At 42.2% G+C, this 144,179-nt stretch overlaps 5 protein-coding genes across 10 annotated transcripts; 3 read left to right on the forward strand and 2 right to left on the reverse strand.

The window, feature by feature from the left end:
- The first annotated feature begins 133 nt into the window (after window positions 1-133).
- Window positions 134-16,971, forward strand: LOC308333316 (casein kinase I). 5 transcript variants are annotated; one of them, XM_080789636.1, is made up of 10 exons: window positions 134-598; window positions 5,706-5,816; window positions 7,266-7,414; window positions 7,700-7,928; window positions 10,153-10,323; window positions 10,572-10,720; window positions 11,138-11,306; window positions 11,966-12,105; window positions 13,325-13,399; window positions 14,805-16,971. In XM_080789636.1, exons 1-9 carry the CDS (start codon window positions 523-525, stop codon window positions 13,355-13,357), a joined length of 1,227 nt encoding a protein of 408 aa, XP_080645762.1. In that variant the 5' UTR covers window positions 134-522; the 3' UTR covers window positions 13,358-13,399; window positions 14,805-16,971. The 5 variants fall into 5 exon arrangements, with proteins under 5 accessions (XP_080645762.1, XP_080645760.1, XP_080645761.1 ...); XM_080789634.1 differs by having other exon boundaries at window positions 13,330-13,399; XM_080789635.1 differs by lacking the exon at window positions 13,325-13,399.
- A 2,067-nt stretch (window positions 16,972-19,038) lies between these two features.
- On the reverse strand, window positions 19,039-26,635 carry LOC308333540 (monocarboxylate transporter 4-like; the record flags this gene model as incomplete). The annotated part of the gene is made up of 6 exons (XM_080789999.1): window positions 26,540-26,635; window positions 21,903-22,172; window positions 21,135-21,278; window positions 20,431-21,038; window positions 19,846-20,026; window positions 19,039-19,379 (listed from the first exon to the last, which is right to left on the reverse strand). Exons 2-6 carry the CDS (start codon window positions 22,123-22,125, stop codon window positions 19,039-19,041), a joined length of 1,497 nt encoding a protein of 498 aa, XP_080646125.1. The 5' UTR covers window positions 22,126-22,172; window positions 26,540-26,635.
- A 988-nt stretch (window positions 26,636-27,623) lies between these two features.
- Window positions 27,624-60,885, forward strand: LOC308333315 (coiled-coil domain-containing protein 57-like). The gene is made up of 22 exons (XM_080789633.1): window positions 27,624-27,647; window positions 28,719-28,872; window positions 30,133-30,255; window positions 30,718-30,861; window positions 34,540-34,648; window positions 36,666-36,767; window positions 37,337-37,494; window positions 37,628-37,702; window positions 37,864-38,064; window positions 39,751-39,909; window positions 40,100-40,262; window positions 41,969-42,061; window positions 46,567-46,819; window positions 47,452-47,652; window positions 47,818-47,918; window positions 48,120-48,320; window positions 48,821-48,877; window positions 50,211-50,451; window positions 54,485-54,588; window positions 55,835-55,963; window positions 56,534-56,726; window positions 60,137-60,885. Exons 2-22 carry the CDS (start codon window positions 28,721-28,723, stop codon window positions 60,331-60,333), a joined length of 3,156 nt encoding a protein of 1,051 aa, XP_080645759.1. The 5' UTR covers window positions 27,624-27,647; window positions 28,719-28,720; the 3' UTR covers window positions 60,334-60,885.
- Window positions 51,382-53,166, reverse strand: LOC308333063 (eukaryotic translation initiation factor 2A-like; the record flags this gene model as incomplete). The annotated part of the gene is made up of 1 exon (XM_080789260.1): window positions 51,382-53,166. One exon carries the CDS (start codon window positions 53,164-53,166, stop codon window positions 51,382-51,384), a length of 1,785 nt encoding a protein of 594 aa, XP_080645386.1.
- Window positions 60,886-62,040: 1,155 nt separating the features above from the next.
- On the forward strand, window positions 62,041-113,869 carry LOC308333038 (fatty acid synthase-like). 2 transcript variants are annotated; one of them, XM_080789226.1, is made up of 43 exons: window positions 62,041-62,138; window positions 69,915-70,051; window positions 72,884-73,036; window positions 73,282-73,455; window positions 73,592-73,792; window positions 74,015-74,137; window positions 75,578-75,693; window positions 75,827-75,961; window positions 76,760-76,977; window positions 77,161-77,420; window positions 78,254-78,441; window positions 79,627-79,816; window positions 80,236-80,330; window positions 81,281-81,415; window positions 81,755-81,958; window positions 82,338-82,453; window positions 82,936-83,111; window positions 83,373-83,564; window positions 83,975-84,055; window positions 84,244-84,432; window positions 85,085-85,264; window positions 85,760-85,963; window positions 86,458-86,774; window positions 88,168-88,572; window positions 90,426-90,590; window positions 90,780-90,895; window positions 90,987-91,141; window positions 91,412-91,615; window positions 91,782-91,932; window positions 96,507-96,685; window positions 97,407-97,526; window positions 97,662-97,784; window positions 98,118-98,341; window positions 98,684-98,885; window positions 99,473-99,624; window positions 100,683-100,774; window positions 102,804-103,198; window positions 103,629-103,820; window positions 104,236-104,454; window positions 105,685-105,896; window positions 107,297-107,395; window positions 109,190-109,441; window positions 111,412-113,869. In XM_080789226.1, exons 2-43 carry the CDS (start codon window positions 69,925-69,927, stop codon window positions 111,547-111,549), a joined length of 7,569 nt encoding a protein of 2,522 aa, XP_080645352.1. In that variant the 5' UTR covers window positions 62,041-62,138; window positions 69,915-69,924; the 3' UTR covers window positions 111,550-113,869. The 2 variants fall into 2 exon arrangements, with proteins under 2 accessions (XP_080645352.1, XP_080645351.1); XM_080789225.1 differs by lacking the exon at window positions 62,041-62,138 and adding an exon at window positions 62,332-62,611.
- The last annotated feature ends 30,310 nt before the right edge of the window (window positions 113,870-144,179 follow it).

The raw sequence follows: 144,179 nt of genomic DNA on the forward strand, positions 1-144,179 counted from the left end.
AACAAAATGCCCTGTCACAATATAACATTTAATTGTCCAAATCATTGCCCTTTGCGATCTGCGTGCGGTTGCTACGGGAAGTGTCGTCACCAGCCTATGACAGCTCTCACAGTGGAGCAGCAGAAATCCTACAACAGTGGAGAGCTGAAGAAGCGGACGATTTCAGGAGAAAAACTCGCAGTAAATCCGTCTCCATCCTGCGCTATTCGGGGAATTATGACTCCCGAAACATTGAGAGCATAAACTTCACATTCAGAGCTTTCGGACAATACCAATATTGTAGCAATTTGAAGATTGAGGAGATAAAAAAGGGATGGTGAAAGTTGGATTGTCACGGAAGGAACTGAATCTGGTTGGGGTTCTGGGAGAAGGGGGAGTGCACCAGTAAAGGGAGGTGAAATATTTGTTTACTCTGTCCACATTAACAACAGTAAAACGTGTATCATTGTTATTTTACGACGAGGTGACGCCGGTTAACAGAGATAAACGAAAGGCTAAGTAACGTTAGCCAAAAACAGCAAAATGGAACTGAGAGTGGGGAACCGATACAGACTGGGCAGAAAAATCGGAAGTGGTTCTTTTGGAGACATTTATTTGGGTGAGTAAATAACATTTCATAAAATTATTTCTAGTCCAGATTTTATGCGAGTGTTGTTGTATTATTATAGCTAATATAGCAAGCTTAGATCACCTAATCTCAATGACGTTCCGCTAGCTAGCTAATGTCATCTTTCTAGTACTAGTTAGCTAACCACTATAGCCCATTTAGCTGCTAGCTAGCTGCCAATGCCAAGCCAGAAATTAAATGTTGGTTTGGTATGATAGTTAAAGGTTAACCGATGGGATTAGTCTGTCAATGCTGTGATAAAACTGTCACTAGAATAAAATGGCTCTCAGCTGTCAATCATACCAAGTATGTCAACTGTCTGACAGCAACGCAGCTGGACAAAGCTGGGGGAAGAAAGGGATGTTGATTGTTTGTAGTTGTAAACGTTCCATGGAATGTTTATAATACCGTGAAACGTTGCACAATTTCCCTTTGTCTAAATTAACACCACAGCAATTACTAACGCAGATTTCTCAAAGAATTTAAAAGTCCAGTTGAAATGTCAATTCTTAAAATTGACTTTCCTGTGCCACGAAGTCCTGTGCGATAAACCTCAAGTTATGTGATACGACAGCCAATATGACAGTCTGACACCAATGGAGGAGGCAGACATTTGTCATAAACGAGATCTAAACAACTTTATGTACTGAGCACGTTGACAAAAAAGACTGTTATCTTAATTGTTACTAAGTAAGACACCACATAGGTTACAGTTTGGCTAGTGTGAATACTATAAATCTAGGGACTCAGGGAGGCAGAGATTTAAGACCCACCAGTTGTTTGCCAATAGTTTTACAGTAGCCTGGTTCCTTCCATCTGTCAACTAATTCCAATGCTGAAGGGCTGGGCATGAGATAACATTAGCTAGCCACTAGCCAGCCCAGCAGTAACGTTCTGTCCTCCTGGCTATAACAGCTTAGCTACCCATATTGCAGGAAAAACAGTGAACCAGTTTTCCAATTCCCATTTATTGTCTAACACAGTTGGCTTGTCAGATGCTTGTCATTTTTCACTGATGACATTACATTTGTATTGCTTTTATGTTCAATGGTGTGTTTGTGCCAAAAAGAATTGGTTGTCCTGGCCCTTCCAGTTTATGGAGTTTTAAGTCGAGATCAGTTACCCTTTTCCTATGTTTTTTTTTCCAAGTTGATATGGAAAACTGGAGATGAGTATCTGATTATGGACTTACAGGGGGAAATAGTCTCCACTACACTGCTTATCATCTTATTTCATCTGCCTGTGTTACGGAGCAACTTCTGATGAACAAAATGGCTTGTTATGTACATTGGGCACCAAAACTTTAAGTGATATCCATCTGTCATGTGTTGAGTCTGAAGACGGGTTAACAATGCTCAACTGACAAAGCTGTGTGTTTGTGCATGTTTTCTAGTGAGTGTCCCTGTCCCAATGGTACACTGTGTACTGTGTCATTCATATAGTGTGCTACTGTCACTGGGATAACATGAGAGAAGCATTATGTCTCTCTATTATGTGAAACGTGTAGTGGTAATCAGAAATCCTTAGGCTTGTTCTTTCAAATGGTGACAATGTGTAATGGGCTCGAGTCTCGACCCCCAGCCAACCCCAGTCGTACAGGGCGTCTGTGTGGAGGTTTCTAAGCCCTTGGCAATAGCGCACATGTGGTTTTCATAAGGTCATTCACCCCACCTTGCGCCCTGGGGTTTCACTCCAGCCCAGAAATACAGTCGTCACACACTACACATACTTAGTTTTATAGAGGGAGATCTATCCCTGCTTTAAAGCATGTTGCATAACAGGCCAGGGTCTGCATTTGAAACATACTGGAAACATTAAGAAGGCCTACTCCTTCAAGACACTTTCTCTCAGTTTGGACTCGTTGATATTCTGCATCCATGGCTAGTTTTTATAATCTGTATTTTCGATGTTGCAGATAATTCATGTTGAATTGTCTTTGTAGTTTGTATGTATTCAACTTTTCTTTGCTGTTGTTGTAACTTTGGTTCCTGAATGAACCCTCTGGGATTATATTATTATTATATAGTAATTATTTAATCTTGACACAAAGTGTCACTATTCCCTCAATAGCATCATAATAAGCACTGAAAAGTGTGTTTCAGTCCTCTGAGGTGGTGTCGTGTATGGCTTAGGTTGCATAGTAACACTAACACAGTAAACACACACACACACACACACACACACACACACACACACACACACACACAACAGGTGAAGGGAAGCTCCAGTTTATTATAATTCCCCCTACCTTGCACTAATGTAGACACACACAGTTTATGTAACTCTATGCACATGTATATGAAGCGTAATGAATCACGCAGCCAGCAGTTGATTGTGGAGTGTATTTCTGCATGGAGGTGTCAAGTGTATTTTCAGGAGATGGCAGTCCGTCAAAAACTGCAACTAGCTGCCTGGTAGTGTCTGTCTTTGCATAGCAAGTCACAAGCCGACACATTATTCATGCATCTTCAACATGCTTCTGTTGTCAACAAACGCTCAAGTACAGTGTAGTGGTAATCTGTATGTATCTATCTAGTGCAGCGCTACTCAACCCACGGCCCATGGGCCGCATGCGTCCCCTGCAACATGTCTGTGCGGCCCGTCATGGTCATACCAATAAAACATATTTTTGTTCTCTCTCTCTCTCGTCATCACGTAGTTGTGACATTTACTGTTTACCGTCCCCGATGTATGTCGTCTCTCTCCTGCCTCCTCTTTAACAGATGTCGCTCAAATCAAACCTGATTTAACTGATTTATGAAACTATTTTTTTCATTTGTATACAGTAATTAGTAAAGTAAAGTGTGACTGAATGTCACCGGAAGATATTCATGATTCTCTGTTGTGTTTGTCAAGCCAGCTGTAGGCAGATGTTTTCAAGTATAGGCCTATATTTAATTTGAGTATTTTACCTTTTTTCTTATTGCTACAATTGTTACATTGTTATTTGTTGCACTTTTACTATTCACATTTGGTGAATGAAGCCTGTTTCTTGATTTGGAATAATTTATGTCCAGAGAGACTGAACCCATTAATTAGGAAAAATATGTTTGTTTCCAAAACTGTATTAAATGTATAGGTATGTTATTTGTATCGGTCCATAAGACTGATATGGCTTATTAATTTCAGTAGTATTGGCCTCTTGGTCTACCTCTGATATTTGATTTATTTGCAACAGTATAGTAATCTGTTCATGTTCTCTTCACATTTTGTGAATAAAAGCCTCATTTTGTCACTTAATTTCATTATTAATCATTCCATGTCATAACAATAATTTTGTTCAATGAGGTTTGGCCTTTCCTAGATGGAAATGTAAGTCGTTTTGTTTCCTCAATTTTTAGACTACCATACTCGTAGTGTGTTAGAAAATCACTGCCAAAGAAATCCAATATAGAACCAACGTTATTTGGGCTTGCAGCCTTTGGACTCTTGGTATTTCGCTGAGTGGCCCCTGAGCCATCTTACGTTGAGTAGCCCTGATCTAGTGAGTAAAGGCAAAATTAATGATACTTTTTTGCATGATAACCCTTTTGCATAATGAAAATGACATATTTTCAACTGAAGTGTTCATGCAAATAGTCAAATCACTCAACTCACTGATCCTGGTCGCTTCGCTGTCCTGAAGCACAAGTAGCCCAGAGGTGCCTGTTTACACTCAAGCTTCAGACTTATGTAATGCAATGGTCTGTTCCTATGGCGTGAAACTGAAACCATACAGTATATTCTGGCCTTTCTGCAGTCCAAGGCTCTGGCTGTGGAAGTTGGCTTCCTGCATTGTTTTTATTGCTGCTTCTTGGCTAGGATGGGCCTGGACTTGCTCAGTCACTCTCACCGTTCCATGCCATTCTGTTTTGCTGTACAGTGTGGAAAAGAAAGTACTCTCTCAAGGAAAAATTTAACTTGTATTTTTGTCCAGCAAAATGGTTGAATAGGCCTTCTCACTTACTCATAGTTCCATTGCTGTCACACATCCATGCTCATAGCTCTGACAAACTTAAAGGGATAGTTCAGATTTTTTTTAACTTAAGCTGTATGAAATACTTGCCAATAATATAGTGGTTGCAACTGTATTGATTGATTGCCTGAGTCCCATGGTGGGAGTTCTGCTCTGGTTTTGGTGAAATATTAAGTGGTTCTTGTCAATTTGTGTGGGGCACTGGGGCCATGCAGTAAAAGTAAATGAATCCACAAAACTAATGTAATTTGTATTGTTGACTTATTTCTAAAATATTAGTGCAACTTTTGTTCATTTGACCACACGGAACAGTTTTTTGTGTCCATTGGAAATAGGTCAACAATATAAATGACGTTAGTTTTGTGGATTCATTTACTTTTACTGTGTGGCCCCAGTGCCCCCCACAAAATGACCGGAACTACTTAATATTGACCAAAACCAGAGTGGAACTAAGAGCACTTGATTGCCCGAGCACTTTTTACCTATAAAGTGCCGTTTACACTGATTGTACACTAATAAAACAAATATAAAATAAAAAAGTGAGGGGTGCTCTTCTCATCGTACATCATCATTCATTGTCGATGGGAATTTAATCTACATACATAAATTCTCCATTTATTGGCAATGAGAATTTAATGTTTGTAAGACGAGAATAGCTGAATAAAGGAAGGGCTAGCGCCCCTCAAAAATAGTGTGAACCCTTAGGGCCGATTCATACTCCTATTTTACCGCTGTTTCGGCGCTGTAGTGCCGAAATGATTTCGGCTCGTCAGAAATGTTCAGTAGCACCGAAGAGCCGACTTTAGGACGGTACCCGCCCCCCCCCCCCCCCCCCCGAACCTCAAATTGTAGGGTCTACAGCGCCGAACCAACTTTTATTCGGCTCTAAAATAGAGCCCTTAGTCTTATTCATACTCATAGATATGCAGGTATTTGTTATAACAAATGAGGTATGACATTTTGTATCGCAAATATCCCGTTAATCAAGTTAAAAATCACACCTGTGTGAAGTGAGGGGTGCTCTTGTTGTTATACATCATCATGCATCATCACAATCCGGCCAATCACAATTTTCGTCTGAGACCTTAGTGTCAACCCCTGATCTCTGGATATTCATAAATGAAGTTGTCTCCTCTCCCATAGGCACGGATATTTCAGTGGGTGAAGAAGTGGCCATCAAGCTGGAATGTGTGAAGACCAAGCACCCCCAACTCCACATCGAGAGCAAGATCTACAAGATGATGCAGGGAGGAGGTGAGGCATCACATCACCACACTTTGAAAGCTCTCTTCCTGATTGCACATAGGTTACTATCTTATTTCCTGCATTTGTGTAGGGGTGGGCGATCTGGTGATAAATATCGCCATATATATATATATATATATATATATGGCACTGCTTTATATCACTTAATTAGTATCACGAGTCGACTATTTTAAACTTTTGCCTTGATTACGATTAATGAAGGATTGTTTTATTCTTTTTACACTGCCCTCATAGTTCTGAAAAATCTGTAATGTAAAATGTTACAAGTGCAACAGTAAATTGTATTTGAAAGTACTTGAATTATTTTTTTTCTTCAAACATTCATTCCACCCTCCTTGTTTTCCTTCTCCAATGTAAATGTGATGCACACATTGCTGGGTCAGCCGGTGATCCACATGCGTCACCCAGCAGGCTGAAAGAAATGGACTGACTGGAACATTGAATCGGCTCACAACTGGTGCCTGAAAATTGCCATGAGTCACTCACGTGGGTCAAGCCACTTGCTCAACTGGAAACCATGTTGTCCGGGTGGGAATGGGTTAAAGCCAACTATGCTCCAGTGATTCAATTTCAATTGGTGTGAGCTGCAGTATAAACAGTGGAGTGTTTTTAGTTAAAAACACACCACTTTGTTTTTAAGTGCTTGGAAGGTTTGCCATGAACACGACATCATTAGTCTGACCAATGCAGACTGTGTGTTAGTGTCAGCAAGGTATACCACTAGAGTTTTGGGTAGACTCCATTAATGTTTCTATTTTGCATTTTGCATTTTGATCTAATATTTGAATGCACATTGCCTCTTAACTGCTAATCAATTGGCTACTCCCTCACAAGAGATAAAATAAACATTCTAAATGTTTATTGTGTAAAGTATAAATTTGCTTTTAATGCTAGTGAGTTAATAGATTGGTTTGACATTGGTTTTCAATGCATTGATTGAGATTCATTAGATTCGAGGTGGATACCCTGCCGGCGCAGCCCCTTCATTATCTGCGTAATATGCCAACAAGTTCAACACATTCTTCCTTGGCCTTGGTACAGTACGGCCGCGTTATTATAACATCATTGAATCACGGCATTTACCCCATTTAGACCTGAGGCTGATACTAAAACGCCTTCTAAATCCTGACCAATGTTTTCTAAACCTCAAAAATCAAAAATATATATGTTGCTACTGTATGTTGGGAACCCCAGAAGGGGCTGTTCCCTGATTGAAAGTTATAGTTACATGTAATGTATGTATAGTGGTTCCCTGTCTAAATGGGTTAATCATAAAACAAGATCAATTACTTATGGGCTGGCATAGCTATTTTCATTGAGGTGAAATCTTACTACTTTGGTCTTAGTTTCTTTTCCATGTGTCAGGCAGGCAATTAATTAGTTTCTTTTCCATGTGTCAGGCAGGCAATTAATGGCATTTTTCTTCTTTCTGTGCAGTGGGAATCCCAACGATAAAGTGGTGCGGTGCAGAGGGGGACTACAACGTGATGGTGATGGAGCTGTTGGGGCCCAGTTTGGAAGACTTGTTCAACTTCTGTTCCCGCAAGTTCAGCCTTAAGACAGTACTGCTGCTGGCTGATCAGATGGTGAGACATCGATTCCTGGTCACACCTTTTTACATGATTACACACTGATTAATGCTCCATAATAGAGAGCATTTTTTTCTCTATATCTCTCTGCCTCTCTATTATCTGTCTGCCTCTCTCCATATATATATATTTTGTCTCATTTCGTTACTTGAAGTGAACGAGTAGCCGATTACCGTTACAGAGATGTCCCCACAGCCTCTGATTCGTATAACGGCTGTCATATCAGCTTCAACTTTGCGTAATGACCTACTTTCCTTCCGGTTCTCCTTCTCTGCACTACAGATCAGCAGGATAGAGTACATCCACTCGAAGAACTTCATCCACAGAGACGTGAAGCCAGACAATTTCCTGATGGGCTTGGGCAAGAAGGGCAACCTGGTTTATATCATTGACTTTGGCCTGGCCAAGAAATACCGTGACGCACGCACACACCAGCACATCCCCTACCGCGAGAACAAGAACCTGACGGGCACAGCCCGCTACGCCTCCATCAACACACACCTGGGGATTGGTAAGACGGAACACACTCAAGTCTAATTTATAGTTGGTTGCGCATTAATAATAATGCATCCAAAGCACTTTTCTTGACACTCAAAGTCACTTTACACAACAGAACAAATAAAATAAACTTTATTAAGATAACTAGTCAAAAGGACTACCCTCATTATCAGTTGTCATTTGAGGACTACTACAGAAGAGGATCAGCTCATTAAGATCCACAAACTCTGTCAAGATGTGATGTTCTGGATGAGTTGTCACTTGTCAGGCTGAAAGTGTTCCTCCCCCCCCCCCCCCCCCTTTGGAACTGCGTATCTCTGTGATAGTTGTTTTTCCTCATCTGCATACCTGAAGAATAAGTCTTCTTTTTCTATGTCGGCCACTACAGACAAGTGGTGGACAGACTGTGTAGCTCAAGAAAAACCCACCACCTGACACATCAGTTGCTCCCAAGTTGATTTATAGTCAGGATGGTGGTCCCTTGCTCACAATTAGTTGAAATACCCTGGCCTAAATAAACAGCTTTTCTTTCATATGCAATGTATAGGCCTATACACATTTATAATTATTATTTTGCTATAAACGCCACCCACGACTTAGTTTGGTCATTGCTTTGTGCCTGTCTGACCTAGCTTTGAGTGGTTGCTTTAAAACTGCAGGGAGAGCAAGTTGTTTTTGCCTCAGTGACTGTCCTCTCCTGGTGCTTGCCAGGGAAACGCCTGGGTGATGTCAGTCTAAATAACTTATAAAGCAATCTTTTTATTGACCACTTCTTCCTGTCCCAATTGTAGTTAATGCTGAATCCATGTTCACTGACGGCACACTTAAATTATGCTTCAGCATATTATAACTTTGGCTTATTGTCCACCTTGTTGTTTTACATCAAACCGTGATGATTGACATGCAAACTCGGGGAGAAAGATGCCTGATGTGAGCAGTACACATAATTGCTCTGATATGAAGTGTTTGGGACTCTGACAACTCCCCTAATAATAACTTGGTTTGCTGAACCAAATGTCACTTTCTTGGTACTAAGTTGGTAGTGGTACACACATGCACTTGATTGATGGATGGCAAGCTGTCTATCGGGCAGAAACCTACCTTGTATCTCCAAAACAATAACTTTTTAGGAAACAGAAAAAGGAATATTATATGGATATTATTATATGAATATACTCACATGCTCTTTTATAATATATAATAATACTTTTTTTTTCTATACTTTTTATCCCACGATTTTATAAACCAGTTTTCACCCCTGTGTCAATTATCTAATGTGATCCTGGGCTCTACACACCCTCTGCCAACCTAGTCCCCATATGTGGGGCCCATGGGGAGAGCAACGGACTTGAACTCATGCTTCCTTCATGCCTGGGTGTCCAAGTTGCTCCTTTACACCTGACAGAGGGAGTTTCCCTGGTTGGACGTATCGCGTGGAAGGAACACGTTATTCCAACCAGTTCCTTTCACCTCAATCAGGCGCCCCGGCTGGCCAGGGGGAGGCAGTTTAGAGACCAGGATTACTGCATGTTTTTTGTGAGGGTACCTACCCTAGGCCTAGGGGACACGGGGAGAACATGCAAACTCCACACACAAAGGATATAATACTTTTTAATGTTTAAATATTTATAAAACGTGAAAAGTGATATTCTTTAGTTAAAATAAGTGTTAAATAGCTCTATAGTTTATATAATGACAGATGCGATACATTGTGAGCTTTGAGCTTGTATCAGATATTTTCACTGCTTTTAGGCGTCATACAATGTATACAATGTCATACAAGTATAAAATAGGGCTATTTACAAAATAAAATACAAACGTTCGTATGTATATATTCTGTATAGGGAGATAAAAGTTTTTTTTAATTTTTTATATATATATTGTTTTATCCCACGGTTTTTTGTAACTCATTTTTCACCCCTGTGTCAATCATCTAATGTGATCCTGGGCTCTACACACCCTCCGCCAACCTGGGGAGAGCAACAGACTTAACTCATGCTTCCTTCATGCTTGAGTGTCCAAGTTGCTCCTTTACACCTGACAGGGGGGAGTTTCCCTGGTTGGACGTAGCGCGTGGAAGGAACACGTTATTCCAACCAGTTCCTTTCCCCTCCATCAGGCGCCCTGGCTAAAAAAGGGTCTTTATATTGTAACATATAATAATATGTACTGTATAGAGCAAACGGATGTTTTCATTTGTTCTGGGTGTGACCTTTCTCTTGTTTTCCCCTCTAAAGAGCAGTCCAGGCGTGATGATCTGGAATCTTTGGGCTATGTCCTCATGTACTTCAATCTGGGATCTCTACCCTGGCAAGGACTCAAGGCTGCCACCAAGAGGCAGAAGTACGAACGCATTAGCGAGAAGAAAATGTCAACCCCCATTGAGGTGCTCTGTAAGGGATACCCCTGTGAGTACTGATTTATGTTGGACATCATTGTGTGCAATATTTTGGTGCTGTGATTTCCTTGTATATGTGTTTGTTGAGAGAGCCACAACTACCTGGTGTTGAACCGATTATGGAATCGTGTTCCGTGTCATATCTTTCTGTTGCAACTGTCTTCTACTAAAAAAAAAGAATGCCAATAAATATATCTGTATACTATATAGTGCATGTAATCTGTTATATTAGTTAATATGATCTTATCTTTTTCACAGCTGAGTTTGCCACGTACCTGAACTTCTGTCGTTCGCTGCGCTTTGATGACAAACCAGACTATTCGTATCTGAGGCAGCTCTTCAGGAACCTTTTTCACAGACAGGGATTCTCTTATGACTACGTGTTTGACTGGAACATGCTCAAATTTGTGAGTATAGACTGTTTCATTGTATTATATAATAACAATAAGCTCATAACAATGCTTAACACCAAAAAAGGTTCCCGTCCTGAATGGGTTAATGTTTGTAACCACTGCCCTGCAAAACGACCAAACTATTGAGAAAACATCTGCTTGCTAGCTAGCCTACAGAAATTGTCCATAGGATTTTTCATTGTATTATTTATTTATTTTGTACTGTTATTATTCAATAGCGACATCATGTACACTGGATTTGTGTTTTTGAGATGATGTTGAACACATTGTTGAATCATTGGATAGCGAATAAAATCGACATAGCACGTGACAGGAATACAGTTAATTGCCTTCAGCGCCATATCTGTTTTCCTTACATCCGTGTCATTGGTGGTATGATTTCGGTCTCATCCTAACTACTCATGCCTCTAGGGAGCCAATCGTGCGGCAGAGGAGGCGGAACGGGACCGCAGGGACAGAGAGGACAGACTGAGACACGGCAGGACTCCCGGAGCCAGAGCACTCCCCGCTGCGTCAGGACGGCCCCGCGGAACACAAGAGGGAGCACCGGCCACCCCACTCACACCCACCTCACACACAGGTCAGTCCCCACTCACACCCACCTCACACACAGGTCAGTCCCCACTCACACTCACCTCACACACGGGTCAGTTCCCACTCACACTCACCTCACACACAGGTCAGTTCCTACTCACACTCACCTCACACACAGGTCAGTTCCTACTCACACCCACCTCACACTCAGTTCAGTCCCCACTCACACTCACCTCACACACAGGTCAGTCCCCACTCACACCCACCTCACACACAGGTCAGTTCCCACTCACACTCACCTCACACACAGGTCAGTCCCCACTCACACCCACCTCACACTCGCATACTGATTGCTATCAGTACCAGATTCGACAAAATGTCTTCTAAATCTTGACCGTTTTCTGAAAAACCCGTTTCTATATCAGTGGTTCTCAAACTTGCATGTCAAAAACCCCAAACATAATATGTAATTGGCCACCGACCCCCGTCTGAAAATATGTACTTCCAGGCCCCCCCAGATCTACAAGGTCATAGCGCGGCACTGAGTGCCGTGCTATTAGCTTGTAGATCTGTTTTTTTTTTTTCAATTGCTAAAGTAAAAATAATGGTTAAAGTGGTTAAAAGCTAAGGTGACACAGATGCGTTCCAGTCCTCAATGGGATAAATGTGCAAACAACTCTCTCTCCCCATCCATTGGTCATGTAGCAAACACGTCCCCTCGGCAAGTGTCCGGTATGGAGCGGGAGAGGAAGGTGAGCATGCGCCTGCACCGGGGCGCTCCCGTCAACGTGTCGTCTTCAGACCTGACAGGACGGCAGGACACCTCCCGCATGTCCACCTCACAGGTACAAGCCCCACCCATTTCCTATATCAGCTGACCTCTGCCATAGCGTCACACCATCAGAAATAAGACCACAAACATGTAATATATGGAAGACTCTGGCCCAGCTCGGTCGCTTTGGATTACATCTTACGCTAAGCCTTATGATAGTATACACACTCAGGACAACAGAGAATGGAATCTCGGTGCTTTAAGCTTTATGGTAATCTATTAAAGAAGAAGCTTTAAAACCCCTAATCGTATAGCTTCAAATAAACCATGTGGTGTTTTTACTCCACCAGAGATCGTTGTAAGGAAGCGACTTTCTACATGCCTCATAAAATGATCATCTAGTCGTCACAGTAAAAACCTGTAAATGTCTCAAGAGAGTTTTTCTTTGTATAATGCTGGAAAGTCAGTGTACCAAAATAGGTAGTACTGTTCATGAAGAAACGGTGAGGGCTCAATTAGGAGTGTGCGTAAACAAGATTAGGTTATTCTATTTAATATATTTTTAATTGAGATATTAACTTCTATATTATACATTTCCATTTTGCCCCGATATTACTGTCATGTTTAAATACAATGTTGCTTTTGAATGAATGAAATAAGCAAATTAAGTACCGGTAATGCCACGAACAGGCGGTCAAGATGAAACCAGTGGGCTCCGCAAAACCCCCGCATCCTCTTGCAAACAAACGGATACAGAGCTTATACAATGCAAGTTATGAATATGCCTGAGAACGTAATTTCCACTACTGTGCTGGACAACACAACGTAGGTATGTGGAGTCTCAGCTCTCTCCAAGCGACATCTTCAGGCACGCTCCCAAAGCGTGTGCATGAGCGCACCCCGCAGGTACGGAATGGGAACGTGGCCGCACCTTTAAATTATTAGTAGTCTGTGAGAAGTGTGTTTTACCGACGTTTCTTTTCCCCATGACGGTCATTCTCTGTTCTATACCCCTTTTGTTTTCCCTGTGTGTACTCGCAGCAATAATTATGTGAAACGGAAGGAATGGGATTAATAAAACACTCCCGTGCAGGGCTCTACCCCAGACAATATGAGTGAGCTTTCCCAGCTCTCCCAGTAATTATTTATCACAGGAGAGTTGTGTTTTCTGTTAGAGCGAGTGTGTCAATAACAAGCCAGACTTCTTCGGGTATCTGCTGGAGTGGGTTGCAGCGGGTGTTGGTTTTGACTTTGACGTATACAGCCTTCTCTCTCCCTCCCCCCAACCTCAGAATAGCATTCCCTTCGAGCATCACGCCAAGTAGACGCTCGCCACGTCCTTGTGTGACGGCGGCAGCACACACCGGGTGAGTCCCGTCCCTGAGGCACCAGGATGTACCACTCCAGTTCTCAAAGTGACTCTGACTGACTCAGCCTCAAGTTGTGATATCATTCCTTTATGCTTAACTGCCAGTCTGGTGTCAATTTACCTGATACATATATGAATGTTTGATCAGTGCTAGGGATGCATATTCCAGGGTCAGTCATCAACCATTGAGTCTGACTTCCTGTTTTTGAATGAGGGTTTGTATCCTAGACCTACATCCTAAAATGTAGAGCTTAATGCTACACTTCATCTTGTGTGCCAAATTTAAACCAATTACCATTCTTCCTGCCATGTTTGTGATAGTGTCATCATTGCCTGTCATACCGACGCCTGGCTCTGTCTCATTCAAGTACTCTGAGTCAGTCAGACGATGAATATTTTCTATGCTGTAAAGCCACCACCCTTTGGAACTGGAGTGGAAGGTGCATCACAGTGCATCAAAGTTTTAGATTGTACCTCCCTCTTTACCAACCTTCTCCCAATGTGGCGGCAACTCTGCGGCTGCGCCACGTCTGTGGCTTGTTTGCTTGCACTGTTGGTTTGATGCCTGCCTAAGGCTGCATCTCTCAGCATGCAAGCCTAGCTGCAAAAGCCTATAAAAAGCACTGATCCCAAGCCTTGCCCTAGTGAGTGGACGTGCAGTCAAGTGTGTGTACCTCCTCTTGCGATCCCCCCCCCCCCCCTGGCTTTTGCATTCAATCCTTGCATGATTTTGCGCTACTCTTTTTGAAGTCCCATGCCTGCAGCTGAAGGCATGACACTTTCACAGGTTAACCCTTATATTAAAGCAAAGGTATTTTTTTCCTTGTGTAAGTGTTTTAATGTAGGTACATGAACAGACCAAAACTAGCATCTGACTCACCCATCATCGCTTTCTCAAGCTTGCTTTATCTGCATAGCCTTGCTTTCCTGTGAGCGGTCCGACATGTTGCTATGCATTAGATTAGAGTGAGAATTATGTTGTTTGGATGTTCAGTTTGTTAACCACATGAGGGTTCCCTGTTCTAATAAGCATGTCATAATAGGCGAACATTCAGTTAAAAAAAGCAGATCTATAAGCTCACAACGCATCGCAATGTGAAACTTTGTGTGCTTGTGTAGGTCGGCTATTTTCGTCTTAAGAGATCAGGTGTAGATGGGACTACCAGTAAGCTTAGTCCCTTCTGGGACGCTGGCCAATGAATTATATAAGGTGGTTAATGAAGCTTGAAGAAGAAGTAAAGTAATGCAACGATTTGGAATCTAGTCATAGTTATATTTTGATTAGATTTGAAGAATAGATTGAACAGACATTATCTACATCAGATGGTGGCTTTAGGAACCATGCATGGAATTGTTGTCCTGTACAACTGGTTGACCATCTGTCTTCTGTGTGTGCGCTGTAGATGGTGTCTGGCGTGACCCCTGGTGGTCTCCACTCTGTAGCTCCACGATGAGCCCCACCCTGCACCTGGCGGACCAAGTCTCGCTCACTCGGCAGCAAATCAGCTCTCTATGACGACTAATAATAAATAAAACGTACCACTATGAATGCTCCAGCTACCAACCGGAGGCCAGCCACTGACTCTGCGACGGCGTCTGACAGGCTCTCGCTCTTCCTCTCTCCTCTTTTCTCAAAATGTCTCCCTTGCTCTCCCTCTCTCTGTCTGTGAATACGTCACCCCTCCCTCTTAACGGTGACACACGTTACGGTAAAGAGTCTTTGACTTTACTGGACCACTTCTCCCCGTGTCCATGTTTATCAGGAGACACTTGCACAACCCTCCACACTGCCCCTTGTGTTTTCGACTGTTTCTTATTCCTGAGGAAATCCTCAACGGACTGCGTCAGTTTTTGGCAACCGTGGCAACTCAACAGTCCTTTTTAGGACGACAGTGGCTGACGACACAACTGTTATTGCCATGGCTACGGCTCCTCCTCCTGTCTATAGGGATGCTACATTTATAAATTCACTTTACACTTCTGCTACATTGCCTGAACCAATAAAATAGCTTTGTTTAGTTTTTCTTTTCTTTTTTTCTGCAGTAAGGCTTGATTTATACTTTGTTGTGCACCAGGGTCACACACACCAAAAATGGCTGCTCTACAAGCTCAAAATGTGTTTCAGCTTGAACTTGTATATTGGCTACTTTTAGTGTGCGACATTGAAGCACAAAAAAGTATACATCAGCTTAAGGTCAAGTAGAAGGACTTAGAAACTTCATTTTTTACATATGGCTAGTTTGGTGTGATGCTTTTCATTTGCTTTTCAGTTTCAAGTCTTTGCAGAGGACTTTAATTTGACCACAAGCCAGTTTTCTTTCTTTTTTAATGAATTGATTACAGCCACTGATGGCTCTCTTCAATAACTATAGCCATTTGTATTAAAAGCTATCTACTTTGCATGTTTTAGCACTGCACCACCTGTTTTGACCACAATTGTGGTTGGTCAAGTTCTGAATTAGTTGTGGCTAGCGGAGCCCATTCTTTACACACCAACTCTTTGCATTATGTTTGGATCTGGAGGTTGTATATTTATGAAGTGGGGCTCTCCCTGTCAGAGATACCTCTGGTCTATTCACCAACGGGCTCTCTTGCTAAGCTTCAAATGAACCCTTCTTCCCTTCCTAGTGTCCTATATATATAAAATGTGCACTTTACAAAGGGATAAAGGGTGTCATTTGATACCTTTTGTCAGATGTCCATTCACTGCTGTACAGATCTACAATTTCATTCCCTTGTTATTTGTATTATTTCTAAGCTGTGAAATACCTGTAATATAGATGTGTACATTTTTTTCACTTTTTTCATTTTTTCTGTTAAAAAATCCATTTGGGTCGGGTGTAAACAGTGACCTTTCAAGTTGGTGCAGGAGCTGAACTGCAATTACTGGGTTCAATCATTGGATGCTCAGTATATTCTGCTCTTTTGTATTGATTACCATGTACACCCCTTACAAAGTCACTTAAGATGAAGTGCAGGATCATTGATCGTGAAGAGATGCTTGCTCGCACCACCAAGGACTGACTCGAGACACTTTTAACTTTGACCAAAAGTTGATCGCTTCTAAACGACCACCGCCTTTCAGCGGTGCAGTTGTACTGAATGTGAAAGACTTTTCGTATGAAAGGTGGACAATGTCGAGATCGAATGGTCCTGCACCGATGTGGCTAACCTTGGAGGCACAGGCACTGAATAAACATTACTCATACATTTTCAAGGTGATATTGAATGAATTACGGTTATGTGCTCACTCATAAAAGCAATTTAGTGTTTGGACGGGGGGTTTGATATCTAAATCATTTTTGTCCTCAGCCTGAGTATTTCTATGGCTGCCGTCTAATGCCATGTCTTTTGTCATAAAAGGCCTGTTGTAATTCAGCCTTCATACTTCATATTTCCTCCATTTGTTTGATTTTGACTTGTGGCCTTTTTGGTCAGCCACTCAAACAGCCACTCAAACACCTATGTAATTATCTAAGCTACCACCTCAATAAGATTTACTTTCTCTCATTTGTATTTGCCACTGTATTTGTGTACTTTAAAAACTGTAAATAAATGAAAGTACTTGTACTTGGTGTTGTTTAAAAAAATGTGCATTTGAATGAAGCATCAGTGAAGGTTCATCTTGTTGGCCTGTAGAGGGTGCTGTATGAATGCTTTGGACAGGTTGGACTGGCACTCACTGTTCCCATTATATTGGGACATGATTGGGACTAAGGCCGATTCTAAAAATGCCTTCTAAGTTTTATGAAAAAAATCTAATATTTATTAATAAATTACAAAAGTATTGCTGCTAATATGCTAACGAGAAGCCCAAAGCGGTTCCCGTCCAGAAGGGGTAAAACGCACAAAGGGGTTCCCACCGCCACAACATGGGATGTGTTATATCTTTTTAACTAGTATACCTTACAGCTTAAACGGTCAACTCTGATGTATCTATCTAATGCAAAACATGCTGTCTGTTTATTAGGTATTGAGGTTTTTATAATTCAATTTTACATGTATGTACATCAAAGTTCATATCGTTGCTGTCAGGAGGAAACCACCTAACTATTATTATTTTTTGCATTAATCAGTGTAATGAAACACCCTGTACGTCAGAGTTAGGTGGTTTCTTCCCCGACAGCAAAGGTATAATGTATGCTTTACATACCTGTATTTGTTTCCACATGTGCTTTTTATGGGCAGGCATTAATGAGCAAGTCATCTTCCACAGAAAAAGTTTATTTGTAAAACCTGACATCAAAGATCTGTCCTATTAGGCAGTGTGCAGTAGTACAGTAAATATATTACATTTTTATTAGGCAGTGTAGTACAGTAAATATATTACATTTACAGTGTAGTACAGTAAATATATTACATTTACAGTGTAGTACAGTAAATATATTACATTTCTTACAGTGTAGTACAGTAAATATATTACATTTACAGTGTAGTACAGTAAATATATTACATTTCTTACAGTGTAGTACAGTAAATATATGGACACTGTTGTCGGGTGCTTTGAAGCAAGGTCTCCTAAACCCAGAGGATCAAGCACGCAATAAATACAGTACAGCAGCAGCTGCCGATGCCATCTGTAAAATATGAACCTCACTAGCACATACTGTACAATACCAATAACACTGAGATTTTTAACCTGTATCCTATTATTCTATTGTGAGGATGTGAACATCTGATATAAAACTTCCCAGTGGCATGTGCCTCGGAAGCTTTCCCGCAAGGCTATGGTCAAATATGTCACCTGGTGAAGACATTGCAAGGTTTACAGAATAAATTGGCAAAGTGACTCTTTAAGGTGCTAAGCTGGCCTTCACAGGACAAAGACGAAACATGAAGTACACTCAACAGTCATATTTGTGCTTGAGCACGTTCAACAACACATTTTGACTATACAATCCAGAAGGTTTCCTCAATATCATATTGACAAATTTCTCTTACTGATATTACATAAACGGATGTCCAGCCACAACATGGCTCACAGCAATGAGTAACCAAGCAACAATATACAACGTTTTTGAAATGACAAAACACTCCAAATAATGAACTTTGTGCAGATGCCCGACAGCAGGTCTATGCCTGCGGTTTTTGACAGGTAATCTGTGCACAATATTACCGGTGGATTAACACATTCCAGTTGTCCTTAACATAGAATAGTAAGTAAAGTTAAACAATGTTTGAAGCAAGGAAATTGAAATACCAGCTGAACGATGTGAATGGAAGCACACATCAAATAAAAATACTAAACATACTTAGAAGTATACAATGAAATACAAATAACGTAATCATGTTGTACATTGAAATGTTGACAGTCCCAAAAAGATCATTCATTGTTGATGCTACATAATTTAACAATTAATTTACTTTACTTTTATGTACCATTTTGATGAGAAAATCAAGATTGTTCTTCTGCCCTGTGTGTTTGTGTGTGTAAAATGTGTTCAGTGCAGATCAAGAATACATCTCAGTCCATGTAGAACAGAGTAATGTCCCAGCTCGCTCTCTCTCTCTCTTGGTCTCTGTCTGCCTTCCTTCCACTGTCCACTGAGACAGATTGTGAGTACTCTATTCCGGACATTGTCCTTTTGACAGGGCGTCCAGTTCCACTCTACGATAAACGGATAACTCATGTCTACTTCATAGTGAAGTCTCAGTGTTTACATCAAGAGTCTCGCCCGCTGATTCCTTCACCGTGTTCACCACATCTCCTTGGCCCGTTTCACCTGCGGAAATCGTTCCGTTCTCTCCCGTCTTTGCTTCCTCCCCGGTCTCCTTGTCTTCCCCATTTTGCAAACTATGGTTCAGCTCATCCTTCTCGCTGGCGTTCACGGCCATCTCCAGCTTGGCCTCAGGTTCTTCCAGTGTCTTCTTGATGCAGAAGAAGTTGCCGAGGGAGATGATGATAGCCGCCGCACAGACCTCACATCCCGCCAGCAAGAACACGTACATGTACTGGCCCGTGGCGTCCAACAGACGACCTGGTTGAGAGGATGATTCTTGTAAATGTTATGAAGAACTTTCATGATAAACATGAAACTCGACCAAGCACATTTCTATTTCATTCATTTAAAAAATCACACCCGTGCGAAGTGAGGGACGCTCTTATACATCATCATACATCACATTCCGTGCTCCACCAATCAAATCATCACAAATGTCATTCCGGCCAATCACTTTTGGCGTCTTCACTTTTCTGCCCTCACTTTTATCTTCAATATGTACTTTGCTCAGCCAATCAAATCATCGCTATGGGGGTGATCAGCCAATCACAAGGAATGTTTGTGTTCACACAAACCTGGAATCCTGGGCATTGGAGGGGCTAGTACCCCTCAAATAATAACTAAGAGGGGACTTTAAAATGTTACTTTGTGGCAGTAATGGGATTTCATACCACAGTAAACATGATGAATAAAGGGAGAGAAAGCTATTCTTTTAGGATCTTACCTGCTCCAGGAGGCCCCACAAGAACAGCGACGGCTTCCACAAGCAGCACAAGTCCAATGGCACTGGAGAACCTCTCTGTTCCTATGATGCTCATGAGGACCTCAAACTGTAGAGCTCCCACCATTCCGTAGGACAGGCCAAAGAAAATGCAGAAAATGACCAGCCCCCAGTAGTCAGTGGCCTGTAAGGAGAGATATGAGACAGCTCTAGTCACGGTCCCACACATCCCATTTTCAAGCTTTTATTTATTTCCCAGTAAATAGATATGTGGACTCCTAATTCTGTGTTTAACATAGACCATAATCTACTTAAAGTGGAGTCTGTAGCAAGTTCTAGTGCTAACCCGTTTCTGTCAGAAACAAAGCACAGACGGAAGGTATGATTATTGCCAAAATAAAAAAGGTGACAAACATAACATACATGCTACAGCATATAGTACATTAATAAGATGGAGGTATGATTAGATGATTAACTTTCAGTTTTTCCACCCTTTTTGATGAAAGCTTAATTGTGATATTATTTCACACACCTTCTTGCTGTGTGTTTAATGAGATGTAAACACAATCCTGACTGCTCCAATCTTACCTGTGAGCCGATGAGGTCTGTGCAGCCGTTGAAGAGCATCGCAAAGCTGAACAGGTAGACACATCTGGGCCGCACCCACTTTAACCCTGCTATTATGCCAGACGTAGGACGAGCAAAGATATCAACAAAACCCAGGATGGTGAGCAGCAAAGCCGACTTTGTGTCCTCGTTACCCATCCCTTTAGCGTAGCTCACCACAAATACAGGAGGCACAAACAGTCCCAGCACCATAACAGATGCTGCGATGGTGTAGATAAGGAACCCTCTGTCCTTAAACACGCTGAAATCCAGCAACTTCTTCTTGGCTTGAGGCTTTTTCTCCTCCAAGGGTCCATCGAGGGTCTCCTCTGAGCTTATGGACTTCTTGGGGGCCAGCAGGGGCCTCATGAGGGCCCCGCAGGCACAGCAGTTCAGCAGCAAGCCCCCCAGAATGAGGAAACCTCCCCTCCAGCCATACTTGTACTGAAGAACCTGTCCCAGCGGAGAGAGACAGCACAGTGCCACCGGGCTTCCTGCTGCTGCCAGTCCATTGGCCAGTGGGCGCTTTTCACTGAAGTACCGGTTCAGCATGATTAGTGAGGGCTGGAAGTTCAGAGCCAGGCCTAGACCTGAGCAGAAAAGACAGTTGCATGCCAATTTAGCGTTTTTGATTACGTGAGTCTGTGCATTCATATCTGTGTGTATTATTTGAGACTAGGCCATACCTGTTATAACTCCAGTGCAAAGGTAGATATGCATGATACTGGTGGCAAAGGAAGCCAGGATCATTCCCAGTGAGGCAAACAGCCCTCCAACCATCATTACTGGCCGGCAGCCGAATCTGTTCACCAGCACACTGCACAAAGGCCCTAAGCACAGACAAAAATAGCATTATGTTATAGCTAATTCCATATGCTGTCATACTGTATATTTATATTCTCTCATGGTTGCTTTCATTCCAAAGTGAAATACCACTTCTTTGGGGTCACATTTGAAATTGCATTTTTTTTCTTTCTTAGTCTTTAAAGCTGCATTCAACTTGCTGCCAATCCATACACAAGGGAAATTATTCCAGGTTTTATACAACAATCTAAATGAGTTCTCCCACTCTGTGGGGCTTGGAGAGGGGAGCTTAGTACAACATGCTTTTATTTAGAAAGGAGGGGAAAACAACATGGCCAGCCACTGCAGCCAGTGCATGCACATATGTTTTCAGTAGCATTGGGTCTCCATCATTATAGACCTCAAACCGTCACACAGCGCATACTATTTTAAGGCATTGTGACTATCACAAATATTACACAATACAGCTTTAAAAATGTATTAATAACTTTATGGTTGAAAATATGTGAAAACGTTGTCTGCATAATCATGAGGTGTTGAACATTATCATGGAATGCAAATGGTATTTTCGGAAAGAATCCCTTCAAGTTATCACTCTAAAATGTTTCCGTGCAGCGGATGCTTTTTACACAGTATAGTTTTAGGCATACCTGTGCCATACAGCATGGCGAGCAGTATGGACGAGATCCAGGCGGTGTCACTGTAGCCCACGCCAAACTCTCTGATCAGCTCCTTGAAGAAGACACTGACCGCCTTGGGGAAGGCGTAGGAGAAGCCTGTGATGACGAAACAGCCCGACAGCACCGCCCAGCCCCACCCTCCATCTGGCGCCTTCACCCCGGTGGGCCCGTCATCCACTACCGCTCCTCCCATGATCTCCTCTGGCTGCTCTGTCGAGGTACTTTAAGTGACTGTCAATGCTGGGGGAACAAATACAGAAGACAGAGGGTTAACTGTAACGGACCCACAGGGAAGTTTCCAGGGTCAATATGTGTTTTCTTTGTGGCTTTTATTTTGAAGCGTTTCCTGCCCAAAAGTCAGTTCTCCAGTGCTTTTATTTGAATGATTTCCTGCCCACAGTGACAAATCAATTAAATGATCAAGTTCACCTGTGACTGAGGACAACGCCCAGGATGGGGTTGCACACTGAAGATCATAAAACTGCCACCTGCCCACCTCAGTGAGATTAAGGAACAGATACTGCCACAAGAAAGGAATGGCTTACATGGAGAAATATGTTTGTTAAGGAAGGGACGGACGGTACCGACAAGGAAGGATTGTTGACCACAAGCCCTGTAACAAACTGCTATGCACATGCCACTTTAATAGCACCTGGCTGGAAGGGGAACAAGGTTAATCCTTTTAATATTTGTCATATCTTGTATTTTTTACTGCTTATGGATTTGATGGGCTTATTGTTGTGGGGTTTGTCATGGTTGATACAAAGGGGGTTTTGAGTTATGTTTCACAGTAAAGTGAACAGTGATTAACATTGATTGTGAACATTTATACTGTTTTTTAGGCGTCTATATGCATATCTCAACCTTTGCTGTGTTTGTTTATGGATTTATTAATTTACTTATTTTATGTATATTTATCTTTTCTCAATTTCTACGGTGAAAAGTCAGTCTTCAACCTTATTGGCCAGCTGGGTCCGCTACATTAACCGTGATGCCATGATGTTGGCTGTACATGTCCAGCACATTGATTCCCATTATATAACTAAATAGCATTACTGACTTCAATATAAATGACAAATGACTCAATTCAATCTAACACTTCCATTCCTTCTTTGATATAGGAGAGGAGGACATTTTGAGCAACATCTATAGTGTAAAATGACCTTGAGAAAGACTATATAGTGTTTCCAGTACAGGGACATGCAAACTATTCCTGAGAAAGAAGCACCTGTTTGTGTGTACGTGTGCAGTTGTGCAAGTGTATGTAGTATATTGACAGGATATGACTTGTCAGCAGGGTGTGAAAAGCATTTGCATGGTTCTTGCAGAAAATAACTCTTTCAGATGGTCATGGTCAGTCACACAACATATGGAACTATCAAATCTTTATCTTTTGACTATTTCCTGTAGTCTATGCAAAAGAGACATTATTGTAATCTACTATGATCATCACGAGGATATTACATAGTAGTGTTGACCAACTTGGGGAAGTTGAAAAACGCACTTAATTGTTGCAGGAAGCATGAGCATGACGAAGTGTGCCGTTAAAGACCACTTGCAATCTGAGAACCCATCTGCAAATAAAGGAGAAACAGCACCCTCTTTTCCTTTGACTACTTATCAACTGGCACATTTCGATTGCCTGCCATTTAATTACCTCCCAACCAATGTATGGTCAATTAAAAGTTTAGAACAAGACAATGGTCTAAATGTAGATGGCAAGGTAAAAGCTGTTGGTTGAACATGATGTTGAACCTTCACAGCTGTGTCACACCTTTGCTGTGGTGGAGATTAAAGTGGGAGTGTACCTATGTTCCCCAGGTTCTATGTTCCCCACCATGCAAAAAAAGTTCTTTGTTCCCCACTTAGAATAAACCTAAACATGCAGAAACCTAACCTAATAATTTTAATAATTCTACAAGACTAAAAGTATTTTAGCAACTTAGTGTTAGTGTTACTTTTAGTAGCAAATTCTGATTTAAGCTCAGTCTTTGAAGAATCCATTGAACTTTAGGTCTTCCTAGGCTACTTAAACTATCTAGTCTTAGCCAATAAAAAAATGAACACTGGCATAAAATAAACTAAAACATAATTCCTCAGACTCTTCAAAGATGGCAAAAACAATTATACATACAATATAGTATACAAAACACTGAACCTGGGGAACATAGGGATGACCCCGGTGTGGTTACCACTACTACTACTACTACTAACAGAAATTAGACTCTCACACACACACACACACACACACACACACACTACAGTACTCACACTCTACATTACAAGACAAAGTATTTTTCTCTGCTCTCTCTAGTGCGTAACCTCTTCCTTTGCCCGTTGTCATTCCGCTCTCAACATTTCCCTGACATGTAGGCCTACAGTAGGGTTAGAGGTGTCTTTCACCTGGGCCAAGGTGAAAGACAAAGGTGCACGGTACATCATTACAAGACTTAAATGTACTGTTCAAGTTCCTGTTTATGCCCATAGCAATTTGTAGACATTTTACAAATATTAGGCCTAATCGAATGTTCAAGAATGTTCCCCCCCAAAAAAGTGGAAACAAATGCCAATTTAACTGGATGAAAGTGAGGTGCACACTCTTCCTGTCACCAATACTATGATTGAGTGTGTGCATGCGTGCGCATGCGCGCGAGAGAGAGAGTGCAGTGGTGAGTGTGCATGTCAGCCCGATGAGGGTTGTGGAATGTAAAGGGTCTTATTTTAGGAAGGCTGGTGATAGTAGGACTCCTGTCAGAATGTTCAGTTCACAGGTTATGGCACGGGAGGCTTCTGAGGCACATGGGACACTTGATAAGATCAAAGCGTATACGCCTCAGAGATGTGCATGTGCAGACTGCGCGCACATATCCACCACCATATACTGCAGGTTTTCTGCTATATTTATGGGTACCCCCTTATATCAGGAAACCTTTAAAGAAGCAGTCAGTGAGAGAGAGGAATGCAATTTGGAAAGTGAAAAGAATATAGTCTACTACTTAGATCAGTGGTTAGTACACTTTTGTGTCATGTCAAGGCTTTTTTTTATACTTTAACAGTTTGAAGGGGGAAAAAGCACAGATTTATACAATGATGATGATAAAGGATAACCTAAAAAAAACCTGACTTATTTCCATTGAGGTCCTGTTATGTATTCAATTCAGTTGGGCCCCGGCCCCAAATTAAAATGTATTTGGCTGCGGACCCCCATCTGAAAAGATTTTGTGCGGGATCCCCATTGTGTTGTTAAAATGTTGTCAACACATGTCGAGTTTGTAGATGATCACATCCTCAAGGACCCCAGGGGGTCCCCCATCCCTGGGCCCCACTCTGAGAGCCATTGTTGTAGGTAGTGTGCCTGTGAAGCATCTACTATAGGCTATGCTATAGTATTCACATGGTGGTCAGATCAGAAGCTGAGGTGTGAACACTGAACAGCTGGGACACCATGTCCTGCTGAGTGTTATGGATGGGTTTGAATGTTAAAGTGCCATGGTACTAATTACTATATCATAATCTAATTACACATGTTTACAAACGTAATCTTGGTTTATTATGGTTATTTTAGTTTTCGTAAATCGGGTTACATAATGATTAATCCCGGGCAGTGTATGTGTGCTGACTAGCCTGACTGGCAACTGAGGCGTGTGTAACACAGAGCGACAGAAGAACCATGCAGAGAGGAAGGGAGAAAAAAAAACGGATGCTGTCAAAACGCACGTAGGCAACCATGAGACAACCCCGCAGAGCAGACCCGGCAGCGTGCACGTAGCCTCACCCCCCAGTAGGCCTACCATAGCAGCCTATTACCATACACAATTACACAGCCTATAGGTGACTCACGGGAAGATGCCCGGAGTCTCGGCTAGTCTGCTGGACTACGTGAGCAAAGGAACGTAGGCTACAGTCTCAGACTCATGACCATCTGTGACTATGGCATCATCGGACGGTAGCCCGCCGTTATGTCTATATCATGGTACCCAGTACCCACTTCCACAGAACAGAATACACCGTGATCATGATGATGAATCATGCGATGCCTGCAGTTAACCATTACCAAGAGTTTGAATACGTAAAGCAGCAGTGTCGTCAGAGTGACATCGACATGAACGCCATGTCCATATAGGGCTATTTTTAGCCTACTTACACGCAGACCTTTGTAGGATGTAGGCTAGGTAATAAAAAGCAAAACATTCAATTGCTGATAGTCTGATAAAAAAGACTGTGGGGATAACAGTAGGCTACCGCTATAGCTTATGAAAACAAGCTATAGGGTTCCATCTGTCCACAATTAACTTGTGTCGTGAACTCGTGATGCCACCCACCTGTTAAACATAGGCTCATTTATACTTCATCGTACGCCGGTGGAAAACCATAGATGCGGTCGCATTTATATAAAATGTGCCCGTGTTGTTTGCATATAACTCTATGATGAAAATGCGTTTCTACGACTCTAGTTGACACTATAGCCTAATATTAAATAAGGTTTAACCTGCGCGCAAATTGATTTGACTAATAGCCTACTGTACGTGGCAATGAATGGCGTATTAACATAATGTTAAAATACGTGTATTAAAATACAATACAAAAACAATGTTAAGAGGGTATACCTGACGGGATGGTCATTGGTCTGTGTATCTCTCAGATGCTCTCGCATGAAGAAGAAAGTAAGAAACGCATGTGGACGCGTCCTCAGTCAGTGGTCCTGCATTCTAGTGAATAGGGATGTCCCGTCTATCACATCTATTGGTCGAGGAGGGTCTGACTCACCTACTGGGAGTAGATGACGCGCCACCAAGCCAGCCTCCGTAGAACACACCCATGGCACACACGCAGAAAATAACATCCTCTCTCACCTCTCTGCTTTTGAGCGCCTCTCTCTCTCTCTCGCTCTCTCTCTCTCTCTCTCTACCCCCTCTCTCATCTCTCCCACTTGTAATGGAGTCTGGACTCATTATGGACTGGTCAATTTGGTGTCTGAGACAGTCACCCTGCCTGTACGTGACCAGTGGCGTGTGATGTGGATTTTTTTTAAACTAGGGCTGTGAGTTTGCATTGCACAGTGCGCTCAGTGCGCTATTTCCGAACGCACCCCTCACGCCACGCACAAGACACATGCATTGAAAGTTTGAAACAAAAATAACAAATTAACAATGCAACAGCACATGCATGCGCTGTTGCATTGTTAATTTGTTATTTTTGTTACGGTTACGCATAAATGAGCGCATCTTCGTTCCATGCAGTGGCATTGCAATTTCATTCTGCTTGGCGCCCCCAATGCCCCCTCGGCTAACTGCCACACTAACTCTATGCGGGCAGTGGCACTGATCTGGTTCTGATAGCCTGGTAGGCCTACCAGGAGCCAGGAGGACTGCACAAAAAAACAATTTACCGTAAGATGATTATAGATGGCGGCTGGCGCCAGGACAGGAGAAAAATGTTGTTGAGCCTGTTGATACGTACATAAACTGCCCTGCTTTCGAGTGATTTAGCCTATTTAGAGTATTTTGCATATTTCTATTACATACATAAACAGACAAGAAATCCTTACGATTAATCATTCTGAATGTGGTTTGTTGGTTAGTGGAACTTTTCTTTCACAACACAATCGGCGACGGACAGTTTTCCCAGACGCACAATTTCCATGGCAACCGTATACAACGAGGCTCTGAACCATAACAACACGGAAGAGCGGGGGAAAGAACAAATAAGTTTAAAGTTCGTAATGTTAAACCTCAATTATACATAAACATATGATTAAGAACTTATTTATCTGGTACTTGAATGTATTGGTAACTACTTGTAATGTATTAATAATAATATGGTTTACTTTGAAAGACTTTAATAGTTAGCATTTAGCAGTAGCACACGGCTATCGACGATACAGTGTCCCCCGTTCTGCCTGGCGGTTAGCCGTGTGTTTGCAAATGCATATTTTCCCCAGGCAGATATTGCCTGCCACTCGAGGCTATTTCTGTCTATCATTAATTGGGAATCTATATTTACATGCATTTTTTTTAAATTTATTATCTGTGTTATGTGTTCATCACAGTTACATAAAAACGCCAGCCATAACTCAATAATTACTTTAAGTAATTTAATAAAATAATCCTGTTAAAATAGCTACAATTACAATTCAGGCATTTAGCAGACGCTCTTAATCCAGAGTGATTTACAGTAAGCATATAAGAACAACACATGGATTTGGTAATACATCAAAAACATAAAAAATAATCATCAAGCATCATACGTAAGCTATAAGAACCTGACATCCGTCTAACAGTGCAATAATATCTGTATAATGAAACTATATGCGTATACACTGTACAGTAGAATATCTATAATAATAATAATAATACATTTTATTTATAAGGCGCCTTTCAGGGCACTCAAGGTCGCCGTAAAGGGTTAAAAACAGTACAAGAACACAGTCAAAAGCAGAAAAAAAACTAGGGCACAGCTATATAATGAAACTATATGCGTATACACTATATAGGGTGCTATGTCTACATCTAAATGACATAAAATTTCATAAATTGAGCCTTTGCATGCGCCTGTAAGGTCGTTGAGGCCAGGGCAAGTGCTACGGCAAATGCTAAAATGGAGTCGGAAGAGGTGGTTTACTGGGTTTTCAGACTTCTAGCTACTGTCGGTAGGCCAATCAGAGGCAGGCGGGGCGTTACCATGTCTATGCTCGGACGTAGAAAGAAATCACGCGTAGCTAGTAGCTAGCTACCATGGGTGTTTTGCCTTTTATGACAGGCAGACATGATGTGACTGTCTCTTCAGGTATGCTCATGCAGTCTGCAGTGGCCATTGTCCCAAACGATCTGGCCACTCAGCTGGCCAATAAGGAGAGAGAATGGAAGGAGCTGCAGTCGCTCAGGGCCCAGGAGCTGGAGGGTTCCCTTACAGAAGCTCAAGAAGAACTCTACTCTCTCAGGTGTCATTTGCCTGAACCATGATGTATTGTTATTATTGTATTTATTATTGCTCTGACTGTGATGGAGTTCTATTTCCTCTTGATTTTGACACCAACTGCCCATGTAAGGTTTGTTCCAGTGCGGGAAACAAACCTGGTGGGCTATGGATGCAGTTCTGCTGGAGCAAAGCCAGCTGCAATTTGCAACACTCGATTTTTTATAATTGGGTTGAATCTAGAGTTGAACACTCCAATTTAGAAATTTAGAAAATCCAAATTAGAAGGGTGGATTCTTGTAGGACTCAAAGATACTCAATTAAAAGAAGGAATGCCAGCACAATACCTTTAGTTACTCCACTGCGCCCTCTACCGATATTGCCAAGAGAAAAATCTCATAGACAAGATTTTCCTTCCAGAGAAACAAAATCCCTTTCTGGCCAAAAAATGCATTTTATAGGCTCAGAGTGCGTCCACTAAGGAAAGTAGGGTTTCTAATTACACAAACCGCCTTTGTATTGGTGAGTCGGCCCATCTGGCCGAAACGCGCACGTTGGCTCGGACTCGGAGTCGTCGGAGGTAAAATACCCTCCACTGACAGCCCATTGATTAAATAAGGGCCTTTCTCGGCCCCTTTTTCGGGGCGGAGGTGAGTGGGTGGGGTCGACATATGCCCTTACTGGGCTGCATTCACACATTCAAGACACCTGTCTTGTCTTTGTCTTGTGTCTGTGTTTAATGTCCGCTCCAATGCATTTCCAATGGAAGCCCATATGGTTTGACCAAACATTTTGTTTGATGGGGGGAGGGGGGCAGAACATATCCATCAAAGCTGTGTTCAGACACAAGTCAGGTGTCAGACACAAGGCAAGTGTCTTGAATGCAGCCCAGTAAGGGCATATGTCGACCCCACCCGCTCACCTCCGCCTCACCCCCTCCTGGTGCTGCGGCCATCTTGGATCCTAAACACAATATAAACAAATGGGAGAGGGGTGGGACAAGAACCACACGTCCGGGGCCGTGAAATTCCAGGTACAAGTTGAAATCATGTCCGTTCGAGGGAATGCAAGGTTCAACAGCCGCAGTGATTCTTAGCAAGGTAATGTGTATCTACAGCAGAAAGATGGAGGAATAACGTCACGAGGTGGGGCCCCCTGTTATATACCTGGAGGGCAGGGTCAGTGGAGAGGAGCTCTGATTAACTAGTGTTGCAAATTGCTGCTAGAGCAAAGTCATTGACTCATTATTGTGTAATAATGCCATAATGCTGTGTGTCCCTCCCAGAAAGCGCTTCCAGCAGCTGAGGGAGGATTTCCGGTTCAACTTGGTCGTGCTGGAGGAGAGAGACGGAGAGCTAGAGAGATATGATGCCATGGCTGCCAGGGCGCAGATTGCAGAGAGTGCAAGGTGGATATAGTTAATTAGTTATAGACACTCCTCCAGAATTTCACTTAGACCCATAGGTGGCACCTCACATATCGCACCACACCTCACAGGCAGGATGGCAAGGTTAAACAGAGCTCACCTTGCAAATGCTCATTTGGGCGGCAGTGGCTCAGGGGTAGAGTGGCCGGTAGAGTGACCGTGAGGTTCCCTGTTCGATCCCGGGCTCCCCCAGAGTTAGTGTTGAAGTGTCCTTGAGCAACCTCTGGACCCCTAATTGCTCCCGATGTGCAGGTTGGTGCCTTGCATGTTTTCCTCTGCCATCGGTGTATGCATGTGTGTGTGAATGAGTGAATGTGATGCACAATCTATGTAAAGCGCCTTGGATAAAGGCGCTTTATATATATATATGCACAGCCTACATCCATATCCCCAGTGCAGGGACAAAAAGTTTGTGTAATCCCAAAATATGACCTTTATTTCCAGGGAAGAGGAGACGAGCCAGTTGCATATCCATGTAGCAAAACTGGAGGAGCAGAGAGACAGAGAGGCTAAGGAGAGAGAAGAGGTGCTGAGATACAGCCAGCACAGAGCGGCTGAACACAGACTTCAGCTTGAGAGGCTGCAGAGGTGAGCCTAAAATTAGGCTTATAAAATTGATATAGTTCCAGTCCTTGATTGTGTGAGCTGCATTTGAAGTAGAATATTATTCCATAATCACACACCTGTGACTGCACTGCATCAGTATTACTGCGGCAAATGTGAATTTTGGTTTACTAAATTGGATGAGTTGTGCAAAGAGATGGACAGGACTGCTCTGCATCATGTCTAATAACGCCCCTTAGCTGTTCTAAATAACTGTCACTCTTGGGGCTTATTGCTTTAATAAGAATGATAATGATGGAAGGCTGGATCACAAAGTGAGAGAAAGGGAAGCCGGAGAGGTTGACAGAGCAGGGAAGTGGATGGATGGACTTTGTTAACAACTGATGCAGTATATGCTATCATGACAAATTTTGTTTTAGTTCAATGTTCTTCAGGATAACGACCAATGAATGGGCACTTCAGAATAATTCTTCATAACATTGATTGGCTCAGCTGGCCGGCAATAAATCAAAACATATGTAAACATAGGTCATGGTGACATAATATTAAGTGGTGAGTGTCCATGCATCTGGTTGGAGCCAGCTTTGGGACAAGTTGATTAAGCTCGTGCGGAGATCTTGTACAGTCGCCTCAGAGCTTTTCAATTTCGAGTAGTAAGTGTTTTATGGGACAGGACAATGCATCTATCTTCAGAGTTGGGTCAAAAACATTGTTGCTTGCTTTTGTGGATATAGATAGACTTTTATTGATCCCGCAGGGTAAATTTAGATGCCAGATCCAGAACACAAGGCTGATACAGACAGAAAAAATGAAGTATGGTACAGCTACCCTTGGCAAGACATCTAAGAGAGTAATAACTACTATGTACTAATAATGGTCGAGGAACCACTATTAACACAGTGTCAGCAGTGGACAGCAATGTATAACATGGTAAAAAGTTAAAAAAGAAGATTACTCACCCCATGAAGTCTTGAATTCATGGATATTTTAATTTTTTTATTGTTGTCGCATTCCAAATCCAATAATTTGATAACCAGCAGTAATTCCCTATGGACACACAAAAATGTGAAATTTTCACGTTTGTTTAGAGTAAACAAACATAACCAGGCGCCCCTCACTTCACACACGTGTGATTTGTTTTTGTAATACACCTTTCTGTCTCTGTTGCTCTCTCGTTCTGTCCCCTCATTGCTCTACTATCTGTGGATTGCTTTACTGGGGGAGAATGGAATTAAGGATGAAAGTTCCATTTACAACACAAAGCAAGCAGGGTAAGTGCTTAATTTATACTCCGTCGTACGACCAGGCCCGGATTGGCCAACAGGAGATGGGCAATTTCCTGATCTTGTGTAAGCACTGATGTGGCCTGCAGTCATGGCCTGTCAAAAATACAGGACAAAAAAACTTTGCTTTGATTCAGCCCAGAAACTTGTGTTTCTGGGCTGAATCAAGACCAAAGTTTTTTTGTCCATCAGTGAACATGATTATGAATATGAAGGAGTCCATTTTATATTCTTTCATTTTGTTGCTGGCCTGTCAGAGGAAGAATACTTGTCAGTTTCACAATAGCGATTGGTCAACATGTCAATAATAAAAGAAGTAAGGTGGTCTGTGAGGAGGTGTGTGAGCAGGTAACCATCAGAGCAGCAATAGTTACATTATCAATATCAACAATGGAGCTGAAAGTCCCCAAATACAGAAAAAAGGCCTGTGAAATTCCTTGCTTGCCACATATCATTATGATTATGTAGCCTATTGTCCACACAGATGAGAATGAAATACCACAGGTGGGTCATTAAAAGGTTTGTAAATGTCTAATGTTACTGAAATAAGATTGAAGTTGTTAGGTTTAGCCTGTGTTGACCTGGAGTGACTTCATATTGTTGTTGCATTGAATATTGGTATTTGGCATTGGCATATATCTTTGCTGTCCGTACAAACCTCATACAATATGTCCAAAACTGTTGCTTTTCAGGATTCAAATTCCAAAATAGCAAGGTTAACAATCTCAAAACGTGTCACAATGCAATGCGTTTTGAGCTAGTTTTGCTACTTTTGTATGTCACTGACTGTAGTACAGTATGTTGAAGTACGGCATTATGTTTATTGTTACGAAACAACATAAAAAGTCTAAATATGAAAATTCTTTATGCCCGACAGCAATGAATGAATACTGAATATCCTTGGTAGCTGGAATCTAAATCATTTGCTGACAAAATAATCATTTTATATACAATCATGGTGTTCTTTAGTTTAGCATAAATGGTAAATACTATTTCCATAGACTTATTGTAGAGTCATTTTGTGACTGTTGAGGGGAACATTTTGGTGAGAAGATTTAATGGTATGTAGAGAAGAGAAAAAACAGAACTGTATAGATTGCTGTTATTTTGGTTATGTTTAATGTGCTGTTATGTGACTGTGAGTATCTAACCCTGGAATAATGAGCTTTGGGAATACTTGACATATGGAGGCTGTGTGTGTGTGTGTGTGTGTGTGTGTGTGTGTGTGTGTGTGTGTGTGTGTGTGTGTGTGTGTGGGCGGGCAGGGTGGCCTGTGTGGTGTGTACACTAGTAACTACAGGCCTGAACTACTGTCCGTACCTGCGTATATGTACATCCCAAATTCAGCCTTTTCCACCATTGCTCTTTTTTCCCTTTTATATTACTCAGATTGTCAGAACAATCATAAGACCACAGGTGAACACCATCATAAGAACACAGTAGGATCTCAACCCAGCAAATTGAACCCTGCCTATACACATTTGTGATGATGATAACCTGCTTTCACATTGGCATTCTTGAATAGTATATCTAATATTCACTTCACTGTTAAATTGTGTTAATATATATTCAAAAAATCACACTCACGCTCAGCCAATCGAGTCATTTCAAATTTGGTACACACAGATGCACAAAGCTGGGTATAGGAGAGGCTATAGCGCCCCTCAAAAAAACGGATTTGAGGGTTTGAGTTGTCTTAGACAACTCCATGCTGACTATCAACACTAAGATGAAGGTGTAAGACTGTGCACTCAGTACACTGCTTTATGGCAGCGAAGCATGGACCCTTTACTCCCACCAAGAACATCCATCTACGCTGTCTGGGCATCACCTGGCAGGACCGTATCTCCAAGAACGTCCTGGCACATGCGGGAACACCAAGCCTGTTTGCTCTGCTTACTCAAAGGCGCTAGCTTGGCCATGTCAGCCTCAAGATGGCAGAATCCCAAAAGACATGCTGTATGGGGAGCTTGCCACTGGCTCCAGACCTAAAGGAAGTACTCTTCTTTGCTACAAGGATATCTGCAAGCGAGATCTCAAGGCAGGCATCCAGAGGAGAGAGAAAAGGAGAGAGGACCTCTGGGAGAAGAGGAAAGAGTGCAGGCGACAAAAGGCGGCATCAGCACCCACAGAGGCAGGCACACATGTAGTACATCTTCAGAAACGGCAACAGAGACTGCCACTCAAGCATTGGACGGTTCAGCCACAGCACATGCTGTAACCCAACAACAGACTAATCCCTGGCTCATACTCAATTGTCCATGGTTGAGTTCATTACAAAAACAAATACTTGATTTTCACGATTTCATGTTTGCCTACTTGGCACGTTCTGTCAGACCCTGTCAAATGTAATGCAATCTAATTATACAGTTTCCGTGTGTGTGTGTGTGTGTGTGTGTGTGTGTATGTGGTGTATTAGCTCTACAACTGGCGACATTCAGAAACAAAGGGAGGAGTACGAGCAGATGAAGCGGGACCTTCAACGTCGGATACTGGAGCTGGAAGGGGAGCTGGCCCTGCAGAGACAGGTACTTGATGAACACGCACGCACACAAGTGCGCACACACACGCACACATAGATATTTTCGGCACTTCCGGAATTTGGTTTTAATTCATGGAAAACGTTTTTTGAAAATGTTTTGGAATAGTTATAATTCAAAACAAAATGTATAGGAAACAAAACAAAAAAATTCCGCGACCCACGAATGGGTCCAGACCCACTGTTTGGGAACCAGTGCTCTATGGTGCCTCTGGCTTAGCGTCTGCTCCAACGAACACAGTTCTTGGATTGGAAGCCGTCAAGGGAGGGTGTTCTCTGTCACTGACTCTAATAGTACATGGTTGGTCCGGGAGCCTGTTCAGAACGGAGATGAACTGTGAGGGATAGCGTGTTCCTCTGCGTGTGTAGCCCAGGGCTAGCCTAGAGGCTTATCATGTCGAGTGCATTCTCTCTGTCTAACCACACCCTGAAGAAAACCATCCATGGTCCAAACCAGTTCTATTCTGATATTGCCCATCAAATTAATAGTTTTTAAATTCATCCTGCTCTATTAAACACAGACACATTTTTCTATTCTCTTCCTCATCTCATCTGATAATAGTGTAATAGTGACATAAGTGTCAAAAATGGGTATTGCCAACAACAACCTCATGATGGGGGGGGGTTGCCTTTAATGATATACAGTAAGTACATAGACAGGAAATGGGGAGAGAGATCGGGATAGGGACTCGAACCCGTGACACACTGTCAGGACACCAGGATTACCAGCCTAGGTGCCCGGCCCGTTACACGTTTTGAATAATGACCAAGTGTCCAAATCTATTTAAAAAACGTAGTTGATAACATTTAAACAAAAAGCTTAAGAAGACAATTCAAATAAAAAAATATATTTCTTTAATGGATAAATGCAAAATAATTAATCGTAACTGTCACACAGCATTTCCTGACGTATCGATATGGGGGTACATGTGTTTGTTCCGACATAGTCTGACAGGCATTAGTCCGACACCTTGCCCCAAACCCTAACCTAACCCTACCCCAAACCCTAACCCTAATCTCACAGGGAAGCCACGGGTGAGTTTCAACCGGCAACACATGTCATGAGGTTTAACCGGGCATGCATGTGTCAGGCTCATGAATGTGTCTGACTGTTAAGTTGCACGTCGGAACAACGTCTGTGCTCCTCAATATGGTACGGTATGATACGATACGATTATCGGCAAGGAATACAATACGATTGATGAATTGAACCTACCCCTAATTTTTATAGCGTTAACGGTAAAGCAACACTAAGGATTTGACTGTGTATTTACTTTCGCAACAACCCCTCTTTTTCTTTTTTACCGTGGATGCCCTCCAGTCAGAAGGGACTAAAATAACGTCAACGACCAGCCAGTCACTGACAGAGACCTTTTAGAATGAACCCAGACAGAAGGCCACTGGATCTGGAGAGGCTGAATGATCACTACTGTAGGCCAACTCTACGGACATACTGCAACTGTATATAAATAAATGTGTGTATGTGAGGAAGGATCCCACAACCACAAATCCTTTCATCTATCAGTAACTGGAGTAGGTGCTGAATCCAGTGGTGATGAACAGGGTGGAATGAAGAATTGTCTGCTAGTGTTGGCTCAGAGTCTAGAATCTCCTGTTTAATCATGTGATCCATGCAAGGTCAAATCCTGTGCCAGTCACTTAGCCCTGATTTCCACTGCCATGGCAGTCAGAGTCAAGTTGATGTTAGATGTCAGAAGATTATCTAATAAAAAATATATTTTTGAGGGCCTCCTATGTCCAGGTTTTAGTGCATGTGCTAACACAAACTTTGTCCTACACAAACATTAAATGCCATTGACAATGAATGGACAATCTTGAGTGTTCGTGTAAACACAAACATTGCGTAACACAAACATTGAAGACGAAGGTGAGGACACAAATTCTGATTGGCCGGAATGAGATGATGTACCATGATAAGATCGCCCCTCACTTCACACAGTTTGTTGCTGTTGTGGGGTTGATCTGACTTTTTCTTCTGTAACCAGGAAATGAGAGCAGACTTTGACAATGAGCTCCGACTGCAGGAACATGAGTTCAACCTGAGGATGGATGAGATGCGTGCTGTGGTGCTATCTCACGAGCTTAAGGTGAGCTTGTGTGTCTGTGCCTATTTACATGTGTACTGTATGTAAATTAATATTGATGTGTTCCTATGAACTCTATGTAAGTATATAATTTTATTTCGTCCCTGTGATTCTGTGTGTCTGTGAGCAGCTAATCTCCCCGCTGGAAAGATCGGTGTGAAACTTTGGGAAACGTTTATGAACTAGTTAAAGCGTGCAAATACATCCTCACAGGATCAATCATGCCAATTCTGGGCTCTAAAATGACCTCAAATGGGTGTAGTGCTATGTGTGGGTTGTGGTTAGCTCTGCCAGGCAAGTTGAGTGGGTGTGGAGACGAGTGACAACAAGACATGTGGGCATGTTCACACATAAGTTATAACACATTTTCCACCTTATTATGCAGTACTACTAAGAGTACTACTATACAGCCTGCTTTATATGTCTACTCTGCACTGAAACTATCCATCTATTGTGTGTGTGTGTGTGTGTGTGTGTGTGTGTGTGTGTGTGTGTGTGTGTGTGTGTGTGTGTGTGTGTGTGTGTGTGTGTGTGTGTGTGTGTGTGTGTGTGTGCGCGCGCGCACTGTCCAGGTGAAGTTGCTGTCTAAGGAGACAGAGGTTCACTCCCAGGCACAGCTCCAGGCTGTAGAGGCCCTGCAGGCCTCAGAGGAGCTCTGCCAACAGACAAAAGCCCAGCTCCAGCAACAAGCCTGGGAGATCAGAGACGTGACAGCTGTTAAGGACAATAGGTACAGGGCTATCTCTATCTGTCTCTGTACCGTATGTGTGCATATACATGTGTGTGTCATGCGTGTATTGTATGTATTCTCATGCACATAATCGTTGTACAAGCATCGATGTGTTGCATGCACATTCTCTCAGGATAAAGGAGCTTGAGGACAATCAGGCGAAGATGCAGGGCAAGCTGAAGAAAGAGGAGGACAATCACATTAAAAAGTGAGAAAATCGGAAATAGCCGATCTACAAGCTTGTAGTAGCTCGGTGTGCGGCACAAAGTATAAATCATATAAAGAACGCATAAATCAGGCTTCATAATAATAATAAACATGTCATTCTGCACGTTCTTGTCTGTCTGTCTGTCTGTCCGTCCGTGTTAGACATGAGGAACTGGACCGCGCTCTGAGGCAACGTGATGGGCAGCTGGACGGCCTGCGCCGGGCGCACACAGTGCATCTGCAGAAGGCGGAGGAGCACATCGCTAAACTGCAGGACGATCTGGAGACCGCGGCTACGCAGACACGCAGGGCACAGGAGGAGCACCGCCAGGCCCTGGCACAGAGGGATGAGAGGATAGAGAGGTGGGGTTGGTTTGTGTGTGTGTGTGTGTGTGTGTGTGTGTGATGCATTGGTGCATGTGTGGGAAGACTGACAGCTGGAATTATGTAATCTTGTTCTTTGGGAGTCTGCTTGTGTAAGAGTTTGTGTGTGTGTGTGTGTGTGTGTGTGTGTGTGTGTGTGTGTGGTTACTTTTACTTGTTATTGGCTGCTTGCCTTGTTCTGCAGTCCTCTGCGAGCAGGCGTGGTAGTAACAGTAAGATTGAAAAGCGTCTTTGATACAGTAGGGTGAGGTTCAGCGAAGTGCATGCAAGGAGATAAGACCATAAAGAAGTCTCGACGCTTAAAAGCTTTGCTTTTGTCCAGCGGATTCCCAGGCTGTGCACGGCTCCCGTGACAACTGTCCTGTAGGTTGAAGATGCATCTTATGTTACCCAGTGTTTGGTACAAAGAGGAGGGCACAGGCAGATGAACAGAGGGCCCACTGGTTTGAGATGAGGTAGCAGCATCCATCGTTTCTCTGCTTCTAGTGGCTGCTACAGTAGCTCCGCCCCTACCAATGCAGCGTCATTGGCTGTGAGAGGTGACAGGCCCAGCGGGCATGGAATGGCCCGACCCAGAAATGAAGAACAAAGATCAGAGACTTCAAACGCATGCACACACGCACATGCACACCATGCCATCAACCCAATACAGTTGTGTTCACTCATACTGTATGTGTGCACACATACAGTAGCCAATGACTAGATGACATTGTCTGTTGTAATTGTTCTTTGATGCATTTACAGTAGGCAACAAAGTCCCATGCACACCTGACAGGCTCTGAGACGTGTGCGTAGGCAGGACTCAATGTATTCACCTGACAGGCTCTGAGACGGGTGCGTAGGCAGGACTCAATGTATTCAGAAGAAATGTGCACAAAGACCTGCACACCGTCTGCACTTGCAATACTAAATAAAGTGTTCGTATTGCAAGTGCCGACGGTGTGCGGGTCTTTGTGCACTTGTGCATATTTGTTCTGAATGCATTTACAGTAAAACTATAAAAGCTATCTGAGACTTGGTTAACTAATGGGCACAGTAAAATAAATTACAACTGTGTGTGTGTGTGTGTGTGTGTGTGTGTGTGTTGTGTGTGCAGGCCACTTCATTATTGAAGTGGCCTGCACCTTTGATTCTAGCTTATGATTAATGACCAAAGTCATTAAGTACCAGCCGCTCCTCCAGACCATCATAGAGCTAGGCTAGACAGTAGGTACTTGTGTTAATATCTTCAGCAGCCTAGGACACGTACACAGTTTGGTTGGAAGAGGCTTCCAACAACTTGGGATGCCAAAAAAGCAGCTAAACGGCTTGCGGAATTCTGTGCAATCTCTTCTACTATCGGTAGCCGCCAAATATGGCGAAGACACTGTTACTTGGGATTTGCTGATTGCACACTGTACAGCACCTTGTAAATATTTGTGTCCTTGTATTGTATCATTGTATCTCTTATGTGGACATAGGTGTGTGTGTGTGTGTGTGTGTGTGTGTGTGTGTGTGTGTGTGTGTGTGTGTGTGTGTGTGTGTGTGTGTGTGTGTGTGTGTGTGTGTGTGTGTGTGTGTGTGTGTGTGTGTGTGTGTGTGTGTGTGTGTGTGTGTGTGTGTGTGTGTGTGTGTGTGTGTGTGTGCGCGCGTGTGCGTGTGTGCGCCTGTGTGCGTGCGCGCAAGGCTTCACAAAGAGGTGGAGACAACACGCAGCAGTTGGGACAAATATATCCATCAAGTGTCCAAGGAGACTGTTGTCAAGGATACGGAGCTGCTGGCCCTGCAGGAGAGAGACACCAAACTCAGGACAGAACTGGAGAGGAGCAGAGATGATGTGGAGAGGTGAGGGGAGGGGAGACTAGAGGAGTGAAGGGGAGGATGAGAAGGAAATTGTGGCAAAGCTAAAAATACATTATTTCTCTTTGTACCATCACAAGATCCTTACCTGTGAATGGTGGACCGAAGCAAATGGTGCTATTTGAACACTGTGCACAGTATATGACATGATTGTCATTGTGTTTGGGATGTCCAGATACAAGCAGCAGCTGAGTGCAGGTGTGGAGAGAGAGAAGGCTCTGGACCAGAGGCGTGTCCAGGTGGAACTGGAGTGGCAGAGACGCTGCGAGGATGCCAAGGCTGAACATTACCTGGCCAGTGAACAGTTGATACAGGGCCTCGCCCAGGCCAGGGACCAGGTGAGCCTCTCACAGGTGTAGCTTCTCTGCAGAAACAGTGTAACGTTGTGAACTCTTCTCTCTAGTCTAGGCCATGTCTTACACCCAGCGAAAAAGGCACAAAGCGCAGTGAGCTGTGTTGGTCAGGTCAATTATTGTTGATGCATTTCTATCTTATTAAGAGTGAGCAAAGTCAGAAAGTGATTGTACTGTAGCCCAGTGGTTAGCAACCTTTTTGAAGTATGTTTCAAGGTCCGTATAAGGTCAATAATGGGTTTAAAGGATTTAGAACAGCAGTTGTATTAGACATCACTTAGTAGCTCCGAGAGCGCCCCTCACTTCACACGGGTGTGACGTTTTATTTTCTAGATAGTCAGTGTGCCATGTCACCATTATGTTTAATTATGACACCACATCAAATATAAAAATATTTCCAGCAGATTGTCCTTCTTTTGAAATATTTTCTTTCACACCAGGACATTGTAATTAATGATCATTAGGCAATAACCCACAGGTATCTCCCAGACTCTCTCCCCAGTCAGAGTTCAGAGTTTGAATGAATGTAGAATTATGTGCAGGATTTTGGACTTAATTTTTATTGATTACATTTATCATTTAAATTAAATTTAAACAGAACATCTTCTCTCTCTTCCTTATGCCAGTGTGCCAGTGATTATTACCCTTCCCTGTGCCAAGGTTGCCTACCCCTGCCATAGATCATCTCTGACCTGGTGTACTGTCCAGCACAGTATTTGCCTGCTATTTAAAGAGCAGGGAAATACTGTGCTGTACAGTTGTACACGCATTGCAAACCTGCCTATGTAGGTCAATATAGATTGACCTACATAGGCAGGTTTGCAACGCGTGCAGTGCTTGCAATCAAAATACACCCGAATTCAACACACACGCACGCACGCGCGGCGCAACAACACTGCAGAGCTCAACACCCTGATGCTAGACAGGAGGGTGTGGAGGGTGATTCAGGATTCCTGAGTTGGTGTTGGCTAGACTGCACTCTATCAAACTATGAATAGGAACAGATTGCACTCCTGACGTATCAGGACCATGTACTTCCTTTCACATTGACCTAATATCAAATCACTCAAAGAAATAATTGTGTCATGCCCGATGTGAATGCATTCTCAACCACCGGGAATTGTAAAGGTGTTTTTAATGAGCTGAAAAAGGGGGCACGGTGGCACAGTTGGTAGTGCATGTTCTCCCCGTGTCCCCTAGGGTAGGTACCCTCACAAAAAACATGCAGTAATCCTGGTCACTAAACTGCCTCCCCCTGGCCAGCCGGGGCGCCTGATGGAGGGGAAAGGAACTGTTTGGAATAACGTGTTCCCACTTCCTTCCACGCGCTACGTCCAACCAGGGAAACTCCCCCCTGTCAGGTGCAAAGGAGCAACTTGGACACTCAGGCATGAAGGAAGCATGAGTTCAAGTCCGTTGCTCTCCCCTTGTCCCCCATATATGGGGACTAGGTTGGTGGATGGTGTGTAGAGCCCAGGATCACATTAGATGATTGACACAGGGGTGAAAAATGGGTTACAAAATTGTGGGATAAATAAATAAAAAGTGCTGAAAAATACAGGTTTTTAGAAGAACAAAATGGCACTCCAACTGTACATTCAGTAGTTGACCACATGAAGTTTCAATATAAACCAAGTCCAAGTCATACTTCACATACTGTGTGCATGTCTCTCTCTCTCTCTGTCCGTCAGGCTCAGGCAGAGCTGAAGGAGCGAGACAGGGAGATGCGGGACCTGGCGGTCTTACTGCGCTGCGTCACCACAGAGAGAGACCAGGCGCTACAGGTGAGAACACACAGGGTCAAGCAGTGGGGTCAGAGAGTGACAACTGACAACCCACTCTCTCTTTCCATTGCTCCATCTGAAGCAGTGTTGCCATGTCTGCTTAATGCTTATTATTAGAAACTTTGGGGTTGTTATTCTGTATAGTCGCGGTTTGTTTCTCGAAGTGTAGTTACTAGTTGCTTCTTTGGGCTTGTTTACTAATGTTGTTTAAACATTTTGATGTCAAGTGCCAGGGACCCCCATACCAGATCGCTGTTTAAAATATTCAAAATGTTTCCTTTTTTTGTCAAGATTTTCTTTTAAAAATGGCAGATCTACAAGCTCACAACATGTTGCATCGTGTTGTGAGCTTGTAGATTGGCTATTTTCCAATGATATAGGTTTAAGACCAGCTCAGTGGCCTTGTGGTAGAAATGGGACCCAATGTCAGATCAACTACAAATGATTCCGGAGAACGGCACAGATGCGGCTCACCACTAGATGGGTCAAATGCGGAGAATACATTTCGCATACAGCAATTATGTATGTTACAAATAGTAGGACTTTAACTTTTAAGTGCTTGTGTGGCCTTGTGCCTTTTGGGCTTGTTTTAATAGCTTGTTGCTGAGGTCTCTCGTAAAATCTGGCAACAGTGCTCTGAAGTAGTCACATACAAATCACCACTGAGTTGTTAGACGCGGGAGCGTGGAGATCTTCAGTTTGTTTTTCTTACACGATCTGAAGACACACGTGTTAACCTTTCAAACCCCGGTGGTGGCTAGCGTTACACAGATATTCTACAGCCAGCAGGATGCCACGTTCAGCCCACGGCCAGAGAGGACGAGGGGCGACTAGCCGACTACTCTGGCATGCCTGACCGATACCGAATACTCTGTAATTAGTCATTAATGTTCAACATTTAAAGGGTCTTAAAATAGACTGCTAAGAGAGACCGGGGACCACCTATTGACATGACATGACATTGACAGAGTGTGCCCCTATTGCCCGAGTTATACTTAGTTAGTTACGTGGACTGAAAAAAGAGAAAATGTACAAGCTCACAACGCGTCACAGTGCAACGGGTTGTGAGCTTATATATCTGCTCATTTTAGTGATTGACACTGGCCTTCACTGGGAACAAATCAGGTATATCACTTTCACACAAGTACTGTATGTGCATACTACATACAGTACCACCTCATCTATGTATCTGACCTTACTGGCAGTGGCGTGCACAGATAGACACTAGGGGGTGCTAGAGCACCCTCTGCCCATTTCAGCAATGTGCCCTTTTGAAAAAAAAAAGAAAAATCATTTTTTTTGTACAGTGAACAGTATGTGGACCATGGTGACATTGATCAATTCTTGATAAAAAAAAGCTTCTAATATTATATTATTTAGGCCCCAACATCTATAAATCTCTTAAGGCTATTAAGGCAACCGGCCGGTTCCACACGCTGCACAAGATGCCCCTTTTTTCACTTGAGCAGTATGAAGCAGTATATATTTCCCTAGAAAGGGACCATAACTAACCATAGCCTACTACAGGAGGTAGCTACAGTATGTGAATTGAAGTTCATAACCCTGATATAATATTACACCATCAAGTCCTGGCGACTCCCTCTGTGCTTCCTGTTTTGCAATCTCTAATCCGCTAACACCGGATCTGATGTAATTATCGAGCCTGTGACGTCTATGCTGAAATTCTCATGAAGCTTCTGTTACTGGCAGTTAGGCTTTAGCGTGTTTTGGTGCTTGTGTGAGAACACTGCCATTTGACCTCTCTGTACTGTACAACAACTTGCCTATGATCTGTTTTTAGCTCAGAGTAGAAGCCATGTGATATTTTATTCAATTTCATACAAGAGAATCTGTAAATGTAATTTCCTAAACAGCTGCAAGTTAATGTTCTTGGCCCCTCTGTCTTAGACACAAATAATGCTACTTTTTGATCTGTACAAGTGTTTAATTCAATCTCTTAATACACACAATTCTTATTACATGAAGTGTTGTATTTCCTATGTCAGTTGATACCCTCGCATGTCTTCCAGAGAGTATTTGTTCCCATCCTGGTGCTGTTTTAGGAGTTGGCCTTTTCTTGAGCGTCCACAGTGGTATGATGGCCTTTCAGCTTGGCTTGGTGTCTGACCATCATGTTCCCCTCTATGACTCATATGGCACCCCCTGGGAAAGACCTGCTGAAGATAAATGAGCTGATTGGCAAATATCCAAATGTAAAGCAAATAAAACAACTATTAATTGTCCATACTAGTAGTAAGTGATAAGTGATAGTAATACGTTTAAAACACTGCTTAACCAACCCTGGCATCCCAATGTTCGGGTCATATTTTCAACACTTTGCGATTATGCGCTGTGAGCTTGTAGATATTGATGTCTGTTTCAAATGTTTTAAGAAGTAAAAATACAAACAAACAACCAAACAGCATTCAACACACTAACATGTCAAATCAATCATATCATCTTGTACAACTGGATGACCTCCTCACTCAGTGGACTTTTCTATTCATAGTGTATATTGCAGTGCAATATACACTATAAATCTCTGGGCTGCCTTCTTGTCTGGGATGCATACTGTAGGATACAGTATACCAGACACCACACTGTAGGTTACAGTATACCAGACACCACACATGCACAGCTGTGAAGTAACTGTTGTGAACGGAGAACGCACACTCATAAGTTATAGCACTTCCATTCTTAGAAGTGTCTGTTCAGAGTCTGTTCTACTTGGAACCTTGAAAGGTCTAGAAATGTGTTTTACAGACTCGCCTTCAGTCCAAAATCCATCGTTGGTACAGGAGTGGGAGGTGCTTTTGAGTAGTAAGATCAGTTTGGTTTTAAACAGGTTAACACCACCTGTTTTACAAAGGCTAAGAAAGATTGAGCATACGTTTTATGTAGAGACCTCTCAAGACAGAATGCATTGAGAAATCATATTTCATATTTTCATAAAGGTAGAATCATAGGACTCTGGTAATTTAAAAAAGGTGAAATTTTAAGATTTTGTGTTATTCATGTCATCCCATCTCTTTGCCTGTCCCCTGTCTGTGAATCCCTTAAATATATTTGATTGTGTCATAGTTGTCATCATGGAGGCTTAATAAGAGTTTGACCAAGCTGACATCACATGTGTCTCTGTCCAATAATGTCTGAAACGGAACACCTCAGGCTAGCGTCTGGCACAAGGCCAAGCAATACATCAGCCCTTTACAACCACGTGTGACCTGCCAAGGTCACTGAATGAATGTCATGTTGATTCTGAGGGAGTCTTGCATGATTAACCAGTATTAAGCCAACCAGTATTAGAACATGTATATATTTCGCAGGGCTTTCTCATAGTCAATGAATCAATTAATGAGTTGGTTTAGTCTTTGTCATCCACAGTTGTGTCAGTTTAGTCATCATGATTTAATGCTTTTGTTCATGCAGGCATGCACATCTCTTGTAAACGGTATTAGGCATATTATTAGACATTGTGAAATCAACATCAGAATGTTCAGGTCTCAACCTAACAAACTGAAAAGACTGGTCTCTGCAAGTCTGCATGATTTTATTCAGAACAATTCTTTACTATATGGAATTTACTTTAAAATGTGGGCATATGTTTAGAGTATAATCAAGTTTTTCTATATATTTAAATAAGAAACTGCCTCCAACAGACAAGTTGAGTATAATGAGTTTAACTCCAGGATATTGGCATGTGCTCTCAATTTCATGCCATGCCATCCTCAATACTGCTGTTTCAGTCTCCATCTACTGGTCAGGATAGTAAACTGCATCAGCTCTATGGTATGCATAGACGAATCCACCGCCCTGGGTGCAGCCATTACTGAGGTGTACCATTAATAAGGGAAAATTAGCAAAATGTGTGGCAAATCTGCAAAAAAGGCATTCATAAAATGTGTCTGCTATCACCTGTTGTTCCAATTTGTTTCCCTTGGAAAGGGTTAAGGGTACCATTAACAACCTATGTAAGGCAAAATTCTCAAAATTTCATTATGCTTTAAGTGGCATGTAATCATGTGTCAAACTAGGGTTTTCATGATCTTGAATCCATTGCAAGCATTAGTTTGCATGAACATTTGGGCAAGTGGCTATGGCCAAATTTATCCCAAGGAGTGTTTTTCATGCAAAACTAATGCTTCAGAATCATAGAAACCCCCTAGTTTGACACATCACATACAGTATACTTAAAGCATAATGACATTTTGAGAATTCTGCCTTATATGTTGTTAATGGTACCCCAACTTTCAGCAGCTGTCACAAAGTTTCCCACGGGAAACCAATTGGAACAAATTGATAGGTAGACACCTGAACACATTTGTGAAGAAAGCTAGTGGTAAGCATTTATTTTGCAGATTTGCCACACTTATTCTAATTTTCCCTTATTCCATTAAGCGCAGCTTTACACCACAGGACTGATTAGCTACACCTGGCCTACAGGGCACTGCTCCATGGATTTGTCTACACATTCCTACCTCTGTCTGTTCCCAATGCACCTGCAGGGTTCTAGACTAAGTCCAGGGGATCTGGCGTCTGAGGAGATCAGTCGGCTGCAGCAGCAGAATGCCGGTCTGAGAGCTGTGGTGGCGCACATGAGAAAAGACATGGAGAGTCTTAACCAGACCCAACCCCAGGCCTCTCCTCCGCGGCATCCTCCCCTGCCCCCAGGTGCTCCTGCTCTCACCACCACTGGACCTTCAAGCCAGACCCCTGTCCAGCCTGCTGACAACTACTCTGGAAGCAGAGTGCCAACAGGTGTGTGAATACCTACTTTTTTCCTTTTTATTTTGTTTTACAAACGTGATTCCTCTATCCTTCAAGTACCGTGTATGTGAGTTTGTATTGATTGAATGAGATTTATTGACAGAAATTCCTATAAATGACAATGTATTTGTACATTGTAATTTATAAGCAATGGCTGCCTGCCATTGCTTAATATACCAATCGTCGGCTGCACACATTTCTGTATTCAGGTTGTTTGCTCATAATGCTGTAGAGAGGTCGACCATAGTTTGCTGGTTCGATTCCCAGCACTGTCACTGTGTATTCCAGCTGTAAAATTGGTTACTGCAAGGTACTACATGTACATGTACCGTATGTCCCTTGCGCAAGGCACTGCACCCCATAATGGGCTCCAGGGCCACTGCAGTGCAACTGACCCTCTGACCTCTCTGATGTAATACATACAGTAGGTGTAGGACTGTATGGACACTGTATGTGTGTGTGCATGTGCATGCATGTGTTGTAGGAGCGATGGGCAAGAGTATTTCAATTACCATGTGTTGGTTGACTCTTAACTATGAAGTGAGTGAGTCATTCTTCTACAAATGTCAGTATTGTCTCGCTCAGTACACCTCTGCATTGTATAATGCTATCTATTTCTACAGGTACATTAGAATACACCCAGGCTCTGGAGCAAGAGGTCTCTGAGCTGAAGGCTCGATGCAGGCACCTGGAGGAGAAGCTAGAGGGCGCCACAGGACCCCTGCACCCCACAGTTACAGCCGAGCCTGCAGTGGCACTGGCCCCTGTGTCTCCAGACAATGCATATATGCAGAACCACATCCGCTCACTCAATGAGACAATTGGTACGTCTAATTGTTGTATTGCATTTATGACACTAATGACAAATTAAGAATTCTAGTAATTACCTAGCTCATTGCCTAGGTGCAAGCAATAAGTTGAACCTAAAACAAAACATTGTGATGTCAATAGCTTGATCTTAAGTTGTCCTTTTGTGTGCAACTGATCAGGTGGATTGCGTATGGAGAAAGTGGCCAACGCTGCTGCTCTGAAGAAGCAGGCGGTTAGAGTAGCCCACTTGGAGTCTGCTCTCTCTCAACTCACACAACAGGTACTAATGTGTACTAGATTGACTAAACTAGTGCAAGCCATAACCTGTGTTGAGCAATGTTAAAGCCTTAGCCATCATTATCCCAACTCACCTCACCTATTTATATTGTTACTCTAGCATTCTCAATTTGTACTCCATTTACCTCTGTATTTATAACTCCCTCTCTCATATCTCCAATGCATTCCACCTCCATCTCCTCAGTGTCATGCTAAACAGTTGGAAGGAGAGGAGCTACGTCTGGAGCTGGCCAATCAGAAAAGAATGTGGGCCTCCGGTGAGGCGAGCCTACGCCAGCGGCTTGTCGTAATGGAGATGGAGCTGGATGAAGTACGCAAAGAGAAGGACGAGTATCACAAAGGAAACATTCTCAACAACTTGGAGACGGTTGCCCTGGGAAACCAGGTAACTTCAAGTTCAGACACATATTTGTCTTACAGCTGCAGTTTCTTTGAATCAGGCCTGGCCTGAAAATCCAGTCCTATGTTGCGCTTCTCAGAGCAATGATCATTGGGTTATTAAGTGTTAACACACTGTGCCCCATGCATGCAAATTATTTTTGGGAGTGACTATTTACATGGCAGACTCTTGAACAATGGCCCCTGGTGTGACTAATTCTCATGGCAGACACCTGAATAGTATTTGTGCAAAGTTTGGTGCAGAACTGCAGATTGGAGCAACGGTGCGCCTCGCAAGTAATGTTACATTTGTGACCTCCACCGTCGGTCAGTTTTAATATTATCGGTACGATGTTTGCTAGGATTAGGGGCCAATTATTAACAATTCTATCTTATCAATGATGATTGGCACAATCAAAGACTCTTATCCAGTCTAGGGATCTTGTATTAACTGTAATGGCGATAACAGAGTGTAATCATCCACACTATTTATCTGTTTAACCACAGGTGTCAGCACTGAAGTTGGACATAGCCAGCAGACGGGAGCCCATTGTTTGTGAGCAGGTATTTTGAAACTTGTTTGTATCTAGTCAACTTCAACTTTGCACCCGACATTTTCTCCCAACATTTTGTAGTTTTCAAGGAAAGAGTTATAAGGGTAAAGAATAGATAGAGAAATAAGGGAAAATAAGCCAGATAACTGGGCACTACTATATCAAATAGGCAATGTCAAATAATTTCTTAAAGCTGCTATAAGCAATAATGTCAAGATTTTAACGACCTTTTTTTTTGGTATTCAGACAGTCAGTAATGGGTAAAACGCTCCCAAAGAAAATTAGTCTATGTGACCCATCTAGGGGCCACAATCTGCATTCAAAGTGTTCCGAGAAGCTTTGTCATTGGTCGAGAAAAAACCCGGTTGCAATGAATCAGGAAGCAGACAGGCAAATCGACCAATGACAAAGCTTCTAGAAAGATCTTCTGGCCCCTAGATGTGTCAAAGAGACTAAATTTTAGTCTAGAGCATTCTACCCATTGCTGGCTGGCTGGCTGAATACAAAAGAAAGTATAGAAACATTTGCAGCAGATATAAATAGTAGTAGATAGAATCACAGTCTCTTGTGCAGGTAAGACATCACATTTAGCAGTAAATATCAAACATATACATGTGTGTATACATAAGTGTAGGCTGATGTATCATTCACAAAGTCCAGGACTCTAGTAGCTCTGTTCCATAGCCTTCCTGCTTCCAGGAAGGCTATGCGACTTACCGGTTTAAATCTCAAATCGAAATCAGACCAGCCTCTCCTCTTTAGTGGAAATCTCACGAACGTTTGACCTACTCACCAATACAATAGAAAGCCTACTTTCCTTAGTGGAAGCACTCTGAGCCCCCCACCACACGTATAAACGGTACTTTTTGGCCAGAAAGGGATTTTTTCCACTGGAGGAAAAATATTCTCGATGAGGCAGTTCTCTGGGCAATATCAGTAGAGGGCGCAGCGGAGTAACTAAACATTTTTTTTTTTCGGTGGAAACAAAATCCCCTTTTGGCCAAAAAGTACAGTTTATACGTGTGGTGGGGGGCTCAGAGTGCTTCCACTAAGGAAAGTAGGCTTTCTAGTGACAGGTCAAACGTTTGTGAGATTTCCACTAAAGAGGAGAGGCTGGTCTGATTTCGATTTGAGATTTAAACCGGTAAGTCGCATAGCCTTCCTGGAAGCAGGAAGGCTATGGAACAGAGCTAGGACTCTAGTATTGTTTAATAGTTAGAGTTCCATACTGGACTTTATTTATGTCTTTTAAGTATTCAGCACCCAAATAGTTCTGAAGTTGGGTTGAACGTGTTTTTTAGTCTACACTACAGCAATCTGTGTCTTTCTCTCCATTCCACCAGAGTGATTTGGTACGACAAGTCCAAGAGCAGAACCTTCACCTAAGACAGCAGCTGTTGGCCTCAGCCCTAACACCTGGTGGCCCCTTGGGGGACGTCCAGGGCGCTAAACTAGGCGCCCCTCTTCTGCAGTCCAAGCTGAAGCAGGCAGCTCGCTGTATCGCACGTCTGACGAGGGACAAGCAGCAGCTGATCGAGATGGGCAATCGTCTCCGTTCGCAACTCAATGCTGCTGGACTACAGGGTAAAATAACCATGTAGCCTGCCTGCCTACAACACCATTTACAATTTAGCCACTGACAAGAGTGGCATGGTCACTAGACACTAGTCAACAGATGACAGTGTTAATAGTCACATAAGTGAAAACAATGTAGTACTTCAAAAGAAACTAGGATATCAGGTAAACATCAAATTTAGCATCTGTCTAAACAGGATTCTTAGCATTTGTGGTCAAGCAAATGCTACTCTAATAATACACTAATAGGTAATTAGGCTGTCAGTTGATGGTGGCCATGGCACATCTTAATTTATTGAGTTTGAGCGCACAGGTAACCGAAAAGACTAATCTGAGCACAGAATATTCTAGAGCCCTGAGGCATCCCTTCTTGTCAGATTTGCATGGGTGTGCTTTTATTTCAATTACTGGTACTTTTTCTTACATCACATCCGTGTGAAGTGTGGGGCGCTCTTATCATCATACATCATCATACGTCATCATCATATTCCGGCCAATCACAAATAACAATTGGCGTCCTCACTTTTCTGTCCTCACTTTTTCTCGTCAATACGTACATTGCTCAGCCAATCAAATCATCGCTATGGGGTGCTCAGCCAATCAAATAATCGCTATGGGATACACACAAACACACAAAGCTGGGCATAGGAGGCTAGGAGGAGCTAGCGCCCCTCAAAAATATGTAATATACAGAAAAGCACAAACACTTCATTTGTGGAGTTCTACTTTCTGTGCAGCCCAGCTGGCGACGTGAGCGTCCTTTATTGATCTCGCAGCACAGCAGTTAGAGTAAAGTTACAGAGTAAGGAAAGTACTGTCGGGTAGAGCAATACAAAGGTAAGAAATAACAATAGAAGGACCATCAATAACAGTATACGAAGGCATACACCTATACTATACCTGAAGCGGCATTCTAGTGATGCAGGGGAAGAGAGGAGTCTAGTCTGCTAAATCTAGCTCCTCCAACTCCTTCAGCAGCTGATCCTCCTTTTGCATTTTCTCGACCTGGTTTTTCTGCAGGGTTTTTCCAGACGCCTGCAAGTCCTTTAACTCTTCAATGGCTCTCAGCTTCTTCTTTAAGTTCTTAATCTTCTTGTATGTCTCGGGGTCACCTGTGGTGGGTGCTGCTTGGTTGTTTGTGGCGGCGGGGGCGAGTTTAGAGAGAGGCTCCGAGGCTTCTAGTTTTGTCTCCTGTCTAGCAGTGTTCCTGGCCTCTCGTTTCTTCTGGTTTTTCAGAGCAGCTTTGGAGCGTTGTTTGTCTCCCGTCCCTCCACCGCGCATGTTCTGAGGGGGCTCCTCCTCATGCAGTTTGGAGCGAACACTGACTGGTTTGTTGCGTAGTGCTGGTGGTCTGTAGGCCTGTGCTGGTTTGGCCTGGGTGCTGCCCAGGTCACTGGGGGCCGCATGGTACTTGACTGGCCGCTCAGGGAACACATCCTCTGGGAAGGACTGCCACAGAACCTGCCACAACTCTGCATCTGCTGGGGTGTCCTGCCGGTGGAGAACAGAGCCGGAGTAGTGCCAGATCTTGTAACCGTTATCAACACGCAACCGCGGAGCACAGGTTGCGGTGACAACGTGCTCGCCGTCTGGACACCAGGAGAAGTAGGTACAGTCTGGAGCCTGGGGCTTAGACACCTGTTTGTATGTCTTAACATCCCAAACCTCCATCTGTCCACTCAGGTTCCCAAAACCAGCTAACACCAAGAGATGACCCTGAGGACTGTAGTAGACCGCGTTTCTGGGTCCAGTACCGAAGTCAAATACAGGTTCACATTTGAGGTTAAAGATTGTGGCCTTTGCAGGCATGGAACCATAAACCACACAGAACTCTGTAGAGTTAGGACTCCACGCCACGTCATATATAGGACCATTCTTAGGTAGTTGGACCACAGCAGTCTCTCCATTAACAGCCAGGTAGTGTAGACCCTGTTCTCCGTAGTACGATGCTCCAGTCTTATCAACATCAGTGCTCGTTGAAACCAACACCGCTGACGCCTTTTTATTCCACAGCATGGACACTCTGTCCCCTTTAAAGAAGCTCTTGTTGGCCAGGATGGTGGCATTAACTCCAAAATGGGGGTACTGATAGAGACGCACAAAGGACGGGGAGCCCTTAACACCTGGAACATACACGGCCACCTTACAAGGCTGTCCTCCTGGTGACATAACAAAGTCTGACACCTTCTGCATGTGGAGCTTGTTGGCGATGGTGTTAAAGTCATTGTCCTCAAAGAAGTGCAGTTCATTGTTAACGCTCCGAACAGCAATCTTCTCATCATCTGACCAACTGGGACACCATGAATCAACCTTCTTCTGATAAAGAGCCTTCAGGTTGCTACCTGTGTGCAGGTCCCACAACTGAAGATTAGGCTCCCCCTGGTATGGTTGCCAGGTAACCAGGACGCTATTGAGTGGGGAGAACTCGAGAATGGCTGTTTTAGGCAGGTCAAAGGTCGAAACGGCCGACCCGTCTGACACCTTCACCACATTGACCTTGTCTCCATTGCACCATCCAAATAAGGAGCCGTCTTTACTGAAGGCCACATGTCTGCTCTGTCTGTTGTCCCTCTGGAAGGTGGGACTCTCCTCGCAGAATGGTGGTCCACGGAGCAATGTGGTACCGTCTGAACCACGCACTGCAAGAACGAGGGTGGGAGGTGCCACCTTGGAAGTACCCGCACGCGGGCCGGTGGAACCAAAAGGAGCTGACTCTGTTGTCATGATAATTCCATGTGAGGCTTCTTCACAGTATGAGATCATAATGTGATGATTGTAAAATACAAATCACTGTGATATATAAGTAAGCTGTGACATAGGCTCGATGTCATAACTTTCTTATAAACTATGGCATATGACATGAAGATGTCACGTGTTTCCGGTTCGAATCTGCTGCCGACCCAATCAAATGAAGCAATGTGAAACTGAACTGGAATAGGAGATGGTTATGCCAACATCTATACACCCGGGAGTTGTGCACAGAGCCTATACAGTAATGTAGCCAGCTGCATCAGCCACATTACCGCACAGAGGTACATTGTTCTGGGTTAGATTCCTGGTTCAGAAGCTGTGTTCCTCCCTGCCGTAAAGTAGATAAGTGAACCAAAATGTGGTTTTGATGATAATTATAGAATAAAATGTTATCATTCATTACATTGATTATTACAATCATGCTTCGGTCATACACCGTACACGCTGAGCGATCACATCTAGAGCACACTAGACACAGCATGCTGTGTTTGACAGTATAATCAGGAAGTGCAGCTGTGTTTTGATTGGCCAGGCAGTGTTGACACAGACAGGAAGTGTGGGATCTCCTCTGCATTGTGGTGTGTTGCTGTTTCACACTGCTGTCCTGATCCTGGGTCCCCTCTGGCCCCGGGGATGAGAGAAGAGTTAGCGAGTTCACACACTGAGAGAAGATAAGCACTCCCAACTGTAAACACAAATGCTGTTCATACACCATATCATCATATTTTTTAAACAAATACACAATGTACCGTGGCATGCATAGTTGCGTTTAAGCAATAACATTCCAGAGGGAGCATTGCTGTTATGTGGCTGTAGGCCTATGCAGATAGAAGGCCCATACAACATTTTAACTGTTAATTATTTTTTCATCCCCTGACCACGAGAATAATACAGGGTCTAATAACGGCATAGTTATGGATAGCAAGTTACTGTGCTGCTCACTGCTCAGTTTGTGATCACCATGCAAATATTTGCGCAAATATTTAATGACATGCTTGAGCAAAACCTTTGAGGCGGATACATAATGTACAGACAAAGATGTTCTAGAGACAGCTGATCCCTTTGACGTACCGTAAAAACAAATCTAGTAAATGTAGAAACATTGTAGCAAGTGAGCGTGTTAAGCTAATTAAATGTAAACTAGGTGGAGTGACACACTGAAGTTGCCATGTACTGAAGCTCTATGTGTAATGCATTATGCTTTATGCATATGAACTAACATTGCTCATGCCTCAACAACAAACCTACAAGTGTTTCTTCCATCTTCATTACGACTTCTGCTTCCTCTCAGTCACACCAACCAAGTCAACAGAGCCAGAGAGAGACTCCAGAACGGACGACCAGCAGGGTCGTCTCTCTGCTCTGGAACAGCTGCAGTACAGGCTCACCACACAGGTAACTTTCTACCTATCCCTCTAGTCTGGCAGCCGACAGGCTTGCTCTGTTTAAAGTGGCAAATTTGGTATATAGTCTTTTTTATTGGCCTAAAATATTGTCTATGTACAATACATACATTCATGAATCCACTTGCTGACCGGCTGTCAGCATTGAACAATTTTTTTAATAGGGGTTTATAATGTGACCATACCATTAACATCTATATAAGGCAAGATTTTCAAATTTCCATTATGCTTTATATAGCATGTGACATGTCAAACTAGGTGGTTTTCATGATTCTGAATCCATTTCAAGCATTAGTTTTGCACAAAAAACACTCCTTGGGCTAAAAACGGCCATAGCCACTTAGCAATAGCCAAACCCCAGCTGTCGGACTACTCTATATTTACCACATAACACATTATTCTCCCTTGCACTGAGCGCCCACCCAGCGTAGGCGTATGTTGAAGAAATCATCTCTGAAGGGACCACAGAGCAGTGTTACTTTTGACAGCAAATTATGGTTTAGTCTTAAGGACCTTACAGACTGATGCTATTTTCAGAAAAAATGTCAAAATACTGCAAAATATTGCAGAAAAATCAGTCAGCAAGGACCTTTCACACCATTTAGTTTTAGCCCTATTTTAGTCATCAGAAATTGTTTAGTCTTAGTCTAGTCTTAGTCGGAAAGTCTTATGTTGCGTTCACACGAGGCATATGCAAAGATGTGAAGATCACAGCATATTTGTCGCTTTGTATATCTCTCACAACATGGTCGTTGACATCATCAAGTGTGCGTGTGTCGGAGGCGCGGCGGCCGGTGGAGGAGATTGAGAAAAAACAATCCAGCATGGAGTCTCAACTGTGAGCCCTTTTGGAACTAGGCATTATTTATATGCATTGGAAACAATTAAATGGAAACAGACTAGAAGAAGACGCTGTAATTTTTTGTCAGCCAGAACATTGTGAAAAAAGCAGCTATAGCTTTGCATTATGGAAGTTGAACCCAGCTCAGCTACTATTTGTAGCTTTGTATCTTTTGCAGTAGCTACAAGCGTCAGATTTGCTTCATAGCTTCACGACGCTGGCTTAAATTGACAATGAATGGTAGACTGTATCATTGCATCTGCCCGTGTGAACGCACCATTAGTCTAAATCAACTAAATTAACACTGCCACAGAGTGACACTTCTAATGTTGTGCATTCCTCTGTGTGATCAGCAGAGGGGGGCAGCTGGTTAGCCTAATGTTTTATCTGCCTCTAGGAGCTGGAGTACGCTCAGAGAGAGCAGAGGCCTGGGACGCTCCTCTCCACGGCGGACAGCGGAGGCCAGGGGGAAAACGGGGCCGCCAACCCTTGGGCCCAGGGGCACCAAGACACAGCCCGGCATGAGGTAACATCGCCATTCTAAATAATTGATTACCTGAAAACACTAAAGCTAAGCTGTTCAGTCAGCACTCATCATAAAGAGACCAGACAATACAATACAGCAATAGATTCTGTAACACTTGTCAATAGTTCTGTGCCATCTTTATATGTGGTTTACAAAGTTACTAATATATAACATGAGACATTCCATTCTCACACACAAAGACACAATGTAGCCACTCGAGTCACACACTGGATAATACAATACACCCATTCAAATTCAGTTGGATTGTCCATAGAGATTGTCAATAGACATTTTGCACATAAATAGGCATGTGTGCATGTGTGAAAATTAATAAATGTATATGCATACACATAGTTTGGATTCCACAGTATTATATTCTTGCATTCTAATTATAGTCTAAAATCAACATTGGATTTGCCAGTAATTATATCAAACGGAACTGTGGATGTAACATGAAGTTTCGAGATAAGTAAGTAGTCGGACTCGTTACGTAAAAGTGTAATTGGCGAAGTTGATCGAAAGGAGTCACTCAACCTCGCATCGCCCTTTTGTCCTCTTCCACTTCTTCAGCATTCCAGAAGCAAAGAGAACACTCCTCCCCTGCTCGGCCAATCGCAGGTCTCCCCTCATCTGGATGTGGGGTCACATGATCTATCCTCTAGCCTGTCTGGTCCTCTGCTGTCATCTGTAGCCACGGAGGGGTCACTGAGGGAGGTGTGGCAGATGCTGGACCGAGGCCTGAGTCCCTCTTTTCTCACTGAAGGTTACTCACATCTCTCTTAACTGGCTTTTTTACTACACCTACAACTCTTCTGAAAAGTTTGGTTCCATTTTTACACTTTCCTGAGTTAGAAATGGATACATTTACACATGATTGTACTGTGTGTATACTAACTACATGCCTGTGAACCCACAGACATTTACTTCCAAATTTCATCACCGTGGCATTTACATGGTAGGCAGAATTTTAGAAAGAGTTTGAGAGGCTGTACAATTATGTAATATTTAGCTAAACTTGCCAATTACTGTAATTCAAAGTTCAAACACTTGGTATTTGGTCAGCTCTTGCACCTTGCCCTCATGTCCTCACCAACGTTTAATATAACATTACACAACCCATCTCCTCATCCATCATGCTTACAGAGGAATTATAAAATCACAGTGGTCATTACATAGCCTACCATTTGAGCAAAAACTATTCTTTTACAATATTGATTAATAATCTGAGTTGCAATTTGAAGTCATATAATCAGGTTTATCATACATGTGCAGTCCCAAGCTGCAGAATTCAGTTAGTCAGCATTTGCGTGTTGTTTTTTAAAGGAGAAACTTCTGCTGTAGTTGTGAATCCTATCGTTTTATTTTGAGGAAGACACAACACGCCCCGATGTGTTTTTTTTGTCAACACCTCACGCTGGAACATCACTCCAGCTTATGTAAACATCGAAGCACATTATCTTCTGTAGGATGCAGCCGGTTCTCCAGCATGAGCTCTAATGCAATGCATTTGGAAGTGGTATGTCAAATATGTCCTCCTCACAATAGAATGATAGGATTCATGTTAAATACCAGCAACATTCCCCTTTAAAGACAATATGACCAGTGTGTCACTCTGTCACAATAAACACACTCACACCCATATATAATTCGGAACGGTATGATGCATATCCTTGCTATTGGGCAGAAATATTATATTCAATTTAATCTATTTTACCCAATTTTATTTATAGTTTATTTTATAGGTCTATCATATGACAGTGTTGCACAAAAGTGTTTTGCTTTTTATCATGCCCAAAATATGGATGCTAAGTTTAAAGTGGTTAAGTCTGTCTGCAGGGTTTTTACATATTTAACTAATGAAAAGTATTATTAACCAAAGTTATTATTTAACTAAATAATAACTTTTCCATGTCTTGAACAGTAATGTTTTGGACCTACAAGGTTTCCGGCCACTGGCAGCGATATCCTTTTTGGGAGAGGGTTGCCCAATGTCTGGCCTTGTTTCTCAACCAGCCTTACCAGCTGCCAGATCACACTGAAAATTACTGATCAAGGACATATAACCTAATTGAGCAACGAAACTAACCTTGCAAAAGGCCTGGGTACACTTTAAACCACTGAACTGAATTTAATGAAATATGTATAATAATAATAAGCTATTACACAAATCTACAGGCATACTCCTCTCATCTCATTGTAAATAAGAACCTATTGCATCAACATTCTTTCATTGACGTCTGAACATACCTGTTCACAATGCCAGTGAAATCCTTGAAATTTACTAGGGACAATTTTGTATTTAAAAAACAAATAATTAAATATGGATTTGACTCATGCTCAATATTCATATGTTAAACCTCCATACTTGACGTAATTGATGGAAAGTGTACAAATGTAAGAGCTTTTTTAATATTTAGCATGTGTCTGTGTGTACAGTATGTGCATGACCTGCGTTGATCAGACACATTGACATTATGTCACAATATTATTGTGACACGTTTAGTTGGTGAGATAAGCATTGCTCCACAGACAGACAGCACTGCCAGGCATTTCCAAACGATGGAGGACATTGGCACAAGTAGAAGAACACCTCAGTGTTGCATGCTGGATGCAAGACATGTGCTGAAGTCTGAAAATGTTATCTAATCTGCATGTTTGAGCAAAGCACAGGCTTTCATGGGCATAAGAGAATGACTACGATAAAAAAATTGAGTACTTTTCTTCCCCGATTTTTTTGTGCTAGGACCCTGCAGCATTCCTTTATGAGTGAACCTTCTGTTTCGTATAGACAAACTGTAATGGCAACAGAGCTGTGAGAGGAGTTGCCAAAAAAAATTGTAATATTACTGTTACAATTTAAAGTAATATTGCGTTTACCCGAGGTATATGCAAAGATCACAGCATATTTGTCGCTTTGTCACTTGTCGTCATCAAGCGTGCGTCTGTAACGCCCGGGATTCGAACTCTCCCGCATGAATGTCCAATAGCTTAACCTTAACCACTACCAAAGGGATATCCCAATGGACCGGGGGAGATATTAGATCAGGCTGAGGCTCTGAGCCACACTGCTACACGTCCATAGTGAGTAGTGACGTGTGTCGGAGGCACGGCTGGGGAGATTGAGAAAAAACAACAACAATCCAGCATGTAGCTTTGTAGGCTTGTAGCTTTCATCCGTTGAACCCAGCTCAGCTTCAATTTGTAGCTTTGTGTGAACGCAGCATATGACTTTAAGGATAACTGTAGTCAGACTGACTTACATTCACTCGTATGGTATATTCAATTTTGATAGACTGAGACATACTTATAATTCATGTATTAATTGTTGTCTGTACTTATGATTATGATTATATTCATATTCACTGTTGATAGACAACAAATATCCAGGTATTCACTGCAGTAGACACTGTAATCACTGTTGATAGTCTGTACATACATGTATATCCATTGACAATAGATTCATGCATATACTGAGATATTGTATATTTATACTTTGGTCAGTAGTAGGGATGCACCGAAAGGGAAATTCTTGGCCGAAACCGAATACCGAATATGATTAATATTATATATAGTTTTTCCTACCATTGCTGTCATGGTCATACTTGCTACCTGATTTATGGTTATGGCAAAACGTAACTTAAATAATAATCACTATTATGGGTCCATAAAACATTTATTCAGTTCTTTTGAATGCACTAATTGCATAAACTATTCAGTGATATATTTTCTGATATATTTTCTGCCGAAGATGTTCTGCGGCCGAATATTCGGTGCATCACTAGTCAGTAGTGTCAGTCTCTTAAACCATGTGTTATTATCTATTATCTCTTTTATCTTATCCTAATCGTTCTACCTGTCTTACACCGCGGCTCCACTGGATGTGTCAGCGTTGCGTCTCTGTCACCACCAGGGAATGCCCTTTTTAATGAAGGGTGGCTCCACTGCCTACGCTGCGTTGCGCTGCGTTCGGTGACTGCTTTAAAATTGCCCCGGTTTGTTTTTTGACCCGCGTCACACTCGTCCAGTGGAGCCCCGCCGTTACCTACTACCCTGTGTTTCACGCTTACTGCCGTTGCTGCTTTCCCCTCAGGGCTCAATAAAGGTTTATCTCAACTTAAGATAATAATAATAATAATAATAATTCATATTGTATTGCATTGTCTGCACCCTCAGGCGAGGCGGAGCTGAGCAGGCAGGACATGGCAGAGCTCAGCAGTCCAGGAGTCCAGGTGAGGGTGCAGGGTGTCAGGGCTCCTGTGCAGGAGAAGAGGAAACCTGCTGGGATGTCACTGTCCTCACAAACAAGCAAGACTGTCACTGCAGGGACGGGCAGGAGCAGCAAGATCAGAAACTACAACATTAAAGACTGATGGATGTGTAACTGTACCGGCCTGAATGCATTGCATATTATGTATGACATGCATATTGGGGAAGCATCATAAAAGCATAGAGATGTGCCCTATAGCTACTTTTGCATTCATAGCCACCTCCTTTCCTGGGGGACCCACGCTGATTCATAGATTAAGCCTGGATACCATAACCAGTGTATCTTCAAATCAAACAAATGCATCATGGAAGCTCACATGAATTGATTCTTTCATGTTTGGCAGTGGACTCAGTGCTGTTGTGAATATGTCTGTTTTATACTTGTATTAATGAATGAATGTGCTTATCCTGGATTCCTGGTACTGTACATTATGTGCTCAATCTCAGACTGTATATTTTGGCAATGACGTGTTGATACCTTGTTTTACAAAACCACATTCCTTTGTCTCACGGATTATTGTTTGCCTGTGACTAGCATATGAAGCAATTTTGCAGAACAATATCAGTTCATTTTGACAGAAAAAGATCATGGGCTTATAATATATTTTTGTATGAAAAAAATTATGCATTTTTATATTATCATTGTCTCATCTTGTGAACACTATCACCTTTGTGTTGATAGTAATGGCAAGTTTACATATTTAAACATATTTAATTAGTTTAATGAGCTCTTAACGGTAAAGGAGTCCCTTCAGAGTAGATTATTTTAATGATTGTATAGGAGAACAACGATTGTTGTTAAAGAACATCATGTTAGCTTTTTTGTTTGAACTATAGTAACCCCGACAGTCAGGACGAAACCCTCCTTACTTTCTACGTCACTATCCCTCGCTGGCTACAAGCTCCGCCCTTACATCACCCTATCTCCTAGCAATTCCCTCCGGCTATTTTGATTGGACCACACCACACACCCCCGCTCTGTGATTGGCCGTACTAAACATCACTTGGAAAATCAGGATGTGTGTCACCACGTGTGTTAACGGCATCCAATGCATACATTATGATACGGAGCGTAAATATTATGCAATATTGTACAAGTGGCCACTTGTCTTTGTCTAATCGCACTGGACGGATGCCAATGAGAGAGTCACTGTAGTTTAGAATGAGATATCACTATCCAGTCTGCAATCTACGATGTACAATACATGTAGGATAAAGTAGTATCATTCATATATATATATATATATATATATATACACACACACACACATTTATGCTTGGTTTTATGTTTTACAAACATTTATTTTATACATTTAATGTATTATGAATTTAAGAGACCATAACACTCATTCACCAGTCACCACACAACACATTATTATAATTGTATTTTAATAGTCAATATAATTAAAATAAATTAATATAAGGTATGTAGCCTAATGTATTAATCACATCAGGATAATCCCAGAAAAGAAACTTAGACATTTACCGTACGGTAGGGTAGGTTGCTTCATCAGTATTCAGTACCATGATGAAATAGTTGTAGAAAAATAGAAGACAGCTCGTTTATCAACTTTAATTGTTCCAAGCATTTGATTTTTTTTTTGCTGAGTCAATTCTTTGCTGAGTCCTGTGCACTGTGTGCAGCATTTCGAAAGGTATAACATTGCTCGGGCACTGTGGGCACAGTGGTGTTTCTCAATCATCTCCACGTGCCAGATGTCGCCAATGAGTGAACGTCAGTGATGCTGAACTTGAACTTGAACTTGGCTGCCTCCATGTCTGTCTGTCCCCTGTTCGTTTCATCCAGGATGGTGATTTTCTGAACTCTAGACTTCAGTGTTTGATCCATTCCAGGCCAGATAGATGATCACACTGAACTCCAGACCGTGTTGGATCCAGGATGGTTCAGGTAGGTGATCATCTATTCTGAACTCCAGTAACCCTGCTGTCTTGCCATCTCACTTTTTTTTCTCTCTCGCTCTCTCCTCCCTGTAACAAACTGGGGCCGTTCAGCGAATTACTCCATCACTGGCTGGATCCTGCACCCTGCCTCTTTTCTCATTGGACTGTGCGGCAGAGCCAAGCTGTCAGCCCATGTGGCGTGGCCAGAGCGAATGTGAGACATTTAAATTCATCACAGAAAGACACATTAAAAGAAGAGAGCAGATTTTTTTGGCAGCAGCTGGGCTGGTCAGGGAACGGGAAGCAAGATAGGTAGTGATTCCCCCCGAACAACTGTAGAGAAGCACACGATCACTGCGTGGAGCAGGAGCAGAGGATAAACGGATTATAAACATAATACATGACAGCCAACTGCCAACATTGAACGTCACCATTATTGTGATTTATAGGACATTTATACATCGTCTGATCATCTTATAGGTAAGTTATCGGTGTTAGTCGGCAAACGCGTGTGGCAAATGATTCGATGCATGGTCATTGCTGAACAGCTAGGACATGTTTTAGGTTTGATATATAAGTTAACAGTGAAGGGCCATATCATATCGATGCAATTGATTGTGTCCTTTCTTCACTGTAAAGTGTATCGGTGTCACTTTTTAAATGAATGACCGCTAGCTAGCTTAAAGTGCATCACACACACAGTACCGCTTCTGGTCTCCACTGCAATGTTTATATTACGTTTTGGCTCCATGACTTTAAAACAAATCGCGGATCATGTTCTTGACTTGCACGCAATGTGGTAGGGGAGAATTCGAGGAACGTTAAGTTCTTGGTTATTAAACGAACGTCACTCATGTTGTGACATGTCATTGTCTACTGTACATAATTATGTAGGTAGGTCAGACTCCGCGGATTTAATTAATCGGAGTAAATATGTTTTAATAACCGTTTCAGACAGTGCTTTGATTTTAGCATTCCCCTTCGTCATTTATTGCCGATGCCGCATATTAATCTGCGTATATATACGAACACGAGTGTTTTAGTTTTGTTCAAGCCAAGGCCTTGTTAACTGTAGCTGATGAAATGAATGCTTTTGTGACATTTTCCCCAAGAAAAGCGTGCCTGTCACTGTTTTAGTTGTGCTGCTCTGTCATGGTGCACCAGTCATTTCTTTCAGAGATTTATTATCCAGGATTTTATTACTTAGCAGCATCTCTGGGCCTACACAGGCCAGGGTGGTCAATGAAAGCTTCAGTTCAGTTCCTGTTTCACTCAGACTATAACACACGTGTGTGTGTGTGTGTGTGTGTGTGTGTGTGTGAAAGCACTGTCATTGTCTTTGAACTTGGCTGGCAATACTGTCCCTGACTGTTGGACACCAGTGAACAGAGCACAGAAAAACCATAAAGCCAGAATAAGACATGTTTTTTATAAAATAAGTGTCTTTTAGGTTTCTGAACACATTTCATAAAATTATAGTCAAATCAAGTTACCAGTAATTAAGGAGATTATATGACCAGCAGCAGTATATTATGAACACATGGATGACTTAATTATCATGTAGGACTTCAAGCTGCATAGTATGCTCTTTGTCAGTGAGACTCTCCTCGGAAAAATAGCTTGATTGTGCATGAGAGAGGACCAGGCCCATTTTGAAGCTTGGTTGAGGAATTTACCATGCACACATAGCAGCCCTTACACATGTGACCTGGCTGGACAAATCACATAGATGCTACCCAGCCAAAATGTTAGGAGGAGGAGTGTTATTTTCAAGGGGGGGCTTTCAAATAGTCTCACAATCGTCCCTCTTTTCTTTTCATACTGTGAGGCTCTGCCAGGTCGCCTTTTAGCCAGTATGTGGGATATTTATTCCTACTTGTCTTTGATGAGTAAAGTGAATGGGATGTGTAAAATCAATGTGGTCGCGATTATGAACAGCTCTTACAACTCAAGGGGGTGCTGCAACATCCTCCACTCTACAGATATGCTAGTTATCTAGAATTATAGATATACTGTATATTGGTTAGGTTACTTGTTCACATGTTTTGTTATTTAGATTTGTTTTGCTTGACCAAATATTGTAGATAGCATGTTGTTTTGACCAATGCTAGATTTGATGTTAATGTGGTAGTTTCTTTGAAGCACTATAATATTGTCTTGACTCTTTACATTTTACGTACATACATAATACATGCATATGTATGTGACTATTTGCCCTGTTGAGTCCATGCCATTTACTCGTTACGTAAGTGGGCTTCTCTTTGGAGGTTATAGGTGCTAGCATGTTCACAGAACTTCACACACTACTACAGTAGATGCACCTTCCCTACAGTACACACACAAACTTTCTGCTGTGTTTTAGAATGTAGTCTTATCTCCACGCTCTTCTGACTGTGTGATCAGTCTGGACACGTTTCAGGAACATTCCATGGCATGGTATCACCACAGTGGAATTAACTAATAATATAATACCACCATATATGATTATTCCATATAGCCTATCTGGTGCCTATCTGTCACCAAGTGCTTGTTCCACCTGAGCTTTGGTTATTAATTGAATCCGGTACGGTAATGGAGGCAGATGTTCTCTCAGGTTTTCCTTTTGACATACTGTATCTTAAGGCATATTCATACTCAAGAGAGATGTGTTGGGGTGAGCGTCTGAGTCGATTACCACTGCTGAGTGAAGTCATGTTGTGGTTTTTCGGTGGTCACCTTATCACCTAAAGCTGGAGTATGAATAGGCCTTTAGAGGTAAAGATTTACCCACCGTAATATGACATAATTGTAAGGTGCTATGAAGGTACAATATGCCATTCAAGGGTGCCATGGGTGAAAACATTATTTAGAGGGGTGACCTCTAAAACACAGTTTGTGAACCACTGGTTTATACTGTAACTGTAGGCTACACAATTTATTTTGTTTCCTCAGCAGTGTTGACAATTCTTGTCACCACTGTAACAATAACTGGGATTTGACTAAATGATCAAAACAGAGGTGTTGCATTGACTGTGTCATCATTCAATCATCATGCTCTGTCCTGGCTCACCCTTTGTGTTGCAGCAGACAGCCAGTCACTGATCTCCTCAGTCAACCTGCTGTTTGTTTGTGTGTGATCTGGGTCAAGTATATATGTACAGTATGGGAGCTGGTGTTGTTCCATCATGGCCTAATCCCTGGCTCCTGCATCCAGGTGACCAAATCCCATTTAGGCTGCGTTAAGCCTGATTTATACTTGGTCATACGACAGTGTTGATGCTCACAACGCGTCACTTTTTGTTTCAGTAAGCAACAGCATCACACATAATACACCCAGCATGAGATGGCGCAACTCTCCAGGACTGGTGTGACCAACAACGTTGGACCCATGGTCCTGCCTATGATGACTGATAATGATGTCACAGATTTAATGGGTTTACCTCTATAAGATTTATGTCTAGTTGTCACAATGCTGATCTCATCTGTCTTCGACTTGTACACTGTGCGTGTACTGTAGGTAACACACAACACAGACTGGTGCACAGATACAGTAGAGAGTACCTCTTTGCACGCGCAGCACGAGTTGTTCTTTTTAGTAGACAATTTAGTTTTTCCCCCATTTTCCCTCCCCAATTTAGTCGTTATGCCAATTGATTCTTCCCCACACACGTTTCTGTTGTCACTGCTGTTGTATCCTACTGACTCACCTGCCAGTGAGGAGCCCCCACCAGGAGGCTGTAGACTAGAGCCTTGGCTTCATCCTACTCGTCCCGCCCAGCACTCCCTGCTGACAGGTGTAGCCCCTGCCCGTATGTACGTGCAATGACCCGGGTTCTCTCCCTCTCAAACACTGGCCAATTGCGTTTGTGTATACTGTAGATGCCCGAGAAAGCTATGGATGCACCACAGTGGACCACTCTGTGGTGTTGGGCAGGGACTTTACCACTGCGTCTTGGGAAACTGATAGTTTCACTGTCTTTGTTGGTTCAATTACGGTTCAATTATAATCTAAATTTATTAGCACAAGTTACATGTGACTTTAATTGAGCATGTGTGTTTACCAGCTGAGCTTGCTAATACAGACCTGGAATTTCTAGTTTGGGGATTAGCGTTGCAATGTGAGTTTCCAGAGTGCCAGAGAGCATCATGGGATTTTGGCAGCGTGCACTGGTGAGTCATTCAGTCATACCGCTTCCAAAATGACGACAGTGGTTGTGTGTGAGCGTGTGTGTGGCGTGATGTGATGCGATGTGAGTGTAGTGGTGTGACACGGGAGAGGGTTTATTGAGTTTCGTGTACACACAGCCTCTGTCTGACTCTGACACACACACACACACACACACACACACACACACACACACACACACACACACACACACACACACACTGTGTGTCCGTATTCAATAGATCCAATCCAATACGTCTGAGCTAACGATTAAGAAATGGAAAGAAAAGAGTAATACAGTTGTACTGTATGATGTAGGCCTATTGTTTCGGGATTCCCTAATTTCTCTTAACATGTGAGCATATGCTTTCAATTGTTTTTGGCATCATCATACCGGTAGTCTAAGTGTAGACTTATCCTGGACCCCACGTTGTGAACCAATGGTCTAAACTACATTTAGACACAGTATATACACACCATGAAGCTTTCATTCTATGCATTCTCTCTTGTCCCCATCTCATGTATTTCTTATAGTGAGGCAGTCGTCTGATACCGTGTCTGTCTCGGCATTTGTTGCACACAGGTTCTGTTCCATTATGTTTACCTCTGTCAAGGATCTCATCATGTTTTGACCAATGGTATCCGTGGCCAAAAAAACATGGCCAGCCACATTGCATTTTGCCCCAAAGAGTGTTTAGGTTGGATCATGCCTGCATACATTTTATGATACGGATACTCTAGTCTACAGTATATACATTTATTTTAAAATGGCTGACGTTTAACTCTATCTCAATATTATTCTATTGTGAGGATGTGAAAATCATGTTGTTGATGTTCTGTATGTCGAGATCTCACTTTTGAGGGTGGCTGAAAATCTCCACCAGCCTACATGAAGTTTCCATGCGTTTTAAATAGACTGTTGGAGATACACAGAATGCATTGAGGAGTTGTGCATGGAGGATGTTTGATTCTGCTACATCAAAAGACAAGGTTGTGAACATCTAGTTGGTCACTGGCATATCCGTTTAAAATGAAAAGAATCTGCAACAATGTTTCGGCCACAGTTTGGCCTTCATCACCTGATGAAGCTCACACCGTGGAACATTTTGAACATTTCTGCCAATAAATAGCCCAAAATAGGGACACCAGGTTTAAAGTATGAATCTGCAAGTTTCCGTTGGCATAATACGGTAATTATCATCAAACTGTAAGCATAAAGAATATTGGCAGTGATTTCACTGAGTCACGGGCACTGTCTCGACCGCAGCGGTCACATCCACACACTGACACATGGCTTTCTGTAGGACAGAGAATGGCAACGCACTGGGACAAACAACTGTCCTTCCTTTTGTCTAGTCAGCATTCATGTCCATCTAGGACGGACTACTTTGACTTGTTATTAGGCTGCTTGCCTTGTTCTGCAGTCCTCTGCGAGCAGGCGTGGTAGTAACATTACAAAGATTGAAAAGCGTCTTTGATACAGTAGGTTCAGCGAAGTGCATGCATGAAAGGAGAATAGGAGATAAGGCCAGAAAGAAGTCTCGGCGCCTAAAAGCTTTGCTTTTGTCCGGTGGATTCCCAGGCCGTGCGTGGCTCTTGTGACAACTGTCATGTAGGTTGAAGATGCATCTTATGTTACCCAGTGTTTGGTACAAAGCGGGCACAGGCAGATGAACAGAGGGACCACTGTTTTGAGATGAGGTAGCAGCATCCATCGTTTCTCTGCCTCTAGTGGCTGCTGGCTCCGCCCCAACCCCTGTGGCGTCATTGGCTGAAAGAGGTGACTGGCCTATAGCGGGCATGGAAGTGCCTGCATGGCCCAGAAAAGAAGAACAAAGATCTGAGACCACACACACACACACACACACACACACACACACACACACACACACACCATCATGCAACCCAATCCAACACAATACAGTTCACTCATGTGTGATTGTGTGCACACAGACAGTAGCCAATGACTATAGACGACATTGTCTGTTGTAATTGTTCTTTCATGCATTTACAGTAGAATATCAGCTTTCTGAGACTCTGTTAACCAATGGGCACAGTAAAATAAACTGTGCCGTGTGTGTGTGTGTGTGTGTGTGCTCTACTGGGAACATTTAAGCTGCCAGTGTGCTAATATAGCATATTTGTAATGGCACAATTTATTTTTGTTCGTTTCAGTCTACTATTTCAAAGCAAATGTTGACTATTTCTATCGCAAAATAAATTTAAATTCTTGGGGCTATAGTATATAGAACGTGACTGACAATGTACATTCACATTCAGTAACTTTGCACAGTTCACATCAAATAATAGGTTTTATGTGGCATAATACGGTACACGTGTGTGTGTGTGTGTGTGTGTGTGCATGCACACACATTCAACTTTGAAGTGATTTTAATGTCAAATGTGCTATGAAAAGTATTATTATTCAATGTCTGGTAAATGGGTCCGAGGCCTAGCAGGGGTGGAGCATGTCTCTTTGTGTAGTAGACAGTAGACGCCCCCAGGGTACCTTTTGTCTAGACTTTCTGCTACTCAGACCAGCATATTATGGTTTGAATTGTGATAGGAAGATCACAATTGCAAGAGGATGAAGCAAATACCTCTTAAATATACAATGGTGCACGTAGTATTAGGAGATCCTAGGCTAAATATGAGAAGAAATGGGTGTAGTTATTTTTACGCTTTGACATTTCCCCTTATCTTTCTACGTGGGTTCAGTCTGAGTGCTTTATTTGTACGGCTCATATGACATTCCATTACAAATTCTTTAATGTCTTTTGTCCTTTTACAGCAACGGTCTCAATACATTGCTTTTTAGCTCCATTTGTCATATTTTCATGTTGAATTATTTCGTTGCCATCACGGCTTATCCTACACCCGTCATGCTTACTCTATATTACATCTTCCTCTACTTGTCCACAGTGGTCTAGCATGGAAAAAAGGAAGTCTAAGAATCAAGAATGATAACTATCAATAACAATATTGATGTGAGGCTTGTGAGCATCATCGTTACACTGACAAAGACAATGTACATTAAACAGTGGCACCAAGCATGTAGTCGGAGTAGTCCCCACTCTATAGCTGTGTTGGAGCCATGAAATAGACTGATGATTATTATGTTATTGATGTACTGTATGAGGAGTTATGCCGAGAAACAAAACAAGAAAACAGTAATACTTATGCAAATGTATACATGTAATTAAAGCTTAATTAATGATGAATTAGTGATGAACTCATACATGTATTAATCTGTGAAGTCAATTTGCCATAACCAACTGTAGGATGGCAACGAGGTTCTGTCGGAGACCGACTGTCCTCGCTGCTCTTACCTATGGGTGCATAGGAGCGTGAACTGTGGAATACTCACCCCACGGAGACTTGAATTTATGGATATTTTTCTGTTTTTGTTGCATTCCGAAGCAAATCATTTGATGACCAGCAGACTATTTGTGTCATAGGGAACCACTGCACATTACAAGAGTCTTACAGACGATAATGAATCTAATCCCAACCCTAGTGGTTCTGGTCCTTGATGTGGACGACGGTTCTTTTAGACAGGTCGTTGTGGTGATAATATGGCTCCGTCATACTGTTCCTGTTGACAAAGAGGCACACCTCTTCTCCCCTTTGTGTTCACAGTAGTTCCAGTATGGATGACATAGTCATAGCAGGGATATCGGGCCGCCTGCCCGAGTCCCACAACCTGGAGGAGTTCTGGGACAACCTGTTGAACGGCGTCGACATGGTAACAGAGGACGACAGGCGGTGGAAGCCAGGTGAGACGTTGAACCCCAGCCTGCATGTACAAGTTGATAGAGATGTAATGAAATGTATTTTCCCCTTCCCGATACTGATTCCCATAACTTACCGAGTACAGGTCTATCCGATATCCATGTGAAATTTAAAAAAACAAACCCATCTAGGAAAGTGGGCTCCAAGGGTTCCTTGAGAGAGTTTCTCAAATGACCCTTACAGGTCTGTACTCTGTACCTCTGAGAGTGTGCAAATGGACCTGTACACTCTCAGAGTTATGTGGGTCCTTGAAATTAAAAAGTCTGAGAACCAATGATATAGGAATAAATACAAATGTCATTAATGTTAAAGTGCCGAAGTTAGTAAAATAATAATATAAATACTAGTACAGGTGTCAGGTAGTCAACTGAAGCATTCAAAACACAAAATAATTGATTGCTGTAAATGATATATCATCATGAGATACATTATGTGGTATCGGATTGGCATAGACTGGCGTACTTGCCGATACCAACATTGTAGGCGGTATCGGCAGCTTTTCCGATACTGACATTTGTATCGGAACAACTTTACAAGTTGATAGATAGAATAAAAGATATAAGTTGACAGCATCTTCTTCAGTTCTCCCTGAGCAAGACACCGCTCAATCAAAGCATCAGTCTGTTAAGCATCTGGTTCAGGTTCAGACAATAGCCTAATTGCACCGTTTGTCTCGGTTCTTGCACTTAAACTCTGTAGTTGCCCGGAGTCTCCCAGGGCGTTGCACTAGGGGCTCACCTGTTTTCACTTTACACTAAATACCTTAGCCGTAAATAGAAATTCTACAAGCTCACAATGTGCTGTGACGCATTGTGAGCTTGTCGACCCATGTTTGACCCAGAATAGAAATGCTACTAGGGTTCAAGTGGTTAATAATTGTAGGGTGGGTTTGGTTCGGGCTTGAATTGTCATGTTTCAGTCACACTCACTGTCGTTGACCTCACTGTCGTTCGATCCAGTCAGCACGACCCCTTATCAGTGGCAAAGATAAGATATGACGGTCATTATCTCTTGCTTTGAAATGTTGTAATCACAGCTGTAAACATTGTATCTTTACTGCCACTAATCGCTACTTGCTGAGTTATGGTCTTTGCAGTGATACAGTGGTATGGCAAAGTAACTGTTATATTCACGTGCGTTGGGTCATGTTCAACGCATCCTCAAGATCAAAACTCTCACTACCCATGGACAATTCAACACAATGATCAGATCTCAAATCACTGAGTAGACTGGTCCTCTGTTTGTTTTGTTGGTAAGACTGTAGTGCATTATAAGCGTATTTATTATGCATTCATAATCTGTTTATAAAGTGTTTTGTTTTGAACTCTTAATTTAGTTTAACTCTGCATAATTGGTTTTAACCGTGTATGTAGCTCGACATCACTGCAGATGGGGGCAATCTCAATGATGAGGCTTAAATAAAGCTTTGCATGGATGAATGTGGGATTTTGCACAACAGGCTTGGATTGTAAGCTCCACCTAAACCAAGCTCTGTTCTTCTGTCACATACCACTTTAATGAACCCACATGAAGCCTGGAGCTCGTATGAGAGCGCTGTGTTGTGAGGTGAGACTCTGTAGTCTCTCTGTACTACTCTCTAGTAAAGCTGCAGACTTTGAATTAGACTTCCTAAGTTCCTGGCAATATTGGCCTGGTGATTTGTAGCTCTCTTTCATCCTCTCTCTCACTCACATACACACACACACACACACACGCACACGCACACGCACGTGCACTCGCTACAACAGCCCTGCCTACTCCCAACAAGCAGTGCCTTCTCGTTTAGCATTCTTTTTAATACTGCAGTGCACATATTGTGAAGTTGTCGAGTTGCTACATGATAGGTTACATGGCTGTTTTCCGAAGTAGAACCGTTTATTGACGATGTCCCTTGTCCTTGCAATCAAAGCAATTCTACTCATGCTTAATTTATACTCTGTTGTATGGAGGCATAAAACAACTCTGCTGCCTCAGCTCAGCCTCTCGGTCTTGCTTTCCTCTGATCATCTTCTCTTCCGTCTAATTTAATTTATTGTGTCCTGGACCCGTTTCTTGTCCATTTCTCATTACGTAAAGTGCCTTTTTTCCTTTGCGTGTCTCTCCATTTTTTCCCCTCTGTGTGAATACCACCACTCATCCCCTCAGTGCTTGGCAACCACCTAGAGCTCACATTCAAGTGCTGAATAGGTCCCAGGCAGGCCGGCCGACACCCAGAGTAGAACGCGCGCACACACACACACACACACACACACACACACACACACACACACACACACACACACCTTGGGGGGAGAACATAGAACAGGAAAGAGGGGCTGCTGGTACAGTGTTTGCACAGTGATTTAAAATGGTGCAGACAGACAGACTTTCTGCTGGTTTCCAAAGACAGTATGTTTTGGTAAAGGAGCATCCGTCACTTCTCTACACCAGTACCTGTTAGTAGCTTGTATACGTTTAAAACTCTGACAACCGTAAATACTGTAAGAATGTAATCCAATCCAGTTTTAGTTTTAGTCAAATAATATACATTTGCACAAATATTGAAGTTTCAAGCAACACAGGCTCTTTCTCAGATTTCACAAAAGAGAAGAGCATGTGTTGCTCATAACATTGCTATTTGTGCAGATTTAAAAGTATTTTAATGGGAGCTACTTGGTGTGGAGATTATTGTTTTTAATTTCATTTGCCATTTATCTAGTAATTATCTAGCACATAATCCTGACCTCCTTGTGATTAATACATTTTCATGAATGAAAACAGACTGTTTCCTTCTTTTATAACCTTTCGGTTATTATTGTCTTTTCATTCTGTCCCAGGTCTCTATGGATTGCCCAAGAGAAATGGCAAGCTTAAAGACATCAGCAAGTTTGACGCAGCGTTCTTCGGGGTTCACCCCAAACAGGCCCACACCATGGACCCCCAGCTAAGACTCATGCTGGAGATCGCCTATGAGGCCATCGTAGATGGAGGTGAGGACAAAAAGCCTTTATGTGAGGAGGGGGGTGGCATGATCAAGGGTCACCCTGGTGACTCAACCAGTTAGCATGTGTATCACCATACAGCCTCAGACCTAATCCCCATGTCACGGGTACAAATCGGGATCACGACCTGTGTCACAAGTCATCCCCGACATCATCTGGTGAAACAAATGGCTAAATAATGGAGTAGCTGCAGTGTGGCTGAGACTGAAGCGCGTGTGTCTCTGTTGTCGCAGGGCTGAACCCAGTGTCGCTGCGTGGCAGTAAGACTGGCGTCTACATCGGGGTGAGCGGCTCAGAGGCTGGCGAGGCCTTCAGCAGAGACCCAGAGGAATTGCTAGGCTACAGCATGACCGGGTGCCAGCGGGCCATGTTTGCCAACCGCCTCTCCTATTTCTTTGACTTCAACGGTACGCAACTATAGCACAACACTCTGCATGAAATCTGAATTGACGTTTTAAAAGAGTTTTCTATCGAGTTATACTTTGTGAACTACGGTATGGTATAGTTTTTTTCCCCCCACTTAATCCACCTTAATCTCCCCAGGCCCCAGCACTGCCATCGACACTGCCTGCTCCTCCGGCCTGTTGGCCTTGGAGAACGCCTTCCACGCCATTCGCCACGGACAATGTGACTCGGCGCTCGTGGGAGGGGTCAACCTGCTCCTCAAGCCCAACACCTCGGTGCAGTTCATGAAACTGGGCATGCTCAGTCCTGAGGGAACCTGCAAGTCCTTCGATGCCTCAGGTAGAAAAAACCCACATCATGGTTATTATAAGGGTTAGGGTTATTCATGTGTGTTTTATTCATGTTTAAAATCATGTTGACCTAAGTGCTTTACAATCAATCAAATAGTAGAACCCCCCCCCCCCCCCCCCCAAAAAAAAGCATTTCTTATTATCTGTAAATAATATGACTGAAATTTTAATTTTTATGGTCTGTCTGTCCTTCAATGTTGCCGCCGCCCAGGAAATGGATACTGCCGTTCTGAGGCTGCGGTGGCCGTGCTGCTGACCAAGCGCTCCATGGCTAAGAGGGTTTATGCTACAGTTCTGAATGCTGGCAACAACACCGATGGTTACAAGGAGCAGGGTGAGAATGAACCGTCTTCAACAGACCTGCCTGTTGTTCTGTTCTGACTCGTGACTCCTTAGTTGGCACCAAGTACGCAGTCTAGTTTGTCTGTCCACACATGGTTATTGGAGGCATTACGTTCTTAGAAATGCCCTCTTTGTCTGCTTGACACATTATTTTGTTGACTAGTGCCCAAGTAGTGCCCAACAGCTTTTGTATTTGCTAGTATTGGCCGTAGCTGAGTGGGTAGAGCGTCCGTCTGGTAATTAGAAGTTAACTGGTTCATCCCCCCACCCTGCCTAGTCTATGTGTCAAAGAGTCCCTGAGGAGGGTACACACAATGATAATACCCCAAAACAACAAACGGTGACTATATTATTATCAAATGCACATTTTGATCTCAATTTGAAGAAATTGATAGTACACTTATGCACGCATATTAAAGACATTATTTCTTTTTTGTTGCCCATCTCCCTGGCTAACACCCAGGCACCTCTTGCCATTTGAAATACAAATACAAGTAGACGGAGACCTCTGTAAGGTATAGTGTGTCAGACTACTTTAAGCTAGAGTTTCTTAGCATGCACGCATGTATGTGCACACACAGTATAAATAAGGGAATGCACTCGTGCTCACCTTTCAACCATTCACTCTTCACTTACTTGGCTACTGAAGCTGTGTCTGTTTATAAACATGGACATGGTTGATGAGCAAACTTACACACATGCCTAAAGCGACACATAGTGATATGACAAGCTCTCTGAAAATGGCATTCAATCAATTTACTGAGTCTTCATCTTTCTACATATCTATGTTCACAAAAGTTTCACACTTATCATTCCAAGCACATATACAGTACACATATAGGTATACACCATGCTTTTGGTCGGGCTGTGAGGGTCGTTGTTTGTAGGTCAGAGTTGAACTGGTGTGACACAGACGCAAGCATTGGAATGAGGAGCTATATGCAGACAGGTCCAGTGCTATAAATATTAACTGTAGAATTTTCCAGTTACCACCTTCTCTGCACGCAAATGGCCCAGAAGGATTCCCAGTCAGTCTCATATTTACATTATTAATTAACTTCATGGCACTATCATGTGAAATAGACTGCATGTCCATGTCTCTCATATAACGAACACACACACACACACACACACACACACACACACACACTATAGTCCTTAAAGCTGCAATCCAGAAATGATTCTGTATAGTACAGTATGTTAATACAATATATCTAACATTATTGGGTGGTTGCAGGGGGTATCTCTACTTTCCATTGAGAAGTTCAGACCCTGTGTTTTGCAGTAACGCTAGTGGTTGACAAGTGCTATTGCTTGAAGCTCAACCCATTCAGGGTGTCTCAGTGTTTCTCCTTCTCATATAGAATAATCCTACCTATATTGATCCCGAAGAATATTTCTGAATGACTCTCTCCTCCCTTTCCTCTACCAGGCGTGACGTTCCCATCGGGTGACATGCAAGCGAGGTTGGTGCGTTCCCTTTACGAGGAGGTCAATATCAGCCCTGAGCAAGTGGAGTATATTGAGGCCCATGGTACCGGAACCAAGGTGAGCTCACGTACAAGGCCTTTTTATTTGCTTCATCATTTCGTCACTAAAACAAGCTGTCTGCAAAAATTAAAACACACCAGTTGGAAGTTTGTCTTAACGACTGTGGTGTCTCTTGCTTTTCTGCATCCAGGTTGGTGACCCACAGGAAGTGAACGGCATCGTCAGCGTGTTCTGTCAATCGAAGCGAGACCCTCTGCTCATTGGCTCCACCAAGTCCAACATGGGCCACCCCGAGCCTGCTTCTGGTCTCACCGCCCTCGCCAAGGTGAGATGTGGAACAACAAGGCCTTTGTTTAGGAAGATTTTCTCTGGTCCCCTAATAGTTGTTTAGTACTTCACACTTGGTCTAGCTTCATTTTGATTCACTTCATTATTCAGACTGAAATCCCTCCCCACGGCAGCACCAACCAATCAAAATATTAGCAAAGCAGATGTCAATGTGGGTTGCTGCTAACGAACACGGTCAACGAGCGCTACTAGCATGTAAACGACGGTAAAATATGTCGGATGATGATGTTTCTAAAACCTGTCGTTTCTGTAAAGAAACTATTTATCATATGGCGATTTGATAGCCAATTCAGGGGCTGGAGCCAGGCTAGACTTGGCCTGGAAACCAGACGAATAAACTGATATTAGTCTGGCCATGCCATGCTACTCCAGACTGAGTTCAGGATTCAAATTCATCTGGTCTCAGTATTAACATTTATATTTAGACAGGCTATTGTAGAGAGACAACAACACAGGTTTCAAGGTGGAATCGAACCAGGAGATGTTTAGATCACGGTTTCCCAAACAGTGAGTTTGGGACCCATTTGTGGGTCACGGATGCATTTTTATGGGTTCCTTGCATTTATGATTTCCATAAATTAGAAAACAAATGTCTAAGCAGTAGTGAAAATAGCCGAGTTTGTGTCGTCTTAATTTCTCCTGTGGGTGACGGGCAAAAAAAAGTTTGGGAACCACTGGTTTAGATTTCTGTGGTCGGCGCACTACTATCCACTACTATCCACTACTATCCACTCATCTACCGGCCGCGCCGCCTTGCCCTCCCTCCGTCCAACAGGTGGTGCTGTCTCTGGAGCGAGGCGTGTGGGCTCCCAACCTGCACTTCAACAGCCCCAACGAGGACATCCCGGCGCTGACGGACGGCCGCCTCCTCGTGGTGGACCGGCCCATGCCCGTCCGCGGGGGCATCGTGGGCATCAACTCCTTCGGCTTCGGAGGCTCCAACGTCCACGTGATCCTCCGGCCCGTGGACGGCGTCGCCCAGAAACCTCCCAGGTATGGGATGTCGATTATCCATGAATTCGTGAATTATTTTAACCGCCCCACATGTCCGTTCCTCAGCCACGTGTGCATTACAGTCACAGAAAACCGCCCAATGATGGAACCGCAGTATTCTTTTAAATTGAAGAATCGATTCATCGATTAACAATGGACTATTTTTAACGTACCTATTAACAGGATGACAGAAACGCCCCCCAGGGCGGTCCCAAGGGTCCTCCAGGCCTGCGGTCGCACGGAGGAAGCGGTCAGCGTTCTGCTCAATAAGGGGAAGGAACACGCCGACGATGACCACTTCCTGTCTCTGCTCAACGAGGTGGCCGACGTTCCCACGGCCAGCATGCCCTTCCGAGGCTACACTCTGATTGGCTCCCAGACTGACGTCACGGAGGTGCAGCAGACCCAGCCCAGTCCCAGGCCTCTCTGGTACATCTGTTCAGGTGAATGGTCTGAAATTATGTCAGAACAGGTCAGCTCCATATATGGAGATCTAAGGGATTGAGGTTTGAGGTCAGATCTAGAGTTGCTGGCGCAGATCTGCACGTGCACACATCGGTCCTGGGTGACGGCAGACTGCTGGGCGAGTGCTGTCTCTTTGCCATGGGATCAACTTTGAACAAAAAATGCACAATGAAAAACTGGTATGGCCGGGGTCCATGGCCATGGCCAGGGTTCATGGCCATATATAGTGTGTCTTGAGTGTAGACTAGAGGGTTTGATGATGTCAGCCTGACATATGATGGACTGACAAGCATCTAAGGGGTCTCCATGATGTCACGAGATGTCATGAGGTCAGATCCATATAGATCTAAGGGTCTACATGATGTCACGAGATGTCATGAGGTCAGATCCATATAGATGTCACAAAGTGCGTTACCATAATGGAGACGTGGGTGACTAACTAACTAACGGACGGGAGATGCAGGTTTTCATAGTAAACGTGACCTTCGGTCGCATTAATCGTTGGAAGCCAAAATGGTAAAAAAGTGATTGATTAAACAGCCCGAAAAGAATGGCAGTGTATAAAGTTTAAAAATAAATAGCAGATCTACAAGCTCATAGAGCGCCACCGAGTGGCGCGCTACGAGTTTGTAGGTCTGCTATTTTTGAAAAATCAAAGAATGACTGACATAGAAACATAGCTTCTTCAGAAAACTGTCAGAATGTAGAAGACATTTTTAGAATCTGATCTCGGGTCAGTGTAGTTCTCTAGCTAGAATATCCTTCGGTCCAACAGCATATTGAAGTGAATGTGTGTCTGACGTCCACCCAGGTATGGGCACCCAGTGGGCGGGCATGGGCCGCAGCATGATGCAACTGCCAGAGTTCAGAGAGTCGATCCTGCGCTCCGACGTGGCTCTGAAGGACACGGGACTGTGCATCTCCACACTGCTCATGGAGGCTGACGAGAACACCTTTGAAGACACAGTCCATGCCTTTGTTGCTCTCGCTGCCATACAGGTATGGCCGAGCCACCATCTTGATATTGTGGGAACCTGGCTGGGGCAGAATAAGTCTTTTGAAATTAAACATTCCATTGAAATGCTTCTTTTGTGAAGGACATTTTTCTCATTTTTACTCATAGTAATATAAAGTAATCACTGGTGAAATGAGACATCTTCCACAGTTTTCATTTTGTCTAAGACAGGGGTTCTCAACGTTTTTGGCTGGGGACCCCCGGAAATGCTTTGGCAATGTCTCTGGACCCCCGCCCCCTCCCGACCCCCAATATAAATTGACTGCTACAATAACCTTAATAATAGAGACGATACACCATAAATAAATACTGAAACCAGATATACATTAGGGAAGGTGTATGCATGTACTATGTAAACTATGTAAATACTATGGGCTGTATTTTGCGTGTCTTAAGTACCAGGTCTTATTCCCTAACTTGAGTAAACTAAAGACCTGGAGGCGTGATCAACGCCATTTGGCTATTCTGAGTGGCCAAAGAGCATTGATCACGCCTCCAGGTCTTTAGTTTACTCAAGTTAGGTAATAAGACCTGGTACTTAAGACACGCAAAATACAGCCCGATGAATCTAGAAACAGAGGGTGTAGGGATAAGTGAAAAGTGGTTCCCTGCCACACTGTGTGGTCTCCATCAGAGCCCGCTCTGGATGTGTCCTAGCTCTGGTCCATATAGCGTTAAGGACATCTCCTTAACGCTACGGTACTTTCAACTTCCTGCGCACGCATGAAATGCAGCACAGGCTGTCAGCCGTCGACTGCTGCAAAAAGAAAAAGAAAACGCTACTCGCCAATACAAAGATGGTTTTTGTGGAGTCGAAAGGCCTACTTTCCCTAGTGGTCCCACACCACACATATAAAATGCACCTTTTGGCCATTTTCTGGCCAAAAAGTGCGTCGTCGGGGGCTCAGAGTCTGTCCACTAAGGGAAAGTAGGCTTTTGACACGACAAAACCGTCTTTGTATTGGTGAGTAGCGAAATCGTAATTTTTTGGTTTTGCAGCAGTCGACGGCTGTGCTGCATTTCATGCGTGCGCAGGAAGTCGAGAATAACATATCGTTAAGGAGAAGTCCTTAACACCAGAGTAGGCGTGTCCCACCGGACACAGATGAATGTATAAAGTAACACAAATCAGCAAAGGTATACTGAACTTGTCTCTCTGTCTTTCGCAGATAGCCCAGATTGACCTGTTGACCAAACTGGGCCTGGAGCCTGATGGCATCGTGGGTCACTCTGTAGGGGAGCTGGCCTGTGGCTACGCTGACGGCTCCCTGAGCCACAGTGAGGCCGTTCTGGCTGCGTACTGGAGAGGCCGCTGCATCAAGGAGGCCAACCTGCCTCCTGGAGGAATGGCTGCAGTCGGTAAGGATGGAGTGAGGAGGAGCGATAAACTGCGTGTGTGTGTGTGTGTGTGTGTGTGTGTGTGTGTGTGTGTGTGTGTGACAGTAATGAACGCACTGTAGTCGCAAGCATAACACAGGGTGGTTGAACTGTTCCTCATTTTGCTGGGGACCACTTGGAACCCCCATAAGGACCCACCGTGCTGTGTTGTTGTTCAAAGTGTCTGTATTCATATTTTCCAAGTCACATATATGGGTCAATAAATCGATGTGCCAAGTGTATGTTACCCCTCCCTCCCCCCCCCCCAAAGTTCCCGCTCCGAAAGAGCCACAACAATAAACATTAACAATAAAAAGATATAAACAAGTCAAAGAAGTTAAGTATGCACAGTAGAATATGCTCATGGAGGTGTGTTGTAATCATTTGTCTGTGTGTCTCAGGGCTCACATGGGAGGAGTGTAAGGCTCAGTGTCCTCAGGGAGTGGTCCCAGCCTGTCACAATGCAGAGGACACGGTCACCATCTCTGGTCCTCAGGTAAACAGACACTTAAAAACCACTTAATTTGGTTGACCGGAGTCCCTCAGGGCTCCATACTAGTGCACCTTTCTCTTATCGCTCTACAGTCCACACTAAATATCTTCGCTGAGAATAGGCGATCTAGAGGCATTATGTAAGACATTTGGGGCGGAGTAAGATGAATGATCATAGAACTGAATGTACAGATGCTACTGTATGTGCTGAACCCAGTTATTATGTTGGAAGTAATGTACACGCATAATGCTATCCAGATGTGGTCAGAACACATAGTGAAGCTGTGGTAGGTTACAAGAGTGTCTTTGTCTTGTTGTTAAGAGGGGGGGGGGGGAACACTCCAATGAAATTCACATATTTATTCATTCTTTGTTCAGTGCATCATGCATGTGTGCACATTGTATAATCTTGAGTTTGTGATAACTACCTGGAAATATGTGTCACCTGCTTCATATTTTGGCACACAGATCATAATAATAAAAAGATCCTGATTAACAGGTTTTAAACAGGACCTCATGGATTAAAGTTTGGATTCCATAGAAGCGAGCATGTCTTCTATGGAAGACACATTAAGAGCTTGCAGTTAGGCTATTTGCATTTATTTTTAAGTTTATGGCGTTTGAATTGGTCAAACTAGCAGTTCCAGAAGCATCTTCCATAAAATTGTCTTGGATAGGTCATATAAAAGCAAAGGTTAAAGCCTCAATCAAGCCTCAAAAACATCCAAATGTTACATATTGTGGTAGTTGTAATAGTTTAGGACAGTGCTGGTGTGGGGGGCTCCTTTCACACTGTTTCACAAATCACACAGACGCACACTGGGACTTGGCTATTTAAAAAAAGATTCGTTTTGGTTTGCTTTAATTCATGGGACCTGACTCTAAGACTATATAGACCCCACATGTTGAACCACCTTGATGACATGAACTGTGTTGTCTGTCTGCCTCTTGCAGGAGGCTGTGAGTAAGTTTGTGGCAGAGCTGAAGGAGACCGGCGTATTTGCCAAGGAGGTGCGTAGTGCTGGCGTCGCCTTCCACTCGTACTACATGGCCGCCATCGCTCCAAACCTGCTCGCGGCACTTAAAAAGGTAACTGCCAACTACTGACCTACCTAGTATGACAGTGACACCTACTGGCAAACATGGGTAATACAACCATATCTTCATTTTGGCACACCCTAAATCAATTATGCAATGCCCATTTCCCCCTGCTAAGCATAATTTATCAAGAATAGATATAGAGAGAATGATGAATTTTAATTTTCTGGGTGGGGAAGGTATAGGCCGGGCAATGAAATGTTTTTAATGTTGAAAATCAAATAAAACATATTTTTTATATATATATAAAGGGGGAAAAAAAGAATAGATTGTTCTGATCCATATATCAGTTCAATGAACATACAGGATTTATTTCCCCTCCTCTGCAAGGTGATCAAAGCGCCCCGGCAGCGCTCCTCGCGGTGGGTCAGCTCCAGCATCCCTGAGGCTGACTGGGCGTCGCCCCTCTCTCTGTACAGCTCTGCTGAATACCACGTCAACAACCTGGTGAGCCCCGTGCTCTTCCAGGAGGCGCTGAACCACGTGCCTGACAACGCCGCCGTGGTGGAGATCGCCCCCCACGGTCTGCTGCAGGTATGACATCAGGGTTGCAACTAAAATGTACAATTAGAATATGAATAGTTGGTTTTAGTTATTATTTCAGTTAACTAAAACGTATTAAAAAACAAAAGTCATTGTGAAAATATCTATGGTTTTAGTCTTTGTCACAAATTTTCAAAAATAGCAGATCTATAAGCTCACAGTGCAATGCAATTTGCTTGTAGATCTGCTTTTTTTCCTGACCTTGTTTAATCTGGCTCCTGACTAAGAAAATCAAATAAACAAATGACATTAAAACTCTTAAAAACTAAACTGAAATGGAAAACAGAAATTCTAAACGAAATAAAAAGGAATGAACGACGCGACACTATAATAACTATCCCACCCCTTCCTTTCTTTTCCGCTGCCATAGGCCATCCTGAAACGCAGCCTGAAGCCCACCTGTGCCATTCTGCCCCTGATGAAGAGAGGCCACGCCAACAACCTGGAGTTCTTCCTCTCACACATTGGCAAGCTCCACATGAGCGGGTCCGTAGCTGCCTCGCATGCGCTGCATCACATCACACGTGCTGTATAGAGCAGGGGTTCTCAACCTGGGGGTCGCGACTATCACTTTGAGTTAACCACATTCAGCCTGCCTTTCCTACTGTATATTGGGCAAGTAATTATTGTCAAAAATGTTCTACAAGTTCACAAAGCATCGTATCGTGACACATTGTTCGCTTGTTGATCAGCTTTCTTCCTGCAACACTCTTGTATGACAAAGTATAAAATAGGACTTAAGTGGATAACAGGAAATAATGATAACATCTAATATAATAATTTAATAAATAAATATAAATGTCCGATCAGTCGGGCCAGAAATGCTTTTACTGGATTAAACTGAAAACCGGAGTTACTTCGTTATACATTTTTATTCTGGGCTGGCCCCCAGACAAGAAGCTCTGCTGTACACCGTGGATCTTCCTCTTTGTCATATTTCTACTCTTCATGGTTTGTTTTCTGTGCAGCATCAGTGTGAATATTAACCGCTTGAGTCCGTCTGTGGAGTACCCGGTGCCATCTGGCACTCCGCTGATCTCCCCCCTGGTGCAGTGGGACCACGCCCAGACCTGGGACGTCCCAAAGGCAGAGGACTTCCCCTGTGGCTCTGGGGGATCTACGTCTGCCACTGTCTACAATATTGGTGAGACTGCAGTAGTGTAGTCCCCAGATACGCTATATACGTAGTATGCCGTGCCGACGTTTTTGAGGAAAAAATAAATACCGTCTGCTAATCATTTCCATTGACCACGAGCGAGTGTGTAGCCTAATATACGCGCACATGTCGCGCAGGGAATAATTATTGTATACCGTCTGCTTGCTCTGGGCACAGAATCACTTACTGTACATGTGAGAAAATGTGCTTAAATTTCATCCAATCCGACTCCCTCCCTCCATGACACAGACATCAACCCAGAGTCCCCAGACTACTACATGTTGGGTCACTGCATCGACGGCCGTGTCCTCTACCCGGCCACCGGCTACCTGGTGCTGGCTTGGAGGACCTTGATGAGGAGCCTGGGCGTTGTCATGGAAACCACCCCCGTGACCTTTGAGGACGTCACCATCCACAGGGCCACCATCCTGCCCAAGACTGGTGAGGACAAACATTCTGAACTGTATATTTTACATGTGATGAACTAGAACGAGTTATTTCTGTTGCTTTAATCCTTCACTAAAATACTTGAAGCTGACTTGACAAGGTGTTTATGGTTTTATTCTCACCAACAAGGTTTTATATTTTATTATGCAAGTCCTGTGTATGGTTTAAAGTGATTAAACTCAGATGAGTAATTACTCATTGAAACAAAAGGAGGAATAATATTTCTCTGATAGACAAGAGTCTACCTGGCACCCCTACTACTAATAATGCGAATGGACGCATGATGAATTCTGTATCATATTATGTTATAAATATATTGTGTCAACATGTGGAGAATACATGATTTGATATTGATTTTCATCGATTTCTTCTTTCTCGTATACATGTATTTATGTCTCTCGCAGGCTCTGTTCAGTTGGAGGTGCGTCTTATGCCTGCCACCAACAAGTTTGAGGTCTCGGAGAATGGCAACTTGGCTGTCAGCGGTAGGTCATATCACAATCTCTATAAGAAAGAATAACTAATTCTGCTACTTTTGTCTACATACTGTAGTCTCACCTCATAACAATCGCAGGGCCTATCAGAGAAGCAGATTTTACGTTTCTCTCGTGCAGTCAACATAAACATCAATCGAGTCCACTACTGTATCACAATCCTCTGGTTTCATTTCCAGGTAAGGTGAGCATTCTGGAGGACGCAGCCTTGGATTCATTCCGCTCTCAGATTGCCAAGTCAACTGTTGGCAAGGAGGACAGCGACCCTAAAATGAAGCTTACAGCCCATGACATCTACAAAGAGCTGCGTCTCCGTGGTTATGACTACGGAAAGACCTTCCAGGGTATCCTCGAGTCTAACAACGCAGGTGTGTGTTTGTGTGTGTGTGTGTGTGTGTGTGTGTGTGTGTGTGTGTGCTTGGCTTCCACAAAATGTAGAAGAAATGTCACTGGTGCGTCCCTTTCACTTTATTCTATTAGCATGAAAATATTCTATCTTAAATTGTTCTCTTAAGTTTCAAATTTTATAGGATACATTTTCCATATCTCCTCGCGCTCTTCCAGTCACTATTAATAGATGTAAATATGTGTGTCTGTTTTCAAACATGTATAATGAGTCTCTGGACAATAATGGTCAACTATTGATTTGACGGAACAAATTCCCCCTCCCGTCGGTCCTCCAGATAACTTCCTATAGTGTTGTTTTTCATTTCACTTCAGCTCCTCACAGTGAAATGATAGGCCTCTGATGCACGTCCAGTGAGCGCTACATTGTTATTCCGTTGGTTCATCCTTCCAAGTCCAAAGAAGACATCATTAATGCCCACTATCAATGACAGGCTGATCAGGACCCTCTCTCTTTCATGATTATTTGATTACATTACAATATCTCTGCTTTATTTTCGATAGAGAGAGGGGGACAAAGAGAGACGGAGACTGAGGCGGAATCTATCGGCATTCAATGATTCCCTGAGACTAATTAACGCTGCTGCTATCCTTGCTTGTGATTGGTTGTCCCAGGTGACAGTGGGAAACTGCAGTGGACAGGCAATTGGGTGACCTTGCTGGACACCATGTTGCAGATGATCGTGGTGGGCCTGTCCGGCCGTAGCCTGCGCCTCCCAACCAGGGTCCGCTCTGTGTGTGTGGACCCTACCCTGCACCGGGAGAAGGTCTTGGACTACTCAGAGGGCAAGCAAGGTCTGTGTTGTCTCTTGTCTCTCACACAATAAATGATAAAGGCACACGTTTTAGTTTTTGATTTATTTTTATTTTTATTCTATTTCAGTTAGATTAAATTAGTTTTTAGAGCGGGTTTGCTAGTTTTAGTTTTAGTGTTTTTATTACCGTAGTTATTTTTTTCATACTTTGGGATATTTGTCAGGTGCCAGATTAAAAAATGTCAGCGTAAGTAGGCCTATTGTGTAATAAAACTCTACTCGAGAAAAACTAATACTAAGGGCATTTTGTCTATAATTTCAGTTTTCTTTATTTCTTTTTTTAAACACACAATTTCGGTTAGTTATCGTTTTTTAATTGTTTTTATTTAGTTTATTATTTTTCTCAATTTTAGTTTTTGTTATTTCGTTTACTATAATAACCTTGACTGGGACTCATTTACCCAGGATTTCCTTGAGTTTAGTATATTGCAAACTGAAACGGTCTCTTGACATTGTATTCCTGTCCGTCCCACAGCTGTGGATGTCCACGTGGACCGTTGTCTTGACAACATAGTGGCCGGTGGCGTCCAGATCTGCGGCCTCCACGCCACCGTGGCACCACGTCGCCAACAGCAACAGAGCCCGCCCACACTGGAGGAGTTTGTGTTTGTTCCCTATGTGGAGGCGGACTGCCTGATGGCCAATGAGAAGCTGGCAGAGCAGCTTAGGTTCTGCAAAGGTACTGTGTTTAAGAGAAAATGCACAATTGGAATGAACATTTGCTTGTTGTTGCAATGCATCTTTGAGTGCCTTTTGTAGGATCTCATATAGTTGTTAGCTATTGCTTAAATCCTTGCATACTGTACATTCGGGCCGGCTATTGACCAGCTTCTTCAACCTGATATGATAATGTAATGTAATGTTATATACAGTTAGCTTAGGCCAACTATGTTAACTATCATCAACCAGCTTAGTTTACTAAATTGTAAAACTAAGTAGTTTACTTAGTTTTACAATGGGGAATGAAGGGGTCGAGCAATGTTATAATTTCTCACTGTATTTTTTCACCATAATAAATACATTGCACTGTAGCTGCTGTGGCTAACTGCTGACTCACAATTTTTTGTTTCAAGGAAAGGAAACAGAAGTTCATATGGGTTGGAACAGTTGTTAATGTCGTTGTCTGTTTGAAAACCCTCTATAACAGCAGTTTGTCCTACGCTGTTCCTGCAGGTTTGATCCACAAGCTGCAGTGTAAGCTGGCCTCCCACGGAGTCAAGCTGTCCATTCCCGGTCTGCAAGGGGTGTCCGATGCCCCGCTGCCCAGCCCGGAGCCCTCCGAGCCCGGCCTGGTGCGGCTGCTGGCGCTGCTGTGCAGCCTGGAGCTGAACGGTAACCTGCGGTCGGAGCTGGAGCAGACGGTGCAGAAGGAGAGGGGGTGCCTTCTCCAGGACCCCCTGCTGAGAGGCCTGCTGGACGCCTCCGCCTTCAGACACTGTCTGGACATCGCCATGGAGAACTGCACACCTGGCAAGATTAAAGTCTTGGAGGTAAGAGTGTGTAACGTACTGTGTCATTTTACGACAGTTGGGTTGGGCTACACCACTGTTTGCCAAACAGTGGGTCGGTGGACCAATTTGTATGGGTGACGACTCGTGTGTGTGTGTGTGTGTGTGTATATGTGTATATATATATATATATATATATTATATAATATACACACACGTAACATGGGGCAAAGCGACACGTTGTGAGCTTGTATATCTGCTATTTTCACTATTGTGTGTACCGTCTCTCTTTTGGGTCTCGACCTAAAAACTTTGGGAAGCTCTGGGCTAAACAATGCAATTAATTGAAATGTGTGTGTGATGTTATTTGCAAAAGGTACATTTATATAGCGCCCCCCCCCCCCCCCCCATTACAGCATTACAACAAAGCATTTGATTACACCGGCATCAAACCTGCCTACCATCTCCTTTTTAAGGTAGCTAAAGGCCTTCAGTTTGCACCTGTGACCAAATCACTACTGTGATGGTATTTGCGTTGGCTCCCTCATTTTCTATTACTTAATTAGTGAGTGATTCTAATTATATTTTGGTTGGTATATTGTTTACTTGTAGACAGATGCTAAAGTATGTTAGAAAGATAACGTACTACTACTACTTTCGATCCTGGTTACTTTGTGCTTTTTCTTTGAACTTGAATTCCTCACCCACTTACCCTGTTGTGTTCAGACCTTGTCACTCTGGATGAGATTGTCTGCTAAAAGCCTAGACTAGGTGTCGGCAAGTGAGTGTGGCCTCAGCCCCATTATTTTCTAAGCCAGTACAATTTTACTTTAGATGGAACAGGAAGGAACACAAGCTCTTTCAACGTCCAAGGTCTCTTCTTTGAAAGAAAGAACAAATGAACAAAATAGAGATGAAACGGTGGAAAAACAAAAACATCTAACACAAGAGAAAAGTCTGAAGAAAGTGTAAATGGAACGTTTGAATAAGAATGGGATTGTCTGTGCCTGTCTCTCAACATAGATACGAGTATAATCAGCATTCTTCAGGTGGGGTTAGATTCTCTGTTTTGTCATTATATGTTGGTCTGTCAGTCAGATTTATTTTCTCTCCTTTGAATTTGCCTATGGGGCACAACCCGCTTCCACTTGTAGAGACCGGATGTCACCGGCTCACTCTCGTTTAGCGCTCCACTTCCGCTGGTCTCTTGAGAAATTAGATATTGTGTATTATATTATTTACACAATAATTTGGCAGGCTCGATATTATTGCGCCTGTTGCCAACCACTGGCCTAGACTTTAATTTAAAACGAATTAATCTTTCAAAGTACTGCTGTGATTTTTCTTTTGTAAATGGGCCATCACAGAATAAAATAGATTTTTACAGTTTTACCTTATTTGAAAATGTTAATGTATCCTTTTACTTCACTCTCAGGCTCTTTCCGGCGACGGACAGCTCTTCTCCCATGCCGTGCCCTTCCTCAACATTCAGCCCATGATGCGTGTGGACTACACGGCCACGGACACCGCCCCAGACCTGCTGTCCCCGCTCCAGGCCAGCCTGGATGGGCTTGGCGTCACGGCGGCCCAGTGGGACCCTGTGACGGGCCCCGCTCCCAGTGGACTGGGCGGAGCAGACCTGGTGGTGTGTAACCACGCCTGGGGCACTCTGGGGCCAGAGCAGGCCGGGGAGCTGGTGGCCAACCTGGCCTCTGGAGCCAAGGAAGGGGGATTTGTCCTCCTCCACACCCTGCTGAAGGGAGAGACACTGGGAGAGACAGTGGCCTTCCTCTCCACCCCCTCACAGAGCACCAGCAACCAGCAAGGACTGCTCACGCAGGTTAGTAGTAGTGTTATTTCTCATGGGGATGGGGGGGGGGGGGGGGGGGCTTTCCACAAAGCCAGGAAAAACACAATACAGGCTGTGTCAGTTAGAAAACCTCATTCTCCAGACAGGTACAGTACTGTACGTGCACCACTGTCGTGGTTCAATTCCCGTCGGTCTGGTGCGGTCCACGTAATTGTAATTTTAGGTGTTTCACTTTTTTTTGTTAAAGGTATATATCAATCAATCAAATTAAATCCACTTTATTTATAAAGCAAATTTAAGACGACAGGAGTGAACACTCAGTAACAAAATATATATACTATTGATACTATTGTTGAAGGGCATAGAAATATTTTTGTACACACTTTTTGTGGCTTGGCCAGGGATTAAATCCCGTCCTGAGTCCAGTCTCAAGGCAGACACTCTAACCACAAGGCCACTGAGCTTCATTTATTATTACTACTATTTATTATTAGGTTATTATACATGTATATTTCCATATAGTAATGTTAATATTCAAATATAGTGTCCATCAACAAAAACAAAGTGCCTTGACAAACAAAATAGTAGTCATACTGGGGTTTTTCAGCAAGTTGGCTGAAAACTGGCCTTGCTATTACTCACATTAGCCTGAAAGAGCCCTATGCTTTTATGGGCATAGAAGAACGGAACAAACTAGCGCTGGAAACCCTGACTCCGACTTCCTATTGGCTCACCAACCTATGAGCCCGCCTCCTCTCCCCTCCCCTCCCCAGTAGAACTGAGCGGAGGACACTGACATGACATCACTAAAGTTGGAGCAATGTTATTGGTTTAACGAAATACAAGGGTCACTCCCACTGCTATGTCACTTTCCCTGCTTGGCTCGCCCAGGCTTTTTCCCCCCTTCAAAACACCAGCTGTTTCCAAAGCTACTTGCACATTAGCCTCAGAAACCCAGACATTTTTATTTACTTGCACATTAGACATTGTGTGAACCACTGGAGGTCGCCGTTTCCCCACTCTGTTTTAGTTCCTTTGCATTCAGATACATTATCTCCTCAGTCATGAGTTTTGCCAAACCATCCGCAGCAGCTGTGTTTGGCCGCTGAGTTTCAGACATGTTTGACATGGTGAGTTGCAGTACTTCAGCAGCGAGGCTGCTCGCAGTGACATTGCACGTTGGCTTGTGCGCTGTTTGGGTAGCTTCTATACGTTAAGTGTTCATAGGATTTTTTTGTGTTATCCCTTTAGCCTTAATGTCTTACTGTACCTCGTGCTGTTTACATTTCTGACTAAAGTGTTCAATTGATCAATCCCTAGGGCCAATACGACAGCTAACCGGTCAGCACAAGCTTTATTACCCTGTCTATCCATTCCTTGAATCAGTCCAGAGCAAATAAAGGCTGGGCATGGGATGGCAATTTGAACACCTAGAAAGGCAGAAATGCTTTTCCGTTTTCACTTAAATCAGTAAAGCTGGATTTATATATTGCTGTGGGCAGGGACTCGCACGGACAAGCTCACACCGACACATCACACGCACAACACGGCATATACATGAGTGGCTCTCCTGGCCTCACTAGCAACACGTGGGAAGGTGAAATGCTGCATTCACATGGGATCAGGCAAGCGGTAGGCAACTAGGCATCAAACGGCACCACATGCTGGACGGCACAGAATGGTAAAAAGATAAAATATTGTAACAATGACGCTGTCTGCCGTTACTGTCGCTGGTTCTGGTTGCCGGGCTGCCGTGCCGTCCTGTTCTGTTTAACGTCCTGCTCCCGTCCACTAAAATGACTTCCGGTCTGCCTGATCCCATGTCAATGCAGCATAAGTGAGAGGTATATTTATTATCGTCATCTCCTTCTCCTCTCCGCCAGGCTGAGTGGGAGAAGGTGTTCTCAGAGGCCTCTCTCACCCTGGCTGCTGTCAAGAAGTCCTTCTATGGCTCTGCTCTCTTCCTCTGTCGCCGCAAGTTACCCAGCAAGCAGCCCATCTTCATGCCTGTGGACGGCACAGACTACCAGTGGGTGGAAACTCTCAAGGTGAGCTCCTCAGTGTCTCTGTAAAATGTAAAGTGATTACACGTTTGATTATATTTCTTGTATAACAACACCCGATTACGTTCTAGTTTAGGTTAACTACTGTAGGTTCCATTCGATCATGGCCTTTGTCTGTATCCATAACACTGACTATAATCGTGTGTGTACTGTATATGTGTGTTTCTTGTCCAGACAACACTGGCTGAATCCTCAGACTCCCCTGTTTGGCTGACTGCCTCTCAGAGCCACTGTGGAGTTGTAGGAATGGTCAACTGTCTACGGCAAGAATCTGGGGGCAACCGCATACGGTAGGTTGCACATGTATACTGTATACAATAGGTATGTGTGGCACATCTGTCACCAAATTTACTAACCGCTTCTCATCGATGTTTTCACCAGCTGTGCGTTTGTGTCCAACCTCGACGAATCATCAGCCGTGCCAACCCTGAAATCTACCCATAATTCCATGCAGTCCGTGCTGGAGGGGGATCTGGTCATGAACGTGTTCCGAGACGGGCACTGGGGCGTTTTCAGACACCAGCTCATCACTCAGGGTACCAAACTCCTCACACAATTTCATACACACTTCATACATAGATCAAAATGCACACTATCGAGCAGGGAATGTCATGAACCATTGAACCTATATGAACTATATCCTTCATTAACTGCCCGGTGTCCTCCAGGGGTCTATACTCGGTCCCCTCCGTTTCCCCCTCTACACCAGATCTCTTCACCTGTTTTCACTGAATGTTTGCCTATCCTCGGAAAAGGGAAACAAGGGGGTTTTGAGGTCACATTATTATGTGTTTTTGTCGCGGCAGATCTCAACGTGGAGTTGACGGAGCAGGCCTACGTCAACGTGTTGACCCGTGGGGACCTGTCGTCACTGCGCTGGATCGCCTCGCCTCTCCGCCATTTTGTGGCGACCGACCCCAACGTGCAGCTGTGTAGCGTCTACTACAGCTCCCTCAACTTCAGAGACATCATGCTGGCCACCGGCAAACTGCCACCAGACGCCATTCCAGGTGCAGTGCAGTTCACATTTATAGCCTAAATTGGAAATAACTGAGGTAAAATTGTTATTTTTCTTATATTCTCTCGTTCCCTTTTATCTGTCACACACACACACACACACACACACACACACACGTGCGTACTCTTAACCTTGCTCCTCCATCTCTCACATGGTAGGAGACCTTGCTCTGCAGCAGTGCATGCTGGGCATGGAGTTCTCCGGACGTGACCCTAGCGGTCGGCGTGTGATGGGCCTGCTGCCGGCTAAAGGCCTGGCCACCTGCGTAGACGCTGACAAGCGCTTCCTGTGGGATGTACCCTCCAGCTGGTTAGTAAACTGTGTGTGTGTGTGTGTGTGTGCGACGGAGAGTGCACACTTGAATGTATCAGTATGCTGCTAGCGTATGACCGCATGTAGTTTTTAATTATTTATAGTGAAACATCATAAAGGGGTCTCTTTACACTTCACAACAACTTAACAAGTCGTACAGCAAAACACAGTAGCAAAGAATACACCGTAAAATGATAATCACCATGCGCATGCAGTGCACAGCTGAAAAATGCACAGATCAGCAAAAACAAGAAAGATTACCACACCGTGTTTAATACCACTGGGTATGAAGAGGTGGACATACAATCAATAAAACTGCAGGCCTCTTTTTCTTTTTTTTTCTTTTTAAAAATATCCAACAGAACATTCCAGAGACAGGGCGTTCAATCCAATCCAATCCACTTTATTTATATAGCATGTATCAAAACTCAGAGTTTACAAAGTGCTGTACAGGAGAAAAATAAAAACAAATGCACTAAGCTACCACACAGAATAACAACTGCGAGAAAACAAAGTACAAACAGTGAAAACAGCTGAGACACAATACAGAAAAACAACAGAAAAGCAAACGGCATCACAGTGAGACAAAACATTTACAAGGACCGAAGGAACTCAAGCGGGGTTAAAAGCCAAGGTATAGTCCCTCCCCCTTTCAGAAAAACGAGTGGCCCAGGAAATGAAACCCCAATGAATTCTCCCATCGGCACTTCTAATATAATTTATTTAAAGACGGTTACGCCGCGGACAAAGCCAACTCGGATCGTGACAAATCATGACAATGAACACAATGTTTTGGGCCGATCAAATAATTTATAAGACGAAAAACAAAACAAATAGTGTTGTCTCCTGACTTTCTTTTCTTCTTTCTAATGATTTGATCGGCCCAAAACATTGTGTTCATTGTCATGATTTGTCACGATCCGAGTTGGCTTTGTCCGCGGCGTAACCGTCTTTAAATAAATTATATTAGAAGTGCCGATGGGAGAATGCATTGCGTTTTCATTTCCTGGGCCACTTGTTTTTCTGAAAGGGGGAGGGACTGCGGCGCTCTATATAATACTTTGAGACTGTGAGGTCCAGGGATGTACTGTTGTGTTTGCCCTGGGCTGTATTACTGTACTGTATTAGACTGGACATGTAAGATGGAGCAAGTCCATTTAAGGCTTTATTTTATAGCTCAGGAGCAGCACCTTGAAGTCAGCTCTGGCTTGTCCGTTTTTCCTCTCGGAATATTCCCCAGTGAGGGGATAACTTTGTAATATGCTATTGGCTGTTTGTATTCTTTTTGGAAAAATATAAAAAGATACTCCTGTGGAAAGGCTATATTATATTACTTATATTGACCCTATAAACAATTTAGTATTATTTAGTATATGTAAGGTTTTGCCCCCTCAAATGGTACCTCGTCAGATAATCCCCACATATCCTACAACAACTTTTCATCTAATTTAACATTTGTGGAGTTGGTCACCTGACCAAAAGCGGTTGACAGAAACTGGTCGACATGTTCTGTTGCCCCAACAGCGGCACAAACAAGGCCTTTTAACCAGGCTACTTGCACACACTACAACTCGCTTACAATTCGCAAACCTGGCAACACTTCTCTGTGTTCTCATAGGCCCACCAGGCCCGCCCCCACACTCCTTTTCAGTCTCACAATCGGCCATCTTGCTTTTTACTTCGATGCGCGAGTGGACATTTAATGCAAATACTTATAGCTCCAGCAAGCAAACACAAACACCTCAACTCCATCTCATTGTGAATAAGAATTCCGAGGGGAAAAATAATTTTTGGAACGCCACTTTCACCCAGTATGAAGCTAAATGTGGAAGCCGTGTGTGTCACACCAACACTGGTGACCCAGAGAATCCTGTGCCGATTCTCAGGCATCTGGCCTGAGGCACTGCCTGCGAGTTGGCTCTGCGTGCGCTTTTTCCAACTCTCAATGATTTATCCAGCTCACACGTCAATCACAGTCAGCAGCTCTCAGCCTGCACACACACGCACGTCTGTCTTGCGCACACGCGCACACACACACACATACACACACACACACACACACACACACACACACACAGGAATGGCTATACGGCGGCGAGACAGCGCAGCACGTTATAATTTTCAGTTTCATTAAATAACTGTCTTTCTCAGCGTGCGCACGTGCGCACACAACATTATTCAAGTGAAATGCGTAACGCCAATATTGGCCTCATATAGGCTACCAATACACGACGAAATAACTGACAGGAGTGACAACGCTTTCTGACAGAGAGAGAGAGAGAGAGAGAGAGAAAGACAGAAAGACGTGTTAGAGTAACGCGCGCGAGCGAGAGAGAGAGAACGTCAGAGAGAGAGAGAGAGAGAGAGAGAGAGAGAGAGAGAGGGAGGGGGGGGGGGGCAACAAGCTAACAGCATACGTTCGTTCTATGATCCATAAAACGACAGATCTGCCGTTTAAGGGCAGATCTGCGGCCGCGCAATGCTGTGTGTTTTCGTCTTTTTTCCTTTTTCCCTCCTGCTTCCACATGACTGCAGCCTCTGATAGCTACTGTGCTAAAGATGCTAAAGCAACACAAAAAACATCCACACGCAAAACAAACCAGGGACCAGGGTTGCCACATATCGTGGATGTGAGAGTGAAACAAGCAACCAGGTCTATAAAAATGTTAATAGGCCAGTTCAAAGTAGGTAAATCAAAAATGGTCCGGAAATTAGTCTTAAAATAATCAATTATAGTGTTGACTGTCAAACTTTGTTGTCTAATGTTGTTTCAGAGCAGTGGAACTCAAACATTTCCATGTCAAGGACTACCAATAGATAAACAAGTCCAAAGTAGCTTATAATGATCAGACTTGGCAACACTGTCTCTAGGTTGAACGTTCCTTTACAAGCTCACACATATGAAATATGTTTTTTTGAATCTTCAAACTGAGACATATTTTATGATAATACTGTTAGCACAGTCATCATACTCCAAGAGCATACAAATGGAACCAAATGGACCCTGATTTTCCCAGAGAGCAAATGGTATCAAATGGGGGTCTGTGGCCTAATGCATTTCAAACTGGGGCTTCTTGGTATTATATTCTCTGCATATCTTATCAACTTGGGGTGAATATTTCACCACAATACTTTACTGAATATTTCACAAGAATATAACACAAGAGTCAAATGTACGGTCAAATGTAATCACAATATAGGCTACAGATGTAAATATTTATGACAGTAAAATGTCGAAAAATAGTGCTATCCCCCCCCCCCCCCCCCCCCCCCACACACACACACACGACAGGCAAGGCTGTTGTTTGCATCGTTAGCAGGCAGCAGCTACCTTGGCACTGCTCTCTGTGACTGCAGTTGTTTCACCATGTTTGCGTATTTATGAGAAATAAAAAACACTTTCTGTTATTATAATAATTTATAACCCATCCGTTACTACATGTGCAGGGCACACTACTGAGTTTAAAAACACAGCTGAAACATGAAGTGGAGTCTGTCAACTCTGTCAACGCAATTTCCTTCTTCCCATATTGCGCTGCAACGACACTAGGATTGAGCCCCCCGAAGGGGGGCGAAATTCTAGTAAATTATATTTGTACTTAGGCTGTCTGCTGTCATGAAAGTTTATAGTTAGAGAAATTCAAAATCCAGCCGTCTGCTGTCCAGCCTCTCCCACCCCTCACTGGAGAAAATTCTGGGAGGAAAACAGAAACGGGGTGAATCTTCTTGTTACCGTCTCGGCAGCCAGTGTAGTGCTTTGTGTGCTGGTGTGAAATGTCCTTTTCCTAGTTAGTACTTGATGTTGATGGTAAACCGAAGAAGAGAGAACAATAGTCTAGCTTGAAAGCATTGACCAAGGTGTCCGCATGTTATTGTTGGGTGAATTGTAGCTACCGGTAGGTTGAAAATGTAGATGCTGTTAGTTTACAATCACCAGGGTAAATGCTCAAGTAAAAATAATGCAAAAACACTATTGCATGATGCAAAGCAAGGATAGCAGATCAAACGTACCATCTGTCTAAATAACACTTACATTGGCCTCTATGGACAAGCAAATGGCTTACATCTTTCTATACCAACATACTGTACGTATATCTGCACGTTGAAATTGCTCTGCACCATCAGGCTCCCATGGCCGATGAACACCTTTTTGGGGGCCTAAAAATACACTTTCACACAAGATATCTCAAAATATAATGGGCAGATTGCCATGTAACTTATATTGTTGTATCTATGTGTACGTTTGCCATAGTCTGAAGACCCACCTCTTCAGACTCCATCTTAGCCCGTGGCACTTGCACTAGCCTCGGCGACCTCACAGGCGTATGCAAAGGCTAAACTTAGATAGCATTTGATGTAGACATTGCACTCTAATGTATACTCATAGCTTTACTGTACAGATGTTCTACTGTTAGATGCTAGGTTATTAGCTTCCGTATGATTCTTGATGACTATTTTTGTATGTATTTGATGTATTACCATGTGTTGTTGCTTGCTTACTGTAAATCACTCTGGATTAAGAGTGTCTGCTAAATGCCTAAATTGTAAATGGTGTCCGTTTCCCCATGCAGGACTCTGGAACAGGCTGCATCAGTGCCAGTGGTCTACGCTACAGCCTACTACTCTCTGGTAGTGCGCGGCAGGCTCCGCCCAGGAGAGAGTGTGCTCATCCACTCAGGGTCAGGGGGCGTCGGCCAGGCAGCCATCGCTATCGCACTCAGCAAAAAGTGCAAGGTCTTCACGACAGTAGGTTAGTAGTACACTACGTTACACCTGCACTGGACACACTGTCCTGTTTTCAAATAAATTACTTCCATGCCAGCCAAGCCATGAACTAAAAGTAGTCAGTCAGACTGTATGTAATCGTCGAGACGAATTGTTTTTGGGGTACAAGAAACAAAATGCAATTGAGGTCCTCACAGTGCTGTGATAGGATACAAGCTTGCAAATGCGTTGTGTGCTTGTAGATCTGCTATTTTTCCTCGTCTGGGTCCCGGAACTCGAACTAAAAAGTTTGCGAACCACTGCTATTAGAGGTGCTCCAATCATCATCAGCCGTTGCCTTGATTGGTGATTGGCAATTTACCCGACTTGGAGAAACCGATCTTTTATACCATTTAAGTGGTATAAAAGTCAATCGTTTATATAGTATACTATCGTTTCTGCATCTTTGTGACAGGCCTAAACATTCTCCCCTTCCTCCCCACTCATAATCATTTTCGAAATATTCACATTTTCCAATTACGCACAAGATCGGTATCAGTCGATTGTGAGAAAAAAAATCTGGGATCGGGATTGGTCCCAAGAAACCTGATCAGAGCATGGCTATAAAGCATAGCCATTCAGGGTCCTCAGCTGCACTGTTCATTACTGTCCCCATGCAGACTCTGAGTCTACAGAGAAGAGGTAGGTTCCCTGAAGTTCCCTCAGCTCAAAGCCCAGTCCTTTAATGTGTTAATTATTGTCCCCAGGCTCTACAGAGAAGAGGAGCTACTTGCAGGGCAGGTTCCCTCAGCTCACAGCCCAGTCCTTTGCCAACTCCAGAGACGCCACCTTTGAACAGCACATCCTGCTGCACACAGAGGGCAAAGGTCAGGCTGCCTGAAGAAATAACCTCACCAATTCATTTTCAACACCACACTAGGCATTGAAAACATTTTGCCGTTGGTTTTTATCACGTGTGTGTGTGTGTGTGTGTGTGTGTGTGTGTGTGTGTGTGAGACCAGGTGTGGACCTGGTACTGAACTCTCTGGCTGAAGAGAAACTGCAGGCCAGTTTGCGCTGTCTGGCCAGACATGGACGCTTCCTGGAGATTGGAAAATATGACCTCTCCAACAACTCGCCGCTGGGTTAGTGTGACACATCATCACCGCGAAGTTCCACACAAATATAGTATAAAACCTAAATTCCCAAAGTATGAAATGAATGAATGATGAATGAATCCTTCTCTAGAACAGTCTGCCCACACTGGCAGCCATTTTTAGCACTTTTACTAATCTTTCAAGACACAGAATACTTTGGTCTATATGACAATGTAAACAACAGATATCGTGAAAGGAAGAGTCTCTACTTTATCTTTCTATACTTTATAAAACACAAGTGAAAATGCCTCTAAGGAGCCACACTGTACTGTAATAATTTTAAACCCACCCGCAATAATGGCGTCTGTGTCTCTTGTCCAGGCATGGCTCTGTTCCTGAAGAACGTGGCGTTCCACGGCATCCTGCTGGACGCGCTGTTTGAGGAGGGCAACCGGGAGTGGGAGGAAGTCTCCCAGCTGCTGAAGGAGGGCATTGAGGGAGGTGTAGTCCAGCCCCTGAAGACCACAGTGTTCGAGAGGGGCCAGGTGGAGGATGCTTTCAGATACATGGCCCAGGGCAAACACATCGGCAAGGTCCTCCTTCAGGTTAGTCCAACTCCCTCCTCAGTTTGAGGGATTTACAGTAAAGTTGCATTCACACGGCAGACGCAAAGACGCAGTCTACCGTTCAATGTCAATGGAAGCTGGCGACATGACGATGCAATGATGCATGTATAGCTGCTCCAACATTGACTGGTAGACTGCATCTTTTACTAATCCTTTACAAACTAAAGCAGTGTTGATTTTGTCGACTAAAACTATCACAAAAACTGTGACATTGACTGTATTCACACAGCGGCCAATTTTTTCTGACTTCATATTTACTTATGTATTTAATTAAATACAAGGTCTGCATGATGTCACTTTCCCTTCCTTTGTGGTCTTCAGGTGCGTTCGGAGGAGACGGGTGCAGCCACCCAGGCAGAGACACCTCTCTCCCTCCCGGCGATCTGCCGCACCTTCTGCCCCGCCTCCCACTCCTACATCATCACCGGCGGTCTGGGAGGCTTTGGTCTGGAGCTCGCTCATTGGCTGACCGAGAGGGGAGCCCGCAAACTGGTGCTCACCTCCAGATCAGGAATCAGGAACGGTGAGCGAAATGTTATGTGTCACAAAACCTTGCGTTGCTTCATATCGCGGCCTTGACATCACACATATTGGGGGAGATGCGTCGTTGTTGTCGGTGCTCTCCCTACGACTAACTGCAGGAGACGTTGGTCTACAATGCAAGCAGTGGTGTGTTTGTTCTACCGTTCTACGCTATATACGTATGTAAGCGTATACCGCCTGCAAATCATTTCATCCATTGCCACGCAAGGAATAATTATGGTATACGTAAACCTAGCACGTCGCACTGAATTGTTTGGGAGAGAAATGTGCAGTGTGCCTTCATGAGAGAGAGAGAGAGAGAGAGAGAGAGAGAGAGAACATTAAAGTTATATGTGTCATAACAGTTGTGACCCATACCCTGAATCCCACATTAATCTTTCACAGATTTCTCTGAATCGATGTAGTCAAATATTAAACATTATTCCGATGCGTCTGCTCGAATCTGTGAATCCTCACAACAACGCCTTGTAACAACGCCAAAAATCAATGGAAACTTCTAAACATTATTGATTGTGTGTGTGTGTGTGTGTGTGTGGTGTGTGTGTGTGTCTTCGTTCCGGTTGCCAGGTTACCAGGCAAAGCGTGTGCGTGAGTGGCAGAGTCAAGGCGTGCAGGTGCTAGTGTCCACCAGCGATGTCAGCACCATGGAGGGGGCGGAGCGTCTCATCAAAGAGGCCTGTGGCCTCGGACCAGTGGGAGGTGTCTTCCACCTCGCCATGGTAACTGTCGTCACTACGTTGGTTTCATCAGTCATTTGCACAGCGCTGGAATATTTTTATATTGCAGCAATGCTGCAATATAAAAATACCCTTTTAAAAAAAGAATAATCCGGAAGTCAAAAATGTAATTGAGGAAAAAGTACAAAAGTATTGGCGTCAAAATGTACTAAAGTGAAAGCATTCATTATAATGCAGAATATCCCATTTCAAGTTTTACGATTATAAAAATATTTTGAAAGCAGTTCTACAAACTCAAAATGCATCTCGATGCGACACATTGTGAGCTTGTAGAAGTGGTTAATGCATGTGTTGTAATAATTAAAATCTACAAAGTAACTAAAGTTTTCAAATAATTGTAGTGGAGAAAAGGAAAAAAAATAGAGTAGAAGTTAAAGTACTGGAAATTGGAAATACTATATATAAATACTAAAGTGCAAATAACTAAATATTGTACTAAATATACTTGTACTAGTTATACTTTCCACCAGCATGTCTTCTGTATGGAACTGTGTCACACACTGAAAACAGAACAAGCTGTGTGACCCACTGTAGCTTGCAGATGGCCTATTTTTGTATTCTTAGTTCTTTTAACCCATTCTGACCTGAGATCAGATTCATACGAAGGTTTCCACTGGACACACACACTGGTCTGATTAACCCATTCTGACCCGAGATCAGATTCTAAAAATGTCAGTCGTTCTTCGATTAAAAAAAAAATAGCAGACCTACAAGCTCGTAGCGCGCCACTCGGTGGCGCGCTATGAGCTTGTAGATCTGCTATTTTTCAATAGCTAAAGCATAACATGATGCTAACACCAAAATGGGTTCCCGTTCAGAATGGGTTAAGAGTACCAGTGTTTGAAGTGGTCAAACTACTTTTCCTTTAATCCATGCTTGCTTTGGTCCTTGAACCGTTGCTTTACACGACTGTTAGTTCTCGCAAAGAATTATAATATAAAGAACTATATGTACTGTATATATTTTTTTCCTTTTTTTTCCCCCCTGAGCAATCTCCTCCCACTGCCTCTAACTTAATTTTCCAATTAATGTGAAACTAGGTGCTGAAAGATGGCATGTTGGAGAACCTGACCCCTCAGCTCTTCCTCGATGTCAACAAACCCAAATATGACGGCACCGTTCACCTGGACAAGTAAGAACTGCTGCATCTAAATCTACACGCTGCTGGTTCAGAAGTCCAGTGGGACCAACAGTTGCATTATGAAGGATGGTAGTCTAATAACATGCAACCTGGCGTCACTATTTTGGCCACGTATAGGCCCTACTGTAGGCCCAAAATATATCCCCAGGACATGTTATAAGAACAATATAATAACAGGAGGGGAAAGGAACTGGTTGGAATAACGTGTTCCTTCCACGCGCTACGTCCAACCAGGGAAACTCCCCCCTGTCAGGTGTAAAGGAGCAACTTGGACACTCGGGCAAGAAGGAAGCATGAGTTCAAGTCCGTTGCTCTCCCCTCGTCCCCCATACAGTATATGGGGACTAGGTTGCCAGGTTGGTGGAGGGTGTAGAGCCCAGGATCACATTAGATGATTGACACAGGGGTGAAAAATGGGTTACAAAATCGTGGGATAAAATATATATATATAAAAAAATATATATATATATATATAATATAATATAATGACAAAAGAAAAATAACAAAAGAAAATAAAAGGTACATGATATTTACAGTTTAGCAGTGAGAGAGGGGGGAGGAAGGAGGGGAAGGCTCCACCAGTGGTTGAAGTTGGATTTCAAAAAATCCTTGGATTTCGGGAGAACGGCGTACCATCGTCACGATCGTGTCACAATGACAATTGGCTATACTGTATGCCACACGAGTGTAAAGGGCTTACGTTGTTAAAATTATATGGAAACCTTCATGTTTGTCTACTCTAAGCTGTTTCCCAATCCTTCCGGTCTGCACAAACAGCTTGTCTTCACTGTTATCACAACAACACACATAATCTAATTAACGCCAATGTGCCTGTTGTTTGTTCATTCTTAAATCAGATTGGGAAGAGTTTATGTGCATGACTGCATGCATTCTAAATTATGTTTATCTATCTTTTTCCAGTGGTGGAAAGTAACTTAAGTACATTTACTTTAGTTCTGTACTTACAGGTAAGTGCAATGTTGAGGTATTTGTACTAGGAATGCACAATAATTATCGATCCCAATACTTATCGGCTCGATATCAGGAATTATGACATCATCCCGATTAAATCTGATAACATTATCAATAGCGCCTATAATATATTATATATATTCTTTATTTTATATATTTTCATATGCTTGCAGTTCTGTTAAATGATTTGTTTTATCTGCTGACACTGTTACTCACTAGTATGTCTTTTATGTGTATATTTATTATCGGTTTTTAGTATCGGTCTTGAGAAGCAGGAAATTATCTATCGGTTTAAAAAATCTAATTTGTACTTACTTGAGTATGTCAAATGTTGTTACTCGTTACTTTGTAGGTTTTGATTATTATTACAACACATACATTAGCCGATCTACAAGCTCATTTGCGTCACATGTAGAACTTGAAATGGGACATTCTGCACAATGAGAACTTGGTACTTTTGGTACTTTAAGTACATTGTGATGCCAATACCTTTGTACTTTTAGTAGTAAAGTAAAAGTTTGAATTCCGGACTTTTACCTGTGACGGCGTATTCAGTAAAACGTGCAAGTACTTTTTCCAACACCGTCTTTATTAATCTTTCCTCCCTCTCCTCTCCAGAGTGACCAGGAGGTTGTCTTTAATCTTTCCTCCCTCTCCTCTCCAGAGTGACCAGGAGGTTGTGTCTTTAATCTTTCCTCCCTCTCCTCTCCAGAGTGACCAGGAGGTTGTGTCTTTAATTGTTCCTCCCTCTCCTCTCCAGAGTGACCAGGAGGTTGTGTCTTTAATCGTTCTTCTCTCTCCTCTCCAGAGTGACCAGGAGGTTGTGTCTTTAATCGTTCCTCCCTCTCCTCTCCAGAGTGACCAGGAGGTTGTGTCTTTAATCGTTCCTCCCTCTCCTCTCCAGAGTGACCAGGAGGTTGTGTCTTTAATCGTTCCTCCCTCTCCTCTCCAGAGTGACCAGGAGGTTGTGTGTTTAATCGTTCCTCCCTCTCCTCTCCAGAGTGACCAGGAGGTTGTGTCTTTAATCGTTCCTCCCTCTCCTCTCCAGAGTGACCAGGAGGTTGTGTCCGGACCTCAGCTACTTCGTGGCCTTCTCGTCGGTGAGCTGCGGCCGCGGCAACGCCGGCCAGAGCAACTACGGCTACGCCAACTCGGCCATGGAGCGTGTGTGCGAGCGGCGGCGCCACGACGGCCTGGCCGGCCTGGCCGTGCAGTGGGGCGCCATCGGTGACGTGGGCGTGGTCCTGGAGACCATGGGCGGCAACGACGCGGTGATCGGCGGCACGCTGCCCCAGCGCATCGCCTCCTGCCTGGAAGTGCTGGACCGCTTCCTGTGCCAGCGGCGGCCCGTCATGTCCAGCTTCGTGCTGGCCGAGAGGAGCGTTGTGAAGAGCGAGGGCAGCGGGCAGAGAGACCTGGTGGAGGCCGTGGCTCATATTCTGGGTAAAGAGCACTATAGATCTATAAAGGTTCTGGCTCTGGTGTTCTCGAGAGGGGGAAAAGCTTTCCCCCGTGATTCCTTGCGAAGCATAGCGGAAGGCTCTTAGATGTAGTGGAGTAGAAGTAAAACTATTGGAAATTGGACAAATGCCTCAAAATATTAAGTGCAGTACTTAAGCAAATTTACTTTGTTACTTCCCACCGCTGATTAACACGTAGACCTTTTTGTTTCTTTATTGTATTTCATTGAATCTTCGGACATTGCGGTTACGTGCTGTAGAGTCTGACAGAGCCTCAAGTGTGCAAATACTTTTGTTTGATTTGTCATTTGCCATGATGACACAGATGTCACTTAGTTACTTATTTACAGAGTAAATATTGGATCGTGCCGTGCCGCTCATCTCCGCAATCCCCGTTTTCATCCGTCCCGCAGGCGTGCGCGACGTGAGCAGCCTGAATGCCGACGCGTCGCTGGCCGACCTGGGACTGGACTCCCTGATGGGCGTGGAGGTGCGACAGACGCTGGAGCGTGACTACGACATCGTCATGGCCATGAGAGAGATCCGACAGCTCACCATCAACAAGCTCCGAGAGCTGTCCACCAGCAAGCCGGCAGGATCTGAAGGTATATCCGCCATGACTTGAGTGTAGAATCAGACCATTTACGACGATGTCAAGGCTCGTCAAAATTAATCATATGGTATTTAGTTGTCTTAACGTCGCAACGAAGCTTGTAGATGGCCCATTTTCGGTTATTAGTTATTTCAGTCTTCAAGAAAGCTCTAATGATCTCAAATATTTCATAACCGCAATTGTTAACACCTCAATCTGCAATTTCTTCAACTGGTTAGCCATATGGCTATATATGTAAACTTATATATGGCTATATATGTTTGTAGGACACACGCCGCTTAGTGTTTGGTGGCTCCTTTCATGCTGTTTCACAAAATGATGTGAATTTCACTGAATTATGGCCTAGCAACATTTTCTTTTACAGTCGTGAGATTACATTTTTGCTTTTATCCATGTTTAAACCTCAGATTCTGCTGTGAAGAAGAGCTCGGTCCACACGCTGCTGCAGTCTGACCTGGACCTGCTGCTGGTGAACCCCGACGGCCCCACAGTGGCGCCGCTCAACCAGGTGCAGAGCCAGGAGAGGCCGCTGTTCCTGGTCCACCCCATAGAGGGCTCCCTCTCCGCCTTCAAGACCCTCGCCTCCAAGCTCAGCGTGCCCTGCTACGGCCTGCAGTGCACCAAAGGTCGGTTACGTTACAAGTATCGACGCTGCAATGTAGAAATGCTCTGTTACGAGTAAATTCCGGAATTCAAATTGGACTTGAGTGAGTAGTACAAAAGTATTGGTATCAAAAAGTACTTTAAGTACCACATACTCGTTATACAGAATGTATCAAATCTATAAAAAATCTTTTGAAAATAGCAGATCTACGAGATTGTCTATTTTCATGTCTCTGAGATGTAGTGGAGTAGAAAACAGTACAGAAAGTTGGAAAAAACTACAGTAATCTAAAAGTACCTCAAGATTGTACTTAACTTAAGTACAGTACTTGAGTAAAGTACTTCCCACCCTGCACACATGGTCCACATCATGGCCCTCCTGAAGAAGGCCCAGCAGAGGCTGTCCTCACACACTCCATCATCACCTGGTTCCCCGCTGCAGCTGCTAAAAATCTCACCAAGCTGCAGCGGGTGATTCGCTCTGTGGAGAGGGTGATTGGCCGTCCTCTGCCCTCCCTCAAGTCCCTGCACGACTCCAGGGCGCTGAAGAGAGCAAGGAAAATCATGGCCGACCCCTCCCACCCTGGCCACGGCCTCCTCACCCTGCTCCCCTCTGGGAGACAAAGTTTTTTCCCCTCAGCTGCCCGGCTGCTCAATGTCTCTGGCTTCCCTTCCACCCCTGCCCCCTAGTGACACCGCCACTTTAGACACCGGCAACATTGATGCACTATGAAATATAACTCTGCACTTTATATTTATTTTCCCTGCATGTGTGTCTTGTGTCTGTTGGTATTTGTGAAAAAAATTATTGAATGCACTCATGTTAATGTCAAAACAAATTCCTATGTGTGTATACACAAATAAAGGAATCTGAATCACACACATTCATGTAACTACTGTACACAAACTGGCGTTCTGACTAAATGCGCTTTCATCATTCATAACTGGGGTCAAGTACTCAACCCCCAGTGCTTGAGTCAAAGTATAGTCAAGTATCCAAAAATACTAAAGTGGTGTATTTCAACTAGGACTTTTGACTCAAAGGCTTTCAGGAAGAAACCAAAAATACACAGGGAAGACATAATTGAATACCCTATTCTAATCACACTTGGGGGTCTATTAGAGTAATGTTAACTCCATAGACACATACAAAACATACAACAATCACGGCACTCTATCTTTAAAATGACAACTGCTTTCAACCCCCCACCAAAAAACCCTCCAATGTGTCTATGTGTATGCTCTCCATGCAGCCGCTCCTTTGGACAGCATCCAGTCCCTAGCAGCCTACTATGTGGACTGTGTCAAGCAGGTGCAGCCTGAGGGACCCTACCGGATCGCCGGCTACTCCTTCGGGGCCTGTGTGGCATTTGAGATGTCCTCTCAGCTGCAGGCCCAGAAGCGACCCGTGGAATACCTCTTCCTGTTTGACGGCTCGCACTCGTATGTGGCCGCGTACACGCAGGTGAGAGGGGGGGAGCACGCGAATGCTGATGTGCAGACTTTCCATTCACATGCGCGTCAAACATTGACCTTTTTACAGGTCACTTTATACACCGAGGTGCCAATTACCAACTTCCAGCTGCCAATGTTTAAATTGTACATGGTTCAACCTCTGCTGTGTCCAGTAAACTATGCAAGCTCTGCTTCTGTCTTTGACCCCAACTGTCACCTTCTCGTTTCTATTGCTGTAAAACAATTTCTAGTTTTACATCATTTAGTTGTTTAGTTTACAGTGAACTTGATCACTAGACATGGCTGCAGCTGCTGTTTTCCCTGTTTTGGGGGCCTTTTTGGCCTTTATTGATAGTGGAGTTAGACAGGAAACGAGGAGAGAGGTGTGAGTGAGTGCAGCAAAGGCCGTAGGCATTCAGACTCGAACCCACAACGCGCCGCCAGGCTACATTGGAGCCTAGGTGCCGGGAAGATTGGCTCATCTCTTTAATTGACTCACAAATTACTAATGGCTTTGAGGGTGTAATTTCAGGCTATATATCTGCACACTGTCTTTATGCTCCCAAACATCTTGTTTGAGTAGACCATAAAATGACAAGTTTTTTTTTTGAGTGGTGCAACCACTCCTACAACCAGCAATGTCCGTGCGTATCTATGTGGCCGTCATGAGCACGAGTATGTGACTTATTAGTACCTGTAGGGGCGCCAGAAACAGAGTGAGATAGTGATGTGCTTGCTGCCTGCTAATGAGAGAGAGATAGAGAGAGGTAGGGGGGGGGGAGGGGGGATTGCACCACTCAGTTCACACGGGTGTGCTTTTTTTTAAGTGAATCTCTTCCCTGAATCCCTTCCCTTTAAAGGGACATTTCACAGCTGGAAGAAACTGCAACCCTAAGGCCAGAAAGATAATGTAGTCTAGGAGAGGGGGGTCTTGTAGTCCAGGAAGGAAGTGGACCACATTTTCATGACAAATTTTAGCATCAAAATAAGATCTGGTTGCAAAAGGGGTGAAGTGTCCCTTTAATTCATCCCTTGCGCTCATCACACAGTTGCTCCAACTGTACACTGACTGCGCCAGCAAATGCGTGCCACAGTGTACAGTGTACCGACAGCTGTACAGTAATCACAAAACACTGGGCAGCCAATGAATGAACACAGCAATCATGTACTACCATAAGTAGTAGTCAGAGGAGCATAACTACCCATCATGGAAGTGGGTCAGCCCCCATCAGCCGTGAGCCCACCATTCTGCCTGCTTGAACTGAGTTGGAGTTTATTTTATTCTTGAGCAGCAGGCAGACAGACACCTGCTAGCGTTTGCCAGAACTGCCAGATCCCACTGAGCATTAACGTACGTTAAACTGTGTGTTGTTTTAACTATTGAGTTAACTGTAGTATTTTGTGTGCCAGAGCTACCGGGCCAAGCTGACTCCAGGCAAAGAGTCGGAGGCTGAGACTGAGGCTCTGTGTGCCTTCATCCAGCAGTTCACTGGAATGGAGTACAGCAAGGTATGTCCTTCACCTCCTCTTCTAAACTTCTTCATCCCTCTCCTCTCCCTGCTTTCCTCTGGAGCTTCACAAGTTCTCATGATTGGTGAACTTCTAGTGGGCAGAGAGAATCAATAAGTAGAATCAATAATAAGAATTATTAACCTGACTGTAAAAAGTAACTCTACAGTAAATAACTTCAGGGTTATTATTGATTCTGAATTGAATATTGAAGGACCACTTCACCACTTTTCAACCTATCTTCATTTAATTGGTCCTAACTAATGTTCATGATAATATACCACCATTTATTTCTACTAGTCTGTCTCTCATAGAAGGGCTGTGGGCTATAGCCCATATCGTACGGCATACTATGGCACGCCGTTTTTCATCATTTTTGAGGATTTGACAAAAATTTAAAAATTAAAAAAACGATGGGTTATAGCCCATGTTTTTTGAAATTTTGAAAAAAAAAGTTTGCCTCGTTTCTCATCATTTTGGACCGTGGGCTATAGCCCATATCGTACGGCATACTATGGCACGCCGTTTTTCATCATTTTTGAGGATTTGAAAAAAATGAAAAAAACGATGGGTTATAGCCCATGTTTTTTGAAATTAAAAAAAAAAAAGTTAGCCTCGTTTCTCATCATTTTGGATCGTGGGCTATAGCCCATATCGTACGGCATACTATGGCACGCCGTTTTTCATCATTTTTGAGGATTTGAAAAAAATGAAAAAATGAAAAAAAAAAGATGGGTTATAGCCCATGTTTTTTGAAATTTTGAAAAAAAAAAGTTAGCCTCGTTTCTCATCATTTTGGACCGTGGGCTATAGCCCATATCGTACGGCATACTATGGCACGCCGTTTTTCATAATTTTTGAGGATTTGACAAAAATGAAAAAATGAAAAAAACGATGGGTTATAGCCCATGTTTTTTGAAATTTTGAAAAAAAAAGTTAGCCTCGTTTCTCATCATTTTGGACCGTGGGCTATAGCCCATATCGTACGGCATACTATGGCACGCCGTTTTTCATCATTTTTGAGGATTTGAAAAAAATGAAAAAAACGATGGGTTATAGCCCATGTTTTTTGAAATTTTGAAAAAAAAAGTTAGCCTCGTTTCTCATCATTTTGGACCGTGGGCTATAGCCCATATCGTACGGCATACTATGGCACGCCGTTTCCAAGTTTTCAGGAATAGAAAGTCTGACGTTTCTATTAGCTTGGATAACCCATCGATGATGTCACTGGTGGACGGGTTTCTGAACTGCCGACAGCTCTCCCATGAGACACAGACAGAATAGAAATAATTGGTGGCATTTTATCATGAACATTAGTGAGGACCAATTATATGAAGATAGGTTGAAAAGTGGTGAAGTGGTCCATTAATACACACACACATTAATGCATGCATGCCTTCATGTTTTGGGGTGAGCGTTCGGCACAACTGCCAATCAAAGTGACTGTACTGGCCAATCACAGCGAGTCTTTTCCGGGACTTGGCAAAACACTTGAGAGCATAAAGAATGTGTTTAACAGACATGTGGCTCGTGTGGTACATGGATGCATGTGCAATGACAGCTAATAACACATTTATGAAAACACATATATCACTTTTGAATGCAACAAATAGCGTGGATGATTTGTATATACTCTATGGGCCCCTCTGTGTTTCTTTCCTTATTAAAATAATCATCACATTAACAGCCTGATCCTCACTACCTCAGACCATCTGGTCTCTCTCATTGGTCCTACTAATCATTAACAGCTCGATCCTCACTATCTCAGACCATCTGTCTCTCTCGTTGGTTCAGCTGGTGGAGACTCTGCTGCCGCTGGCTGACCTGGACGCCCGCGTCAAGGTGGCGGTGGACCTCATCACCTCCAGCCACAAGAACGTGAGCCGGGAGCTGCTGCGCTTCGCCGCCTCCACCTTCTACCCCAAGCTGAAGGCCGCCGACGGCTACGTGCCCACGGACAAGTACCGCGGGAATGTCACACTGCTGCGCGCCAAGACCAGCAGCGACTACGGAGACAACCTGGGAGCCGACTACAAACTGAGTGAAGTACGTACTGTATGGATTGAAGTTCTCAGATTTCAGTTATTTGGATTCCATAGAACCCACCATAGAACCCACCACGAAAGCATGCTTTTGTCACGCACTGAAAATAGCCGAAATAAATAACCGTTTAAGTAGACCTACTTTTTTCACTAGTTTGGGTCACAGGGAGACATCAGACTTCTCTTTTGGGTCTCGAGCTAAAACGTTTTGGACTGTTGTATACAATGCACACATATTTTATATATATGTATATGTTTACGCAGACACAGGAGCATGTACACATTACGAACATCTCAGGGATTGTGTTCCTTGGCCTACTGGCTGCGTCCATAAGAAATCCTCTATATACAGGGCTGCACATAAGTGGTGCGCCACCGCGCATGCGTCGTCAAAATTAAAAATGCGCTTCTGCGTACCAACAGCCGGGGCCGCCTAGAATGATTATTATGGCCAGAAAGTAAATTCTGTGGCGAGAGCATTTTCCACCAACTGCCACTCAAAGTGGCTACTGGCCATTGTGGCCAATCACAGCGCGACCTTACTCAAAAGGGGGAGGATTCCATGCTGCTTTCTGCTGGGAGCCTGGGAGGAGGGCGGTTGGAGGACAGGAGTTAACTAGAGAAAACCTGACACAAATAGTTTCGTCTTCTCCGTTTCAGATAGCAAACTGTGCTTGTGTTTGTTTTCCGGGTGCTGGAGCAGCATGGTTGCTCGTGTGCGATGCCGTACCTCACAGCCTAGGCACCGGCCACCGACTTTTTACGGGTACTAAGGTTTTAGTTCCGACATAGTGGAGTGGGAAGAGTTTAAAGCATTGCGGACTGGCACTGCTGCTGCCCAACATGTATATGAATATAGCCCGCACTCTATTAATTTAATAATTCTACACATGTAGGAGCAGGACCACAAACAAGCCCTCATAAGTTAGGGCTTTTATGTTAGCCTATATCGTTTTTGCACCATTGTATACTTGACCTACCACTGTAGGCTACTATATATGTACAAACTGACCACTGTAGGCTACTATATATGTACAAACTGATCAACGGTGAACGTGTGCGCCGCTGCAGCAATATCATTATTTATTTATTTAAGTTCGGGACCAAGGCGGGTGCTCACTTACACCTTTGCAGAGGTAAAACATATATCCGATATTCTTTTATCAGAGCTGCATAATGCAGCTCTGATAAAAATATCGGATATATGTCAATGCAACCTGCATTGATCCATGCAGGGAATTAAGTCGAGAGGGGGGGCATGGGCCCTCAAGACACTGTCTGTTTGCGATAAAGAACAGTATACATTCATAAGTGAATAATTATAGGCCTACCTCGTAGGCCTGGGATCCTCTTGTCTGAAGAAATTATAATCCAGTGAGTTTAATTGAGGTGGCCCTGCATTCCTACATTCCCCACGGCTCAATTTGCGCAGCTGGTTTCCTGTATGTGGCATCCATGTGATCAATATACATTATCATAAATTAATACCACGACGCAAATGGAGACAGATATAGGTGCTTGCAGCAAAGGCATTAGGCCTACGTGAAACTTTAATTGGCTGTGTCTCTGTCAACATATGCTGATCAGCGAGTTACAGTGGTAATAATAATCATCAACAGCCAAGAAAGGCTGTCTGTCTGTCATGTTTGTGAACAAGCACGAGTGGAGGTGAGCTGGCTTAAAACTATGATATGACTGGCCGACTTTCAAACACGCTGATGCCATTCATTCAGTATAGGCTAATGTAGTCTTCTATTTTTATATAGGGCTAATTAGCCCTAGTGACTGCTGTCTGTCTGTCAGACAGGCATGTAGTCGGGGCCGGGCCGGGCTCACGTGCCGTTTTTTTCCAATGTGAATTTCACCCAGATTGGACTCGGTTCAGCAGCAGCATGCTGCTGTTGCTGAGCGTAAACGCCATTGTGAATGAGGACATTTATGTCCCATCTGACAAGCCTGTCTTTATTTCCCCAGGTGTGTGATGGCAAGGTGTCCGTCCACATCATCGAGGGAGACCACCGCACCTTCTTGGAGGGAAAGGGGGTGGAGTCAATCAGCAGCATCATCCATAGCTCATTGGCTGAGCCACGTGTCACTGCAAGGGAAGGCTAGTCGCACCCCGCCCCCTCGCCAGGCATCCTCGAAATGGACTCAGCAGTTCAGAATGTTTCGGATAGAACTTTGTTGCGTAGAATAGCCATGGAATGTGGGTGCACGTTTTACATTGAGAATCCCATGTATTTTGCACAATATGTTTCTATCTGTATAGATTCTGTGCTGTTGCACAGCCCTGATTGGACCTTACACCCCAAATGCACCTTATTCCTTGTCCCTGTTGCACCAAATCCCAAATGGACCCCCAGCCTATCAAAGCTCTTTGCTTTGCCACAGCGTATGTTCACATGGGAACAAACCATGTGCAGTAATATGCTTAATAAGGTTTCGCATTATGTTACCAACCTTTTTTTTATTATTCTTTCTATCTTATATTGAATTTTAGTGTGACGTTATTGAGTTTGTCTCTCACCTGTACACATACCAACTAAAAACAACTGGAAAAAAGAACCACACTTCCTTAGCCTAGCATGAGATGCTAGCGTGGATGTCATGTCAGCAGATCAGTTCCTAGACAAATCCCTGTAGCGGTTAACATTTACTTCCAACCAGGGTTGCCTGTCTGCTAAAGGGTGCATAGCCACTGTAGAAAATTAAACGATGCACCTTAACAAATGCACGTGAGGGGGATTCGGGTCTTCTGCATTCGTTTCTTTTACAAGTGTGACTGTATGTGCATTGTGCATGTTTCATGCCCGGCCCCTAGCCTAGCCCATGCCAAACCCTATAATAAAACCCTAATGATGCAGACATCTGGTCACACCTGTATGTACAGTAGCTTAACAGAGCTGTTGCTCTTGAGCTGTTAGGGAAGATTAATCTTTAATAGAACTACACTAAAATGCAAGTAATTGACATTTGGTTTGTCTTCCTTTTTATGTTTATTTTGGCTATCCAGTGATGTGTTTACCATTTTGGTCATGACATGATCCTTTTTTTTTGTATTTACATTCTTTGTTGCCTTGCAGCAATGAGATGAATAAGGAGTATATGGCCCAAATATATTGTTTTAGATATTATTTACTTCTCAAAACATAATGTCCCAAGAATAAGACTTAAATAGTCTCTAATCATCCTACAAATTGAAGATATGTACAAGCACCTTGGTTAATGGCTAAACGTAAGAATTGGTCACACTTAATTAGCTGTCATTTAAAATTAAAATGCATATAACCACAGGGGATTTACTAATTCAACAAATTTAACAGCTATTTGTTTTTTATCATCGATATCAAAGAGTGTTAAACATTCCTGAATTTACACTTGGAGCATGACAGATCGTATGCTATGATCTTGTATCGTTTATGAGACTAACGTGATGAAATGTTTTGAATATTACTGCCATTGATGCAGCACAGTTCAAAACAGTCTTGTCTGAGTTTTGGGTGGAACATAGAGCAAGGGTACAGTATTTGGATAGTGCCACGTTAATAATATTGTCCCTGCTATAGGTCTGGTAGGTGCTGTAGTAAATATCTCACAGAACATTAAAGCTTGCCCCATGAGCGCTTTAGGTTGTGAATAAGTAGATGGGTTTCTATTGCGTGTGTGTGTGTGTGTGTGTGTGTGTGTGGAAACACTGAGCGGTTGGCCTTCCTGCTGCGGAGCAGGGAGGTGTAAGACGGCCCGTTCAGATGGAAAAGCGTCGCGCAAAAAGACAAGATTCAGGTTTCTCCGGTCTGTGGGAGAAGGTATTAGTACTGCAACACAATTTTTTTCTTCATTTTTTTTTGTTAATTTGGGTGCAACTATTTAAAAATTTCATTTTTACAATTTTTCATTTTACAATTTTTTTTATTTTACAATTTTTCAGTTTTAAATTCAAAATGCGTTCCTGTCAGATTGTTCCCCACACCAAGCAGGCACATACGCTGACACATGAGTGACAACAGCAGCCACTGATAACCTCAACTATTGCTTTTAGCTCAGCTTTGTACTTTTGTGTGACGTTTTTCCAGTCGGAAGGCTTTATTCCTGATCCTGGGTCAGATTTTACAATCCCCTTTGCTTAAGGTGCGTCGTTAGGATTCACTGTGGCATGAGGCAGCATCTGCCACAGCCGTTTTTGAACTCCAATGACCTTTTCCTGAGCCCCTGGTCGTCCTCCACAGTCACTGGTAGAATCCCAGACAGTTATGCTGACCTCTGAGACCTCTGATCAGGTCTATGAAGGGTCAGGTGCTCCACTTAAAGTGTGGTGATTGGTTGCAGTGAAAAGGAGGAGGAAAGTGACAGTGTGTGCTCCTCAAGTTGTAATTTTTTTCCAGTATTTATTGTTACTAGTCAACAAAAATTAAATAAAGGCCTATCACTAACATTTGATGACTGTTTTATTGTTTTATTCTATTGTGAAAATTGTGTTGTACGTCGTTTTTCATGTTTTCAAACATGATTTTCATAATGTTTCACCATGAAAAACTACTTACAAAAAAATTTATTGGAGAAAACCATGAAAAACAACATACTGTATATTTCTAAAACTATGAAACATTTCAAAGATTCATTTTCAGGTAAACATGCCTCCCTGCTTGGCACTCAGCATCAAGGGTTGGATTGGGGGTAAGTCCCTGTGACATACTGGCGTCATGTCCAGGGTGCATCCTGTGATGCTTTGCTTTGCACACTGACTTTCAGAAGGACAACTTTAAAGCAGCACAGGAATTCCCCATGATTGTGTGCCTCAGTGGACCAACGGATAAGTCAACTGATAGCGCGCCGTTTTTCATCATTTTTGAGGATTTGAAAAAAATGCGAAATGACAAAAACGATGGGTTATAGCCCATGTTTTTTGAAATTTTGAAAAAAAAAGTTAGCCTCGTTTCTCATCATTTTGGACCGTGGGCTATAGCCCATATCGTACGGCATACTATAGCGCGCCGTTTTTCATCATTTTTGAGGATTTGAAAAAAATGACGAAATGACAAAAACGATGGGTTATAGCCCATGTTTTTTGAAATTTTGAAAAAAAAAGTTAGCCTCGTTTCTCATCATTTTGGACCGTGGGCTATAGCCCATATCGTACGGCATACTATAGCGCGCCGTTTTTCATCATTTTTGAGGATTTGAAAAAAATGACGAAATGACAAAAACGATGGGTTATAGCCCATGTTTTTTGAAATTTTGAAAAAAAAAGTTAGCCTCGTTTCTCATCATTTTGGACCGTGGGCTATAGCCCATATCGTACGGCATACTATAGCGCGCCGTTTTTCATCATTTGTGAGGATTTGAAAAAAATGCGAAATGACAAAAACGATGGGTTATAGCCCATGTTTTTTGAAATTTTGAAAAAAAAAGTTAGCCTCGTTTCTCATCATTTTGGACCGTGGGCTATAGCGCATATCGTACGGCATACTATAGCGCGCCGTTTTTCATCATTTTTGAGGATTTGAAAAAAATGACGAAATGACAAAAACGATGGGTTATAGCCCATGTTTTTTGAAATTTTGAAAAAAAAAGTTAGCCTCGTTTCTCATCATTTTGGACCGTGGGCTATAGCCCATATCGTACGGCATACTATAGCGCGCCGTTTTTCATCATTTTTGAGGATTTGAAAAAAATGACGAAATGACAAAAACGATGGGTTATAGCCCATGTTTTTTGAAATTTTGAAAAAACAAGTTAGCCTCGTTTCTCATCATTTTGGACCGTGGGCTATAGCCCATATCGTACGGCATACTATAGCGCGCCGTTTTTCATCATTTTTGAGGATTTGAAAAAAATGACGAAATGACAAAAACGATGGGTTATAGCCCATGTTTTTTGAAATTTTGGAAAAAAAAGTTAGCCTCGTTTCTCATCATTTTGGACCGTGGGCTATAGCCCATATTGTACGGCATACTATAGCGCGCCGTTTTTCATCATTTTTGAGGATTTGAAAAAAATGACGAAATGACAAAAACGATGGGTTATAGCCCATGTTTTTTGAAATTTTGAAAAAAAAAGTTAGCCTCGTTTCTCATCATTTTGGACCGTGGGCTATAGCCCATATCGTACGGCATACTATAGCGCGCCGTTTTTCATCATTTTTGAGGATTTGAAAAAAATGACGAAATGACAAAAACGATGGGTTATAGCCCATGTTTTTTGAAATTTTGAAAAAAAAAGTTAGCCTCGTTTCTCATCATTTTGGACCGTGGGCTATAGCCCATATCGTACGGCATACTATAGCGCGCCGTTTTTCATCATTTTTGAGGATTTGAAAAAAATGACGAAATGACAAAAACGATGGGTTATAGCCCATGTTTTTTGAAATTTTGAAAAAAAAAGTTAGCCTCGTTTCTCATCATTTTGGACCGTGGGCTATAGCCCATATCGTACGGCATACTATAGCGCGCCGTTTTTCATCATTTTTGAGGATTTGAAAAAAATGACGAAATGACAAAAACGATGGGTTATAGCCCATGTTTTTTGAAATTTTGAAAAAAAAAGTTAGCCTCGTTTCTCATCATTTTGGACCGTGGGCTATAGCCCATATCGTACGGCATACTATAGCGCGCCGTTTTTCATCATTTTTGAGGATTTGAAAAAAATGACGAAATGACAAAAACGATGGGTTATAGACCATGTTTTTTGAAATTTTGAAAAAAAAAGTTAGCCTCGTTTCTCATCATTTTGGACCGTGGGCTATAGCCCATATCGTACGGCATACTATAGCGCGCCGTTTTTCATCATTTTTGAGGATTTGAAAAAAATGACGAAATGACAAAAACGATGGGTTATAGCCTATGTTTTTTGAAATTTTGAAAAAAAAAGTTAGCCTCATTTCTCATCATTTTGGACCGTGGGCTATAGCCCATATCGTACGGCATACTATAGCGCGCCGTTTTTCATCATTTTTGAGGATTTGAAAAAAATGACGAAATGACAAAAACGATGGGTTATAGCCCATGTTTTTTGAAATTTTGAAAAAAAAAGTTAGCCTCGTTTCTCATCATTTTGGACCGTGGGCTATAGCCCATATCGTACGGCATACTATAGCGCGCCGTTTTTCATCATTTTTGAGGATTTGAAAAAAATGACGAAATGACAAAAACGATGGGTTATAGCCCATGTTTTTTGAAATTTTGAAAAAAAAAGTTAGCCTCGTTTCTCATCATTTTGGACCGTGGGCTATAGCCCATATCGTACGGCATACTATAGCGCGCCGTTTTTCATCATTTTTGAGGATTTGAAAAAAATGACGAAATGACAAAAACGATGGGTTATAGCCCATGTTTTTTGAAATTTTGAAAAAAAAAGTTAGCCTCGTTTCTCATCATTTTGGACCGTGGGCTATAGCCCATATCGTACGGCATACTATAGCGCGCCGTTTTTCATCATTTTTGAGGATTTGAAAAAAATGACGAAATGACAAAAACGATGGGTTATAGACCATGTTTTTTGAAATTTTGAAAAAAAAAGTTAGCCTCGTTTCTCATCATTTTGGACCGTGGGCTATAGCCCATATCGTACGGCATACTATAGCGCGCCGTTTTTCATCATTTTTGAGGATTTGAAAAAAATGACGAAATGACAAAAACGATGGGTTATAGCCTATGTTTTTTGAAATTTTGAAAAAAAAAGTTAGCCTCATTTCTCATCATTTTGGACCGTGGGCTATAGCCCATATCGTACGGCATACTATAGCGCGCCGTTTTTCATCATTTTTGAGGATTTGAAAAAAATGACGAAATGACAAAAACGATGGGTTATAGCCCATGTTTTTTGAAATTTTGAAAAAAAAAGTTAGCCTCGTTTCTCATCATTTTGGACCGTGGGCTATAGCCCATATCGTACGGCATACTATAGCGCGCCGTTTTTCATCATTTTTGAGGATTTGAAAAAAATGACGAAATGACAAAAACGATGGGTTATAGCCCATTGTAAATAAGTCCGTTGGATGAGGGCTAGGTGCACAGAAAAATGACATACCAAGAATTCTCCATTATTGCCAAAGATTTATTTTGTAAATAAATTCCAAAAATAATGTTCCAAAAAATGCCTCAGAAAAAATACTTCTTGTACAAAAATAAAAATATAACTCCAAAAATGAAAATAACAAACTTACATGATCTATGCTTAAAGTCAATCACCCAGTCTGGACGTTAACAGTCCTAACACTGTCTTAGGGCAGAGCTTCCTGCATTAGGCCCACTCTCCCTCCCATGTCTCCCCATGGACTGACTACCTGCAGTATAACTCAGGCCTCTCCCTAGTGGCCCGTACCACCTGTCTAGAGACAGCTTTCCCCAAAACATTCACTAACATTTACTAGTGAACATATAACACAGAAACATTTCCAAACATGTACAGTATAATTGTCAATCCAAAATGATTAACACACCAGGTTTTAAATAACCCGTACCGTTGCAAACATATTAAAGAATATGTATTGCCAGAACCCGGCACCCCTGCAACATGGTGCAACCCAATTCAACCCTCCCCCTATAAAAGGAGCAGTGGATGCAGTAGTGCCTCTTTTGTGACCAGGAAATGAGGATGGTGTGAGTAGTGGGTGTTTGACAACATAGTAATGGTAACTTAAACTGTTTGACTGTGAAAGAAATAAATGTATGTTGAGCAACCAATTGTCTGTCCAAATGATTATGAAATGAAATGAAATATGTATATAAAACTGTAAATAAGCCAAGACCCACTGATTGCTAACTTTAGCCGGCATAGTTAGCAAACAGTGTGTGATAATGACCATTGACTGACAGGTGGGAATATTGAGTGTGAAATGAGGGTTTGATAAACAGAAAATGAAATACAATTATGCATGTGTGGCTCAAGAGAACATGTCTTTATCACACCCATGTTTTTTGAAATTTTGAAAAAAAAAAGTTAGCCTCGTTTCTCATCATTTTGGACCGTGGGCTATAGCGCATATCGTACGGCATACTATAGCGCGCCGTTTTTCATCATTTTTGAGGATTTGAAAAAAATGACGAAATGACAAAAACGATGGGTTATAGCCCATGTTTTTTGAAATTTTGAAAAAAAAAGTTAGCCTCGTTTCTCATCATTTTGGACCGTGGGCTATAGCCCATATCGTACGGCATACTATAGCGCGCCGTTTTTCATCATTTTTGAGGATTTGAAAAAAATGACGAAATGACAAAAACGATGGGTTATAGCCCATGTTTTTTGAAATTTTGAAAAAAAAAGTTAGCCTCGTTTCTCATCATTTTGGACCGTGGGCTATAGCCCATATCGTACGGCAAACTATAGCGCGCCGTTTTTCATCATTTTTGAGGATTTGAAAAAAATGACAAAATGACAAAAACGATGGGTTATAGCCCATGTTTTTTGAAATTTTGAAAAAAAAAGTTAGCCTCGTTTCTCATCATTTTGGACCGTGGGCTATAGCCCATATCGTACGGCATACTATAGCGCGCCGTTTTTCATCATTTTTGAGGATTTGAAAAAAATGACGAAATGACAAAAACGATGGGTTATAGCCCATGTTTTTTGAAATTTTGAAAAAAAAAGTTAGCCTCGTTTCTCATCATTTTGGACCGTGGGCTATAGCCCATATCGTACGGCATACTATAGCGCGCCGTTTTTCATCATTTTTGAGGATTTGAAAAAAATGACGAAATGACAAAAACGATGGGTTATAGCCCATGTTTTTTGAAATTTTGAAAAAAAAAGTTAGCCTCGTTTCTCATCATTTTGGACCGTGGGCTATAGCCCATATCGTACGGCATACTATAGCGCGCCGTTTTTCATCATTTTTGAGGATTTGAAAAAAATGACGAAATGACAAAAACGATGGGTTATAGCCCATGTTTTTTGAAATTTTGAAAAAAAAAGTTAGCCTCGTTTCTCATCATTTTGGACCGTGGGCTATAGCCCATATCGTACGGCATACTATAGCGCGCCGTTTTTCATCATTTTTGAGGATTTGAAAAAAATGACGAAATGACAAAAACGATGGGTTATAGCCCATGTTTTTTGAAATTTTGAAAAAAAAAGTTAGCCTCGTTTCTCATCATTTTGGACCGTGGGCTATAGCCCATATCGTACGGCATACTATAGCGCGCCGTTTTTCATCATTTTTGAGGATTTGAAAAAAATGACGAAATGACAAAAACCATGGGTTATAGCCCATGTTTTTTGAAATTTTGAAAAAAAAAACGTATCCTCGTTTCTCATCATTTTGGACCATGGGCTATAGCCCATATCGTTCTAGTCAGGGTTCTAGTCTCCTGAAGAACATTTTCACTGTCCATCTAAATTCTAAAAGGCTGGTTAAATGAGACATGGGCTATAACCCATCGTTATTTTCATATTTTCATTATTTTCAAATCCTCAAAAACGACGAAAAGCGGCGTGCTATAGTATGCCGTACGATATGGGCCCATGGTCCAAAATGATGAGAAATGAGGATAACTGAAATTGTCGTAGTGGTTAAGATGTTGGCTTTCCACGTGGGAGACCAGGGTTCGATTCCCGGCTGTTACACTATCATACAAAAGAAGACCTCAACAGCGCTAAGAAAGATCTGATTAATATGATGCTGTGTTATTTAAACTTTACTAACTGAAGGCTAACGAATAAAAGATCACTTCAAAATTACCAGGAGACTTTGCCTGAGAGTGTCTGACTGATGGTGCAGTGGTCTAATCATCAGGGTTTCAGTACAGACATTCCATGTTCAAGGCCTGTTCCTCCTACAGCTCAATGCTGCAGTAATTTGAACCTTTCAAGGCTAGAATAAAAAATAAAAACTCAAAAGCACCCGGAGACATCTGCTGAATGCCCAAAGGTGCCGTGGCGTAATGGTGTGGAGCGCTTGGCCCGATGCCTCTGCTACAGTCAGTTGGCCGGTTCAAGTCCCATGTCATGACATCAAGGTGCTGGAGGACCATCGGGAGTTCCTCCTACAGCTCAATGCTGCAGTAATTTGAACTTTTCAAGGCTAGAATAAAAAATAAAAACTCAAAAGCACCCGGAGACATCTGCTGAATGCCCAAAGGTGCCGTGGCGTAATGGTGTGGAGCGCTTGGCCCGATGCCTCTGCTACAGTCAGTTGGCCGGTTCAAGTCCCATGTCATGACATCAAGGTGCTGGAGGACCATCGGGAGTTCCTCCTACAGCTCAATGCTGCAGTAATTTGAACTTTTCAAGGCTAGAATAAAAAATAAAAACTCAAAAGCACCCGGAGACATCTGCTGAATGCCCAAAGGTGCCGTGGTGTAATGGTGTGGAGCGCTTGGCCCGTTGCCTCTGCTACAGTCAGTTGGCCGGTTCAAGTCCCATGTCATGACATCAAGGTGCTGGAGGACCATCGGGAGTTCCTCCTACAGCTCAATGCTGCAGTAATTTGAACTTTTCAAGGCTAGAATAAAAAATAAAAACTCAAAAGCACCCGGAGACATCTGCTGAATGCCCAAAGGTGCCGTGGCGTAATGGTGTGGAGCGCTTGGCCCGTTGCCTCTGCTACAGTCAGTTGGCCGGTTCAAGTCCCATGTCATGACATCAAGGTGCTGGAGGACCATCGGGAGACGGTGCTCTCTCCCCCTGTTTCCTGAGATGTAACGGTTGGGGCTTATGTCTGAAAGAACCCTGTCCAGCTAATCTTTTACCATGAAAATGTACCACCTCTCATTGTGCCATTTTCCAACTGGCCTGGAAGCCAGACATAAAAGAGGGACTTTCCAACCAAGTTTTGGGCCACCTCAATTTCCCAAATTTGCAATTTCCGCAATTTGCAATTTGCAATTTCCGCAATTTGCAATTTCCGCAATTTCCGCAATTTCCAATTTCCCAAATTTGCAATTTCCGCAATTTGCAATTTCCGCAATTTCCGCAATTTTCAATTTCCGCAATTTTCAATTTCCGCAATTTGCAATTTCCTCAATTTCCGCAATTTCCAATTTCCCCAATTTGCAATTTCCGCAATTTCCGCAATTTCCAATTTCCAATTTCCGCAATTTCCGCAATTTTCAATTTCCGCAATTTGCAATTTCCTCAATTTCCGCAATTTCCAATTTCCGCAATTTCCGCAATTTCCGCAATTTCCGCAATTTGCAGTTTTTCATTGTCAAATTCATATAGTCACAGACTATTCTGTCAGATGATGGGCCAAAATGCATTGCTATTTATTTTTAAAAGTTTGACCTAATTCTTATCTGTAAAACTTTAGGTGGACAGGGTTCTTTCAAACATAACCCCCAAATGCTACTTTTCAGGAAACAGGGGGAGAGAGCACCGTCTCCCGATGGTCCTCCAGCACCTTGATGTCATGACATGGGACTTGAACCGGCCAACTGACTGTAGCAGAGGCAACGGGCCAAGCGCTCCACACCATTACGCCACGGCACCTTTGGGCATTCAGCAGATGTCTCCGGGTGCTTTTGAGTTTTTTTTTTATTCTAGCCTTGAAAAGTTCAAATTACTGCAGCATTGAGCTGTAGGAGGAACTCCCGATGGTCCTCCAGCACCTTGATGTCATGACATGGGACTTGAACCGGCCAACTGACTGTAGCAGATGCATCGGGCCAAGCGCTCCACACCATTACGCCACGGCACCTTTGGGCATTCAGCAGATGTCTCCGGGTGCTTTTGAGTTTTTTTTTTATTCTAGCCTTGAAAAGTTCAAATTACTGCAGCATTGAGCTGTAGGAGGAACTCCCGATGGTCCTCCAGCTCCTTGATGTCATGACATGGGACTTGAACCGGCCAACTGACTGTAGCAGATGCATCGGGCCAAGCGCTCCACACCATTACGCCACGGCACCTTTGGGCATTCAGCAGATGTCTCCGGGTGCTTTTGAGTTTTTTTTTTATTCTAGCCTTGAAAAGTTCAAATTACTGCAGGATTGAGCTGTAGGAGGAACTCCCGATGGTCCTCCAGCACCTTGATGTCATGACATGGGACTTGAACCGGCCAACTGACTGTAGCAGATGCATAGGGCCAAGCGCTCCACACCATTACGCCACGGCACCTTTGGGCATTCAGCAGATGTCTCCGGGTGCTTTTGAGTTTTTTTTTTATTCTAGCCTTGAAAAGTTCAAATTACTGCAGGATTGAGCTGTAGGAGGAACTCCCGATGGTCCTCCAGCTCCTTGATGTCATGACATGGGACTTGAACCGGCCAACTGACTGTAGCAGATGCATCTGGCCAAGCGCTCCACACCATTACGCCACGGCACCTTTGGGCATTCAGCAGATGTCTCCGGGTGCTTTTGAGTTTTTTTTTTATTCTAGCCTTGAAAAGTTCAAATTACTGCAGCATTGAGCTGTAGGAGGAACTCCCGATGGTCCTCCAGCACCTTGATGTCATGACATGGGACTTGAACCGGCCAACTGACTGTAGCAGAGGCATCGGGCCAAGCGCTCCACACCATTACGCCACGGCACCTTTGGGCATTCAGCAGATGTCTCCGGGTGCATTTGAGTTTTTATTTTTTATTCTAGCCTTGAAAAGTTCAAATGACTGCAGCATTGAGCTGTAGGAGGAACAGGCCTTGAACATGGAATGTCTGTACTGAAACCCTGATGATTAGACCACTGCACCATCAGTCAGACACTCTCAGGGAAAGTCTCCTGGTAATTTTGAAGTGATCTTTTGTTCGTTAGCCTTTTTAGTTAGTAAAGTTTAAATAACACAGCATCATATTAATCAGATCTTTCTTAGCGCTGTTGAGGTCTTCTTTTGTATGATAGTGTAACAGCCGGGAATCGAACCCTGGTCTCCCACGTGGAAAGCCAACATCTTAACCACTACGACAATTTCAGTTATCCTCATTTCTCATCATTTTGGACCATGGGCTATAGCCCATATCGTACGGCATACTATAGCACGCCGCTTTTCATCGTTTTTGAGGATTTGAAAATAATGAAAATATGAAAAAACGATGGGTTATAGCCCATGTTTTTTGAAATTTTGAAAAAAAAAGTTAGCCTCGTTTCTCATCATTTTGGACCGTGGGCTATCGTATGGCATACTATAGCGCGCCGTTTTTCATCATTTTTGAGGATTTGAAAAAAATGACGAAATGACAAAACCGATGGGTTATAGCCCATGTTTTTTGAAATTTTGAAAAAAAAAGTTAGCCTCGTTTCTCATCATTTTGGACCGTGGGCTATAGCCCATATCGTACGGCATACTATAGCGCGCCGTTTTTCATCATTTTTGGGGATTTGAAAAAAATGACGAAATGACAAAAACGATGGGTTATAGCCCATGTTTTTTGAAATTTTGAAAAAAAAAGTTAGCCTCGTTTCTCATTATTTTGGACCGTGGGCTATAGCCCATATCGTACGGCATACTATAGCGCGCCGTTTTTCATCATTTTTGAGGATTTGAAAAAAATGACGAAATGACAAAAACGATGGGTTATAGCCCATGTTTTTTGAAATTTTGAAAAAAAAGTTAGCCTCGTTTCTCATCATTTTGGACCGTGGGCTATAGCCCATATCGTACGGCATACTATAGCGCGCCGTTTTTCATCATTTTTGAGGATTTGAAAAAAATGACGAAATGACAAAAACGATGGGTTATAGCCCATGTTTTTTGAAATTTTGAAAAAAAAAGTTAGCCTCGTTTCTCATCATTTTGGACCGTGGGCTATAGCCCATATCGTACGGCATACTATAGCGCGCCGTTTTTCATCATTTTTGAGGATTTGAAAAAAATGACGAAATGACAAAAACGATGGGTTATAGCCCATGTTTTTTGAAATTTTGAAAAAAAAAGTTAGCCTCGTTTCTCATCATTTTGGACCGTGGGCTATAGCCCATATCGTACGGCATACTATAGCGCGCCGTTTTTCATCATTTTTGAGGATTTGAAAAAAATGACGAAATGACAAAAACGATGGGTTATAGCCCATGTTTTTTGAAATTTTGAAAAAAAAAGTTAGCCTCGTTTCTCATCATTTTGGACCGTGGGCTATAGCCCATATCGTACGGCATACTATAGCGCGCCGTTTTTCATCATTTTTGAGGATTTGAAAAAAATGACGAAATGACAAAAACGATGGGTTATAGCCCATGTTTTTTGAAATTTTGAAAAAAAAGTTAGCCTCGTTTCTCATCATTTTGGACCGTGGGCTATAGCCCATATCGTACGGCATACTATAGCGCGCCGTTTTTCATCATTTTTGAGGATTTGAAAAAAATGACGAAATGACAAAAACGATGGGTTATAGCCCATGTTTTTTGAAATTTTGAAAAAAAAAGTTAGCCTCGTTTCTCATCATTTTGGACCGTGGGCTATAGCCCATATCGTACGGCATACTATAGCGCGCCGTTTTTCATCATTTTTGAGGATTTGAAAAAAATGACGAAATGACAAAAACGATGGGTTATAGCCCATGTTTTTTGAAATTTTGAAAAAAAAGTTAGCCTCGTTTCTCATCATTTTGGACCGTGGGCTATAGCCCATATCGTACGGCATACTATAGCGCGCCGTTTTTCATCATTTTTGAGGATTTGAAAAAAATGACGAAATGACAAAAACGATAGGTTATAGCCCATGTTTTTTGAAATTTTGAAAAAAAAGTTAGCCTCGTTTCTCATCATTTTGGACCGTGGGCTATAGCCCATATCGTACGGCATACTATAGCGCGCCGTTTTTCATCATTTTTGAGGATTTGAAAAAAATGACGAAATGACAAAAACGATGGGTTATAGCCCATGTTTTTTGAAATTTTGAAAAAAAAGTTAGCCTCGTTTCTCATCATTTTGGACCGTGGGCTATAGCCCATATCGTACGGCATACTATAGCGCGCCGTTTTTCATCATTTTTGAGGATTTGAAAAAAATGACGAAATGACAAAAACGATGGGTTATAGCCCATGTTTTTTGAAATTTTGAAAAAAAAAGTTAGCCTCGTTTCTCATCATTTTGGACCGTGGGCTATAGCCCATATCGTACGGCATACTATAGCGCGCCGTTTTTCATCATTTTTGAGGATTTGAAAAAAATGACGAAATGACAAAAACGATGGGTTATAGCCCATGTTTTTTGAAATTTTGAAAAAAAAAGTTAGCCTCGTTTCTCATCATTTTGGACCGTGGGCTATAGCCCATATCGTACGGCATACTATAGCGCGCCGTTTTTCATCATTTTTGAGGATTTGAAAAAAATGACGAAATGACAAAAACGATGGGTTATAGCCCATGTTTTTTGAAATTTTGGAAAAAAAAGTTAGCCTCGTTTCTCATCATTTTGGACCGTGGGCTATAGCCCATATCGTACGGCATACTATAGCGCGCCGTTTTTCATCATTTTTGAGGATTTGAAAAAAATGACGAAATGACAAAAACGATGGGTTATAGCCCATGTTTTTTGAAATTTTGAAAAAAAAAGTTAGCCTCGTTTCTCATCATTTTGGACCGTGGGCTATAGCCCATATCGTACGGCATACTATAGCGCGCCGTTTTTCATCATTTTTGAGGATTTGAAAAAAATGACGAAATGACAAAAACGATGGGTTATAGCCCATGTTTTTTGAAATTTTGAAAAAAAAAGTTAGCCTCGTTTCTCATCATTTTGGACCGTGGGCTATAGCCCATATCGTACGGCATACTATAGCGCGCCGTTTTTCATCATTTTTGAGGATTTGAAAAAATGACGAAATGACAAAAACGATGGGTTATAGCCCATGTTTTTTGAAATTTTGAAAAAAAAAGTTAGCCTCGTTTCTCATCATTTTGGACCGTGGGCTATAGCCCATATCGTACGGCATACTATAGCGCGCCGTTTTTCATCATTTTTGAGGATTTGAAAAAAAATGACGAAATGACAAAAACGATGGGTTATAGCCCATGTTTTTTGAAATTTTGAAAAAAAAAGTTAGCCTCGTTTCTCATCATTTTGGACCAGTGGGCTATAGCCCATATCGTACGGCATACTATAGCGCGCCGTTTTTCATCATTTTTGAGGATTTGAAAAAAATGACGAAATGACAAAAACGATGGGTTATAGCCCATGTTTTTTGAAATTTTGAAAAAAAAGTTAGCCTCGTTTCTCATCATTTTGGACCGTGGGCTATAGCCCATATCGTACGGCATACTATTGCGCGCCGTTTTTCATCATTTTTGAGGATTTGAAAAAAATGACGAAATGACAAAAACGATGGGTTATAGCCCATGTTTTTTGAAATTTTGAAAAAAAAAGTTAGCCTCGTTTCTCATCATTTTGGACCGTGGGCTATAGCCCATATCGTACGGCATACTATAGCGCGCCGTTTTTCATCATTTTTGAGGATTTGAAAAAAATGACGAAATGACAAAAACGATGGGTTATAGCCCATGTTTTTTGAAATTTTGAAAAAAAAAGTTAGCCTCGTTTCTCATCATTTTGGACCGTGGGCTATAGCCCATATCGTACGGCATACTATAGCGCGCCGTTTTTCATCATTTTTGAGGATTTGAAAAAAATGACGAAATGACAAAAACGATGGGTTATAGCCCATGTTTTTTGAAATTTTGAAAAAAAAAGTTAGCCTCGTTTCTCATCATTTTGGACCGTGGGCTATAGCCCATATCGTACGGCATACTATAGCGCGCCTGTTTTTCATCATTTTTGAGGATTTGAAAAAAATGACGAAATGACAAAAACGATGGGTTATAGCCCATGTTTTTTGAAATTTTGAAAAAAAAAAGTTAGCCTCGTTTCTCATCATTTTGGACCGTGGGCTATAGCCCATATCGTACGGCATACTATAGCGCGCCGTTTTTCATCATTTTTGAGGATTTGAAAAAAATGACGAAATGACAAAAACGATGGGTTATAGCCCATGTTTTTTGAAATTTTGAAAAAAAAAGTTAGCCTCGTTTCTCATCATTTTGGACCGTGGGCTATAGCCCATATCGTACGGCATACTATAGCGCGCCGTTTTTCATCATTTTTGAGGATTTGAAAAAATGACGAAATGACAAAAACGATGGGTTATAGCCCATGTTTTTTGAAATTTTGAAAAAAAAAGTTAGCCTCGTTTCTCATCATTTTGGACCGTGGGCTATAGCCCATATCGTACGGCATACTATAGCGCGCCGTTTTTCATCATTTTTGAGGATTTGAAAAAAATGACGAAATGACAAAAAACGATGGGTTATAGCCCATGTTTTTTGAAATTTTGAAAAAAAAAGTTAGCCTCGTTTCTCATCATTTTGGACCGTGGGCTATAGCCCATATCGTACGGCATACTATAGCGCGCCGTTTTTCATCATTTTTGAGGATTTGAAAAAAATGACGAAATGACAAAAACGATGGGTTATAGCCCATGTTTTTTGAAATTTTGAAAAAAAAAGTTAGCCTCGTTTCTCATCATTTTGGACCGTGGGCTATAGCCCATATCGTACGGCATACTATAGCGCGCCGTTTTTCATCATTTTTGAGGATTTGAAAAAAATGACGAAATGACAAAAACGATGGGTTATAGCCCATGTTTTTTGAAATTTTGAAAAAAAAAGTTAGCCTCGTTTCTCATCATTTTGGACCGTGGGCTATAGCCCATATCGTACGGCATACTATAGCGCGCCGTTTTTCATCATTTTTGAGGATTTGAAAAAAATGACGAAATGACAAAAACGATGGGTTATAGCCATGTTTTTTGAAATTTTGAAAAAAAAAGTTAGCCTCGTTTCTCATCATTTTGGACCGTGGGCTATAGCCCATATCGTACGGCATACTATAGCGCGCCGTTTTCATCATTTTTGAGGATTTGAAAAAAATGACGAAATGACAAAAACGATGGGTTATAGCCCATGTTTTTTGAAATTTTGAAAAAAAAAGTTAGCCTCGTTTCTCATCATTTTGGACCGTGGGCTATAGCCCATATCGTACGGCATACTATAGCGCGCCGTTTTTCATCATTTTTGAGGATTTGAAAAAAATGACGAAATGACAAAAACGATGGGTTATAGCCCATGTTTTTTGAAATTTTGAAAAAAAAAAGTTAGCCTCGTTTCTCATCATTTTGGACCGTGGGCTATAGCCCATATCGTACGGCATACTATAGCGCGCCGTTTTTCATCATTTTTGAGGATTTGAAAAAAATGACGAAATGACAAAAACGATGGGTTATAGCCCATGTTTTTTGAAATTTTGAAAAAAAAAGTTAGCCTCGTTTCTCATCATTTTGGACTGTGGGCTATAGCCCATATCGTACGGCATACTATAGCGCGCCGTTTTTCATCATTTTTGGGGATTTGAAAAAAATGACGAAATGACAAAAACGATGGGTTATAGCCCATGTTTTTTGAAATTTTGAAAAAAAAAGTTAGCCTCGTTTCTCATCATTTTGGACCGTGGGCTATAGCCCATATCGTACGGCATACTATAGCGCGCCGTTTTTCATCATTTTTGAGGATTTGAAAAAAATGACGAAATGACAAAAACGATGGGTTATAGCCCATGTTTTTTGAAATTTTGAAAAAAAAAGTTAGCCTCGTTTCTCATCATTTTGGACCGTGGGCTATAGCCCATATCGTACGGCATACTATAGCGCGCCGTTTTTCATCATTTTGAGGATTTGAAAAAAATGACGAAATGACAAAAACGATGGGTTATAGCCCATGTTTTTTGAAATTTTGAAAAAAAAGTTAGCCTCGTTTCTCATCATTTTGGACCGTGGGCTATAGCCCATATCGTACGGCATACTATAGCGCGCCGTTTTTCATCATTTTTGAGGATTTGAAAAAAATGACGAAATGACAAAAACGATGGGTTATAGCCCATGTTTTTTGAAATTTTGAAAAAAAAAGTTAGCCTCGTTTCTCATCATTTTGGACCGTGGGCTATAGCCCATATCGTACGGCATACTATAGCGCGCCGTTTTTCATCATTTTTGAGGATTTGAAAAAAATGACGAAATGACAAAAACGATGGGTTATAGCCCATGTTTTTTGAAATTTTGAAAAAAAAGTTAGCCTCGTTTCTCATCATTTTGGACCGTGGGCTATAGCCCATATCGTACGGCATACTATAGCGCGCCGTTTTTCATCATTTTTGAGGATTTGAAAAAAATGACGAAATGACAAAAACGATGGGTTATAGCCCATGTTTTTTGAAATTTTGAAAAAAAAAGTTAGCCTCGTTTCTCATCATTTTGGACCGTGGGCTATAGCCCATATCGTACGGCATACTATAGCGCGCCGTTTTTCATCATTTTTGAGGATTTGAAAAAAATGACGAAATGACAAAAACGATGGGTTATAGCCCATGTTTTTTGAAATTTTGAAAAAAAAGTTAGCCTCGTTTCTCATCATTTTGGACCGTGGGCTATAGCCCATATCGTACGGCATACTATAGCGCGCCGTTTTTCATCATTTTTGAGGATTTGAAAAAAATGACGAAATGACAAAAACGATGGGTTATAGCCCATGTTTTTTGAAATTTTGAAAAAAAAGTTAGCCTCGTTTCTCATCATTTTGGACCGTGGGCTATAGCCCATATCGTACGGCATACTATAGCGCGCCGTTTTTCATCATTTTTGAGGATTTGAAAAAAATGACGAAATGACAAAAACGATGGGTTATAGCCCATGTTTTTGAAATTTTGAAAAAAAAAGTTAGCCTCGTTTCTCATCATTTTGGACCGTGGGCTATAGCCCATATCGTACGGCATACTATAGCGCGCCGTTTTTCATCATTTTTGAGGATTTGAAAAAAATGACGAAATGACAAAAACGATGGGTTATAGCCCATGTTTTTTGAAATTTTGAAAAAAAAGTTAGCCTCGTTTCTCATCATTTTGGACCGTGGGCTATAGCCCATATCGTACGGCATACTATAGCGCGCCGTTTTTCATCATTTTTGAGGATTTGAAAAAAATGACGAAATGACAAAAACGATGGGTTATAGCCCATGTTTTTTGAAATTTTGAAAAAAAAAGTTAGCCTCGTTTCTCATCATTTTGGACCGTGGGCTATAGCCCATATCGTACGGCATACTATAGCGCGCCGTTTTTCATCATTTTGAGGATTTGAAAAAAATGACGAAATGACAAAAACGATGGGTTATAGCCCATGTTTTTTGAAATTTTGAAAAAAAAGTTAGCCTCGTTTCTCATCATTTTGGACCGTGGGCTATAGCCCATATCGTACGGCATACTATAGCGCGCCGTTTTTCATCATTTTTGAGGATTTGAAAAAAATGACGAAATGACAAAAACGATGGGTTATAGCCCATGTTTTTTGAAATTTTGAAAAAAAAAGTTAGCCTCGTTTCTCATCATTTTGGACCGTGGGCTATAGCCCATATCGTACGGCATACTATAGCGCGCCGTTTTTCATCATTTTTGAGGATTTGAAAAAATGACGAAATGACAAAAACGATGGGTTATAGCCCATGTTTTTTGAAATTTTGAAAAAAAAGTTAGCCTCGTTTCTCATCATTTTGGACCGTGGGCTATAGCCCATATCGTACGGCATACTATAGCGCGCCGTTTTTCATCATTTTTGAGGATTTGAAAAAAATGACGAAATGACAAAAACGATGGGTTATAGCCCATGTTTTTTGAAATTTGAAAAAAAAAGTTAGCCTCGTTTCTCATCATTTGGACCGTGGGCTATAGCCCATATCGTACGGCATACTATAGCGCGCCGTTTTTCATCATTTTTGAGGATTTGAAAAAAATGACGAAATGACAAAAACGATGGGTTATAGCCCATGTTTTTTGAAATTTGAAAAAAAAAGTTAGCCTCGTTTCTCATCATTTTGGACCGTGGGCTATAGCCCATATCGTACGGCATACTATAGCGCGCCGTTTTTCATCATTTTTGAGGATTTGAAAAAAATGACGAAATGACAAAAACGATGGGTTATAGCCCATGTTTTTTGAAATTTTGAAAAAAAAAGTTAGCCTCGTTTCTCATCATTTTGGACCGTGGGCTATAGCCCATATCGTACGGCATACTATAGCGCGCCGTTTTTCATCATTTTTGAGGATTTGAAAAAAATGACGAAATGACAAAAACGATGGGTTATAGCCCATGTTTTTTGAAATTTTGAAAAAAAAGTTAGCCTCGTTTCTCATCATTTTGGACCGTGGGCTATAGCCCATATCGTACGGCATACTATAGCGCGCCGTTTTTCATCATTTTTGAGGATTTGAAAAAAATGACGAAATGACAAAAACGATGGGTTATAGCCCATGTTTTTTGAAATTTTGAAAAAAAAGTTAGCCTCGTTTCTCATCATTTTGGACCGTGGGCTATAGCCCATATCGTACGGCATACTATAGCGCGCCGTTTTTCATCATTTTTGAGGATTTGAAAAAAATGACGAAATGACAAAAACGATGGGTTATAGCCCATGTTTTTTGAAATTTTGAAAAAAAAAGTTAGCCTCGTTTCTCATCATTTTGGACCGTGGGCTATAGCCCATATCGTACGGCATACTATAGCGCGCCGTTTTTCATCATTTTTGAGGATTTGAAAAAAATGACGAAATGACAAAAACGATGGGTTATAGCCCATGTTTTTTGAAATTTTGAAAAAAAAGTTAGCCTCGTTTCTCATCATTTTGGACCGTGGGCTATAGCCCATATCGTACGGCATACTATAGCGCGCCGTTTTTCATCATTTTGAGGATTTGAAAAAAATGACGAAATGACAAAAACGATGGGTTATAGCCCATGTTTTTTGAAATTTTGAGAAAAAAAGTTAGCCTCGTTTCTCATCATTTTGGACCGTGGGCTATAGCCCATATCGTACGGCATACTATAGCGCGCCGTTTTTCATCATTTTGAGGATTTGAAAAAAATGACGAAATGACAAAAACGATGGGTTATAGCCCATGTTTTTTGAAATTTTGAAAAAAAAAGTTAGCCTCGTTTCTCATCATTTTGGACCGTGGGCTATAGCCCATATCGTACGGCATACTATAGCTTGCGCCGTTTTTCATCATTTTTGAGGATTTGAAAAAAATGACGAAATGACAAAAACGATGGGTTATAGCCCATGTTTTTGAAATTTTGAAAAAAAAAGTTAGCCTCGTTTCTCATCATTTTGGACCGTGGGCTATAGCCCATATCGTACGGCATACTATAGCGCGCCGTTTTTCATCATTTTTGAGGATTTGAAAAAAATGACGAAATGACAAAAACGATGGGTTATAGCCCATGTTTTTTGAAATTTTGAAAAAAAAGTTAGCCTCGTTTCTCATCATTTTGGACCGTGGGCTATAGCCCATATCGTACGGCATACTATAGCGCGCCGTTTTTCATCATTTTTGAGGATTTGAAAAAAATGACGAAATGACAAAAACGATGGGTTATAGCCCATGTTTTTTGAAATTTTGAAAAAAAAAGTTAGCCTCGTTTCTCATCATTTTGGACCGTGGGCTATAGCCCATATCGTACGGCATACTATAGCGCGCCGTTTTTCATCATTTTTGAGGATTTGAAAAAAATGACGAAATGACAAAAACGATGGGTTATAGCCCATGTTTTTTGAAATTTTGAAAAAAAAAGTTAGCCTCGTTTCTCATCATTTTGGACCGTGGGCTATAGCCCATATCGTACGGCATACTATAGCGCGCCGTTTTTCATCATTTTTGAGGATTTGAAAAAAATGACGAAATGACAAAAACGATGGGTTATAGCCCATGTTTTTTGAAATTTTGAAAAAAAAAGTTAGCCTCGTTTCTCATCATTTTGGACCTGTGGGCTATAGCCCATATCGTACGGCATACTATAGCGCGCCGTTTTTCATCATTTTTGAGGATTTGAAAAAAATGACGAAATGACAAAAACGATGGTTATAGCCCATGTTTTTTGAAATTTTGAAAAAAAAAGTTAGCCTCGTTTCTCATCATTTTGGACCGTGGGCTATAGCCCATATCGTACGGCATACTATAGCGCGCCGTTTTTCATCATTTTTGAGGATTGAAAAAAATGACGAAATGACAAAAACGATGGGTTATAGCCCATGTTTTTTGAAATTTTGAAAAAAAGTTAGCCTCGTTTCTCATCATTTTGGACCGTGGGCTATAGCCCATATCGTACGGCATACTATAGCGCGCCGTTTTTCATCATTTTTGAGGATTTGAAAAAAATGACGAAATGACAAAAACGATGGGTTATAGCCCATGTTTTTTGAAATTTTGAAAAAAAAAGTTAGCCTCGTTTCTCATCATTTTGGACCGTGGGCTATAGCCCATATCGTACGGCATACTATAGCGCGCCGTTTTTCATCATTTTTGAGGATTTGAAAAAAATGACGAAATGACAAAAACGATGGGTTATAGCCCATGTTTTTTGAAATTTTGAAAAAAAAAGTTAGCCTCGTTTCTCATCATTTTGGACCGTGGGCTATAGCCCATATCGTACGGCATACTATAGCGCGCCGTTTTCATCATTTTTGAGGATTTGAAAAAAATGACGAAATGACAAAAACGATGGGTTATAGCCCATGTTTTTTGAAATTTTGAAAAAAAAAGTTAGCCTCGTTTCTCATCATTTTGGACTGTGGGCTATAGCCCATATCGTACGGCATACTATAGCGCGCCGTTTTTCATCATTTTTGGGGATTTAAAAAAAATGACGAAATGACAAAAACGATGGGTTATAGCCCATGTTTTTTGAAATTTTGAAAAAAAAAGTTAGCCTCGTTTCTCATCATTTTGGACCGTGGGCTATAGCCCATATCGTACGGCATACTATAGCGCGCTGTTTTTCATCATTTTTGAGGATTTGAAAAAAATGACGAAATGACAAAAACGATGGGTTATAGCCCATGTTTTTTGAAATTTTGAAAAAAAAAGTTAGCCTCGTTTCTCATCATTTTGGACCGTGGGCTATAGCCCATATCGTACGGCATACTATAGCGCGCCGTTTTTCATCATTTTTGAGGATTTGAAAAAAATGACGAAATGACAAAAACGATGGGTTATAGCCCATGTTTTTTGAAATTTTGAAAAAAAAAGTTAGCCTCGTTTCTCATCATTTTGGACCGTGGGCTATAGCCCATATCGTACGGCATACTATAGCGCGCCGTTTTTCATCATTTTTGAGGATTTGAAAAAAATGACGAAATGACAAAAACGATGGGTTATAGCCCATGTTTTTTGAAATTTTGAAAAAAAAAGTTAGCCTCGTTTCTCATCATTTTGGACCGTGGGCTATAGCCCATATCGTACGGCATACTATAGCGCGCCGTTTTTCATCATTTTTGAGGATTTGAAAAAAATGACGAAATGACAAAAACGATGGGTTATAGCCCATGTTTTTTGAAATTTTGGAAAAAAAAGTTAGCCTCGTTTCTCATCATTTTGGACCGTGGGCTATAGCCCATATCGTACGGCATACTATAGCGCGCCGTTTTTCATCATTTTTGAGGATTTGAAAAAAATGACGAAATGACAAAAACGATGGGTTATAGCCCATGTTTTTTGAAATTTTGAAAAAAAAAGTTAGCCTCGTTTCTCATCATTTTGGACCGTGGGCTATAGCCCATATCGTACGGCATACTATAGCGCGCCGTTTTTCATCATTTTTGAGGATTTGAAAAAAATGACGAAATGACAAAAACGATGGGTTATAGCCCATGTTTTTTGAAATTTTGAAAAAAAAAGTTAGCCTCGTTTCTCATCATTTTGGACCGTGGGCTATAGCCCATATCGTACGGCATACTATAGCGCGCCGTTTTTCATCATTTTTGAGGATTTGAAAAAAATGACGAAATGACAAAAACGATGGGTTATAGCCCATGTTTTTTGAAATTTTGAAAAAAAGTTAGCCTCGTTTCTCATCATTTTGGACCGTGGGCTATAGCCCATATCGTACGGCATACTATTGCGCGCCGTTTTTCATCATTTTTGAGGATTTGAAAAAAATGACGAAATGACAAAAACGATGGGTTATAGCCCATGTTTTTTGAAATTTTGAAAAAAAAAGTTAGCCTCGTTTCTCATCATTTTGGACCGTGGGCTATAGCCCATATCGTACGGCATACTATAGCGCGCCGTTTTTCATCATTTTTGAGGATTTGAAAAAAATGACGAAATGACAAAAACGATGGGTTATAGCCCATGTTTTTTGAAATTTTGAAAAAAAAAGTTAGCCTCGTTTCTCATCATTTTGGACCGTGGGCTATAGCCCATATCGTACGGCATACTATAGCGCGCCGTTTTTCATCATTTTTGAGGATTTGAAAAAAATGACGAAATGACAAAAACGATGGGTTATAGCCCATGTTTTTTGAAATTTTGAAAAAAAAAGTTAGCCTCGTTTCTCATCATTTTGGACTGTGGGCTATAGCCCATATCGTACGGCATACTATAGCGCGCCGTTTTTCATCATTTTTGGGGATTTAAAAAAAATGACGAAATGACAAAAACGATGGGTTATAGCCCATGTTTTTTGAAATTTTGAAAAAAAAAGTTAGCCTCGTTTCTCATCATTTTGGACCGTGGGCTATAGCCCATATCGTACGGCATACTATAGCGCGCTGTTTTTCATCATTTTTGAGGATTTGAAAAAAATGACGAAATGACAAAAACGATGGGTTATAGCCCATGTTTTTTGAAATTTTGAAAAAAAAAGTTAGCCTCGTTTCTCATCATTTTGGACCGTGGGCTATAGCCCATATCGTACGGCATACTATAGCGCGCCGTTTTTCATCATTTTTGAGAATTTGAAAAAAATGACGAAATGACAAAAACGATGGGTTATAGCCCATGTTTTTTGAAATTTTGAAAAAAAAAGTTAGCCTCGTTTCTCATCATTTTGGACCGTGGGCTATAGCCCATATCGTACGGCATACTATAGCGCGCCGTTTTTCATCATTTTTGAGGATTTGAAAAAAATGACGAAATGACAAAAACGATGGGTTATAGCCCATGTTTTTTGAAATTTTGAAAAAAAAAGTTAGCCTCGTTTCTCATCATTTTGGACTGTGGGCTATAGCCCATATCGTACGGCATACTATAGCGCGCCGTTTTTCATCATTTTTGGGGATTTGAAAAAAATGACGAAATGACAAAAACGATGGGTTATAGCCCATGTTTTTTGAAATTTTGAAAAAAAAAGTTAGCCTCGTTTCTCATCATTTTGGACCGTGGGCTATAGCCCATATCGTACGGCATACTATAGCGCGCTGTTTTTCATCATTTTTGAGGATTTGAAAAAAATGACGAAATGACAAAAACGATGGGTTATAGCCCATGTTTTTTGAAATTTTGAAAAAAAAAGTTAGCCTCGTTTCTCATCATTTTGGACCGTGGGCTATAGCCCATATCGTACGGCATACTATAGCGCGCCGTTTTTCATCATTTTTGAGAATTTGAAAAAAATGACGAAATGACAAAAACGATGGGTTATAGCCCATGTTTTTTGAAATTTTGAAAAAAAAAGTTAGCCTCGTTTCTCATCATTTTGGACCGTGGGCTATAGCCCATATCGTACGGCATACTATAGCGCGCCGTTTTTCATCATTTTTGAGGATTTGAAAAAAATGACGAAATGACAAAAACGATGGGTTATAGCCCATGTTTTTTGAAATTTTGAAAAAAAAAGTTAGCCTCGTTTCTCATCATTTTGGACCGTGGGCTATAGCCCATATCGTACGGCATACTATAGCGCGCCGTTTTTCATCATTTTTGAGGATTTGAAAAAAATTACGAAATGACAAAAACGATGGGTTATAGCCCATTGTAAATAAGTCCGTTGGATGAGGGCTAGGTGCACAGAAAAATGACATACCAAGAATTCTCCATTATTGCCAAAGATTTATTTTGTAAATAAATTCCAAAAATAATGTTCCAAAAAATGCCTCAGAAAAAATACTTCTTGTACAAAAATAAAAATATAACTCCAAAAATGAAAATAACAAACTTACATGATCTATGCTTAAAGTCAAGCACCCAGTCTGGACGTTAACAGTCCTAACACTGTCTTAGGGCAGAGCTTCCTGCATTAGGCCCACTCTCCCTCCCATGTCTCCCCATGGACTGACTACCTGCAGTATAACTCAGGCCTCTCCCTAGTGGCCCGTACCACCTGTCTAGAGACAGCTTTCCCCAAAACATTCACTAACATTTACTAGTGAACATATAACACAGAAACATTTCCAAACATGTACAGTATAATTGTCAATCCAAAATGATTAACACACCAGGTTTTAAATAACCCGTACCGTTGCTAACATATTAAAGAATATGTATTGCCAGAACCCGGCACCCCTGCAACATGGTGCAACCCAATTCAACCCTCCCCCTATAAAAGGAGCAGTGGATGCAGTAGTGCCTCTTTTGTGACCAGGAAATGAGGATGGTGTGAGTAGTGGGTGTTTGACAACATAGTAATGGTAACTTAAACTGTTTGACTGTGAAAGAAATAAATGTATGTTGAGCAACCAATTGTCTGTCCAAATGATTATGAAATGAAATGAAATATGTATATAAAACTGTAAATAAGCCAAGACCCACTGATTGCTAACTTTAGCCGGCATAGTTAGCAAACAGTGTGTGATAATGACCATTGACTGACAGGTGGGAATATTGAGTGTGAACTGAGGGTTTGATAAACAGAAAATGAAATACAATTATGCATGTGTGGCTCAAGAGAACATGTCTTTATCACACCCATGTTTTTTGAAATTTTGAAAAAAAAAGTTAGCCTCGTTTCTCATCATTTTGGACCGTGGGCTATAGCGCATATCGTACGGCATACTATAGCGCGCCATTTTTCATCATTTTTGAGGATTTGAAAAAAATGACGAAATGACAAAAACGATGGGTTATAGCCCATGTTTTTTGAAATTTTGAAAAAAAAAGTTAGCCTCGTTTCTCATCATTTTGGACCGTGGGCTATAGCCCATATCGTACGGCATACTATAGCGCGCCGTTTTTCATCATTTTTGAGGATTTAAAAAAAATGACGAAATGACAAAAACGATGGGTTATAGCCCATGTTTTTTGAAATTTTGAAAAAAAAAGTTAGCCTCGTTTCTCATCATTTTGGACCGTGGGCTATAGCCCATATCGTACGGCATACTATAGCGCGCCGTTTTTCATCATTTTTGAGGATTTGAAAAAAATGACGAAATGACAAAAACGATGGGTTATAGCCCATGTTTTTTGAAATTTTGAAAAAAAAAGTTAGCCTCGTTTCTCATCATTTTGGACCGTGGGCTATAGCCCATATCGTACGGCATACTATAGCGCGCCGTTTTTCATCATTTTTGAGGATTTGAAAAAAATGACGAAATGACAAAAACGATGGGTTATAGCCCATGTTTTTTGAAATTTTGGAAAAAAAAGTTAGCCTCGTTTCTCATCATTTTGGACCGTGGGCTATAGCCCATATCGTACGGCATACTATAGCGCGCCGTTTTTCATCATTTTTGAGGATTTGAAAAAAATGACGAAATGACAAAAACGATGGGTTATAGCCCATGTTTTTTGAAATTTTGAAAAAAAAAGTTAGCCTCGTTTCTCATCATTTTGGACTGTGGGCTATAGCCCATATCGTACGGCATACTATAGCGCGCCGTTTTTCATCATTTTTGGGGATTTGAAAAAAATGACGAAATGACAAAAACGATGGGTTATAGCCCATGTTTTTTGAAATTTTGAAAAAAAAAGTTAGCCTCGTTTCTCATCATTTTGGACCGTGGGCTATAGCCCATATCGTACGGCATACTATAGCGCGCCGTTTTTCATCATTTTTGAGGATTTGAAAAAAATGACGAAATGACAAAAACGATGGGTTATAGCCCATGTTTTTTGAAATTTTGAAAAAAAAAGTTAGCCTCGTTTCTCATCATTTTGGACCGTGGGCTATAGCCCATATCGTACGGCATACTATAGCGCGCCGTTTTTCATCATTTTTGAGGATTTGAAAAAAATGACGAAATGACAAAAACGATGGGTTATAGCCCATGTTTTTTGAAATTTTGAAAAAAAAAGTTAGCCTCGTTTCTCATCATTTTGGACCGTGGGCTATAGCCCATATCGTACGGCATACTATAGCGCGCCGTTTTTCATCATTTTTGAGGATTTGAAAAAAATGACGAAATGACAAAAACGATGGGTTATAGCCCATGTTTTTTGAAATTTTGAAAAAAAAAGTTAGCCTCGTTTCTCATCATTTTGGACCGTGGGCTATAGCCCATATCGTACGGCATACTATAGCGCGCCGTTTTTCATCATTTTTGAGGATTTGAAAAAAATGACGAAATGACAAAAACGATGGGTTATAGCCCATGTTTTTAGAAATTTTGAAAAAAAAAGTTAGCCTCGTTTCTCATCATTTTGGACCGTGGGCTATAGCCCATATCGTACGGCATACTATAGCGCGCCGTTTTTCATCATTTTTGAGGATTTGAAAAAAATGACGAAATGACAAAAACGATGGGTTATAGCCCATGTTTTTTTAAATTTTGAAAAAAAAAGTTAGCCTCGTTTCTCATCATTTTGGACTGTGGGCTATAGCCCATATCGTACGGCATACTATAGCGCGCCGTTTTTCATCATTTTTGGGGATTTGAAAAAAATGACGAAATGACAAAAACGATGGGTTATAGCCCATGTTTTTTGAAATTTTGAAAAAAAAAGTTAGCCTCGTTTCTCATCATTTTGGACCGTGGGCTATAGCCCATATCGTACGGCATACTATAGCGCGCCGTTTTTCATCATTTTTGAGGATTTGAAAAAAATGACGAAATGACAAAAACGATGGGTTATAGCCCATGTTTTTTGAAATTTTGAAAAAAAAAGTTAGCCTCGTTTCTCATCATTTTGGACCGTGGGCTATAGCCCATATCGTACGGCATACTATAGCGCGCCGTTTTTCATCATTTTTGAGGATTTGAAAAAAATGACGAAATGACAAAAACGATGGGTTATAGCCCATGTTTTTAGAAATTTTGAAAAAAAAAGTTAGCCTCGTTTCTCATCATTTTGGACCGTGGGCTATAGCCCATATCGTACGGCATACTATAGCGCGCCGTTTTTCATCATTTTTGAGGATTTGAAAAAAATGACGAAATGACAAAAACGATGGGTTATAGCCCATGTTTTTTGAAATTTTGAAAAAAAAAGTTAGCCTCGTTTCTCATCATTTTGGACCGTGGGCTATAGCCCATATCGTACGGCATACTATAGCGCGCCGTTTTTCATCATTTTTGAGGATTTTAAAAAAATGACGAAATGACAAAAACGATGGGTTATAGCCCATGTTTTTTGAAATTTTGGAAAAAAAAGTTAGCCTCGTTTCTCATCATTTTGGACCGTGGGCTATAGCCCATATCGTACGGCATACTATAGCGCGCCGTTTTTCATCATTTTTGAGGATTTGAAAAAAATGACGAAATGACAAAAACGATGGGTTATAGCCCATTGTAAATAAGTCCGTTGGATGAGGGCTAGGTGCACAGAAAAATGACATACCAAGAATTCTCCATTATTGCCAAAGATTTATTTTGTAAATAAATTCCAAAAATAATGTTCCAAAAAATGCCTCAGAAAAAATACTTCTTGTACAAAAATAAAAATATAACTCCAAAAATGAAAATAACAAACTTACATGATCTATGCTTAAAGTCAAGCACCCAGTCTGGACGTTAACAGTCCTAACACTGTCTTAGGGCAGAGCTTCCTGCATTAGGCCCACTCTCCCTCCCATGTCTCCCCATGGACTGACTACCTGCAGTATAACTCAGGCCTCTCCCTAGTGGCCCGTACCACCTGTCTAGAGACAGCTTTCCCCAAAACATTCACTAACATTTACTAGTGAACATATAACACAGAAACATTTCCAAACATGTACAGTATAATTGTCAATCCAAAATGATTAACACACCAGGTTTTAAATAACCCGTACCGTTGCTAACATATTAAAGAATATGTATTGCCAGAACCCGGCACCCCTGCAACATGGTGCAACCCAATTCAACCCTCCCCCTATAAAAGGAGCAGTGGATGCAGTAGTGCCTCTTTTGTGACCAGGAAATGAGGATGGTGTGAGTAGTGGGTGTTTGACAACATAGTAATGGTAACTTAAACTGTTTGACTGTGAAAGAAATAAATGTATGTTGAGCAACCAATTGTCTGTCCAAATGATTATGAAATGAAATGAAATATGTATATAAAACTGTAAATAAGCCAAGACCCACTGATTGCTAACTTTAGCCGGCATAGTTAGCAAACAGTGTGTGATAATGACCATTGACTGACAGGTGGGAATATTGAGTGTGAAATGAGGGTTTGATAAACAGAAAATGAAATACAATTATGCATGTGTGGCTCAAGAGAACATGTCTTTATCACACCCATGTTTTTTGAAATTTTGAAAAAAAAAGTTAGCCTCGTTTCTCATCATTTTGGACCGTGGGCTATAGCGCATATCGTACGGCATACTATAGCGCGCCATTTTTCATCATTTTTGAGGATTTGAAAAAAATGACGAAATGACAAAAACGATGGGTTATAGCCCATGTTTTTTGAAATTTTGAAAAAAAAAGTTAGCCTCGTTTCTCATCATTTTGGACCGTGGGCTATAGCCCATATCGTACGGCATACTATAGCGCGCCGTTTTTCGTCATTTTTGAGGATTTGAAAAAAATGACGAAATGACAAAAACGATGGGTTATAGCCCATGTTTTTTGAAATTTTGAAAAAAAAAGTTAGCCTCGTTTCTCATCATTTTGGACCGTGGGCTATAGCCCATATCGTACGGCATACTATAGCGCGCCGTTTTTCATCATTTTTGAGGATTTGAAAAAAATGACAAAATGACAAAAACGATGGGTTATAGCCCATGTTTTTTGAAATTTTGAAAAAAAAAGTTAGCCTCGTTTCTCATCATTTTGGACCGTGGGCTATAGCCCATATCGTACGGCATACTATAGCGCGCCGTTTTTCTTCATTTTTGAGGATTTGAAAAAAATGACGAAATGACAAAAACGATGGGTTATAGCCCATGTTTTTTGAAATTTTGAAAAAAAAAGTTAGCCTCGTTTCTCATCATTTTGGACCGTGGGCTATAGCCCATATCGTACGGCATACTATAGCGCGCCGTTTTTCATCATTTTTGAGGATTTGAAAAAAATGACGAAATGACAAAAACGATGGGTTATAGCCCATGTTTTTTGAAATTTTGAAAAAAAAAGTTAGCCTCGTTTCTCATCATTTTGGACCGTGGGCTATAGCCCATATCGTACGGCATACTATAGCGCGCCGTTTTTCATCATTTTTGAGGATTTGAAAAAAATGACAAAATGACAAAAACGATGGGTTATAGCCCATGTTTTTTGAAATTGTGAAAAAAAAAGTTAGCCTCGTTTCTCATCATTTTGGACCGTGGGCTATAGCCCATATCGTACGGCATACTATAGCGCGCCGTTTTTCATCATTTTTGAGGATTTGAAAAAAATGACGAAATGACAAAAACGATGGGTTATAGCCCATGTTTTTTGAAATTTTGAAAAAAAAAAGTTAGCCTCGTTTCTCATCATTTTGGAATATGGGCTATAGCCCATATCGTACGGGATACTATAGCGCGCCGTTTTTCATCATTTTTGGGGATTTTAAAAAAATGACGAAATGACAAAAACGATGGGTTATAGCCCATGTTTTTTGAAATTTTGAAAAAAAAAGTTAGCCTCGTTTCTCATCATTTTGGACCGTGGGCTATAGCCCATATCGTACGGCATACTATAGCGCGCCGTTTTTCATCATTTTTGGGGATTTTAAAAAAATGACGAAATGACAAAAACGATGGGTTATAGCCCATGTTTTTTGAAATTTTGAAAAAAAAAGTTAGCCTCGTTTCTCATCATTTTGGACTGTGGGCTATAGCCCATATCGTACGGCATACTATAGCGCGCCGTTTTTCATAATTTTTGAGGATTTGAAAAAAATGACGAAATGACAAAAACGATGGGTTATAGGCCATGTTTTTTGAAATTTTGAAAAAAAAAGTTAGCCTCGTTTCTCATCATTTTGGACCGTGGGCTATAGCCCATATCGTACGGCATACTATAGCGCGCCGTTTTTCATCATTTTTGAGGATTTGAAAAAAATGACGAAATGACAAAAACCATGGGTTATAGCCCATGTTTTTTGAAATTTTGAAAAAAAAAACTTATCCTCGTTTCTCATCATTTTGGACCATGGGCTATAGCCCATATCGTTCTAGTCAGGGTTCTAGTCTCCTGAAGAACATTTTCACTGTCCATCTAAATTCTAAAAGGCTGGTTAAATGAGACATGGGCTATAACCCATCGTTATTTTCATATTTTCATTATTTTCAAATCCTCAAAAACGATGAAAAGCGGCGTGCTATAGTATGCCGTACGATATGGGCCCATGGTCCAAAATGATGAGAAATGAGGATAACTGAAATTGTCGTAGTGGTTAAGATGTTGGCTTTCCACGTGGGAGACCAGGGTTCGATTCCCGGCTGTTACACTATCATACAAAAGAAGACCTCAACAGCGCTAAGAAAGATCTGATTAATATGATGCTGTGTTATTTAAACTTTACTAACTGAAGGCTAACGAATAAAAGATCACTTCAAAATTACCAGGAGACTTTGCCTGAGAGTGTCTGACTGATGGTGCAGTGGTCTAATCATCAGGGTTTCAGTACAGACATTCCATGTTCAAGGCCTGTTCCTCCTACAGCTCAATGCTGCAGTAATTTGAACCTTTCAAGGCTAGAATAAAAAATAAAAACTCAAAAGC

This window comes from Protomyctophum bolini, assembly GCF_963924005.1.
Source record: "Protomyctophum bolini genome assembly, chromosome: 18".
Lineage (NCBI taxonomy): Eukaryota > Metazoa > Chordata > Actinopteri > Myctophiformes > Myctophidae > Protomyctophum > Protomyctophum bolini.

Coding starts and splice junctions, on each gene's coding strand:
- LOC308333038 (XM_080789226.1), top strand. CDS start 69,925: ATGGATGACATAGTCATAGCAGGGATATCGGGCCGCCTGCCCGAGTCC. Junction 76,978..77,160: donor GTCGCCCAGAAACCTCCCAG/GTATGGGATGTC, acceptor ACCTATTAACAG/GATGACAGAAACGCCCCCCA. Junction 88,573..90,425: donor AGCAAGGACTGCTCACGCAG/GTTAGTAGTAGT, acceptor CCTCTCCGCCAG/GCTGAGTGGGAGAAGGTGTT.
- LOC308333316 (XM_080789634.1), top strand. CDS start 523: ATGGAACTGAGAGTGGGGAACCGATACAGACTGGGCAGAAAAATCGGA. Junction 599..5,705: donor TTTTGGAGACATTTATTTGG/GTGAGTAAATAA, acceptor CCTCTCCCATAG/GCACGGATATTTCAGTGGGT. Junction 5,817..7,265: donor CAAGATGATGCAGGGAGGAG/GTGAGGCATCAC, acceptor CTTTCTGTGCAG/TGGGAATCCCAACGATAAAG.
- LOC308333315 (XM_080789633.1), top strand. CDS start 28,721: ATGCTCATGCAGTCTGCAGTGGCCATTGTCCCAAACGATCTGGCCACT. Junction 37,495..37,627: donor ACAGCTGTTAAGGACAATAG/GTACAGGGCTAT, acceptor ACATTCTCTCAG/GATAAAGGAGCTTGAGGACA. Junction 54,589..55,834: donor AGTACAGGCTCACCACACAG/GTAACTTTCTAC, acceptor ATCTGCCTCTAG/GAGCTGGAGTACGCTCAGAG.